The sequence below is a fragment of the Chanodichthys erythropterus genome, chromosome 22 (genome assembly GCF_024489055.1).
Source record: "Chanodichthys erythropterus isolate Z2021 chromosome 22, ASM2448905v1, whole genome shotgun sequence".
Lineage (NCBI taxonomy): Eukaryota > Metazoa > Chordata > Actinopteri > Cypriniformes > Xenocyprididae > Chanodichthys > Chanodichthys erythropterus.
In genome coordinates, this window is record NC_090242.1 from 28,728,847 (window position 1) to 28,854,745 (window position 125,899).

General features: G+C 38.7%; 1 protein-coding gene across 1 annotated transcript; it reads right to left on the reverse strand.

Annotated features, from left to right (window-relative positions):
* Positions 1 to 6,954: 6,954 nt before the first annotated feature.
* Positions 6,955 to 106,958, reverse strand: adamts2a (ADAM metallopeptidase with thrombospondin type 1 motif, 2a). Its single transcript, XM_067375183.1, has 22 exons — positions 106,874 to 106,958; positions 104,006 to 104,421; positions 71,651 to 71,819; positions 47,978 to 48,180; positions 42,031 to 42,114; positions 34,799 to 34,955; positions 34,439 to 34,544; positions 33,694 to 33,837; positions 33,457 to 33,589; positions 31,380 to 31,493; positions 31,137 to 31,282; positions 30,887 to 31,062; positions 25,402 to 25,535; positions 22,293 to 22,416; positions 22,072 to 22,152; positions 21,590 to 21,753; positions 20,457 to 20,616; positions 18,856 to 18,988; positions 18,513 to 18,720; positions 17,223 to 17,352; positions 14,344 to 14,418; positions 6,955 to 9,038 (listed from the first exon to the last, which is right to left on the reverse strand). Exons 1-22 carry the CDS (start codon positions 106,956 to 106,958, stop codon positions 8,194 to 8,196), a joined length of 3,987 nt encoding a protein of 1,328 aa, XP_067231284.1. The 3' UTR covers positions 6,955 to 8,193.
* Positions 106,959 to 125,899: the final 18,941 nt, after the last annotated feature.

Below are 125,899 nucleotides of genomic sequence, written 5' to 3' on the forward strand. Positions count from 1 at the left end.
AAGTTAAAGGACATTTTTAAGATGTCCTTTGTGTTATTGTGACAAAGACACTAAATTACACAGATTAGTCTGCAATAATTACAATGTTGGCTACATTATAATTATAAAATAAGACATATTTCAGTGTTTAACCGCCTAGCACTTAATAATGAAAGCAAGTTTCTAATGTAGATAATAATAGCTAAACCTAAATAGCCAGCACCATTGAAACTTTGTTGATTTTGCAGCAAGTGTTTTCTGTGCAAGCTATTTTTGTTGTCAGGCCTTCATTTAATTTGTCTCATAACACAAGGTTGCTTCAATGAGAAAACAGCAACTTTGAGACCTTGACCGCCCAATAGGAAAACATGAGTAAAAACTGCCACATGCTACAATACAGTGATTGAGTAAAAACTGTTGTTCTCCATCCTCAAATAAACCAATCTGTATGTGATCAGCTTATTATCAGTTTAAGCATTATAGAGAAAACTCTTTGCAGGAATGAATAATTTTGAGAGAAAGACTACTCACATCAGTCCAGGAAAACTCATAAAGAGGGAAGCACTGCCATCTTGTGGCCATCAATTGGTATGTCGCCTGCTTAAAGGGTTAGTTCACCCAAAAATGAAAATTCTGTCATCATTTACTCAGCCTGATGTTGTTCCAAACCCATAAGACTTTCGTTCATCTTTGGAACACAAATGAAGATCTTTTTAATGAAATCTGAGCGCTTTCTCTCCCTCCATTGACAGCTACGCATCTGACACTTTCAAGCTCCAAAAAGGTAGTAAGGACATCATTAAAGTAATCCATGCGATTCAGGTGTTTACTACTTTATTTACAAAATCTTCATCTCCAACGCACGTTCACGAGAGAACCAAAACGCGTGTTTTGTTGATGGGAGAGAAGACGTTGCATGAATGCAGGTTGGAGATTAATATTTTGTAAATAAAGTGGGAAATTATGTTTTTTTTTTTTTTTTTTTTTGCTCAAACAAATCACTCGTACGGAAGAGGATTAGGGCCAAGCAATAATAAAAAAATAAAACCATTTTACCAGATTAAAGTTGCTAAATTTTGAGAAAAAACTCGTTAAATTTTGAGAAAAAAGTCGAAATAAAATGTTGAGAATAAAGTAATTAAATTATGAGAAAAAAGTTGTTAGATTACGAGAAAAAATTTGTTAAATTTTGAGAAAAATATGTCATTAAATTAAAAAAAAAAAGTCGAGATAAAATGTTGAGAATAAATTCATTAAATTTTGAGAAAAAAGTCAAGATAAAATGTTGAGAATAAACTCTAAAATAATGACTTTTTTCTCATAATTTAACGAATTTGTTCTCGTAATCTAATGACTTTTTTCTCGTAATTTAATGAGTTTATTCTCAACATTTTATCTCAACTTTTTTCTCAAAATTTAATGAGTTTTTTCTCGTAATTTAACGAGTTTATTCTCAACATTTTATCTCAACTTTTTTCTCAAAATTTAATGAGTTTTTTCTCGTAATTTAACGAGTTTATTCTCAACATTTTATCTCAACTTTTTTTTCTCAAAATTTAATGAGTTTTTTCTCGTAATTTAACGAGTTTATTCTAAACATTTTATCTCGACTTTTTTTCTCAAAATTTAACAAGTTTTTTCTCAAAATTTAATGAGTTAATTCTCGTAATTTAACGAGTTTATTCTCAACCTTTTATCTCGACTTTTTTCTCAAAATTTAATGATTTTTTTCTCGTAATTTAACGAGTTTATTCTAAACATTTTATTTTGACTTTTTTTTCTCAAAATTTAACAAGTTTTTTCTCGAAATTTAATGAGTTTTTTCTCATAATTTAACAAGTTTATTCTCAACCTTTTATCTCGACTTTTTTCTCAAAATTTAATGATTTTTTTCTCGTAATTTAACGAGTTTATTCTCAACATTTTATTTTGACTTTTTTTTCTCAAAATTTAACAAGTTTTTTCTCGAAATTTAATGAGTTTTTTTCTCATAATTTAACGAGTTTATTCTCAACCTTTTATCTCGACTTTTTTCTCAAAATTTAATGATTTTTTTCTCGTAATTTAACGAGTTTATTCTCAACATTTTATCTCGACTTTTTTCTTGAAATTTAACAATTTTTTTCTCGTAATTTAACGAGTTTATTCTAAACATTTTATTTTGACTTTTTTTCTCAAAATTTAACAAGTTTTTTCTCAAAATTTAATGAGTTTTTTCTCAAAATTTAACGAGTTTATTCTCAACATTTTATCTCGACTTTTTTTCTCAAAATTTAACAAGTGTTTTCTCGTAATTTAACGAGTTTATTCTCAACATTTTATGTCGACTTTTTTCTTGAAATTTAACAAAATGTTTAGAATAAACTCGTTAAATTACGAGAAAAAAACTTGTTAAATTTCAAGAAAAAAGTCGAGATAAAATGTTGAGAATAAACTCGTTAAATTACGAGAAAAAAATTATTACATTTTGAGAAAAAAGTCGAGATAAAATGTTTAGAATAAACTCGTTAAATTACAAGAAAAAAACTTCTCGACTTTTTTCTCAAAATTTAATGAGTTTTTTCTCGTGATTTAACGAGTTTATTCTAAACATTTTGTCTCGACTTTTTTTCTCAAAATTTAACAAGTTTTTTCTCGAAATTTAATAGTTTTTTCCTCATAATTTAACGAGTTTATTCTCAACATTTTATCTCGACTTTTTTTCTCAAAATTTAACAAGTTTTTTTCTCGAAATTTAATGAGTTTTTTCCTCATAATTTAACGAGTTTATTCTCAACATTTTATCTCGACTTTTTTCTCAAAATTTAATGAGTTAATTCTCGTAATTTAACGAGTTTATTCTCAACCTTTTATCTCGACTTTTTTCTCAAAATTTAATGATTTTTTTCTCGTAATTTAACGAGTTTATTCTAAACATTTTATTTTGACTTTTTTTTCTCAAAATTTAACAAGTTTTTTCTCGAAATTTAATGAGTTTTTTCTCATAATTTAACAAGTTTATTCTCAACCTTTTATCTCGACTTTTTTCTCAAAATTTAATGATTTTTTTCTCGTAATTTAACGAGTTTATTCTCAACATTTTATTTTGACTTTTTTTTCTCAAAATTTAACAAGTTTTTTCTCGAAATTTAATGAGTTTTTTTCTCATAATTTAACGAGTTTATTCTCAACCTTTTATCTCGACTTTTTTCTCAAAATTTAATGATTTTTTTCTCGTAATTTAACGAGTTTATTCTCAACATTTTATCTCGACTTTTTTCTTGAAATTTAACAAGTTTTTTCTCGTAATTTAACGAGTTTATTCTAAACATTTTATTTTGACTTTTTTTCTCAAAATTTAACAAGTTTTTTCTCCAAATTTAATGAGTTTTTTCTCAAAATTTAACGAGTTTATTCTCAACATTTTATCTCGACTTTTTTTCTCAAAATTTAACAAGTGTTTTCTCGTAATTTAACGAGTTTATTCTCAACATTTTATGTCGACTTTTTTCTTGAAATTTAACAAAATGTTTAGAATAAACTCGTTAAATTACGAGAAAAAAACTTGTTAAATTTCAAGAAAAAAGTCGAGATAAAATGTTGAGAATAAACTCGTTAAATTACGAGAAAAAAATTATTAAATTTTGAGAAAAAAGTCGAGATAAAATGTTTAGAATAAACTCGTTAAATTACAAGAAAAAAACTTCTCGACTTTTTTCTCAAAATTTAATGAGTTTTTTCTCGTGATTTAACGAGTTTATTCTAAACATTTTGTCTCGACTTTTTTTCTCAAAATTTAACAAGTTTTTTCTCGAAATTTAATAGTTTTTTCCTCATAATTTAACGAGTTTATTCTCAACATTTTATCTCGACTTTTTTTCTCAAAATTTAACAAGTTTTTTTCTCGAAATTTAATGAGTTTTTTCCTCATAATTTAACGAGTTTATTCTCAACATTTTATCTCGACTTTTTTCTCGAAATTTAACAACTTTAATCTCGAGATGGTTTTATTTTTTTATTATTGCTTGGCCCTAATCCTCTTCCATACACTCGTGACGCTTCATAAAATTGAAATATTTTGCTTGATTAAATTGATATATTGTGTTCCGATGATGAATGAATGTCTCACAGGTTTGGAACAACATCAGGGTGACTTATGACTGAGTTTTCATTTTTGGGTGAAATAACCCTTTAAAAAAAAAAAAAAATAATTCGCCCCGCCCACACTGAACGAAATTTGTAGCTGGAATAAGACCAACGCTGTTACTTCTTTTGGTAGCTTTATTAAGTCAAGAATGTGATGAATTAAGAATGTTGATTTCCCCTTGAATCAAGTAGACAGTAATAAATGAAGAATGCAGACCTGACGTCCGCTGCATTCTTAAAATTCTCACACTGATTTCTCAATACATGCTCGGACAATGTGGAGGATATATCATTGGCTCTTGAATACGTGTAGGATTGTCACTCATGCCGCATGCACAAAAAAGCGCAAAGTGGTCTGATAAACACAACGGCTCTGGGAAAAAGCACAGATACTTCAATAAATATAAAAATAAAATTCTAGTTCATATTTACAACATTAACGAAGGGATTCTGATCTGTGCATTTATTTAGAGAGAAGCTAGATGGACAAGTTTTGGTAAGAAACAGTCATGTGGTTACAGAATTAATATTTTCACCCAAAATGCCATAAGATGAGGTAAAAACAAACAAACAAAAAACATCCTTAGCAACCTTTTGAGGGGCCGCTCACACTTGCGTCCATCTGTGTTGTTTTTCTCAAGTAAACATTGCGAAATTTGACTGCTGCAATGCGTCTCGCTGTTTATTTAGCATCTTGCTCAAGAAGTGGTTTACATTCCATTTGGCTTCATCTAGTTTATTTACATTTAGGGCCTATCCATTTAGAAGGATATAAATACTTTTGAACACATGAACGACATCAAAGGGCTATGATTTTTCAACATAAGGTTCATACAATACAGAGTTATGGCGCATTCACATTTACTGTTATTCGGCAAAGCGACTTCTGTGTGAGCTGTGCTTCATACATAATTACACTTTAAACACAATATAGAGTGGACCTTTTTTGCCTGTGAAATTTTGCTGAGATTTTTTTAATGTGACCACACCTTTTTTGTTGTCTATGATTTTTTTGTCAATTAAATCCAGTCATTTCTGTATGAATCCACACAATCAGGAATTTCTTGTGACAGTGAAAGATTTCCGCACACAGATTTTGCATCAGGTTCAAGATGGCCACACAAAATGATAATTGACATTAAGCCTTTTGCCCACAAAATTTCACAAATGAGCATGCAACTTTACACAGGATTAATGTGCTATCTCTATACATACTGCAGTGGGCAAGTTAACTTGCAAAGTTCTGACAAGATGGACCAGATGTTGAAAAATCATTCCACAGATAGGTTAAAAGAAACATTTTGACTGGTCTTTGCTGGTTTAAGCTGGTCTCCTATCCTAGTCAAAATGGCATTCACTGTTCAGCTAGTCTGCCTGCCTCACCAGCTGACCAAAAGTAATCTAAAACCAGCAAACCAGCTCAAGCAGATTTCATTTTGTTTTAGGCAGGGTCAATAAACCTTTAAAGGTGAGACAATCAACAGACTTTTCCCTCACAGTTTAGAGAAATATGGCTAAGTTTGTGAAAAATACTATTTGTGGATCTCTTCATTTTAAAGGTCCCGTTCTTCGTGATCCCATGTTTCAAACTTTAGTTAGTGTGTAATGTTGTTGTTAGAGTATAAATAAAATCTGTAAAATTTTAAAGCTCAAAGTTCAATGCCAAGCGAGATATTTTATTTAACAGAAGTCGCCTACATCGAACGGCCAGTTTGGACTACATCCCTCTACTTCCTTCTTTAATGACGTCACTAAAACAGTTTTTTGACTAACCTCCACCTACAGGAATACACAAAAAAGGGGCCGTGGTCTTGTTGCGCTCCCACGGAGAAGAGCAAGAGTTGCGTTTGTAGAGTGTGTTTGTCGCCATGTCGTCGAAACGCTGTTATTTTCATCCCACAGTCCAATCACCTTTGTTTGGCCTTCCCAGGGACGCTGTACTTAGAGATCAATGGTTACAATTTATGTTTAACTCTGTTCCCGAAAATTATAATTGTGGTATCCTTACTGCAATAGTTAATGTTGGACTGCAGTGCACAGAATGGCCACAAGAGGGGACTATGTTTATGTATATGGCTGTTTTCCGTATGAGGAAAGTATGAGGAGTGCTAACGTTGTACATTTTCTGTCGCTGCTTCTGGAGATTAAAGGGTTCAGTCTCTCGGGAATTATTGTCTTTTGTGTTCATTCGGCACAACACCACAATAATCCACATGTAAAACTATGTGCAGCACACGTTATGGTAAGAGACGTGACCTTTCCGGGCAAGGAGCGCTAAGCTGCTGTCGAATCACAACACAGGAACCGCTGGCACAATCAGAAATCGTTACATATTTCTGAAGGAGGGACTTCATAGAACAAGGAAGTCATCCGCCCGTTTTTATGACAGTGGAAACAGTGGTATACAGATAAGTAAATTATGTGAAAAATACTGTGTTTTTTTACACGCGAAACAAGAACACATGTTATATTGCACACTATAAACTCAATCAAAGCTTCAAAAAAACACGAAAAACGGGACCTTTAAAATAGGGAAATGTACAGAGCCCCGCACATGACATGCAGGAAAAAGGGTAGGTTAAATCGTGCGCGTGATTTACTAATTCGTTCCTTCGATTTACTAAATCGTGCACACTATTTACTATTTCATTCCCTCGGTTTATAAATCATGTGCATCGGGGGAACAAAATAGTAAATTGTGCGCACGATTTAGTAAATCGAGGGAACGAATTAGTAAATTGGAGTGTCTTATTTACATTAAGTGCAAATAGTGTCCCTTGTTGGCAAATGCTATTTACACTAGCTCCGCCCACCGCAGCATTAGCGAGTAAGGCTCGCTGACCTGTCTTTTAATGCGATGGATGCGGGTTTGAATGCGCTGAGCTTGCATTTATTTAAAAAAAAATGAAAATAATGTTTTAAAAGTGGAAAAAAACTGCAAACGAGTGTTTAATAATATTAAAAGTGTTTACTGGGTAGGGTTAAAGGAAGGTGTAGGGAGGGTTATCTCCCAATAAGGCAGCATCTATTTAATAATTTTAATAAATATAATCATTTACACTCTATATATTATTGCATCCTGTTACAAAAATACTGAGGTGCAAATAGTATCTGCCAATATAAAGTATAGATAGCATCTAATTACTATTTACTCTTATTGCAAAGAACTGATACTTTTACATGGTGTAAATAGGGATATTCTATATACACTAGGTGAAAATACTGATAGATTCTAAGAAAATGCTGCTATTGTCACTTAGTGTAAATAGCATCTACATCTATTGCTAAGAAAATATGCTATTTTCACTTGGTGCAAATAGCCGCTGCCTTAAATCGTGCACACTTTTTTTTCTTGCATGTCATGTGCGAGGCTCCGTGGAAATGTGCAAACATCTTTCATTCAAATGCTTTCCAACAGCAAAACATCTGAGAAATTTTGCTTTAAATCAGGTTCAAACTGTACGATTTTGCAGCCCAAGACAAATTTTGGGATCAATCAAGATTTTTCTTTCTGTAGTGCAAAATCGGGGATTTTTGTGTGACGTGTATTCACTTTTGGACAATACAGCCTCCAATGAAATTGTAGGCATGAAATTTTCACAGTCACACAACATGACTGCTCGTACATGCTATCAAGGGCACCATTAGAACCAAAGACATGATGTGTATCATATGGTCTGACTGATGATGTCACACAGTGTTCCTTGACTTTTTCCTAAGATCTCATTGGGATCATGTACAAAAACCATAAAGGAATAGAAAAATCATACAGTATATGCCCGGTTTAAATGAAGCTTAAACCACCAGATCTCCACAACAAAAAGCTTCTTTCAGCCCTGCATTTGTCCCATTTATTTTTAAAGCAGCCAAATGTGGTAAACCTTTTGTACAATGTCATCTTCAGAAAAAAAAACTTGACTAGGGTCATTTTTCTTTCCCATTAGATGCCTTGAACAGATACTACATAAAAGATTGAGATCTGAGGTTATTTCCTGTAAAAATATTGTAAATGCCAAAAGAGAGTGTAGAGGCCATAAAACCACTTAAAAAATATACTTACAAAATACCACAGGGATAAAGAAAAGGAAATCAGTCTCCTGGTTTTCTTTTCAGTCTTTGAAGCAGGAAGTCTTGTCGTCTTTTCTCTGCAAGGAGCTCTTGAATTCTTTTATTATGCGTTTTCTCACGGAATGGCACTCGTTTTTTGGGGACAAAGTGGTTGACAGTGACCTCGTTCGGACTGACAATCCTGTAGGACACGTCGATGGAGTTATTCTCCTTCTTGTCTTCTGATAGATGGAGACTGACTATGGCAGGAGGGCTCATTGTTGCAGTAATGTTTGGCAGTAGCGTTGTCATAACCGTTGTCTGGATGTTTTCATTCTCAGGTGTGCTTCTATACTGTGGAGTGGTTGGCCAAGGCTCTGCAGACGATGAGATGTACTCATGAGATTCGGATTCCGATAAGAGTTCAGTTGAGACATCGCTCCAGGTTTCATCCTCGTAGAAGGGGGGGCTGGTTTCCTCTTCATACTCAAGTGAGCTGGGACCCTTAGTGTCCACAGTAACAGAACCAGTGGTGAAAGGGATTGTGGTTCTTTGTTTTAGGGTCATTGGGTTCAGAGTGGTTGTGTAGCCCCAAGATGTGGGTTTGGTGCTGATGTTTCTCCATCTGTTGACTGATGGTGTGATTGTTGTGCTGGGCTTCTGTGTGGTCCTGTACAGCTGTGTCATGTGAACAGGAGATGTTGCAGTGGGAGTTATTGGAGGGCCAACAGTGGTGTAGATCCAGGGTCTAGTCAGGTTGAATTCAGAGGTGTAGTTGCCCTCGTTGCAGGACTTGCAGCACATCTGCCTGTAGCCAGGGTTGGAGCAGTACTTACTGAGAACCTCCATACGACAGAACACAGACTTGTCTCCTTTACAGCGGGACCCTGAAAGATAAACCAGTAGGAGGCTGACGTCAATACAATAATATATATTTATATATGTACAGTGGTGTGAAAAAGTGTTGGCCCCCTTCCTGATTTTTTTGCATGTTTGTCACACTTTAATGTTTCAGATCATCAAACAAATTTAAATATTATAATCAAAGATAACACAAGTAAACACAACATGCAGTTTTTAAATGAAGGTTTTTATTATGAAAACTTGTTAAAACTTAACTGTGGTTTACCACACCTGAGTTCAGTTTCTCTAGCCACACCCAGGCCTGATTACTGCCACACCTGTTCGCAATCAAGAAATCACTTAAATAGGACCTGCCTGACAAAGTGAAGTAGACCAAAAGATCCTCAAATGCTATACAAACTGTTGAGATCCAAAGAAATTCAGGAACAAATGAGAAAGAAAGTAATTGAGATCTATCAGTCTGGAAAAGGTTATAAAACCATTTCTAAAGCTTTAGGACTCCAGCAAACCACAGTGAGAGCCATTATCTACAAATGGCGAAAACATGGATGCAGCGACCAGGGCGGGCGAGAGCCGTGAGGGAATGGCGCGAGGCCGGTGACGACCGTGAAGGACAAGAGAGGAGCAGGCCTGGATATTATTTTATGTTTTATTATGTTTGTGTGGCCGGTAGATGTCCGCGAGGGTCTGCCGGCATTACTTTCGTTTTGTTCTTTGTTTATTTTGGAATTAAAGTTTTTGTGACGAGCAGGGCGGGCGAGAGCCGTGAGGGAATGGCGTGAGTCTCTCACGGAGGAGCTCCGGAGGCATAAAAGAAGGAGGCGGGAACCGGCGAACATTCAACGGAACTTTAATTCAAAATAAACAAAGAACAAAACGAAAGTAATGCCGGCAGACCCTCGCGGACATCTGCCGGCCCAAACATAATAAAACATAAAATAAAGTCCAGGCCTGGTCCTCTCTCGTCCTCCACGGTCGTCGCTCCTCCTTTTATGCTCCTGGAGCTCCTCCGTGAGAGACTCAAGGCCGGTGCGCCTCCCAGGTGATGCTTGTTATCACTTGCGTCACTGGCCTCGCGCCGTTCCCTCACGGCTCTCGCCCGCCCTGTTCGCCACAGTTTTGTTAAACGTTCGCCGGTTCCCGCCTCCTTCTTCCCGCCTCCTTCTTCCCGTATATACAAACTGTGTTACATTGGTGCCGAAACCCGGGAGGAAGGAGGGACATGCTGTTGGAGAGCCCTTGCTGCTGAGGGGGATCGCGGTGCTGCGGAGTTCGGGCAACACGGGACTGAAGACCGTGAGAGGCTGCCCGAGGCGGTGGTACTGGAGCCTTTGAAAGGTGGGACGGAGACCCGGATGCCATACTCCTGGGATGAGTTGGGGTGGCTGCCGTCCAGGAGGGAGCGGAGGAGTCGCCGCCGTCCGCCGTGGGCCGGAGCCTGCTGCCGTCCGCCATGAAGGGGAGGAGCAGGGGACGGGGGACTCGCTGCCGGCTGCCCTCAACCGGAGGAGCCATCGCCGGCCGCCAGGAGGCAGTCGAGGATCGGGCCGTCCACCGTGCGTCCAGTGCCACCGCATGGCACCGCAAGGAAGAGCCTCTTGGCAGGCTGAGGACCGAGCGGCAGTGTGTCTGGGAAATGGACCCAGATTTTTTTTACTCTTTTTCCTCTCTCTCGTCCTGTCGCTCCCCTTGCTTCCATCTCTCGTCTTGTCTGTCCTTACCCCCAAGTGCGGCGCCCGACGAGACAGGCCCCAGGGAGGAGTAGAGCGCAGTCTCGGTAGTACCCCCCGGCCTGCGAGGGGCGATGGGCGTATGTGGCGACCAGGGCGGGCGAGAGCCGTGAGGGAAAGGCGCGAGGCCGGTGACACAAGTGATAACGAGCATCACCTGGGAGGCGCACCGGCCTTGAGTCTCTCACGGAGGAGCTCCGGGAGCATAAAAGGAGGAGCGACGACCGCGAAGGACGAGAGGCCTGGATATTATTTTATGTTTTATTATGTTTGTGTGGCCGGCAGACATCCGCGAGGGTCTGCCGGCGTTACTTTCGTTTTGTTCTTTGTTTATCTTGGAATTAAAGATTTGTTAAAACGCTCGCCGGTTCCCGCCTCCTTCTTCCTGTATATACAAACTGTTACAATGGAACAGTGGTGAACCTTCCCAGGAGTGGTCAGCCGACCAAAATTACCCCAAGAGCGCAGCGGCGACTCATCCAAGAGGTCACAAAAGACCCCACAACAACATCCAAAGAACTGCAGGCCTCACTTGCCTCAATTAAGGTCAGTGTTCATGACTCTACCATAAGAAAGAGACTGAGCAAAAATGACCTGCATGGCAGAGTTCCAAGATGTAAACTGCTGCTGAGCAAAAAGAACATAAAGGCTCATCTCAGTTTTGCCAGAAAACATCTTGATGATCCCCAAGACTTTTGGGAAAATACTGTGACTGTGACCTCAAGCTGAAGCGAACTTGGGTTCTGCAGCAGGACAATGATCCAAAACATACCAGCAATTTCCCCTCTGAATGGCTGAAGAAAAACAAAATGAAGACTTTGGAGTGGCCTAGACAAAGTCCTGACCTCAATCCTGCTGAGATGCTGTGGCATGACCTGAAAAAGGCAGTTCATGCTCGAAAACCCTCCAATGTGGCTGAATTACAACAATTCTGCAAAGATGAGTGGGCCAGAATTCCCCCACAGCGCTGTAACAGACTCATTGCAAGTTATTGCAAAAACTTGACTAGCAGTTGTTGCTGCTAAGGGTGCTCCAACTAGTTATTAGGTTTAGGGGGCAAGCACTTTTTTCACACAGGGCCATGTAGGTTTGGATTTTGTTTTCCCTTCACACTAAAAACCTTCATTTAAAAACTGCATATTGTGTTTACTTGTGTTATCTTTTATTAATATTTAAATTAGTTTGATCTGAAACATTAAAGTGTGACAAACATGCAAAAAAAAAAAAAAAAAAAAAAAAAATCAGGAAGGGGGCAAACACTTATTCACACCACTGTATATTAATAATATAATAAAATATAATATAATAATATAATATTAATAAAATCAAGGAATGAAATATTAAAATGAACCAACAAGAGGCTTAGTGTGGAGTTAGTGGCATCAATACAATATTGAGAAATAAATAAATAAATAAAATTAGGATATGTAAAGCAAGAAAATTCTAAATATGTAATATATTATAATTACTAAAGTAATATAATATAATATAATAATAATGTAAAGAAAATAACGAAAGAAGCAGAACACCAGGAAATAAGGACAAAAAGTGCAATGCAAATACAGTTAGTCACACTTAGCAAAACAGCAACATAAAATTATAGCGCAAGAGCACATATTCAGAGGGATTAAGTATTCAATATATTACTTGACCCTTTATTCCCATAAACACAGCTGACAAGAAACCACATAGTTACATTGAGACTTCCTGTCAAATATAGAGCATATACAAGACAACACATACAACTTTTCTCAGTACAATGTAAACTGCTTTGAAATGTCACACCATTCACAGTTTAGTAAACACTTTGGTAAAACATTTCAACACCATCAAATCCATTGAAAAACTGACAATTTTGAGGACTATAGTTATAAAAAAAATGGAAAAATGGCACATCCTGGATTACATTTAAACAATCACATAACGTAACCGCACGCACTGTAATGTTATTAAATGCTACACTCTGGAATGAAAGAGCCATGATAAATAAGACCTACAGAGGCCAGCATTCAGCAGAGATCTGACTACAGGCCACATGCTGCCTTCAAAACCCTATTTGATATCACTTTAAACCACTTTTAATTACTTTAATTAATGTGTCCAGATGTGAAGTGGTCTGAATATGTAATTCCAGAAACATGCTGGAAGGACAGTCGAAAACAAATGCTACCGTTGGTGCTTTTTATTGTAAAGCTTGTATCAAAGTCTTGTGTGTTTAAATAAAGGAGGATTATTTCCTGGACCCTGTTATATTTCTTTCAGTTACTCAGATATACAGCCATTCCTATTAAAAACAAAACAAAAACAACAGGGCCTCTCTCTCTCTCTCCCTCACACACACACACACACGAATACACACACACACACTTTATAATCCTTTAAAATATCATTGTAACTTTAAATACTCTTTTCATCATGACATATACCATATATGTATCTCAAATCATTAGGCAAGGAAACATGGCCTGTAAGGTCAAAATACATAGATAAATACAATATATTACTTTTGTTACTGGTGTAAGAGATAACAGTCATCGAATATGTTATTAATGTTACTAAGTATGTTCAACATCATTTAATATATACACATAATTGCTGTATAGTTTAAAAAAGGCCTTTAGACATCATATGCATCGCTAAAGCTTTGTCTTTCCACAGACTCGCAATCATACAGCAGTGAGAGACTGTGATATAATCGAAGATCTGAGGAGCAGCAACTGTCTACACTCCCTTAGCTGTAAACATCCATATTCTTTGTTTTTCTTCTCTTTAGCTGCCTCTTTTCGAAATTCAGTGGGCATGCAAACGTAAACTCGTGTCCCTTTGACCAAAGGCAAAAATGACTGATGTGAGAAATTACGGAGAAGCATGAGGTATTTTTTATCCTTCAATACGACAACAAACGCCGACACGCAACGATTTATAATAAAATATGAGTGTTAAAGCGTGCTCCATCTTACCATTCTCATCATCTAGAAAAAAAAATGGGTAAAAAGAATGAAACATCTCCATAAAAGTTTCTTTTCATGATTCCTTCTCAGTTCTTGAGCCATTGTTCAAGAAAATATATACAAAAATACATGACATTTAACAGTCAAAATAAATTAAGATTATGGCCCACATTGCCATTTTAGTGATATATTCTTTATGCTCATATTTTCTATGTATTGAACTGACAAATTGACTGAAATGCTCCAGTTACTGGTGATACCGGACCAACTCCCTCACACAGGAGTTTGTTTCATAGAGTTTGTTGAATGATTCACCCTGGAAGTCGTCGCAACAGTCATATCCATGTTACCTGACGTAGCACAACCATCATGGCTTCTCAAAACAAGGCCCCTTCTGCACAGGCACCTACTGCCCTCTTTCAATGCAATTTTAGGCTGTGTTTAGCCCTCAGCCAAGACCAAGGGCAGAGGAAAGAAACAGCCCGCAGAATTCCCTCCAACGAAGGAAATGTTAAGAATCTGAGAGGGACAGAAAAGCGCTCAAGGCAGAGTGTAACAGAGCCATAGCGTAAGAGAGAGAGGCAGGGTCCAGGAAAGAGCGGCCATGCAGCAGACAGCAGGTTGAGGACTGGAAATGGGTCGTTTACTTGATGAGATCTTGGGCGCTGGGAACTCGGGGTCTGCTCTGGAGAGCCACTGGATGAGGAAGTTCCCTCTGTCATCTGAGAGTTGGGAGAGAGGTTTTAAGAAAAGGATTATGAGGTTTTGGTTTTGAAGGAGTCTTAAAGGGTTAGTTCACCCAAAAATGAAAATTATGTCATTAATTACTCGTAAGACCTTAAGAAATTAAGATATTTTTGATAAAATCTGATGGCTCAGTGAGGCCTGCATCGCCAGCAAGATAATTTTCTTTTTCAGTGCCCAGAAAGGTACTAATTAAAGGTGCCGTAGAACGTTCTTTTACAAGATGTAATATAAGTCTAAGGTGTCCCACTGAATGTGTCTGAAGTTTCAGCTCAAAATACCCCATAGATTTTTTTTAATTAGGGGCATCATTAACTATGCACCTATTCAGGCTGCGGCCCCTTTAAATCTCGCGCTCCCTGCCCCCCGAGCTCTTAACTATAATACAGTGCATAAACAAAGTTCGACGGCTCTTTTCTCCGTGAATATAGTAAGAAACGATGGTAACTTTAACCACATGTAACAGTACATTAGCAACATGCTAACAAAACATTTAGAAAGATAATTTACAAATATCACTAAAAATACATAGACTGTAAAAAAATATGGACGTAGCGTCCGTGACTTCACCCATAGAGTTCTGAACAGCAGTTTTGAAGCGAAAATGAGGACGCGGCCATCTTAGCTGCGCGTCACCGCACGTCACTCCCGGATAACTGAAAATGGGCAAAGAGGCGGGGAGGTGGTTTGAGCTGATGTGATTGGTTGCTGAAACCACGCCCGCCTAGCTCGACGTGACCACGTTAGCAAGCAAAGGAGCTATCTATCTAGATACTATCTAAATTATTAATGAAGATAAGTTTTAACATCACAAAGCTATAAAGGATTACTGTCAATTTACGGTGTTTTTTTAAGATATAGATGCTCAAACACCAGTAATTTGTGTTGGGTGTGCAAATAACAACATGGAACATCAAATGGGACTTCATACCTTTATAATAGAGATCGCGAGATGAATCCAATCTGTGGCACTTGGGTAAAATATAAAAGTCCATTGCAAAACAAAAGAAAAAAAAATTCACATTTCTTCTGAATGATCTGCTCTCTGTCATCGTTCTTCAAGAAAGGATGCAATCTGAACAGCGATCGTATCTAACAAACAAATGAGCCTGTGTCCAAAGAATATTTTTTTCAAAATAGTGCAGCAGTTTTAGTTATAATATCCAAGCAGTGCTGTCAGAGTTGTATATCCTCCTGGTTTTGTCATTGTAGTAACGTTAAATCTCGCAATCAAAACTTTCAGCCAATGCCACGATCCAACAATGTGTGTTCTGTCTCTTCCGCATGCATGCACATCTACACAGACACACATCAGTCTCGAATATTATGCAGCAAGCCATATTTTATAATTGTATAAAATAATCGAGAAAAAAAGCACAAAAACGGCTGAGATGCCAAATTCAGCGGCAGCTGAGGTAAAGTGACGGCTCACAGACAGCAGCGCAATCTACCTGTCACTCAAGTGACCACGCCCTTAATTATGCAGAACTTTTAAGGCTTAATATAATTTAAACGGATAAGTTATAAAAAAATTCACCCCCCTCAGAGTTGTCATGAAGGGCAAAAATAGCAGTATAGACCAAAACCACAATTTGTACCAACTTGTAAACATGTTTTTTTCTGCTATAAACTTGGCCAATTTAACATGGGACTCTATGAGATTCTGCTCTCTTTTGGAGCCTGTCCCTAGCGGCCAGTCGATGAATCGCAGTTTAAGTTACTTCCGTATTGGCTTCACGAGAGAAAGGGGGAGGTTGCCGCTTGTAAAAATATCATGATATCATGGATCATGTCAGTTGTTATTGCCCCATCTGCCATTTTTCGCTATTGTTCTTGCTTGCTTACCTAGTCTGATGATTCAGCTGTGCACATTCAGACGTCCTGCCCTTGTCTAATGCCTTGATCATGGGCTGGCATATGCAAATATTGGGGGTGTACATATTAATGATCCCGACTGTTACGTAACAGTCGGTATTATGTTGAGATTCGCCTGTTTTTCTGAGGTCTTTTAAACAAATGAGATTTATATAAGAAGGAGGAAACAATGGTGTTTGAAACTCAATGTATGTCTTTTCCATGTACTGAACTTTTGTCATTCAGCTATGCCAAGGTATATTACATTTTTGTTTCTAGGGCACCTTTAAAACAGTTCATGTGACTACAGTGGTTTAACCTTAATGTTATGAAGCGACGAGAATACTTTTTGTGCACCAAAAAAACCCCCAAAATAACAACTTTATTCAACAATATCTAGTGACAGCCGATTTTAAAACACTGATTCATGAAGCTTTATGAATCTTTTGTTTCAAATTAGTGGCTCAGATCACCAAAATTATTCAATAGTTCACGTGACTTTGCCAGTTTGAAACGTGCTCTGAACCACTGATTCGAAACAAAAGCTTCATGAAGCAGTGTTTTGAAATCGCCCGTCACTAGATATTGTTGAATAAAATCGCTATTTTGTATTTTTTGGCACACAAAAAATATTCTCGTCGCTTCATAACATTAAGGTTGAACCACTGTACTCAAATGAACTGTATTAAATATGTCTTTAGTACCTTTCTGGGCATTGAAAAAGGAAATGATCTTGCTGGCAATGCAGGCCTCACATCAGATTTTATCAAAAATATCTTAATTTGTGTTCCGAAGATGAACGAAGGTCTTACAGGTGTGGAACGACATGAGGCTGAGTAATAAATTACATAATTTTCATTCTTGGGTGAACTAACCCTTTAAGTGAATTCTGAGGAGCTGTATACTGTAGGTCAAAGTGGACACTCACTTGGACACGGTGTTAGCAGACATGGTCTGATGTTCTCAGGCTTGGTGTCCATGCAGATGCCGATGGCATTATCAGGAGTGCTGCACATGACCTGCCGCTCCTGAGTCCCATTACCACAAGTCACTGAGCACTGCACATACATACAGAACGCATTTAAACATATAGCAGAATGTGACAATGATATTGATTAGCTTACAAACTGCATTGTTAAAATAAAAATAAAAAAGATTTTGAGAACATTACGAGAATGATTGTTTTAGGAAGGTTTTGAGAATAAGGTTGTTACAGTACATTAGGAGATAAAGTAGTCATATTTTAATGATAAAATCAAAATTACAAGAAAAATAGTCACAGTAACCTCACAATGAATGTGAATAACCCTTAAAGGGTTAGTTCACTAAAAAATGAAAATTCTGTCATAAATTACTAATCCTCATGTAGTCCAAACCTGTATGACTTGTTCATCATCAGAACACAAATGAAGATCTTTTTGATGAAATCCGAGAGCTTTCTGAAACTTTGATGCTTTAAAAAGTTCATAAAGAGATCGTAAAATTAATCAATATGAATTGAGCGGTTTAGTCCAAATTTTCTAAAGAGACTTGATCGCTTTATACAGTATGATGAACAGATTTCCTTTAGTCTTTTACTCACATATAAACATTGATTAGCGATCATAAACAGAAGAGAATGAACCTCATTGGTTCTCACATGTGTCAAGCAAACATTCTTGATCTTCTGTTTACCACAACTGATGTGAAAGTTGATTAATGCTTATATCTCAATATAAGCCTAAATTCAATCTGTTTGTCATAAAAAGTGATCGGGTCTTTTCAGAAAATTTGGACTAAACTGCTCAGTTCCTATGATCAGTATACAATCTCTTTATGTATTTTTTGAAGCGTCAAAGTTTCATTTGCGTAGCTGTCTATGGAGGAACAGAAAGCGGTCAGATTTCATCAAGAAATATCTTCATTTGTGTTCTGAAGAGGAATGAAAGTCTTATGGGTTTGCAATTACATGAGGGTGAATTAATGATCACAAAATCTTCAGTTTTAAATGCTACAAGTGAATTTAGGCATCACAACATTAAAAATGTACAGTATGTAAAATGGTTTATTCATTTTGGGATTTGCTGAACATCGCATTTAACAGTTTTATTATTTGTGTTTATTAACATCAAAAACTTTGAGCATTAGATGGCGACAAAAATATGAGAAATGTACACTTAAATCTCCAGTACTGATCAAATTTTTGTAATATTATAAATGAAAAAAATCTCATACTAACCTGAGACCAAGGTCCAGTTCTCCACTGCGCGGGGCATAGGTGACGATTACAGGGTCGTCGTCCTTCAGGACGGTCGTCGTTGCAATATTTGGCGTTGATGGCTTTATATGTACCATCCAGTTCAGGCCTCACACAGCGCACAGGTCGAGTCTGAGAACCGGTCTTACCACATGATTTACTGCACTCCTCCCATTCTCCTGTCACCCAGCTGATATACACAATACACATTCAAAAAATGTTCACAAACTCCCATTTCCTTACACCATCCATCACTTGTGTGTTTTCAAGTACAATTGTATGATATTGGGGCAAAACTACCACATGGTGAACCTCATTTGCTTACATTGGTTCTGAGCACTCCTTCTGGTTGCAGGCTCGACTGATGGCGCGGGGTTTGGGTATGTTGGCGCAGAGTGTGCGGTGTACCATTTTGCCATCCGACTTCCTCCGGCATCCAAAACGTGTGTACTGTTTCCCTGCAAGCCAGATAAATAGACAAAACGGCACAATACAAGCTGCTGTCTCCTACGGTCGATCCAAGTTTCAATCAAAGCTCATGTCTGTTAGGGTTGTTCACCGTTCAGAGTTGAACTGAGAATTAAATTCTTTTATCAATTTTCCTCAATCTGAATTGAGGTACCAAACAGAATTGTAATTCAAATCTTACTTTAAGGAAGTATAAAGAAAGAACAAACAATACTTTTACTTTTCAGTATGAATTACACACAAACATCATACAGTACCTTTCAAAAGTTTGGGTCACTAAGATTTTTTTTCTTTCTAACAACTTTGTAATGATGCATGCAAGCATGCATTCCTTTGATCAAAAATTGACAGGGAAGACTTAATTGCTACAAAAGATTAATGGTACAAATAAATGCTGTTTAAATACTTTATATTAATCAAAGAATCCTGAAAAATGTAACATGGTTTCCACAATAATATTAAGCAGCACAATTGTTTTCAATATTGCTAATAATATAAATGTTCTTCAGCAGCAAATCAGCATATTAGAATGATTTCTGAAGGATCATGTGACACTGAAGACTGGAGTAATGATGCTGAAAATTCAGCTTCAGAGGAATAAATTACATTTTTAAAAATATTAAAATAGAAAAGTATTTTTAATAATATTTCACAATATTGTTTTAAACAATTTTTTTAAATAAGATCAAAAACATTAATAAATTATACCAACTGGAAGAGGATTAGGGCCAAGCAATAATAAAAAAATAAAACCATCTCGAGATTAAAGTTGTTAAATTTCGAGAAAAAATTCAAAATACAATGTTGAGAATAAACTTGTTAAATTACAAGAAAAAACTCGTTAAATTTCGAGAAAAAAGTCGAGATCAAATGTTGAGAATAAAGTCATTAAATTACGAGAAAAAAGTTGTTAAATTACGAGAACAAATTTGTTAAATTATGAGAAAAATGTTGTTAAATTTCGAGAAAAAAGTCGAGATAAAATGTTGAGAATAAAGTCATTAAATTATGAGAATAAAGTGATTAAATTATGAGAAAAAAAGTCAAGATAAAATGTTGAGAATAAACCCATTAAATTATGAGAATAAAGTCATTAAATTACGAGAAAAAAGTTGTTAAATTATGAGAACAAATTCGTAATGTAATGATTTTGTTGTCGTAATTTAACAACTTTTTCCTCATAATTTAATGACTTTTTCTCACAATCGAATGAGTTTATTCTCAACATTTTATCACAATTTTTTTCTCGAAATTTTAATCTTTAATCAAACTTTAATCTCGAGATGGTTTTATTTTTTTTATTTATTTTATTTTATTTATTTTTAAATAAGCATTTATTTGTCATTCCTAACTAAATTATACCTCAACATAATGTGGGACATTGTCAATTCAATTTAAATTCGAAGTCTATTGAAAGTGAATTGTAAAGGAGAAATATTCTTCTATATTGCTGTGTACCTCCGCCACATGGCTTGGAACAGTGCGACCACTTCCTGAGAGCCCACTCGAAGTAAATTGTGTCATCCTGAGGCAGGGTGTTCTCCATTGATGAAAGCGGGTCTTCTGGCAGGATGTATTTGTATGAAAGTGTGACTTTAGAAATGCTCTGAGAATGAACCTGGAGAAGATATTTGATATTGGAGAAGTATGTTACTTATAAATATATTCTACTGACTAGCCTTATTGCTATCATGTGATTCAACCGTAATTGTATTAATTGTAAGCATAGTTAAATCAATGTTTTCAAAAGCAAAACAAAAGGTGTGGATATGAAAAATACCAAGTTCTGTCCTGAAACTCGAGTCTAGATGGTACAGGCTGATGAGTCTGTTACATTGTTAACTACACTGAACCAGCTGATTGGCTCCTGTTGCAGTTCTAAGTGTGTAGCTTTTCATTTCTTAAACATCAATGTACGTAGGAAGACACATCATGGCCATATTCCAGGATGACAATGTCAAGATTAATCAGGCTCAAATTGTGAAAGAATGGCTGGGAGGGAGAATGAAGAATCATTTTCATACATGAATTGGCACCTTTGAGTCCAGACCTTAATTTCATTGAAAGTCTTTGGGATGTGCTGGAGTAGACTTTACAGAGCGCTTGACTCTTGCATTGTCAACACAAGATCTTGACCAAAAATTGATGCACCTCATGGTGGAAATAAATGTTGTGATGTCATTTCAATCAAGAGGTGCAACAACTTTTAGTCAGGATATTGTATTGACAATGCAAGAGTCAAGCGCTCTGTAAAGTCTACTCCAGCACATCCCAAAGACTTTTGGGACCCTAAAGAACTTTTGCCAGACATAAAACATGCTAGAAACATAATAATCACGGCAATAATGATCCAATCATAGACTCTTAACCATTTGCCTATTTAAATCCAAACAGTGACTTTTTTTAGGCCGGGCAGTGTACATTGGGGATGGCATGAGGGTGGTAAATGATGAGAAAAGTTTCATTTTTGGGTGAACTATCATCCAACTTGTAGTATTTAGAAATGCACTACTATATATAGTGCCCTTATTATCCTTTAGGCTTAGTTCTGGATTTATAGTTACAATAACTGATATAATGCTCATTCTCACCATTATGAGAACTCCATATTTGAGTGGTCCAGTGGTCTGCACTGTCTCCATGTCATCATTGTTAGCATACTCCCACGCCACACCTTTCTCAATTACTGTACGTGACTCAGGAAAATCGCCCTCGTCGTTCAGGAAGAGATGATCTGTGGCCTGGTTCTTCACGGCTAGCAGAGGACAATTTAACATTAGGACAATCATGCAGTCCAATTTATGCACCAAGTGGGAAAAAACAAGCATCAGTCTTCATCAAGCTGATTTAATATGCATTTCTTGTACCTATAAATCACAATTTTGGAAGGCATTAATTCTAAGTAACCAAGGTGCTTCACGGCCACTGAGCTGGAGCTCCTAATGTTCTCAGTGCCAGGAGGAGTCCAAACCTCTCCATTAATAACAAACAGTGGGAGGCCAGACACTTGCATTATGAAGGCCAGTGTTGGAGTAATTAATCACACTGTCATTTGCTGAGAAGGAGCTTCTACCTAGAATATGTGGAGTTCCTTTGAATTCACGGATCTGTATGTGGCGTGCTCCTCTAGGAATCTCCAGGATCTTCAGAAAACCTAGGAATAAAATTCAAAAAAGCTAAAATGAGATTTGAAAATGGAAGAATTTCCTGATTATGATGAAATTTTGAAACAAATCTGGGTGGAAAACATTGAGTGACCTGCTCACTGAGTCTGCAGCGAGGGCAGAAGCTCACCTGGTTTCCTTGTGCTGCGGGTGAAGTTTCCTTTGACAATCTTGCAGGTGGAGTTGTCTCCTCCACACACGCCACACTTATCGTCCTCTAGCTCTGAGGCTATAACATTATCACAGCCCACTTTCTGTGCAGAGAGAAGGGTTTAAGAGAATATATAGAGAGATGTAGGCCCAACTAAGGTGCTGGTCTTATAAGCAGCTGAGCAGATTCACAGAAATGTTATTTTATAAAATGTCTTTGCAGGAACTCTTTTGAATTTATTCAAGGTGCATTTTTTCATTAAAAGGTTTCCCTCATGAAGAAATGATGATTTCAAAAAATATTTAAAATTACATGAGTGACATGCAATAGTGCTGATTTATTATGTATGGAGTGGGTCGCCTCTTGAGGCCTTCTATGTTGAGATGACCAGCCGAATACTACTAAATTCATCAGTAATAATCATAGGCGACCAGGGCTTGACATTAACTTTTTTGCACACCAGCCACAGTGGCTAGTAGTTTTTCCAAAGTACTAGCCACTCAGAATTTTCACTGGCCACAATTTTTACAAAATTACATTTTATATGATTAAAGTTGACTTTGGCATGCTAAAATTACTTGATTTTGAGTCATTTTACTTGATTAGTTATATTTAAAACCCTTTCAAACATTCAAATGCAGATTGAACACCCAAATCAAAACTAGGCCTACATGGTATATCAGCTGGTATGTACGGGTAGGTAATATGACCATAATATGATAAATGTGATAATTTTGTAAGTTATTTTTGTTAAGCTATACAAAAAGAACAAAGAAGCAAATTAGCAAATTACAAATACATTATTAAATTAAATAGCCTAGGTTTATTTAACATTTATTTTGTTGTTTGATTAACATCAATGACAGAATTGGTCTTCTGAATGCATGGACTTAATATACTGACACACATCCAATTTTTACCCACATGTTTATGTCCACTTAAGCCATAACCAACTGTATTCATGCAAGATACTCCACACAATGGACATTTTGGCATCTGAGTGTGCGTGTATTTGACCATTCAGGCGCAAGGAGAACTGATTCAGCCTATCCCGCCTTCACTTTCTGCAAATTAATCGATAACGAATTGCGATCGGATTGTAATTTTGTGCTACGACAAACTTTGCTTTACCTTTGATTAGGCAATAGGCTGAAATTATATTCAAACCACCAAAGTGGCTAGTGGGAGTGGCTGTCTTACCCGCCACAGCTGAAATCTACTCGCATTTGGTGGGTTGGCGGGTGTTAATGTCAAGCCCTGTAGGCGACTAATAGGCAAATAAACACTGCAAAAAATTGAACAGAATGCTAATTGATTTCTCTAACGCCGTGGCATTAGCCAACCAGACATACTTCCTATTCAACGTAATCCTACATTTTGTACCCGTGCCTGTGATCGCCCTGCTGGACGATTATGAAAACTTCTGTTTAGTCCTTCTCCTCCCCAGTGCCACCTGTAGAGCTCTACTACAGGGGTTTAAATATATTCTTGCAGCAGCATTTCCTTTATGTATGTTATTTTAAAGGATTATTTCACTTTAAAATGAAAATTACCCCAAGCTTTACTCAACCTCAAGCCATCCTAGGTGTATATGGCTTTCTTTTTTCTGATGAACACAATCTGAGTTATATTAATAAATATCCTGATGTATCCAAGCTTTATAATGACAATGAATGGGAAACAAGTATGAAGCTCAAGAAAGTGCATCCATCAATCATAAAGGTACTCCATACGGCCCCACGGGGTGAACAAAGGCCAAAAATATGGATATTTTTTCTAACACAAACGCATCGCTTCACTTAAGAAGGACTTTATTAACCCCACGGAGCTGTGTGGAGTACATTTATGTTGGATGGATGCACTTACTTGAGCTTCATACTTATTTCCCGTTCTTTGCCATTAACAAGCTTGGATGCGTGAGGATATTTATTAATATAACTCCGATTGTGTTCATCTGAAGGAAGAAAGTCATACACACCTAGGATGGCTTGAGGGTGAGTGAAGCTTGGGGTAATTTTCATTTTAAAGTGAACTAATCCTTTAACTAATTGAACAAATTCTTGTATGTGCTTAGCAGCAGAACAGATCATGTCCGCCAAAATCAAGCATATGTACATTTCATGCCGCATAACAATAAATGCTGGTAAAATAATTCACTCAGAGAGTTGTCATAATAAATATAAATATGTCATGATAAATTGTACAATGAATGTACATTCTATCCCCCTGAACTACCCCTACTCCTAAACATTTTTAATAAAACATTGTTTAGTATGTTTTTAAAGCTATTTTACATATGAGGACTCATGCAATGTCCTCATATTTCATGTTTACGTCGTAATACCAGATTTGTGTCCTCATAAATCACAAAAACACGTACACACACACATGACATAACTTCATGCTTCAATACTTTTACTTAGAAAACAAGACCAAATACTGATTAAGAAAACTATTTCTGCAAAATATTTCTCCAAAATATTTTAATTTTAATCTATAACTGAAAGCTTTTGTGTGTGGTGCAGCAACCATAGCAATAGACGTCCTTATAAAGGCTAAGACAACATTAGGTATGAATAGTATATTAGCTCTAAAATTAATCCTAATTCAATCCAGTACTCATATTTGCCAATAAAATCAATCAATGACAATAGAGTTAAAGATGTTTAGGCAGGAAACACTCTTGAGCACACAACTGCATGGAAACAATCACAGATCCTCTCTTTCCCTTACTGAGTGTCAGTGCCAGAACGAATTCAAACCCATTCTTTTCCAGACATTCATATCCCTCTCAGATTATAAAGCAATACATCTTGGAATGCACTTTATCTTTTAATTCCAGTAGCAAAACATCATCAATCTGCTCTACCCACAGGACATCACAGTCATGTATTCCACCAATAACAGAACTAGCTGAAAACAAACCATTCAAGACAGTGTTCTGTTCTAGCTCAACACTTTACATGGCAATGAGGAGTGGAAAGGCCTCAGAAGGCTGATTAAACTTGATATTATTCATTCTATGGCATTTTGGAGGATGAACTTCAGTGATGGATGGTTTGTGTGGGTGTGTTTGAATAACCTTTACCTCACACTCCCCACGCACACACACGCTGTAAGGGTCTTTGTAGGAACAACGTGTGCCGTCATGCACCATTCTCTTCATGGACACCACGTCTCCGGTCTCTTTTGACTGGCAGTATAGTTGACATCTCTCTTCAGCTGTCCAAAAAAAAAAAAAAAAAAAAAAAACAGACCACAGACAAATTCATACAATTCATTTTTGTAGCTATTTGTCTGTCAGGTACAGTTTTAGGACACATACATTTTTGCATGGTTAAAGAGACACTGGAATGAATAATAATCATTAATAAGCATTTTAGGTATGAGCAACTTCAGAAATGTACAAATGTTTACAAAACCTTTTTAAGTTCATATCATTCATGGAATTAATAGGTTGTTGTTTTATTGTATTTTTAAGAGATTCATTAAATATGTTCACTGCATCACTTTTACTGAAAGGTGACCTATTATGCAAAATTCACTTTTACATTGTTTTTGAACATTATTGTGTCCGCAGTGTGTGTACACAACCATCCTATTGTGATAAAAATCCATCCACTCCATTTGTTATTTTCTCCATAAATTGGAAACAGTGTCCAGTGTCCATTCCTTTCAGGAATGTGACGTCACATTGGAACAGGCCCCGCCCATGACTGGCACGGAATCTGCCCTCTCAGCTTAGCTCCTCCCCTGATTGAGCTGTACACAGTCCGCCATGTTTATCTCCTTGCCAGAGCATTTAAAGGTGCTAAAGAGGATCATTTCGTCGACTGAGAAACCAAAGACTGTTACTGAGTTTTTGAAATGCGCACATGCGTAAGAACAACCCCCCTCCTTCACAGCTAATTTCGAGGGAACGCCTCCCAAAACTTGTGCACGAGTGTTTGTTTACCACCAGCATTCGCTGCGACTTGGCAGTGGATTCATTATGTCGGACTCACCGCAAGTAACTCATAATCTGTAGTTGTTACTCCTGTCTCCTGACAAAAACATTGCATGCGGCGCCTGTGGAGTGTGGAAAGTTACTGGAGCGCGCAGCCGTGCTCGTCTCTCACAAGGAACCTCATGACAGTGATTGACAAGCCAGAGGGCCAATCGTTTACGCGATGATCGCGTAAACGATTGGCTGATGTTTTTAAGGCCCTACCTCGTGCACAGATGATGTATATTAATATTATTCCTTTCAGTGCACCTAATAAATAGACTTTAATCAGTTAGTAAAGACAGTTTCAAGTAATATTGCAAAAATGTATAAAACAAAACATCCTCTGTAGCACCTTTAAAGGGTTAGTTCGCCCAAAAATTAAATTTCTGTCATTAAGTACTCACCCTCATGTCGTTCCAAACATGTAAGACCTTTGTTCATCTTCAGAGCATAAATTAAGATATTTTGATGAAATAAAAAAAATAAAAATTTTTTATCTCCCATAGAAAGCAACGAAATTACCACATTCAAGGTCCAGAAAAGTAGTAAAGACATCATTAAAATAGTCCATGTGACCACAGTGATTCAACCTTAATGTTATGAAGCACGAGAAAAGTTTTGTGCGCAAAAACAAAACAAAATGTCCGAACGCCGACTCTGTATTGGATGGCTCCTGCATCACCATCACACGCATGCATCGTGGTGCTCACGTGCACAGCGTCGGCCAATACTGAGCCGGCGTTTGGACGTAAACAAACCCTGCACTGCGTCAACTGTGTAGGAGACTGAAAGGTTTTTTTGGGGTTTTTTTGCGCACAAAAAGTATTCTTGTTGCTTCATAACATTAAGGTTGAACCACTGTAGTCACATTGACTATTTTAACTATGTCTTTACTACCTTTCTGGACCTTCGGATTTCATCAAAAATATCTTCATTTGTGTTCTGAAGATGAATGAAGTACTTGTGGGTTTGGAATGACACGAGGGTGAGTAATTAATGACAGAAATTTCATTTTTGGGTGAACTAACCCTTTAACAGCAGCATTCATGTAAGAAATGTATTCTTATTAAAGCTACTAAAGTTATTCATTCAAGAGCAGTGAGTAATTGATGTTTGATTCATATTAACAGCATATACTGCAGGTACTATTACGCTGCTGTCAGTTTAATACACAGATATCTAATATTCACATGTGATTTCTTTCCTCGCTATTTACTTTCACATACATAACCGACCGTGTTTATGTGAACTTTGTGTGTTTTGACATAACCTTTAGTGTATATGACATTTTAAGCACATTAAGACGCGAAAGAGAAATTAGTTTAATACTCACAGGACACACCGTCTGACAGCCAGCTTTCTGTGCGCGTGCTTTGAATGTGTGCGCTCAGAAAATCATATATCAGAAATTTAAACTGATATGGCTTTAAAATGCATGCACATGATAACTTTCATGATGACGAAGAAATGCAAAGTCATGTGAGTGTTACCACGATAGAGATGATTTTGTTTGCTTTTGGCAGAGTATCTGAGGCACAAGCTTTAAAGGCACAGCTTTACTCTGGCAAGGGGGCAGCAGCTCATTTGCATTTAAAGATACATGCACAAAAATAGTAGGGCAGGGACAATACTATCAATGCATCGTGATTCGTGGATCATTTCTGTTATTTTTCCAAACGCAAATCAATTTTGAGCTTAGTTTTTAACAGCAGATGGGACTCTAGGCTATTTTTTAGACACATGCTGCAAATGAAGAAGAGCACTCGTGCATTCGGCTAAGTATGACAATGTATTTTGCACCTCAGAATGCTTTTATGACACTAGATAATTTGTAATCAGCCCACTGCAATTCGCTGAAACCTTTTCAAACTTTATGAATGATTAGCCTATTTTATAGAAGGTTCAAGTGGTGTGCGTAAGGAATTGGAAGGAAGCAGAGTACAGCTGTTTCTAAAGCACACAGTGCCATCTGCTGTTGAAAACTAAGCTCAGAATCGATTCGAGAGAGAATCGCAATACATACGGAAAATATCAGAATCGATCCAGAATCATTTCTCTATTCGCGATGCATCGACGTATTGTCCCAGCCCTAGAAAATAGCATCTTTTGATTCCACTCAAAAAATGGCAAACATAATATAATAAACAATCAGTGGGGTATTTTGAGCTGAAACTTCACAGACACATTCTGGGGGCACCTGGGACTTATAATTGTTTCTATATCCGTCACTTTACTAAAGCTGACACTTTAGAATGTTAAAATAAATGTTAAGATTTTACTTACATTTTTGTCTAAAACACCTGTATATAACTGGGACTGTACAATTAATAACTTTGTTAATAACAATAAACATACTAATATTATTGTATCATTTGAAAATGTAATTATACATTGTTCTTCTAAACTTTCACCTAAGAATTCTGAAAAAAAAAAAAGTGACATGACGTATAGCCAAGTATGGGCTACACACACCTGACCAGAGCTGTGGGCAGCCATTCTTGCTGCTTTGCCCGGGGATTAGGTGCCTTGCTCAAGGGCACCTCAATTGTGGGTAATGAGAGTGTAAGAGAGCACTCTCCCCGCATTTCCTGACCATAATGAGATTCAAACCCATGACCTTCAGGTTACAAGCCTGACTCTCTAACCATTAGGCTACAACTGAGCAGTAAAGACTGACAGTGAAGACTGGAGTAATGATGCTGAAAAATCAGCTTTGGCATCACAGGAATAAATTACATAGTAACAATGCCAATGATATCAGAGTTGTGGCATAGTGATAATGTTTTTTTGAGCAATGTGTCCTAAAAGAAGGTCTCTGCTACATGAATAATCATAAATAATAATAAAAAAAGATTCTGCAACCACTGCAAAATTGTTCATACTGTTTACAGAAAACAAGACTGTTTACTCCTCTCAGCAGCAGAGAGGGACGCTGGAGTGGTTATTAGCTGAATACCTGCATTCCCTCTACTGTAGCAGTAATTCGGCCCCAGTGGATAACTGGAGATGCCATTTCTGCTTAATCACATTTCCATGTGCCTTTCTTCCAACCATTGCTGTCCAACACTTGGCTTTTGCTCTTCTCAATGACTGGGCCAAACCTTTGGTCAATGTATCAAAGCAGCTAAGAGTAACTCTTCAGTTGATTAACAACCCTATAACTCTTTCTAAATTCTTAAAGTTGAAATTACCAAATAAAGACATACATAATGATACCATAACCCTAAAAGAGAGAGAGAGTCAAAAATGGTAGCAGATACAGACACTTTTTCCCCCAGAAAAGAGTTTTAGTTACATCCTTTCCATTAATTTAATTTCCATTCTCTTGGTTACTGTTCTGCATTGAGGTTTTAAAGGTGCAGTATGTAATATTTTCTGTCCGCTAGAGGTCGCTAGAGACCTATTCAAAACAAAGGCGTAGCTTGATGACGCCAAGTTTGAGCGCAGAATCTTGGGACATGTGGTCTTCACAATTGGGATAGGAGCTGAACGAGGCCGCTGGAGCGATTGCACAACACACGCCACGAGTAGCGGAACTTTTATTGTGCCACAGTCGCCGGTGCCGCTTCCACTTTTCCGGTCACGAATATGAGGTAACGCAGCTCTGTTTATCATATTAGATACATCAGACTGTGTTGAAATGATGTAATAACGTTACTCTGTGTGTTCGCTCGGTGGCTGCTGTGAGACATTTGTTGCACACTGCAGTAAGCTCGATCAATTTTAGAATAACATATTAAATGCTGGATGGCTTGTGTTGATAAATGGCATGCAATTAATTTTAAAACGTATTGTATGATGGAGAAAATGCTGTATTACTGTTACTAAAAATAAAGCTGCATCTGATTATGCTGTGTTAGCTACTTCACAAAATACTGATTTAGGCATGGTAAATCAAGAAAATTAGATTTAAACAATAAGACTAAACATGTTGAGCTATATAACAACAATTAGTTTTCTGTCTATAAACATAACCAAACAGTTGTTTTTGGATATTTTACTGCAAAATTTTACATGACAACATTAACTGACAACAATTAATTTTTACAGCATTTAACCTTTGTTAATGTTAGTTAAAATTCATGTTAGTGCACAATTCCTGATCTTAAAAATATATTTTTATTAATGTATTAGTAAATTTTGAGATGAACAATAACTAAAATTAAGAAATGCTGTAGAAGTACTGTTAATTGTTAGTTCATGCTAACCAATGTTAACAAATTAAACCTTATTGTAAAGTGTGACCAATATCTCAAAATGCAGAAGTGTAAAGTTACTAGAATGCAAAAAATGCACTTATAATAACTTCCTTGAACACAAATTACAGGGGCAAGAAAAATTATTCTTAGCTCTAATGCTATGGAAACATTTACAGAAAAAGTAGCTTTGTGAATAATATTTAAAAAGCACATTCCTTTGAACGAAAAACATGCTCCAAGACACATGGCGGACATCAGGAAGCATTAAAATGAAAAGTATAACATGTGAGCGTGCCAATGTCTTTTTCACCTACGTAAAATGAGACTAAACAAAAGTGGAAAATGATTTGGGAAATAATAACACTAGATAAATAGCTTTGACTCACGTTCAGGGTGCTCGTAGGGCAGCCAGTGGTGTTTGGTGCCTTCATGCTCAAAGTGGGGGTTCCACATCTTGCACTGCTCCTCTCTGAAGTCAGCCAGAGCCTTTGCACACTCCTCCATGTTACAGAGCTGGAACTCATAGTTGTTTCCATAACAAGTGCGCCCCCCATTGGCCGGACTACAACATAGAATAGGGTTGTTCAAGTAAACAGAGGAGAAATGTTAGGGGAAGATCAATCTGAAGACACTCACATTGGGTTGTTACACTCTCGAGTGCGGAACTGTACTCCACCATCGCAGGTCCGAGAACAGGAACCAAACTTGGTCCACTGACCCCAGTGGCCATCCTGCCTAAGAATGTCTGGTGTCAGCTTGATACAGTGACCCTTAAAACAGTGCTAGAGAAATAGAGAGAGAAAAGAAAGTAAAAGATAAAAAGTAGTATCTGTTATTTTGGTTTTGTGTAATGTAGAGTAGAAGGTTTACAAGTCCAACCTTTTCTGTTGCACACTTGGTCCCGTCGATAGGAGGGCCCTTCTTGGTCTTGCAGAAGAAAGGGTTCTCGGGGTGGCTGCACCACAGCTGCTTGCAAGGATCGTAGGTGCTGTACTAAAAGAAACAGTCATGCTCGCATTCATACATGCAGTCTGTGACAGATTACATGGTTGTATGGTGGCAGGGAAATAAGAAAGTGACAGATAACTTTTATTTTTCCTTTACTTGTTTACAAAAAAATGTGCAAATCTTTTGCCTTCATGGGTACAACAGCTTGTCACTGAGGCAGTAGTCTTGCGTAGCCTATTTCAAACTGACAGCAAAAGGTCTGGACTCCACAAAGACCGCCCAAAGGCCACCTGACTAACATGTAAAGCAACCAATCACAGTTAGTTTTGTTCCACGCCATGTTTAGGGGCGTGAAAATGTAACATTGATGTCCCTACAATAACAGACCGGTGTTTAATTGATCCTGATAAGTGCTCATTGTCACAGTTGTAAACACGACAATGTTCTTCTTCCATAAGGGGGTTTGGCATCACTGCATCTTTGTTTCCAGGCAGACCGTTAAAGAACGTGACACACAGGTCTCCTGGATATCTTATAGAATTCAACCAATCAGATGACGACTTTGAAAATCCTGAGGTATTTCCAGTTAAGTGTGCCATATGCATCAGACGTTCAGCCAATAGTCTGTGGGTGTGACTTCTGAGACTGAAACTAATGAGGCAGTAACCTTAAAGGGACAACTTTGTACCTTTTTTTCCCATAAAATTTCATAGTACTACCTTAGGGAAGCTTGTTTCTGCCACAGAATAAAACAATTTAAAAGATAATTGCGACTTCAATTATAATTGCGGCTGATATCTGATATAAACTCGCAATTGCGAGAAATAAAGTCAGAATTGCAAGATATAAAGTAATTCTGACTTTATTTTCGCAATTCTGACTTTTTATCTGGAAATTCTAAATTGCGTTTATTTCTCAAAATTCTGACTTTTTTCTCGCAATTGCAAGTTTATATCTCGCAATTCTGATTTTTCTCACAATTACGACTTTTTCTTGCAATTCTGACTTTTCTCACAATTCTGATTTTTTTTCTCACAATTGCAAGTTTATATCTCGCAATTCTGACTTTTTATCTCAAAATTTGGACTTTTTTCTCACAATTGCAAGTTTATATCTCGCAATTCTGACTTTTCTCACAAGTTCGAAATTGCAAGTCAAATTGTGAGTTTATATTCAATTCTGACTTAATAACATGCAATTGTGACTTTATATCACGCAATTCTGACTATATATCTCGCAATTGCAAGTTTATATCTCGTAATTCATATTTCATAACTTGCAATTGCGAGTTTAAATCTCCCAATTCTAACTTTCTAACTTTATTCTGAATTGCACGCAATTCTGAAAAAAAAAAAAAAAAGAGTCATTGTGAGATTAAAAAGTCGCAATTACCTTTTTAATTTTTTATTTAGTGGAGGAAACAAGCTTCCATATACCTTAAGGGTATATATTACAAAAAGGTACAAAATTGTCCCTTTAAAGTTACTGCCCCAGTGACAAACAGTTGTACACCTTAAGGTAAAATTTTTGAAAAGACAAACAAACAAACAAACAAAGACCTGAACTGTAAAATATGATGATCATGTTCTCCAGAATAATTTGAGAATGATCCAAAGAGTATCTTGTGCTTCAGTGGTACAAAGAGTTACATGATCAATGTCCTTTGATTACATTTGATTAGTCATATTAGAAATAATACAGAAACTTAAATATTCCTTCTTAATTTGATCTCATGGCTTTCCACAGTTTGAAAAAACAACAACAACAAAAAAAAAACAAAAAAACAATTATAATTATTTGAAGGTTTAAATAAAAACAAAGATATCTTCCCATTTTCAGCACACATTTTCAAACACATTTTCAGTATAATCTCTTATTATCTTAACTTTTTAGACTTCACTGTATATACTGCATTGCCAGATTTTCTATTATCTAGTTTATGTGGTTGGATGTGGAGGGAGATGGCATGTCAGGTTGGTTGATGTGATAAAGTCTCTCTTTCACTCACCGCAGTGCACATCATGTAGCCCATGCCAAAGTCAAAGCGGCACTGTTCATTCATAGAGTAATGCAGACCAGGCAGCTGGGGCAGAGTTGGCCACTCATGATCAAAAGGGTCATCACGAAGACAGTCATACGTGCTGCATGAGTAACAACACTATTTTAGGATTTACAATCAATGAACAGGATATAGAACATATTCATATGATATAAAGCAGGAAGCTACCAAAACACAGTAACTCACTTGAGGTATCGCCTGAGCTCCTGCTGACTGCATCGGGACCAGTGAAAGCGGTGGAAGGCTGCTTGAACCAGAGGAGCCATGATACTGCCCATGGGAACCTCATCCCCACACTCATTCGCCTGGCCATCATGCTCCATCCCCAGTCTTAATATATAAAAATCGAATATCACTCAGTCTATACAGTCATCTTTTGTACTTAAAGGAAATGTGGATGAGAGAATGTACATATGTAATACTAATGTATTAAAATATCAGGGATGCACCGATACCATTTTTTCCAGAACAAGTACAATACCAATATTTTGGTACTTACCGATACCGATTACTGATACCTGTATTTCAATGCATTTTTTTTTCTTCTCAAATATGGGGTGGAGAAACCAATGCGGTCCAATAATCAAACCAATTGGTCCAATACAAGTATTAATAGTGGTGCATCCCTGTATATATATATATATATATATTCAATATTTAGAAATATAAATTATTGCAATTTCTAGTTTTATTGCTTATTTTTGTCCCAGATAAATACTTCTGTGACTTAAAAGAAAATAGTCTGATATTCAAAGATATTGCCATCCCCCCAATAGCTTCAATGTAACTAACTCTTATTTGTGGCTTGAATTGTATCTAACTAGTGCTTTAAATTATGAGTAACTTGGGGCTTGACACTTTCATATTAGCTTCTCCAACATCGGTTGGTGGTGGCAAATTATGACAGAAGTTCTGATCAAGCTTTTCTCACACATGTCCTGTCTCATGGGCCACAACAAAAGCAGAGGAGAAGCCATCCTCATGGTTCAGAGTGCAACTTCTCACAGGGTGACACATTCCAGTCACAGGAGCATAACCTGCAAAGAAAGGGAAGATAAAACAGTAGAAAAGTATGCAAGTATTTGCATAGTCACATAACACTTCACATTACGTTATTTTTGTTTTCAACAGTCTGTTGTTTTTGCTACCCCAAATCGGCATGTCTTGCTGAAAATAACTTAATGTAACTCTCCCCATTACATGAATTTTAATTGGTCTGCAAATCTGAGATTTGTGATGTACATGATGCATCATGTTATGTTTTCATGTAAGTGTATGTCAAAAGTATTACCCTGCATGCCAGTGGGCCCAAACTCCTGCCTGGTGAGGAAAATGGCATGATCGTGGTATTCTGCGTCATTCTTGTCCTCTTTCTGCTGCAGGAAGGCCCAGCGACAGACGTTCTCCAGACTCTGAGAGGCGTTGCCCAGCTCAATCAAACCCATGGACTGACAAAACCAACACAAATCACAAGTTCATACTGTACAACATTGTCAAACAGGAATGTTGCTAGACCCTTTTTACTGGGGCATGAGTTCCAGGGAAATACCGCTGTGCCCCAGTAAATATTACTTGTACATTCTTATGTGTCAATGGAGATTAGAGTACCGACCTGAGAATCATCAACCCTGATAATATTTTAGCAATCATGTTGTGTGTTTTCTATTACTTGTGTAGAATCAGAGATGTACGGTGGCCGAGAGAGCTCAAAGTGATGCAACTGAAGAAAAAACCATGCAAATAGAAAAACATCAGCAAATTAAGAAAACATCTTCATCAGTTTGACAAATACTTACAACACAACCAAATACAGTAACACGCTGCAAATACTCCGAATGTACATACGATCATGATATTTCGATAAACAAAAAACTCACCTTTCAGGTGAGATAGTGAACAATTGTGCAGTTGTGAACAAAAGTGGTCTCGGCCAGGTTCATCCCTTATTGGGGTCCCCTTGAAATATTTACATGCTATTTACAGTCCATTTCTGAATGTGGTTGCGTTGTGAGTACGTGAGCATGTTTCTGTATTTGGTTGGTTGCATTGTGAGTTTTTGTGGTGCTTTTCTGTTTTCGGTTGCGTTGTGAGTATTTGCAGCGCGTTTCTGTATTTGGTTGCGTTGTGAGTATTTACAGCTTGTTCCCATTCAGTCGGTCACGTTCGACGTACGTCGGACAGACCGACGAATAGGAATCTCGCCAGAGAAGCCAATCTACTTCGAGTGTAACGAAACGAGCCAATGCACATTGGCATGCAATCATCTACATCAGCTGCTCACCTCGCAGCGCGGGTATATAATGAGCAGCAGGTGCGTTGCATCTTCAGCTTTTCGTTTAGGAGCCGAACTACTGCAAACACGGTGGTTTCTACGAGCGAGTGTTTGAAGAACGGACTTCAACGAGCCAGCTCTCTCTCTGACTGCTCTTCTCGTCCGGTGCAGGAGGAACAGCACAGCAGCGGGGCCGATTTTTTCTTCTTTGCTTTGTGTTTTGCCTTTTTTATTTGAGCAAATTAAGCTGTGTATCAGCGTGAAGGCCGTTTTCACGGCTGGTGACGGTGCGCTTTAAGAGCGCTAAAAAGCTGTTCTCACAGCTGGTAAGAGCAGCGTCTGCAAAGAGAGTGCACACGACAGGCTGCACATTCCCTGTCTGTGCTGCAGCGGCTATTCCCCTGCGTGCTTCAGCACCTAAAAGAGTCAGTCCTTGAAAGAGCTTACACGAGTAGTTCGCGTGTTTTTAAAGATGTCGTTCTACTTGTGTGCTGCTGGATGCGGTCGTTACCTGGCGCCCCGGGATGGTCACCAACGCTGTATCGCGTGCTTGGGCTTAAGGCACGCTGAGGCGGCGTTTGTGGACGAGTCATGTACCCATTGTGGGATGATGACCGTCGCGGAGTTGCGGTCTAGACTCCAGTTCCTGCAAAGGGGCGGAGTCCCGGTGCCATTGCCTCGTTCCAATCCTCCTCAGAGGGTTGCTTCGGGCAGCGGCACTGGTGACCTGAGGATCACGGTGAGCGCGCTTCCTTCGGGGAACCAACCCCCTAGGAACCCTCATCCCTCCTGCACTCCGCAGCCAGTAGAGCTGCCGGGGGAGCGAGGTGGACCACCTCAGAGGTGTGTACCATCCGTATCCTTCGGAGCTCCCCAGGATGACCGGATGTTGATCGCTGCATCGGAGGGTGAGCCTGATACTTCCGCGGATGACGATTCGGCGCAGCTGCCTCCCTCGGGAGTGACAACTGTGCCCGACTCAGACCCGGAAATGATGGCTATGCTTTCGCGGGCCGCCAACAGGGTCGGGCTCGTGTGGAATCCTCCACCATGTCCCGAACCCTCGAGGTTGGACGATTGGTATCTCGGGGTGGCAAGGGCTGGTTCTCAGCCCCCCACCCCAGTGCCTTTCTTCCCGGAGGTGCATGAAGAGCTCACTGGCACGTGGACGGCACCTTTTACTGCCCGAAACCGTGTCGGTGGGTCCTCCTCCCTCACCACCCTTGACGGCGGGGCAGCGAAGGGTTATACGCGCATACCCCCTGTGGAACGGGCCGTTGCTATGCAACTGTGCCCTAACTCCACCTGGCGGAGGGAGCCGTCTCTCCCTTCCCGGGCCTGTAAGCACTCGTCGGATCTTACCGGCAAGGCTTACCAGGCCTGTGGGGAAGCTGCCTCTGCCCTACACGCTATGGCGTTGTTGCAGGTCCATCAGGCCAAGGCACTGAGGGATCTGCACGAGGGTGGTCATGACCCACAAGTTCTTCAGGAACTTCGTGCCGCGACGGACCTCGCGCTTCGTGCGATGAAGGTTACGGCGCGGTCAGTGGGTCGTGCGATGTCCACACTTGTGGTCCAGGAGCGCCATCTCTGGCTGTGTCTCGCGGACATGAGGGATACCGACAAGGTCAGGTTTCTTAATTCCCCCGTGTCCCAGACCAGCCTCTTCGGCGACGCGGTCGAGAACTTTGCCCAACAGTTCTCGACTGTACAGAAGCAGTCTGAGGCCATCAGTCATATCCTGCCGGGGCGGTCAGCTGCTGCTCCACCACCGCCCGCAGCACCTCAGACTGCTCGTCGCCGAGGGCGCCCCCCTGCGGCCGCCCCTGCTCCCGCGCCCCAGCAGCAGCAGCCTCCGGCTAAGCGGCTCCGTGGAGGACGAGGAGCAGGTCTTGCTGATTGCGCCTTACTGGCCCAACCAGACCTGGTTCCCAGAACTCTCACTCCTCGCGACAGCCCCTCCCTGGCCCATTCCTCTGAGGAACGACCTTCTTTCTCAGAGACGGGGCACTCTTTGGCACCCGCGTCCAGACCTCTGGAAACTCCATGTCTGGTCCCTGGACGGGACGCGGAGGTTCTAGGTGACTTACCCCCCGAGGTACTTAACACCATCACTTCGGCTCGCGCACTGTCTACGAGACGTGCTTACGCCTCGAAGTGGAACCTGTTCGTCGAGTGGTGCTCTTCTCGCCGGGAAGACCCCCGAAGATGCTCGATTGGTGTCGTGCTTTCCTTCTTGCAGCAGGGGTTGGAGCGTAGGCTGTCCCCCTCCACCCTCAAAGTCCATTCTGCTGCTATCTCCGCTTACCACGACCACATAGATGGCAAATCTGTTGGTCAGCACTACCTGGTCGTCAGGTTCCTTAGGGGGGCGAGACGGTTAAATCCTCCTCGTCCCCCCTCCATACCCTCTTGGGACCTTACTCTGGTGCTCAGAGCACTTCAGATTGCTCCTTTTGAGCCTTTGCTGTCAGCAGACTTAAAGATTCTGTCTATGAAGACTTTGCTGCTGGTGGCATTGGCCTCCGTCAAGAGGGTAGGGGACCTGCAGTCATTTTCGGTCGACGAATCGTGCCTAGAGTTCGGGCCGGGTGATAGCCATGTGGTACTAAGACCCCGGCCTGGCTATGTGCCCAAGGTTCCTACCACTCCCTTCAGGGATCAGGTAGTGAGCCTGCAAGCGCTGCCCTCGGAGGAGGCAGACCCAGCCCTGGCTTTGCTCTGTCCAGTTCGCGCCTTGCGACTGTACATAGACAGAACTCGAAGCTTCAGGACCTCAGACCAGCTCTTTGTCTGTTACGGAGGCCAGCAGAAGGGAAAGGCTGTCTCCAAGCAGAGGATGGCCCACTGGATAGTGGATGCCATCGCCCTGGCTTACCAAGCTCAGGGCGTGCCCTGCCCGCTCAGGTTGCATGCTCACTCCACGAGAGGTGTGGCATCCTCCTGGGCGCTGGCTCGTGGCGCCTCGCTAACAGACATTTGTAGAGCTGCGCGCTGGGCGACACCTAACACGTTCGCTAGATACTATAGCCTTCGTGTCGAGCCGGTCTCCTCCCGTGTTCTCGCCTCAGGTCAGAGGCACGGAGAGGCCCCGGCTTAGTGTCGGCTTGCTGCGCTACATGCTCGTTCTATTCTCCAGAGAGTCCCTACGGGCAGACCCTGTTGAGTCCTCCGGTTACCCTTCGGCAGCCGACGTGGCGGAGCGTCTGGCGCCAGGCCTATACTCCGTTGTATCCTTGAGAACCGGATTTAGGCTGGGTTCCATATGTGTGACCCTACGGGGATCCCATATGGCTTTTTCCACGGCTGCTCTTAAACGAAGCCCGTGTCTTTCCCTCTGGGAGAACCCATCTCTATCGAGTTGGAGTCACCCCAGTTCTTCCATATGTAGCACAGCCCTACAGGGTTAGTCCATATGTACTTCTCCACATAACTCCTTCGGGGAAGGATGTGGCTTCCGCAGCGTTCCTTCAAACGAAGGTTACGCTTTCCCAGCGTTATCCAATAGTCTCACTGAATGGGTTTTGGAACAACAGTGATCGACCCTCTCTGTGTGTTAGCCCTGTCCCACCGTCCGCAGGCAAGGGGTTTCAGGTGGCTTACAACAGAGCGCTGGAGGAGGGCAGCTCCTGTGGCGCTTTGGTAGGGATTCCTATTCGTCGGTCTGTCCGACGTACGTCGAACGTGACCGACTGAATGGGAACGTCTCGGTTACAAAGGTAACCCTCATTCCCTGAAGGAGGGAACGGAGACGTACGTCCCGTCGCCACAGTTGTTGTCCTGCTGTGCTGCCGCCTGCTTGGTTCGGCTCCTCAGCGAAAACCTGAAGATGCAACGCACCTGCTGCTCATTATATACCCGCGCTGCGAGGTGAGCAGCTGATGCAGATGATTGCATGCCAATGTGCATTGGCTCGTTTAGTTACACTCGAAGTAGATTGGCTTCTCTGGCGAGATTCCTATTCGTCGGTCTGTCTGACGTACGTCTCCGTTCCCTCCTTCAGGGAACGAGGCTTACCTTTGTAACCGAGACGTTTCTTGCCATATTTCTGTATTTGGTTGCGTTGTGAGTAATTGCAGTGCAATTCTGTATTTGGTTGCATTGTGAATTTTTGTGATGCTTTTCTGTTTTCGGTTGCGTTGTAAGTATTTGCCGTGCGTTTCTGTATTTCATTGCGTTGTGAGTATTTGCAGCGTATTTGCAGCACCTTTCTGTATTTTGTTGCAGTGCGAGTATTTGCAGCACGTTTCTGTATTTGGATGTGTTGTGAGTATTTGCAGTGTATTTGCAGCACGTTTCTGTATTTGGTTGCGTTGTGAGTATTTGCAGTGTATTTGCAGCACGTTTCTGTATTTGGTTGTGTTGTGAGTATTTGCAGTGTATTTGCAGCACGTTTCTGTATTTGGATGTGTTGTGAGTATTTGCAGTGTATTTGCAGCACGTTTCTGTATTTGGTTGCGTTGTGAGTATTTGCCGTGCGTTTCTGTATTTCATTGCGTTGTGAGTATTTGCAGCGTATTTGCAGCACCTTTCTGTATTTTGTTGCAGTGCAAGTATTTGCAGCATGTTTCTGTATTTGGATGTGTTGTGAGTATTTGCAGTGTATTTGCAGCACGTTTCTGTATTTGGATGTGTTGTGAGTATTTGCAGTGTATTTGCAGCACGTTTCTGTATTTGGTTGCGTTGTGAGTATTTGCAGTGTATTTGCAGCATGTTTCTGTATTTGGTTGCGTTGTGAGTATTTGCAGTGTATTTGCAGCACGTTTCTGTATTTGGTTGCGTTGTGAGTATTTGCCGTGCGTTTCTGTATTTCATTGCGTTGTAATAATTTGCAGCGTATTTGCAGCACCTTTCTGTATTTTGTTGCAGTGCGAGTATTTGCAGCACGTTTCTGTATTTGGATGTGTTGTGAGTATTTGCAGTGTATTTGCAGCATGTTTCTGTATTTGGATGTGTTGTGAGTATTTGCAGTGTATTTGCAGCGCGTTTCTGTATTTGGTTGCGTTGTGAGTATTTGCAGTGTATTTGCAGCATGTTTCTGTATTTGGTTGCGTTGTGAGTATTTGCAGTGTATTTGCAGCACGTTTCTGTATTTGGTTGCGTTGTGAGTATTTGCAGCACCTTTCTGCATTTGGTTGCATTGTGAGTATTTGCAATGTGTTTCTATATTTGATTGCGTTGTGAGTGTTTGCAGCGCGTTTCTGTATTTGGTTGCGTTGTAAGTATTTCAGGTACATTTTTTTATTTGGTTGAGTTGTGAGTATTTGCAGTGTTTCTATATTTGGTTGCATTGTGAGTATTTGCAGCACATGTCTGGCCAAACTGATGTTGATGTCTTCTTAATTTGCTGGTGTTTTTTTCTATTTGCATGTGTTTTCTTCAGTTGTAGCGCTTTGAGCTTTCTCGGCCACCGTAGAATGCCAGATTCGTGAATTAATCACTCTTTTGATTTCATTTGTCAAATGGGTTTGCAAAAAGGTCTGAAATGGTTCAGCGGTTTCTCACTGTGTAACGGTATACTTTATAAAACAAAAAACAAAACAAAAACATTGGATGAGGTGGATATTTACCTACAATCCATTGTAGTAAACAAATCTTGCAAATGTCAACTATTGTTTGTCAAAGATAAAGCAGCTCTTTATTGTGTGCACAGCTCGTGAACGACAGGTAAAGGTTGTGTATTGTAGGAAAAGATGATTTCTATCAATTTATATCCAAAAATAAATCAAAAAGAGTATTAAAATATGGGCACACTTTTGTGATGGAGAGGGTACTGAAGCGCTCCTGCTGTCAACTGAAATAATTTAGTTTTAGAAATCTAGAAACCGTCTTAGAATACAAGATAAAATAAAGACAAATCAAAGTCTTTTGAGTCACTTTTTGAGTTTTGTATGCTGATTTCTTTTTCTTTCTTTTTCTTTTCTTTTTTTCACAGTGTACACAATTTTCTCATTTTAAGCTTTAAATGTTCTTTGGCATCCAGGCCATTGTCCAGACTCCAGACACTACAAAATAATTTCAAAAGCCTAACTTTAAAACAAACTTCTTCAGCTACAGTGGTGAGACTTTGCTTTGGATTGCGATAACAGGATATACTTCAATACAGTCTCTGTAGGACAGCTACTGGAGTCGAGTACGCTGGATTCTTATATTTTTCATAGTTAATATATTTTTTGTACTTTGAAGTGCTGTTGATACAACCAAAGTCATCCAAAAAAGTTTCAGAAGGAAGCTGGCTGATGCCGTCTTACCTTGGAGGAGCAGAGCATCATGATTCTAACCAGGACAACATTAATATGGGCACCCAGGGAGCTGTCCTGATAAATTTCATTTACCTGTGGAACAATTCATAAGAAGAACATAAAGGATAAACAAGAAGAAAGGTAACACAAACACAGCCTTACTAGAGACAGCCTAGACGTGATGAATGGATGTGTAATTCGTCTGGGCAATAACAGGGCTACGGAAATTATGTAGGCAGGAAAAACTGTCACAGAGCCAGAGGCAATTTGAGAAGTTACACAGTTTAACAGGCAAAAGCAGAGTTTACTGCCTGTAAGCTGAAAAATGCACAGCACTTACCCTTACAGTCACCCTGAGAAGGTTTTAAAGGTGAACCCTGAACCCTGAGTCATAATTTAGTAGATGTGTTTAGGTATGTGTATATGTATATCTGTAGAAGCGTTATGCTTATTGTATGTGTTCATTCAGATTTTTTAGCCAGAGATATTTGAATGAAAAAAAAAAAAAAAAAAAAATGTTAAAAAGTCATAAAAAGTAAAAGTAAAATAGACATCCAGGGAACCTCAGGGGACCTCAAAGGGGAAAAAAGTTCAGATGCAATTCTGAATGATTGGTTTATTAAAAGCAAATGTAAGAGAAGCTACCCCTGCATATCTGCATACCTTCATAAAAGAACATGGATTTTATATCACCAGTGAATGCAATTTATACAGTTCGATTTCAGCATTACATGGTCCTGAAGAAGAGAAACCGCTTCACCATGCTCACACCTGACTTCTTTCCACTCATTTACACAATGCCCTGGGGCAACCTGGGAAGAAATCTGTAAGGAGGCGTTGAGCTCTGGCTAAAGGACCAGGGTGTGTGAGAAAGAAAACGAATGAAGCACTAAACCACACACACACTCATACATATGACTGTGACAGATGGATGACAGCTCGACTAGAGGCTGTTTAAAAATCTGAGTCTGATTATGGAGAACAGACATTGAGCTAGCTATAGTTTCCACTAGAACGCTTCAACCCTCCACCAGAATGCATACAGATACAATTAGATGCCTATTCCTTATATAACACCACTTGTTTTTTTTGTTTTTTTTCTCAATGAAATTAAACTTTAGATGAGTATGTTTTCACATAATCACAGATGGCTCCAGAAACGACTGTTACTGTAGGAGGAATATATGATCATACAGTAAATCTGATTTATGGGTATATGTATTCACATATATAGATAAAATAGACAGAAAAATCTTTTGATATTTTAAAGTCACCATGAAATCAAAATTGACATTCTTTTTTTTTTAATGGAATATTGCAACATTTATTATAAATGATTTATCTGTGCACATCATTAAAAAATAAATCACATGGCACATAATCTTTAAACAAAATAACACCTGCAGAGACATTACTTCTATTCTCTGATGACTCTGAAGTCCCTCCCTACATTTTTTATTTTCTGAGAAGCCATTTCACCTAGATATATCTCATAATATGGAAGAAAAGACAACAGCAACTTTCATTGCATGCTGACTTTAATGTAAAAGATATCGAATTAAATGTAAAAGCAATTTATTGATATACTGAAAAACTCTTAGAATGTCAAGAATGAATGATGAAAAATTGAAGGTTTTAGAGTAACCAAACTGTGGGTTTTAACGCCAATTCCCACCGCACAGACAGACGCCAACAAACACAGACAATCAAGTTGGCCGTTGGATTTATAATTTCATGAAACATAACTGTCTTGTTCACACCGCCACTGACAAACTTTGAGTCAGAATGTCTTTATGTGTAATTTTTTGCCTGAAAAGAGGGCACACAAAATGAAAGAGGCTGTGGGTGAAACAGGGGCGTGTTTATGTGATTAGGGGCCCTTAGCAAATCTTTGTGAGGGGGCCCCGTGATCGCGTTCCGCGTGGTACTAATCGTGATCGTGTTCCGTTTCCCCCCGCGGTAGTAATCGCAATCGCGTTCCGGGGAGAAATCGTGGGGGGTTTGGGGTGGTTGTGGTTCTGCTCTAGAGAAATCGTGGGGGCCCCCCAAGCACGCGGGGCTTCATGCAATTGCGTGCTTTACATGGTGGGGAAGCATGATACTGGGGTGAAGCCGTGGTGGCTGCAAAGGGAAACATGGGCGTGTAGTTGAATTTATGCAGAGAACTACAGTTGATCTGGACAAACTGTTTCATTAGAAAAATTAAATAATCCAGCTTTGATATTTGTTCACTGTTTATGATCAAATTTGGTTGCTGTGACAGAAACCTGCAGGGACATCTCTTCTCTAATGACTTAGGCGGGACAACCTGTCACTTACATGTGATTACAGCAATAGCAAACCACAACCATCCAATCAATTCCCAATGGACAAAATCAAGTCCCTCCCTACATTTTTTTCTTTTTTGAGAAGCCATTTCACCTGGATATATCTCATAATATGGAAGAAAAGACAACAGCAACTTTCATTGCATGCTGACTTTAATGTAAAAGATATCAAATTAAATGTAAAAGCAATTTAATGACATACTGAAAAACGCCTAGAATGTCAAGAATGAATGATGAAAAATTAACGGTTTTAGAGTAACCAAACTGTGGGTTTTAACGCCAATTCCCACCGCACAGACAGACGCCAACAAACACAGACAATCAAGTTGGCCGTTGGATTTATAATTTTGTTCACACCGCCACTAACAAACTTTGAGTCAGAATGTCTTTACGTGTCATTTTTCACCTGAAAAGATATAAAAAACGAAAGTGGTTTTGGGTGATACAGGGGCGTTTACATTATTGGGGGCCCTAAGCAAATCTCTGGCAGGGGGCCCCGTGATCACATCCCCCGTGGTACTAATCGTGATCGCGTTCCGTTTCCGCCTGCGGTAGTAATTGCAATCGCGTTCTAGGGAGAAATTGTGGTGGGTTTGGGGGGTTGTGGTCCCCCTCGGAAGACAATTGTGTGCTTTACATGGTGGGTAAACACGATAATGGGGTGAAGCCGTGGTTGCTGCAAAGGGAAACATGGGTGCGTAGTTGAATTTATCCAGAGAACTGCAGTTGATCTGGACAAACTGTTTCATTACAAAGATTAAATACTCCATGTTTGATATTTGTTCACTGTTTATGACACAATTTGGTTGCTGTGACAGAAATTTCTTAATTTATGTCAGGAGTAGAAAATAATCAATTGGTAACTTGTGATTTTTTTCAAAAGCATTTGTATTCAGTCATGTCTGCTGTGGTTTATTTGTTGCATTAACAGTGTCCTGGCTTTTAGTTCGAAAGTGCGCATACTTGGAAAAATATTGATATATTTACATAAGCTAGTTTAATATTTATTAGACAGAATTATCATTTCTATTCATTTATGACCATTGGCGGCTTCTTGCGCTGTCTGTTTGTGTTTTCACTTACCAGAGAAATGTTTAAACGCATGAAACATGAAGCTAATAAACACACCATTAAGATAGTATATGATTTTATGTGATTTTCATGAGGTTTGGGGTATTTTCATATCAATAAAGGATGTTTACATTAGAGTAGCCCCCCCCCCCTCCTTATTATATATTTATATATATATATATATATATATATATATATATATATATATATATATATATATATATATATATATATATATTTATATATATATTTATTTACAATTATTACATATTTATAATGTGGTAAGAGATTTTTCCTTTTTCCTAGTTGTTAAAGTAACAATTCATTATCATTGTTGCTAAGCATGGTTGAAATATCAGTCTCTAAGAAAAGTGCCAGGCAACCCCTATTCCCACCTAAAACCATGTGTATACTCAGGCACTCAGTAATGACAGCTATGTAACCTGGCACATTAATGACTAATATCAGCATACTCTCTCGTTTTTATTCTCTTCTCTCCCCCACACACTCACCATACTAATCACCTTAGCAGCAAGTCTCTCATTAGCGCTGACTGTCTCTGGCCCTTTCCAGGACCCTGTCAGTATTTTATTAGTCCAGATCTCTGCTTGTAGCTGGCAGGTAGCTAATTGACGTGAAAGAGGCCAAAGTGTCAGAAAATCATTAGGACTTAATTAATAATGCAGCAAGGTCTACCATTGGAGCTTGTCTTCTGCTTAGCAACGGAACCACCATGCAAACAAAAATGAACTGTGAATGAGAGAATTACGAGGGCAGAGGAACTCTGGAACATAAGTTGCAAGACCTTAGGAACTGGTAGCAAGTCACTTTTATGCCCAAAACTTACTTTACAAGTACAAGAATGAAACTTTTCTTGCTTTGCAAATTCAATTTTGTGTGTTGTTGCATTTCAAAATGTCAAACCGCAGTTTATAAAGCAAAGCAAATATGCATTGCATTTTGTACACTGCCACAAGAGGCACTATAACAGACACTAGAGCAAATGTTTTTCTTCTATGGTTAGTTTTATTTTTTTTTATTTTTTTTTGTCAGGGATGTAGATGTCATTTTCTTGACTTAGAGCAGTTGTCAGGGAAATGGATGGAAGTTTGGCTGAACCTCTGACATCTAAGCATTGTGTACAGTAATGCTAATTTCAATCTTTGAGTTTGAAGAAATTCATTTGAATGTCTGTCTGATATAATCATCATTGGATATAACAATGATGCTGTCTGAAAAGTGACATTGAGGGAGATATTTGGATAAGTGTTGATTTGTTTACATAAGATGCAGAACCGAAAAGTTCCTGAGGTAAATTACTCATTATTTAGCTAACACATAATTTAGCAATTTAGTTAATGTCTTTTATAAAAAGTAATTTGAAGTAGAAGAACACTTTTCCTGAACTCACTGTCAAGTTGTTCCAAACCTGTATGAATTTCTTTCTTCTGGTGAACATAAAAGAAGATATTTTGAAGAATATGGGTAACTAAATAGTTGATGGGCCCCATTGACTTCCATAGTATGGAAAAAAATATTATGAAAATCAATGGTACGCATAAGCGTAATTTGCGGGTGGGAAACTTTTTGCCAGGGTTGATATTGACCACTTTTTTTAAATGTCTCGCTGCATGGATATACCTAATGCAAATGAAACATATCCAGTTAATGTTCGTTTGTGTTAAATAAGAGGCAATCTGGCACTAGTATGTGTTGTTTTTGAAATCATGCTGAGTGTTCTTTGCCAATGTTAATGGCGGAACGTTCTCTTTTGGCTTGTGTACAGTCTTCATGAGCACTTCAAACCTCTTAATGCCGTTGCAGAGACTCTCTATTCTTTTCAGTGAAATCACAAAACAAAATGCGCACAAATGTGTCCCTGCTCTTGATATACAATCACTGTTGAACATCTTTAATTTTAATGAGAAAAAAAGAAAGAAAAGAAAAAACTATACAAGAGCGGATTTGAACCCAGAACCTATCGCACGCCTAACAAAAGTTCAACCACCAGACCATTAGGGAACACAACTAGTAGCTACGGAGATATATTCATTCACTGACATGAAGAATCTCGGCACTAACAATATAATACTAACAATATAACAATGATAGTGTGCATCATTTTGGGGTAAACTATCCCTTTAATAATAAAGGTTGCAATAGGTTTTTTTTTGTTTTTGTTTTTTTTTCGCAAGAATGAAATGGAAGAACCATTTTGGGTTTCCTAAAGAACCTTACTGTGAACAGTTCTTAAAAGAACAAATTTTAACAAATTTAGTGTGAAGAACTTTTAAATCTTCAGAACCCTTTTGCTCTAAAAAGAACATTTTGTACAATGCAAAGATTCCATTGATGTTAAAGGTTCTTTATAGAAGCTAATAAAGGACCTTTATTTAAGAGTGTGGGGCAAACTTGTGCCTTGCGTATGATGAAAGGGCATGGGGGTCATCTCAGAACCATTAGCTGCCATCTCCAACAACAGGTCAACATGATTAAAATGTACAAATATTTATATGAAGTTTAGAGTAAATTCTTTTAATGGGGTTGGGGGAACTTACAATATTCATGAGGGTCAGGAGGTACTTCTGGATGTGCTCTCTGCCGTGAAACATCACTACAGAGCAGTCCACCCCCAACAGAACCTCGATGTTAAAGATCTCATCCTCATATGTCTCTCTGCGTGCTCGTGTATTGCTCTTCATTTTCTTCTTAACACGGTGGGGTAAATACTCCAGTCCAGCCAGACCACCCAAAGGGGAACCTGTAAAAAATGCACACAAATTGTTCAAGAGTACAATTTAAAGAGGATAAATCTTGGGAAATAAATATTTCCCCTGATCTTTTGATTACAATAAAAACATATGGTAACTTTCAGAACCAGAAGTGGAGCACAGATGGAAAACATATTAAATAAATAAATAAATAAAAAGTATGATGACCCTTGAGAAAAAGAAGTACACTTTGGCATACTTACTTAATTAGTTGAATTTGTTAAAAGAGTTTGTTTTTGATCCACTCAAGTAGGATTTAAGGATTCAAGTAGGATTGTCTTTGAAAAATTGTGAAACTGTTCCACCAAATGTATTGACAAGCATTTATGGTAACTAAAGGAATGTATATTAACATTTAAAATATATATCATTTATAATATACTAACTTTAAATGTAATATAAAAAAAAAAAAGCACTTTATATGTTCTTTATATGTTAGTCAACACATCAACATACGTGTACTTTTTTAAAAGCATGACAAAAAATTAAAACAATCATTTAAAATGTACTGTAAGGTAAGACTTGACATTATTACCAAGTTAATTTATATGTGTTTAGAAACAGTCATTAAAGTGTACTCTCTTTAAGATACTCTTCAGTGGCCTTTTATTTCATTAACATTATATTATCTGCAAGTACAGATTGGTAAAAGTATGCTTATATGATCTGAAGTACACTACAAGTGTACATTCAATATAAGTAAGTGCACTTCTTTTTACACAAGGGATGACATTAAATGTAACATTGAAATATAACATAAATAAGGCCAATTTAAAGATATAGTTCACCCAAAAATAAAAATGATCCCATAATTTACTCACCCTCAAGCCATCCTATGTGTATATGACTTTCTTCTTTCAGCTGAACATAATCTGAGTTATATTAAATAATATCCTGGCTCTTCTCAGCTTTGTAATGGCATTGAAAAGCATTTTGAATAGAATTTTTGAAGCTCCAAAAAGGGCATCCTTTTCATTAAAGTAATTCATACGACTCCAGTGGGTTAATAAATGCCTTCTCAAGTGAAGCGATATTTAAAACTTTATAAACTACAATCACTGGTTTCCGGCAATGTTTGTATGTGCGTTCATGAGAGAATAGAGTTCAGGAGGAAGGGTGACTTCTGACCTGACATATAGAAATATCTTGGAATACTTACGTAGCGATGAAGCAATGGGAAACACCCTCTGGTGGTGCTGATTGTCTGCACCCGTATAGAATCACAGCAATGTATTGGCTGATAGCGCGGGAACCGCCTCAGCAGCGCCACGTCAATCACTCTTGAAATAGTGAATGCGGCATATCCTCAGATTTTCAGAGTGAGAGGAGCTTGGCAGCAAACACAGCGTCTTGTTCCCTATTCAGAGAACATGGGTTACTTAAGTAACTCGAGACGTTCTCTTTCAAAGGTTTACTCAACACTGCATAGCGATGACATAATGAGAACAATATACTACACACAACAAACTAAGCGCTGCCAGATCTGACCCAAAGCCTCATAAGCCAGAAAAAAATCACATCTCTCACTCAATGGGAAATCATGTGCTTAGAGATGGCAAGCACTCTGGCCAAAGCGGTCCACATATGCTTTTAAAGCCCCAACAGGGCAAAGCAAATGAAACCTCTCCTCCTCTGTGGAGGCAAAGGGAGGACGAGGGAAAGAATGAAGCATGACCACTTGAGAGTGAAATGATGTGGACAAAACTTTAGGGAGATAACCAGGCCTGGGCCACAGAAAAACACTTCCCAAGACCCGGGGCAAACTCAATGCAAGGCCAACTCACAGAGAGACCCTGCAGATCCCTCACATGCTTGAGAGAAGCCAACACTATCAAAAACACCACCTTGAGGGTCAGAATTAGATCAGGAGTTAAGGGGAGGCTCTCAGAAGCCATTAGCAATCACCCCTGATGGGCCACATCCATAGCCTCCAAATCTTGGGTTGAGGATTCCAAATCCTGCCCTGGAGCTGAGACAACAGATTTTCCACGGGGACCCTTCAACTAGGAGCTCAGCTCAGAAAACCATGCCTGGGATGGCCAGAATGGGGCTACCAACAGGAGGCAAATCCCAGACTCCCTCACTCTGCAAAAGACTGTGGGGATTAACTTGACCAGAGGAAATGCATATAGCCTCAAATCCAGCCATGGGTGAGCAAAGACATGTATCCCCAGAGGTGCCGGACGAGTTTCTGTATTGACTGGAAATCTGCTGCGAGGTTCAAGGTGCCTGGGACAAAAGGAACCTGTCTTGAGCTCATAGGAGAAAGTGGCACATGCCTGTTCAGGGTGCGTGACCCCCTGCACGCACCCCCCCTGGAGGTTTATGTGGGACACCACTGCCATGTTGTCTGGCCTGACAATAACATGACAGCCTGTCAGGGCTGGAAGGAAGTGATGCAGAGCCAGAAAGATGGCGCTGTCCAAACACTGCAAGCTGGTCTGCCCTCGAAGACCACACCACAACCAGTCAGGGAGGCATCTGTCGAGATGACTTGACAGCAGCAAACCACGCCCATCCTGACCCCTTGTAACAAAAAGAGAGTGTCTTTCCACCTACAAAGAACACAAAGGCAACTGTGCAGTACTCTCAGCAGAAGGAAAGGTGGCCAAGAAAGACAAATGCCCCTGAATTACATCCACCACAGGAGCGGCCTCATGTGAAGCAGACCCAAAGTGAGCACAGGAGAGGCTGCTGCCATGAGACCCAGAAGTCTGCAACATGTGACCACTGTGACATGATGGCTGAGTCTGAAGTGGGCCAAGCATGCACGGAGACTGGAAACTCAAGAGAGAATCGAGCTGGACAATCAAGAAAATGGTTCGCTTAGACAATATTAAAGGGTTAGTTCACCCAAAAATAAAATTTCTGTCATTAATTACTCACCCTGATGTCATTCCACACCCATAATACTGAATTGGCGTTCAGACATAGAACCTGGAAGCGCTAGAAATAAACAGCATAACATTAAGGCAGGGGAGAGAAGATATTGTTTAATAAAGTCATTATTTTAGTTTTGTTCCTGTGACACCACACCAACACTCTGGATTGCACCAGAATGAGCCAATCATCTAGGTAATTTAGTACATGGATGCCCCTGGAGGAGCCTCAATGGGGCCAGAGCTGCATCCATGCACTTGGAAAACAACTGCACAGCCAAAGTCAAACCAAATGGAATAACCAGGTATTGGTACGCCCTCTGCCATGGAATGACCTGGATGTGGAAACAGGCATTCTTTGAAATGAGGAAGCAGTGGCTGAAAAAGCCACAGTTTAAGTCTGAAGGAGGAACCACCTCTATCACTTACTTTAGGAGGAGCGACATCACTTCCTACTAACAGAAGCCTCTAGGGCGCTGTTTGTCACAGTGGGATGAACCCTGTCAAAGCAAGGAGGGTTGTGATGGAACTGGAGAATGTATCCTAATTGGATTGTGTGGATCCCAGCTCGGGAGAAGCCTTCAAGCTGCCAGGTGTTGAGACAGAGGTAGCATAAGAATGGGTCCTAGCAGGAGCTCGGTCACCAGACTTTCTATATAAATAAATAGTGAGCCCGAGGAAGGCCTGAGGAGTCCTCTGGCAATGAAGACTGGCCCAAGAAGGGTTTTTTCCGCCTGTGGGATCTGGCGTAGGGGCTGGAGCACCTGACGCGGGGAGAAAGCTGGATGTGTCTCCCATCATGAGTGAAGCAGTTGAGCGAGAAGAGATATTGAGGGGAGATCTCCATCCTTTCTGTTAATGTTGCTGGTAACCTAACTCTGTATCCCGAAATGCACATGCTGGTGGGTATAACCGATCTAAGCTTGGAGAGCATCTCAAGGGGGAACAGATATGCTTTAGCTCAGGAGCGACCCAGGGGCGCAGAAGCAGCAGATTTATTTGACTGCTTCAGGTCAATGTGCTTACGAGGGCATTGGTGAGGCATGGGACGGCCACAAGCTCCCCAAACCATGCTAGGTGGGGGATGTCTCAGTTCTTCACTCCTCCTAGAGGTCTCTTTCCTGCATGCAATGCGGTGTCTGGGCGTTGAGGCATGAGTGAGAGGTACAAGGGCCCTCCTAGGTATGAACTGCTTAAGGGCGGCAGATTGTGTCTTAGCAGTATGGAATTCATCGACCACTGAGTTGACCGCTTCCCCAAACAAATTTGACTGGAAGATAGGGGCGTCCAGTAGGAAAACTTTCTCCATTTCATGAATCTCTGTGAGATTTAACCAAAGATATTGTTTGACAGCCACCAAACCTGCCATTGTGTGCCCAAATGCGCGTGCAGTGTGTTTAGTTGCATGCAGCGCCAAGTCAGTAGCTCTGCAGAACTCCTTGACTGCCTCCGGTGTCAGGCCCCCGCTCTCGTCCATTTTCTTAAGGACATCCGCTTGGTTGGCCTGAAGAATGGCCATGGTATGAAGCACCATACCTGCCTGACCAGCCACTATGTAGGATTTTCCCACGAGGGTATAAGTGGTCCTACAAGGCTTAGAAGGAAGAAGAGGGCAGGATGGAGTGGAAGAAGGTAAAAGGTGAAAAAAACAGTGGAAGTATGTTTCTCATTTCATTCGGTACATTCTCTCTCTTGTCACCAAGTACATGGCACAAACACTATCTCAACTCAAAGAGCTTTCAAAGAGCTCTAATTTCGGTTGCTGAAGCACAAAAAATAAAATATCCAGTGAAATAGCTTAACTAGCATGGGCCAACCGCTTCTGAAGAAGAAAATCTATACGGGTAATATATAATATATATGGGTTCAGACAATCATCACCGCCCGAGGGCATTTCCCATGCGTCATCGCAACGCAGTGTTGAGTGAACCTATGATAGAGAACTCAAACTCCTCTTCTCTTTATCGAAAACCTCTGACATTTTTCTTTGAAACTTCTCAATTTAGACTTCTAATTCATGACCAGCATTTTGTTGTGCTCTATTCTTTGCACTTCCGCATTTGTCAATTCTCACCTGAGCTTATGCATGCCTACGTCATATGTGAGGTCAGAGGTCACCCTTCCCCCTGGAACACGGCTCTCTTGTGAATATGCGTACGGCCGTTTCCGGGAGCTAGTGAATAAAGTTTATAAAAATATGGATTTTTTTCTTACAAAAAATCCATTGCTTTGCTTCAGAGGGCATTTGTTAACCCACGGGAGTTGTATGGGTTACTTTTATGATGGATGGATGTGCTTTTTGGAGCTTCAAAAACTCAGGCTTTATTCAATGCCATTACAAAGCTGGGGAAAAGTCAAGATATTATAACAGGATATTATGTTCAGCTGAAAGAAGAAAGTCACATACGCCTAGCTTGAGGGTGAATAAATATGTAAAATGTAAATAATTTTTGGGTGAATTATTCCTTTAAATGTGTCTTGGAAACTAAACTGCCTATTGTATATTGTTCAGACTGTAGATTAAGATTATCCAGCCCATTACTGAATATGGAAATAGCTGTACAATGATAAACTAACAAAAATGTGGAAAAACAGTGGAAATATGTTTCTCATTTCATTCGGTACATTCTCTCACTTGTCACCTAATACACAGCAAAAACACTCTCTCGACTCAAAGAGGTTTCATGTTCAGATTGGGTGCCACTGAGGCATGTCTCTCAGGCTCTGACTGTGCCAAAACTGCTCAAGCGAGGGACAGCGTGAGGTGAGAGAGAACTAAAACCAATGACAGGCAGAAAAAGATTACTGTACCAATTCAGTGATATATTGACTTTGACTTCCCTTTGAAAATAATCACTGTGGTGTACCAAAATTATCTTATTTATCTAAATATCATGTCCAAAACATGATGCTTTTTGGTAAGTCATTGCTAGGTGCTAAGTAACTTCTGTCTACGAAGACAGAGAAATTTGATGTTTCTTCCCAAGGTGATAAACCTTATGACTACAAATTTTTATATGCCATTTGATGTTCCAATTTAATTTGTAATGAGATAATCCTGAAGGAGCAATTCACCAATCAGAGAAGTCGCTGTTACTATGGAAACCAGAATCTCAGCAAAATAGCTCAGAAGTGACCGCCCACTCCCATCAAGCACAGTGAATGACATAATCGGTTCTCCCAACGCTGACAAACAACTTGTATATATTTGAATATTTTGCAAAACAACTTCAAATGTATGGTATTTTATACTATATTCAATCACTTAAAGTTTTATGCTATATGCAATTGCCAGAACTTGATTTCTACAATACAACATGTTTCTGGATCAACATCTTTTTTGATCCTGGAACAACATTCCAATCAACCAATCAGACTTAAGGGACAAGTTTACAGTTTATGCCTAGTTTAGGCTTACAGCCAGGGTAGGTGCTTCTACATGAGTGTTACTCACCTATCATTTCCCTCTGATTTTATGGATTTTTGCTATCAGCCCCACATCCAACATTTTTGTGTTATGTTAATCCACAAAAATGTCCAACCTTTTTGGGTGGAAACAAATAGAAACAAGAAACATTTTTTTTTCTTTTTTTCTGTGGATCAGCGATTCAGGATTTCATGATCAATGTCCCAAGAATTGCTAATGTGCAGTCTAATTAGACTCTGTACTCCATTCTTGCATCGTTTAATTCAAACAAATGCTCTTCTTTAGTTCCTTTCGGATTTTATTTCCCTTAGTTTAGCACTTTTAGGGTAATTATGTAAATACAGTCTATTAATATAGATCAGAATGTTTCGGAAGAGGCAAAGCATTGTCTGTACATCATCTGATAAACTTCTTGTTTATGTTTAATAATAAAATAGAATTTGATAAACATATTTTTAAACAAGCAACACCCCGATATATTAGCCAAATGGGAAGTCAAACAAATGCACCACAAAAATCAGTAATATTTATAGCCAAAACATCAACAATCATTTATTTGTGCAAATGTAGCCAAAAAGAAATGAGCAGAAACAATAAGAGTGAGAAAAATTCTAAATAAACTAAAATTTAGATCAAGATCTCCCATCTGACAATGTTTATTATCTTGTTTGACATAACAAATTACCCAAAAAAATGGGTCAGCTTTGTTCGTGCAGTAGACATCTGCTTTACTATTTCCAAATCATCACGCTGTGATCATCACGCCATCATCTAGCACACTACACTAGAAATAAACTAAAGATGTAAACCAAAGCTGGTCCATGTCACTCAAACTGGAGTTTTCTGCATGGAGTCAAATTAGACTTTGGAAAACGGGTGACTTGTAAATGTGCGTCTAGTGCTGGAATGACACCAAGGATAGAGGCAATTACCAGGACATCCACACAAAAGGCCAATGTCATGGAAAAGGTTAAGTATTGACTTAGAATAAAAATTATTTTCAAATGAGAATAGCACTGACCATGGGTTGCTATAACTAAAAGCAGTGTCTATACCGCGGTACAAATAGGCAAATGCTTAAGATTCTATGATTGGATCATTATTGCAGTGTTTCTAGCATGTTATATGTTTGGAAACAGTTCTTCTAACCCTAATTAATGGAGTGTGTAGCTTTTCATTTCTTAAACAACCATCATGGCCATATTCCAGGATGCCAATGACAAGATTCATCAGGCTCAAATTGGGAAAGAATGGTTGGGAGGGTGTTACATGTCATGTCTCTGTCTGCCCTTGTGACCTAGTTTCCCTGTTCTGTTAATTAGTTCATTTGATTCACCTGTGCCTTGTTTATTATCCTGTCACCTAGTTTAGTTCCTTTGTTAGTCCCTTGTATATATACCCTGTGTTTCTAGTCTTGTGTTGTCCGGTATCGTTTATATTATGTTGGTGTATGTTCCATTGGATTCCTGTTTCTCCTCAAGTAAAGACTTATATTCATTCTATCTCCTCGTTGTATGCGTTGTATACCAGCTACCGTAACAGAATACCGGACCTAAACAGTTTTTGCGGCGATTTTCTTTTTGTTTGTTTTTTCCCCTTGTTTTTCCCATCACCATGGACCCTGCTGTTGCCCTTTTGTGCCTGGAGCAGAGGGACCGCTCCCTGGAATCCCACACCTTGGATTTTTTGGAGTTGGCGTGCCTCACACACTATCCTGACCGCTCGCTCTGCGTGTACTACATCTCCAGCCTTAGCGAGCGGTCCCGGGCACGCCTCCCAGGGAGCGGTCCTCGGAAGGACTTCGCCGCATTCGTGAAGTGGGTGCTGGTGTGTAACGACTCGCTAATCACCATCAGCCCCGCGGAGGATGACTTCGCCACCAGCCCCACTTCACTGCCAGAAGCCAGTCAACCACCATCGACGAACATCGCAACGGAGATGTCTCACGTGCCCACCGCAGACCGAGGAGGCAAGCCTGCCGCGATGGATGAGCCTGGACCGAGGAAGGGTTCGGACGGTACCATCGCCCCGGAGCCAACCTCACATCAAGGGTCTGACCAGGTGCGTGAGCCGGTGACATCATCCGACGTCAAGGGAGTGCTTGTGGAGCTCGAGGGCTGGGAGGTAGGCTCCGCCCACAACACCACCACGATGGGTAAATGGACTGACACTGGCAAATATACTGAGGAACTGAGAGACATTTTTTTGGCTGATTTAATTGATTTTTCCGGAGAGGTGACTTCCCATTCCCCTGACTTCCCTGTTTTTAATGAATCTCCTGAGCTCCCTGAGGACCATTCTCCCGTGTTCTCCTGTTCTCCTACGTCTCCCGAGTTCCCCGTCTGCCCACCCAGCCTCCCTCTCCCGCCTCCTCTGTCACCCATTTTACCAGCCAGTTCCTCAGCCCCACCATCCTCTCTGTCCTTCAGCCTCTTGACATCTCCCACATGCCAGGTGTGGATGTCAAGCGTCTTCAGGCCTTCCACTCCATCCAGTCAAGAGGATCCCCTGTCTCCACTTCCAGCCTCCACGCCCCCTGCTCCACCTCGGCCCGTCGACACTTCGGCGTCACCCTGGCTCCTCCCTCCCTCGTCTCCACCGGACACCATCGGCCATACGGCTTCTCCGGGCTCCCTCGTCTTTCCGGCTCCGCCTTGGTCAGTCGTCCACCTGCCTGCACCTACGGCTCCGTCTGGCTCCTCCTTCCCTCCAGCTCCGCCTACATCCTCGGTCCCACCGGTTCAGCCTCTGCCCGCTGGCCGTCCGCCGCCTCCTCGGACGCTCGTCGCCATGGCTCCTCCTCGGTCTCCAGGACCATCGGCTGCGCGTGGGCTCGTCGGCTCGTCAGTTACATCTGGGTCTCCAGCTGAATCTCCGTTGGTCGTCCCCAGGGTGTCGTCTGCCCTCAAGCCGACTCCACCATGGCTCCTCCCACCTGCGACTCTACCCTGGGGCCTCGTCCTGGCTGGCTTCTGGGGTACCATCTGGCTCTTCCTGCTCCTGGCTTTCCCCTGGCTCCTCCCACCCTCCACTCCCCCTTGGACTGTCATTGTTGGTTTTCATGGACTCTTTTCTTTTGGTGGTTTGTGTTTTCTCCGCCCTCCTCCAGAACCCCCTCCCTCCCTCCTCTGTACTCTTACGCCGCGAGGACGCGCCTATCCGGGAGGGGGCGAAATGTTACATGTCATGTCTCTGTCTGCCCTTGTGACCTAGTTTCCCTGTTCTGTTAATTAGTTCATTTGATTCACCTGTGCCTTGTTTATTATCCTGTCACCTAGTTTAGTTCCTTTGTTAGTCCCTTGTATATATACCCTGTGTTTCTAGTCTTGTGTTGTCCGGTATCGTTTATATTATGTTGGTGTATGTTTCATTGGATTCCTGTTTCTCCTCAAGTAAAGACTTATATTCATTCTATCTCCTCGTTGTATGCGTTGTATACCAGCTACCGTAACAGAGGGAGCATGAAGAATCATTTTCAAATGTCCAGACGTTGAATTCATTGAAAGTTTTTGGGATGTGCTGGAGTAGACTTTACAGAGTGCTCACCTCTTGCATTGTCAATACAAGATCATGACCAAAAACTGATGCACCTCTTGATGGAAATAACATCACAACATTTATTTAACATTGTATTTTTTTCTTCTTCTCCATACTATGGAAGTCAATGGGGTCCATCAACTGTGTGGTTATCAACATTCTTCAAAATATCTTCTTTTGTTTCAGCAGAAAAAAGGTTGAGGGTGAGTAAATGATGACAGAATTTTCATTTTTGGGTGAAATGTCCCTTTGGTAAAACTATGAGGTGACTGTAAAGTCAGCATCATTACTCTATACTATCATTGTTACAGTCAAGCGAGTATCACAATGTCAGCTGACACCCAGTTGAATCCCACAGTCATCGTATTTCAAGGGTAACAGCCTTCAATGTGCCACTGCGTTCTTTTGCTATTGGCTAAAAATAGAAAGCTACAAACAAGCATCTTATATTCTGGTTGCCATTCTGAGAGACCGCGTCTGCTCCTAGTTATCCCCTGACCTGAAGTCATTGGCGCTTCAACTGTAGCTGGGGTTTCCAATGCCGGTCTGCAAGGAACGATGCTGATGTACAGAATATTGATGAAGGCCAGGAAGTCAGTAACTGTTGCCAATTATCATAATTCCTCAAATCAATGAGTGCTGGGCTTGTCAGTTCTGACATATCAGGGTTATTTGTATTCAGGAAACGGGAGCATCACGAAAAACTGCAAGGATAAAATGAAAACCGAATCTTTTAGAAGCTTTCAAGTAGAACCTTTGCTTTGAAAATGAAATCAAAGTCATTCGGATCTGTTAACAACTGGAGAAATCCTCTTTGAATATGGCAGTGGAAGCTCTTTCGACATGTTTTTTGAACAAACATACCTCAGAGACACTGTTTCGTTTCTAAATTTCTGATGGTAAAGTTCATTTTGAATCAAATTAGACATGATTATTGCAAACACATTGCAAAGCAAAACAAATTTCCATGAAAAACTAATATACAACTTGGCTTTTAAATCAATCAGATGTCACTGGAAAAATAGGTGGAAAAAATATGTGCTAAGTCAAAGCAAATAAAACTGTAAGATACAGAACTTGAAATGTACAACAAACAGATGATGCAAGGAAAGTTGATTAAACGTCAGTCTGCACTGATTTCAACAAAAACAAGAACAATGAGACATTGATGTTAAACCTGAAATGTGTTTAATGTGGACAAAATAAAGACTTGGTTTTGAATGTTGCTCAAATTTTGTTTGTTTATGAATGTACCATCTTGTTTAGATTGAACAAGATTGAAAAACTATGTTGCTTGCAGGATGAATGAAGGTCCATCTGCTTAGACAAACAAGAGCATCCTCAATGAAGGAGTGACTCAGCACAGAGGAATATGAGAACCACACACACACACACACACACACACACACACACACACACACACACACACTGGGACTTTCCATAGACATAATGATTTATATACTGTACAAACTGTATATTCTATCCCCTACCCTGACCCCTAAAACTTTCTGCATTTTTACATTTTGCATGTCACCTAACTTTTTCTGCAGCAGTTTCTGAAGCGATATTGCCATCTAAGGGTATTGAAGGTACTATATATTGTGTGTTTTGCCCTTACTCGCCCAAACTTGTCAACAAGGCTACATTATATGAATGCGAGTGCATTAGTAGATAGTTGCTGAATCGCAGGTGTTTGGTTTATGAGATGAGGTCATGACTCCAATGAGGCCGAAACCAGCACATCCAGTGCAAATAGACTGACTATTTAATTTTACTTAACATTATTTTATGCTATATTGACAAGACCTTTTTGAAGGATTTTGGTTTACTTGTGGCCTTTTTGTGCAGTTGAGCTTTACTGAGACTTGACAGTTGGTAGATGTTTAAGAGGCTGTTGTGTTGACCTTGATTTATTGCAATATTGAGGTGTTCAGTTTTATTCTGATTTTACAAAATAAACATGATTTCTCATCTTACAAATCAACTGTTTCTTATTTTCACTGGGGACTAGTGCATCTTTGAGCCTACATTCAGTACGAGTGAAATACTTAAAGAATTAGTTCACTTTCAAATAAAATTTGGTGGTTCCACCAAAACTGCACTTCCGTATTCTTCAAAAAGCTTATGCTGTATGTCCTACGCCTTTCCTATTCTACTTTCGGAACGAACGCAGCATCAGTTCCATTTTTTTCCGTAAGTAGAATAGGGAAGGTGTAGGACAAGTGCGGTTTTGGCGGAACCACTTGGAAGGCGATCATTTGTTTATATAAAGCATATACCTTTAAAATTTTTTTGAAAATGACCGATCTTTTCACTAGATAAGACCCTTATTCCTCGTCTGGTATTGTTTAAAGCCCTTTGAAGCTGCACTGAAACTGTAATTTTGACCTTCAACTGTTTGGAGGCCATTGAAGTCCACTATATGGAAAATAATCCTGGAATGTTTTCATGAAAAACATTAATTTCTTTTAGACTGTAGAAAGAAGGACATGGACATCTTGGATGACATGGGGGTGAGTAAATTATCAGGAAAATTTTATTTGAAAGTGAACTAATCCTTTAAGTACTGTTAAAATCAGAAATTCTAAGACTTTTACTCAAGTCGCACTGGAATTGGTGACTTGTAATGGAGTCATTTTAGCTGTAAGGTATCTGTACTTTTACTCAAGTATGGTTTTCATGTACTATTTACACCTCTGTTATTTTTTTATTTGATAAACAACTTTTCTGCAGATCTCTAAACACCCCCATAAGACCCACAATTTCAATACTGATCTTTTTTTTTTTTTTAATCTCTGACCCCATGAATTTTAGCAACGATCCTGAGTCATATGACTTCAGTTGCACTTATTTTATACATAAATTCCTCTTTCTACAATATGTGTTCCAAAGTATATGCATTTAATGTAACTGTATGTATGTCAAAGTGAAACTAAAGTGAAACATTGGAGATTATCTTCACCTAAGATCTGATCACATTAGTGAAATTTTGTGGGCAAAATAGGTCCATTTTCTATTGTCAATAGTGTAGAGATGTATAAAGCACAGCTCACACAGAAGTTAATTAAGAAGTTAAGTCTCTCAGGAGTACTTAGTTATTTTTTTTCCTTGGCAATCAATCTTAAAACTAAACTCAAATTAACCCTGTAATCTGTTAGTTAATGTCTTATTCACATAAGCACCATTAGTTATCAGAGCATTGGTGAGTTAGCTCATCTCACAAGCTGGAATTTCAAGGCACAGAAAGACACAGTCTTCATTAGCTCTCCACTCTCTTTCTTAAGACATTTCTTGCACTGCAGCAAAGGTGGCCCAGCACAAATGGAGATATTTGCAGCACTCGAGGAAGCCGGTGCTCCTCCTTAATGTAAGACCAAGCCAACAGCTATTAGTCAATGGAACAACCGGAATGTTTTTGTTTCAGGGATGGGAAAAAACGTTAAATGAAAAACACATGCTGTCACACATTTCCATGTACACACACATACAGCCACACATACAAACCTATATGATCTCTGATGGCTAGTTAGAGGCATTATGGCACATTTGGCATGCTCCGGGTTGAAATGTGTGGGCTGAAATGTCGGGGTGACTGAGGTGAAGAGGAACTGACGAAAGTGCAGAAATGACACTCTTCTCAAATGCAAGTGACAAGTTGGGAGGGTGGTTAGAGCAAGAGAAGGCTCAGATTTGTCCACCTTTATATGTAAGGTCATCTCCAATTATATATGTTATGAGACCTATTGCTTTCAATAGACAGATTTGCATCCACATACTTAGCAAATTTACATAAAAATCATGGATGGAAAATCAAGATATTTATAAAATAAAAATTCCAAAATGTTTACACTTGCCTAAAATGTTTTCAGTTGCTTGTGGTGGAAAATTTTTGTTTTTATTCCGCACTTAACTATGATGGATGAATAAAAAATCAAGTACTATATTCTGTAATTTGCAGATTAAACATTAATGGTGTGATGCCCAAATTCACTTTTAGCATTTAAAACAACTGATTTACAACCCGAATTCCGGAAATGTTGGGACGTCTTTTATTTTAAAAAATTTGAATAAAATGAAAACTAAAAGACTTTCAAATCACATGAGGCAATATTTTATTCACAATAGAACATAGATAACATAACAAATGTTTAAACTGAGAAATTTTTACAATTTTATGCACAAAATGAACTCATTTCAAATTTGATGCCTGCTACAGGTCTCAAATTAGTTGGGACGGGGGCATGTTTACCATGGTGTAGAATCTCCTCTTCTTTTCAAAACAGTTTGAAGACATCTGGGCATTGAGGTTATGAGTTTCTGGAGTTTTGTGCTGGAATTTGGTCCCATTCTTTCCTGATATACGTTTCCAGCTGCTGAAGAGTTCATGGCCAACTTTGTCATATTTTTCGTTTAAAGATACACCAAATGTTCTCTATAGGTGAAAGATCTGGAATCCAGACAGGCCAATTTAGTACCCAAAGCCATGCTGTTGTAATAGCTGCAGTATGTGGTTTTGCATCGTCCTGCTGAAATACACAAGGCCTTACCTGAAATAGACTTCGTCTGGAGGGGAGCATTTGTTGTTCTAAAACCTTTATATACCTTTCAGCATTCATAGTGCCTTCCAAAGTGCACTCCCATACCATCAGAGATGCTGGCTTTTGAACTGAACACTGATAACACGCTGGAAGGTCTCTCTCCTCTTCAGCCCGAAGGACATGGCGTCAGTGATTTCCAACAAGAATGTCAAATTTGGACTCGTCTGACCATACAACATTTTTCCACTTTGAAACAGTCTATTTTAAATTAGCCTTGGCCCACAGGACACAACAGTGTTTCTGGACCATGTTCACATATGGCTTCCTTTTTGCATAATAGAGCTTTAGTTGGCACCTGTAGATGGCACGGCGGATTGTGTTTACTGACAGTGGTTTCTGGAAGTATTCCTGGGCCCATTTAGTAATGTCATTGACACAATCATGCCGATGAGTGATGCAGTGTCGTCTGAGGTCCCGAAGACCGCGGGCATCCAATAAAGGTCTTTGGCTTCGTCCCTTACGCACAGAGATTTCTCCAGTTTCTCTGAATACTTTGATGATGTTATGCACTGTAGATGATGAGATTTGCAAAAAAGCCTTTGCAATTTGACGTTGAGGAACATTGTTTTTAAAGTACTGCACCATCTTTTTACAGACTCTTTCACAGATTGGAGAGCCTCTGCCCATCTTTACTTCTGAGCGACTCTGCCTCTCTAAGACATCCCTTTTATAGCTAATCATGTTACAGACCTGATATCAATTAACTTAATTAGTTGCCAGATGTTCTTACAGCTGAATCTTTTCAAAATGTCTTGCTTTTTCAGCCATTTGTTGCCCCCGTGCCAACTTTTTTGAGACCTGTAGCAGGCATCAAATTTGAAATGAGCTCATTTAGTGGACAATAGTGTAAAATTTCTCTGTTTAAACATTTATTATGTTATCCATGTTCTATTGTGAATAAAATTTTGGCTCATGTGACTTGAAAGTCTTTTAGTTTGCATTTTATTCAAATTTAAAAAACATCCCAACATCTCCGGAATTCGGGTTGTCGATTTTTTGTGTTTTATTCTTAATTTATTAAATCAGAATAGTATAGAATGGAAATAATTATCGGTATAATTATTGGTATTAGACAGAATTACATCCCCAGCATCCTTAATTAAACTTGCAACTTGGATTGAAACATGCTTAATAATTAGCACGCCCTCCATTTAGTTTGAAAAACAGCTGTCCTCAAATGGGAAACAGTCCACCTAGGAAAGGAACTCTGGCTTCACCAGTATTATTCTGATAGGTCTGTGAACAAAATGCCATGCCAAAAGCGATGTTTGTAGAGAAAGCACAAAGTATTGATGATTCAGTATTGGGAAGGCTAGCCCTCTTTCTCAGGTTACAGTAACAGGAAGTCCTTTTATGGTTGTGTAAGTGAACAGAATAAGAGCTTTCTAGAAAGAGTGCTGTCACAGCTTCTGAAGTCATATAAATGCCAGAGACTGGCAGACACTTCCAAAAAGTACAATAAATTAAGAAAATCAAACATAAACCCTTGTTAGCATGTTAGCATGTTCACCACCCTCCTGAGAACATCATTATAGAGTCAATACAGATCTATAAGGCCAAAAACGAGTCAAAGTCAAGGTCAAATCTGGTCCATGGTAATTCACAAAACAACTTTCTAAAGCAGTTATCTAAACCAAATAAACTATAGAGAAATTATATAAACAGAGCAGAGGAGTTTTCCAGAATATCTGATTATGAAACCTGGGGAAAAAGCCTCTCACCCTTCTCTCCTCCCCCTATTTTTGCAGCAATTCTGAATAGTGAACACTGCACGTCTGCCAAGTAGAACTTAAAGTCTCATCAAGCTTTGCCACGTAGACACTGGCTGCCTGAGTCCAGAATGTCTCTGCTGGAATTCAATGAGAGCCGCAGCTTCTCATACGCACACACACGTTCCAGCTGATGTCGCCAAAGACCTGCTCGCTCAAGACACGGAGATTCACTTACAGATATATTGTCCTGTTATTTTTAGTACCGGCTTGGGCATATCCGCACTTCCACAGTGCAATACAACATCAAGCTTACTGCCACATGTGTAACCTTTCCACTCAAGTTAAAGCTGAATATTGTGTTCTGATAAACAGACACACTCCTAAGGGTTATGACTGATTTATGGCTTTAATTTGATGTGTAAGGGAAAAAAAAGTATCAACTGCTTTGTTGAAACAATCATCTGAAATGCTTATCAGAGTTGCTGACTTCAGTCTTTATACTGACCATACACACTTCACTTTTAAATTATGTTTCAGAATCTTAATTTTAAACACAATTAAAAAGTAACATGCTGTCAAGACAACCAGTGTGCATGCACGAAACAAAACAAACAAAAGAAAAACAAGGCAAACTGGAGGCTTTGGTTTAAAATGGGTTTATTTGTTTGTTCCTCACTATTTTTATTATTGTATAAATACATTTATCCTGTGTTCAAAGAATTTGAGAAACACTAATTGACTTGTCGTTATTGTTAGCAAAGTGCACTACCATTTTTAGGGTCAGTAAGATTATTTATTTGAAGAATTTACTATTTTTATTTAGCAAGGATTCATTAAATTGATCAAAAGTGCCATTAGAGACATTTACATAAAATTTTACAAGTGATTTCTAGTTCAAATAAATGTTCTTTTGAACATTCTATTAATCAAAAAGAAAAGAAAAGAAAAAAAAGGTATCACGGTTTCCACAAAAATATTAAGGAGTAGCAACTGTTTTCAACATTGATATTAAAAGGATAGTTCACCCAAAAATGAAAATTTGATGTTTATCTACTTACCCCCAGGGCATCCAAGATGTAGGTGACTTTGTTTTTTCAGTAGAATACAAATGATGACATTTAACTCCAACCGTTGCGGTCTGTCAGTATAATGTGCGTCAATGGGAACTTTGGATTTGTCTATGCATGACTTTTGACTCTTATAAATTGTGTTACTATTGACACGCCTTATAAGACTCCAACAGTTGGAGTTAAAAATCATCATTTGTGTTCTACTGAAGAAACAAAGTCACCAACATCTTGGATGCCCTGGGGGTAAGCAGATAAACATCAAATTTTCATTTTTGGGTGAACTATCCCTTTAATAAGAAAAACCTATAATAATAATTCAGTAATAGCTGCTGAAAAATCAATTGTGGTATAAAATGTATTCAAATAAATTTGTAATATATTTAACAATAATATTGCCTTTACTGAATTTTTGATAAAAAAAAAAGCATCCTTGGTTCAAAAATATTAAAAATGTTTAACAACCCCACATTTTTAAATAGTAGTTGCTACAAAAAAACAAAAACAAAAAAAAAGTCAGCGAGACAAGTAGCCTATAGTGCTTACATTGTGGAGGAGAGAGTCTCAGTCAACAAATAATAATAAAAAGTAACACAAAAACAAGGTATTACTTCCATTAAAAGTACTTATGTAAATGTAATTAGTTCACAGTATCTATAATGTTGACTATAACCATAAAAGGTTTGAAAATCATTCTAATTCTAATATAAGAGTGAAGTCCACACCACAACCATACCAATAACGACAAAGAGGAATGATATTTCTGGGATCCCTTACAGAGCATTTTGTTTTAGTCAATGAACAATAGCCAATTAAAATCCATTTGACTTTAAAGCTGCAGTCCGTAACTTTTTTTTGGTTAAAAATTGCTCAAAATCAAGTTTTGAGCAAGTACATAACCATCCAGTGTTCAAATCTCCTTACCTTAGCCAGAATCACAACAGTAAGCTTGTAATAATGCTACAGGCGGTGCATCATAGTCTTTTCTCACAGCAGCTACAATAATTAAACTTATTATTTTAATGACGGATTGTAATCCAGAAAGGTCCACAATGACAATCATCAGTGACAACTGGAGTTTCACCCGTAGTCAAAAGCAAAAGACTTTGCACTGTGGAGCGGCTACAGAAATTGAAGTCTACAGGTAACGCTAATACACACTAAATACACATAGTCACGCAATGCTAATGTTGTTAACATTAACAATTTGAGAACAAAGTATAACAATAATAATAAATTTCATGGTTTGGCGTGATCCGAGATAATCGATCGTTAGATTTAATCACCATTGGCAGCACGATTTATTGTATTGCTTTTTTTCTCAGTTGCTCAGAACAAAAGCAGAGGACATGTTACTTACTTGTTCAGATGACATTTTCCGGTGAAAATTCTTATTTCGGTCATACTTCCAAGATGTAGAATCTGTGATTCCGTAGTACAGTATCCACACTGATGTGGTGACTGACAGCAAACGTTAGATTTATCCGCGCTGAGGAGCCGTGCCGATGCACAACCCGTGTAAAGAAGATAATTCCGCAAATAAATGCAATTGCAGGTTTCAAACAGATATGGCGACAAAGAGGCAAAACTTACGTTTTTTAATTTATAAAGAATAAACATTATCGTCCATTGGTGTAAACGTTAATACAGTTTTCATTCTTGCTGTGATTGGGCCTTTACTATTTATGATGCATAAAGCAATGTTGTAACGTCGCTTTTAAAGGTAAAATAAAAGTAAATAGCTTTTTAAAGCTGTTACTTTTAAAAGGAACATTGCCCAACACTGGTAATGATTACAGTGCTAATCCTAAAGTCCTTTAAAAAGGATTAGTGTATTTCTGTCAAACAGTCAACACAGGGTTCTGTTATGCAGTACTGCAGTTAAGCAATTCATGCAGCCCTCTAAAACAACAAGGCCGAGAAGAAAAATGAAAACGCAAAGGGACTGTGACACATGTCGAGCCTCTCCATATCCCCCGGCTGAACTCGACCGCTCAAACTCAAAGTGACATGTGAATCCTTTTTAGAGAAGTTTATGACTTTATCCAGTCACTCTGCTGCTCCTCTCCTCACACGTCTCACACGAGATGCTGAGAGAGACAAAGATGGGGGTGGAGGGGTATAAACAGCCTGGGCAATGACTCAGCCCTGGAGAACTTTTTTTTCACTTCATCCACGTACTGTATCCTGGCTTGGATCCATTTAGCAGGTAATAGTACAACCAAAACAAACAAACAAACAAAAAAATCTGTCATTATTTACTCACTGGAAATGTCCATTTTTGAAGAAACTATTTCTCAAGACATGACTAGTTGTAGCTTTGATAGACAGTGAAGCTCTGTTTTTAAACTAGTTCAAATGGATACAGCCTAAGCAGTATTTGCAAAGGCTTTTTGCTAAGAGGTTAAATTTAACATTATTTTAACAATAATGCCATATACTTTATATTACCCTGTTAATGTCTGGGTCAGTGTGAGAGGGCCAGTGCTTAATCTTATTCTATTTTTTTTTTTTTAATCGTGTACATACATTTTTATGCTTTATAATCTTAAACATTTGGTTTTCTGAGACATTTAATTGCAAATTCTTGTTATAACTTTTTTAACTGCTGTTTTATATAGAGGAGGTATTGTCGAAATTGCAGATTTGCGATTGATTTGAGTCTTGGTAGCATCAGTGAGAATGGATTGGAAATTACAAACCAATCAGTAATGGTCTGCCATTATTTTCCAGCAAGTGTTTATAAATATATGGAGTTTCCTGTGTAGTTATAGTGGTATAAAGTATTTGGATAAATGTAATTAGTTACTGTACTTAAGCATCTTTTTGGCTACTTTTTAGTGTTACTGAGTATCAAAGATATTAGCAACTTTTACTCTCTACTTGACTAGATTTTTGAACAAGTAAATGTATTTTTACTCCAATACATTTGTGATGATTAATGCAATGACACATTACATTTTGCATGGCACCTAACTTTTTCTGCAGCAGTTTATTTCTGCTATAAAGAAACAATGTCGCCATCTATAGGGCATTGAAGGTACTATTTTGTGCATTTTGCCTTCATTCACCCAAACTTGTCAACAAGGCTTTTACTTATTTTTTAAATTATTTTTACTTAACATTATTTTATTTTATATATTAATGAGACCTTTTTGAATGATATTGGTTTACTTGTGCACTTTTTAGAACTTGAGCTTAACTGAGACTTTAGATTTTGTAGACATTTAAGAGGCTGTTGTGTCAACCTTGATTTATTGCCATTTTGAGGTGTTGTTTTATTTTGATTTTACAAACATATTATAAACATGATTTCTCATCTTACAAATGAACCGTTTCTTATTTTCAGTGGCATGTCTTTTAGGTTTTGAGGACTAGTGCATCTTTGAGCCTACATTTAGCACGAGTAAAATACTTAAAAGGTACAATTTGTGATATTTTTTTCCGCTAAAGGTCGCTAGAAGCCTATTCAAAACAAAGGCGTAGTTTGATGACGTAAAGTTTTAGAGTGGAAACTTGGGACATGTGGTCTCCATCTCAACGGACGGTGCAAAAGAATAGGGATTGGAGTCTGGAAGAACTCATGTTCGTGGATGCGATTATTAACGTTACTGTAGTATGAAGCAGAGCGGGACCGAGTGTTGCGGGAGCTGAACGAGGAGCTGGAGCGATTGATCAACACACGCCTCACGAGCAGCGGGACTTTTATTATGACACAGTCGCCGGCGCCGCTTCCGCTTTTCCGGTCATGAGTTTACGGGAGCTTTACTTGTAGACAGAACCAGCGGCAGATGGTAAACAGTAATTATGTTCCATAAATAATTAACACAATCCACCATAAAACGTGCAAGAAGTAAATAAGGAACTGCTTGAAGCAAGCTAGTGGTTTGCTGGACGCTAGACACTACTTCCGCATTTGTCCACGGCACTGTTGTCATGTGGTTTCTACGTCAGTAAAGGCGGTAACAAAGGTAACTGCGTCATTGACAGGCGACTGCACTGCCCCGTGTCACTGTTTAGAATGGGAATTTTCTCATGATTTACAGGTAGTTGAAAACATTAGAGATATTGTTAGTAATCAGCTGGACAAAATATATAACACTAGCCTAGTGGTTTTTGGATATTTTACTGCAAAAATTTTACAAATTGTACCTTTAAGTACTATTGAAATCAGATACTCAAAGACTTTTATTCAAGTTGTATTGGAACTGGTGACTTGTAAGTTGAAATGGAATCATTTTTTGCTGTAATGTTTCTGTACCTTTATTCAAGTATGGTTTTCAGGTACTCTTTACACCTCTGGTTATAACTGTACAGTGCCTATACACAGTATATACTAGAGCTGTCAACGTTAATGCATTAACACATGCGATTACGAACCAAAATCCAAAATTAATTCAAAATCCTTAATGTGTTAAAATAATTTAACATAAATAATGCAAATAAATTATTGAAGCATGCAAAATTGCATCATTAACAGTTAGAAGATCTTAGAAGTTGAGAGCATCTACAGTATAATGGCGCACGTGCCTGTAACCCAGGTAGGCGGAAATTTCCATTCAAACCCTTTAACCTGATTTTGCTTCTCTGTTTTTGATCTGTTTTCCCGCAGGGAAAGTTTTCAGTCCAATGATCCAGTAAGAAAATTCATGCAAACAATGAGTCCAAAACAGTGCTAATGTAAAGAAAACTAGGCTGATTACATCAGAGATTGCAGAGAGAATAAAGACAGACTCACGTTACATTTTTTAGTGAATTATTAATTCCTGAAATGTCTGTTTCGCTTTAAAACACAAACTCTGTTATATTCTCTAATTCTTTCTGAAGAGCGTGAGCCCGCACACATTGCACTGTTTTAAAAACAACCTGAACATAAGATCAAAACATCCCACGCTGTATGGCCAGAAGATACACAAACTATGTTTCTCAGCTGGATTAAGCAAACCAACGTCTCGCTAGTAAAGTTTTGATGGATGAGGATTGCAATCAAGGTAGAAAAGATTGAAATGACATACAGAAGTCGTACAATAAGAACGCGTGAGGCTGTTATATTGATGTGCAAACGTGGTAATGTTCAGTATGGCAACTTGACTTGTCTAAAATGTAAACAAGCTCGTTAAAATGGTGTATGCTTAATTTCACAACAAGTATGCGATTGATCGCAATTAAAAATGTTACTCTATTGACAGCCCAAGCATATACATGCAATAGATTTGGATTGTTTCAGTACCTCTTCTGGCAGGAATTTAGTTTATTTAAACCAAAACCTTTCAGCAATTGGGGAGGAAGGAGAGGGTCAGTGAGCTGTTGAAGTTAAAGGATTAGTTCACTTTCAAATAAAATTTTCCTGATAATTTACTCACCCCATGTCATCCAAGATGTCCATGTCCTTCTTTCTTCAGTCGAAAAGAAATTAAGGTTTTTGATGAAAAATTACAAAATTACAGTTTCAGTGCAGCTTCAATGGGTTTTAAATGATACCAGACGAGGAATAAGGGTCTTAACTAGTGAAACGATTGGTCATTTTCGAAAAAAATGTAAATGTATACGCTTTATATAAACAAATGATTGACTTCCAAGTGGTTCCAAAACCGCACTTCCGTATTCTTCAAAAAGCTTTGCTGTATGTCCTGCGCCTTCCCTATTCAACTTACGGATTTTTCCCCCCCTTGTTCCTCGTCTGGTATCGTTTAAAGCCCTTTGAAGCCGCACTGAAACTGTAATTTTGACCTTCAACAATCTGGAGTCCAATGAAGTCCACTATAAGGAGAATAATCCTGGAATGTTTTCATCAAAAACCTTAATTTCTTTTCGACTGGAGAAAGAAGGACATAGACATCTTGGATGACATGGGGGTGAGTAAATTATCAGGAAATTTTTATTTGAAAGTGAACAAATCCTTTAACTCACATTAATGTGCATTAAAATGAATGTATTTATATTATGGTGGGCCCATAATCCTGGTAAAGCAAATAGAAATCTGAATTATTGGCTCAACCAGGCAAGCAGAAAATTCCTTACTGCTGAGCACTGCCAACTTAACCATCAAGCCTCCCTTAGCCAACTAGTTTCATCAGAAAGGCACCAAACCTACATAAACCAGCATAGACCAGTATAGAAATTCACATTGATTCAACAGCAGGAAACTGAACCTCAGCATCCCTCCATAGTCATCAGCATGCATGTGAAGGACTCGCTGCAGTGCTCCATGACGAGCTGGTGTCATAAAGGGGATCTGACCTCTGGGGTGAAAGTCAGCGGGCTGATTGACGGCCGGCTTCTTGATGTCAGAGGAGCGGTAGACGATGTGATGACGCCCGGGTCCTCCTTCCTCCTCTCCTGTCATGTCGCCTCCTCTCTCCAGTGGCTCGATAAAAAACTCCTCTTGACCTGCACGGATCATCCCCGCCTGACAGGTTTGAAAAAGAGAAAGAGAGGTTATGTTTTTCAAAGGCAGGTACAGCACAAAGCTTGCACATCAAGTCCATTAAGCGAATCAGCTATAAGGGCTATTTCTGTAAGCCTGCTATATCATGTTTTCATCAGCTTTGGAAGAAACCCTCGGGCAACCCGATCTCTGAATCGATCCATCCTCTTTCTGCATCTAACTCATGTGTTCGGGCCCCAACCATTTTTAAAACTCTGTGACATTGCCTGTCATAAGCAAAAACAAACTCTCGCTAATGTTTCCGAACAATTCGCCGCTTTTAGGGAGCAAACATGAGATCGTCTTGTTTGTGCAGTTTAAAGATGAGTGAGAATAGTCTACGAGGGTAAAGAGGGAAATCCAAACCACGAGCGAAGATCAATATGAATCTCCCTGCCAGAGTGAACAAACTCACTGACAGACACACTTGACAGCTCATGTTCCGTTCTCGCTGTGTCTAGTTGAGATTCGTTGGCTTTGAGCGACGAGCCGCGTCTACTGCCAGGGGTGCTGAGAACGTAATGAGAGAGAGAGAGAGAGAGTCTACAAGGCTTTAGGCACATGGGACCAATTGATTGTAGGACACGTCGCAGTCCCTACGACTTATTGGCTTTTCCCTGCCAGAGCGCAGGGTCTTTTCCCTTTGCTTCCATAGCAAATTAGACAGCCCAAACGAGAGCACAAATTGAATGGCAATGTTAGACCTCTTCTCTGATGTGGTGGAATATCAAATGTGAACTTCAAAAAGGGCTGTTAAAGTCACGCCGGAGCCCCCTCAGTCATCACAATACTGAAGCCCGGCAGAGTGCAGGCCGCTGAGCTAGTCGTTTAGCTTGGTCTCCCAGGAAATATTACATAGCGAGTGGTCCCGCCACCTCCCTCGCTCCCTCTTGCTTCCCCTGAGAGTTCATTACGAAGGAAATGCCCGTGCGCTGCATAAATCGACACCACTGCATGAAGGGCTGCCGTTGCACGTGGTCAACGCTGACTGAAAGTGCTGATGTAAAAAGAAAATACACTCACATATACTTTTGTCCTCTCCCAAAATCCACTCAAAACAGTGTGTGTTGTCTCGATTGCAAATTTTAAGAAGTTAAAGAAGCCTTTCCTTTCTTAATGACCTGAATGTGTCTACATTCTGCATCTGGGAAAAGGGGAGCAATTAATAGTATAATGCAAATCTGCATAATGTAACAGGCTACTGAAATGTCATACACTCTGCAAAGTAAGTTTTTTTTTTTTGCCTCATTTACCAATAAAAATATCAAAACATCTGTAAAACAATAGCAATTTACTTGAGAAGCAAAGATGCACAAGATATTAAGACTTAAAGGAACACTCCACTTTATTTTGAAAATAGGCTCATTTTCCAACTCTCCTAGAGTTAAACAGTTGAGTTTTACCGTTTGCCGATCTCCGGGTCTGGCGGTACCACTTTTAGCATAGCTTAGCATAGTTCATTGAATCTGATTAGACTGTTAGCATCGCGCTTAAAAATGACCAAAGAGTTTTGATATTTTTCCTATTTAAAACTTGACTCTTCTGTAGTTACATCGTGTACTAAGACCGACGGAAAATGAAAAATTGCGATTTTCTTGGCCGATATGGCTAGGAACTATAATCTCATTCTGGTGTAATAATCAAGGAACTTTGCTGCCGTACCATGAGTGCAGCAGGCGCAATGATATTACGCAGCGTCTCTCACAAATGTCACCATAGTTGCAAGGCACGCTCCCTGTGCAAGCAGGGGGTCACAGGCGCTGCATGTTATCATTGCGCCTGCTGCACCCATGATACGGCAGCAAAGTTCAAAGATTATTACGCCGGAATAAGAGTATAGTTCCTGGCCATATCGGCCTAGAAAATCGCAACTTTTCATTTTCCGTCGGTCTTAGTACACGATGTAACTACAGAAGAGTCAAGTTTTAAATAGGAAAATGAGCCTATTTTCAAAAAAAGTGGAGTGTTCCTTTAAGTTAAAGGATTAGTTCACTTTCAAATTAAAATTACCCCAAGCTTAGTAACCCTCAAGCCATCCTAGGTCTATATGACACTCTTCTTTCTGATGAACACAACCGGAGAAATATTAATAAATATCCTGACGCATCCAAGTTTTATAATGGCAGTGAACAATACCAACAAGTATGAGCTGAAGAAAGTGCTTCCATCCACATCCATCCATCATAAACGTACTTTACACGGCTCCGGGGGGTTAAAAAAAGACCTTCTAAAGCAAATCAATGTGTTTGTGTCCATATATATATATATATATATATATATATATATATATATATATAAATATCCATATTTTTTTGCCCTCGAGTCCGAGTCATTTGATTTTGAGTATCTACCGATACCGAGTCCCGATCCGATACTTCTATAATACATGAAAAAGAATAAAGAAGAGCGAAAAAAACGGATCCAGGAACAGTGCTTTTCAGGTTTTTCAGGTATCTAACAGTCGTTTTCACGTACAGAAAATAGATAAAGTAATCAAATATAAATTATCACTGCATATTATCTTTACTGTATAAAATAAATAAAGATTAATCATTATTGAAGTTACAAAAACTATTCAGTCAAGAGCAGTAAGTGATTTCTTTGTTATTTGTTGTTTGATTTAACATTAGAAACAGGCAGCAGGAATAGTTTTTTACCTTTAAGACATGCACAATCCAGTACATATACTGTTACACATGCGCTGTCTTTCTCGACTAATATACGTTCACTTAATACATAACCGACTGTTTGCTAGAATACTCGCTAATACGGGCATTTTGAAATAATTTTTGTATGAATTTGTCCGCTGTAGCGCAAGACTTGAAAGGGAACTCAGTATTTGCGCGCTGACTGAAATAAGCGTGTGCGCGCTTCGGATGAGCAATCAGCAAGGCTTAAATGAGTTAGTTTAAACACAGATAGCAACGTGTGCTGTTCCGGTCTCACCTGTATCAACACCCGGGTGATGACGGCGTAAATGACTGGACATGAGAGCAGACGGCACTCGCAGTTAACAGTTTACAAAGAGTGACTGTTTTGTCCACACTTTTTGATTATCGTTGTTGTAACGTTTTGCGCATCCATCGACTGAAACGTACATTATTTGAACTCTGTCTGTCTGTTTTCCACGTTGCTATTTTAAACAAACCATACGGTACGGTTCGATTTTTTACCGAGAATATATCCGAGTCCTGTTTGTGAGGTAACGTCCGATTCCGATCGAGTCTGAAACCACGTGATCGGGCCCGATTTCCGATCACAAGATCGGATCTGGACATCCCTATCCATATTAAAATATCTAGTGTCTGTCAGACCGCCTTCCGTATTCAATTCACGAAGAAAGAGTAAAACTCTCGCTTCAAAAAGTTTACGTTATGTCCTATGCCTTCCCTATTCAACTTATGGAAAAAGGTTAACTGACGGGATGCCAGTTTACACTTTCTTCATAAGTTGAATACGGAAGGTTGTCTTGCGGAAGCTAGAAATTTTACTTCATAACTTCTTAAATATGGACTTTTTTTTTTTTTTTTACACAAACGCATTGCTTCGCTTCAGAAGGACTTTATTAACCCCTCCGGAGCCGTGTGAAGTACGTTTATGATGGATGGATGTGGATGGAAGCACTTTCTTCAGCTCATGTTGGTATCGGTCACTGCTATTATAAAGCTCGGATGCATCAGGATATTTATTAACATATCTCCGATTATGTTCATCAGAAAGAATAAAGTCATATACACCTAGGATGGCTTGAGGGTGAGTAAAGCTTGGGGTAATTTTCATTTGAAAGTGAACTAATCCTTTATGGTTAAAAAAATATACACACACAGACACACACACATGCTATTGTTCGGGGAAATTTATTTCCTAAAATGTCATTTAAATATATATTTCAAGGTTTTATGTTTTGGTAAAAAGTAGTAAAAATATGTTTCTATTGTTAATCAAACAGTAGTTTAGTAAAGTGGTGTTTTTCTCCGTCCACACTAGTGTTTAAAGTGTTTCCAAAATCGTTTCTGTCATCTTTGCAGGAATGTAATATGAAGTTTTGAAGTCAAATGTATCCTCTTGGGAGAGTGTCTTCAAAAGGCTCAATTTTCACAGGACAGAAATGTGGATGGATGGCCAAAACATAAAGAAAAAAAAATGCAATAAAGTGGAACAATATTGTTGGGATCCCTTTCAAAGCATTTTGTTTTAATCGATTAACAAATGTATCCAAAATTAGTGTAGATGTAGCCATAAATGACCCTTATGGCAGTCGTTCAAGTCAGTCAGATGAACACTTCCTGTTTAAGTGGGCAGATGTTAAAGAAAATTCTGAGCACCTCTGAAAAAATCTTGTTCAGAATTTGGGCACAAAGCATTGTTTCCAATGACATTTTACCAAAAACCACATTTTCATACTTTGTGCAAGGAACTGAGGCTGAGCGACTATTACAGGACAATCGAACATGTCTACATTTTAACTGACTGATTCTTTCCATTTGGACTCCTTTGGGACATCTCCAGATCCTGTAATCTGAAATAGAACCCGTCATCAAAACCGAAGCCCCTCTTTCCTTATGGTGAAACTATGGCTAATGCCTATCTTTTGGCCCTCTCGAGCACACATAGTCAGGCTCTAATGGTTTCAAATGATCAATCTATAGTAAAATGTTCTGGTTTGTTACAGTCTAAGCACAGAAACACAGCACAAAACCTCCAACAGAACAAGCTAGGCCAGCTGCACCATCCAACTTCATCCAAGACCTCCGTATCAGCGAGATTGTGGTTGGGCGGACTTCAGCCGGTCTGAAGTGTCTCTATCTGCCAAAATATCCAAGAGAGAGTTCATGAGCAGATTCAGAAGCATTATCTGTGTTTGTATGCGCATGATTGTGTGGAAACAGGCCACCCTCCCTGTCCAATAAGAAATCCACAACCCTCTGTGTGTGTGAGATTGCTCATAAAGCTGATATTTGTTTGACTCTGACAGCTACAAAACAATGAGCACTGTAGCTATTCTACTGCCATTATGGCTTCAAGTTTTCTTGGCTCCACCTGGCCACATTGGCTCTAACATAACTTTTCATATTGTCAAATTTAACAGGAACTGATAGCCAAGATACTTTAGATAGGTATCTCTTAATGTCCCGCCACCTCGCAAATTACTGTCTCCACTTCAAAGAGTGAGAAATATTTTTCATTTACACCCAATCCACACCTAGGAGAAAATACAATCAGTGTCAATTTAGAAGTTCCCATTTGAACTGAGGTATCACAGAGGGGAAAAACACTGTATCATTCAACATTATGACATTTAAGACAAAAGCTGTACTCTAAAATTATCAAGCTGCATTGCTCCATACAACTTGTAAAAAAGAAGTACACTTTAAAATATTTCTAAAAAGAGTACTTTATACATTATTACAATTAAATGTATTATAATATGTATTACAGCCTAGTTAATATTCAAATTAAATGCACATTTTAGTGTTTTGACCCACTTCTGGAAGACTTAAGTACATTTTTATATGCAATTTTATAATTAATCCTATTGTCTTCAAAACATGGTTAAAGTGTGACTAACTCTGACAAGCATTTATGGTAAACAACAATATACTTGAATGAGTTTTATATTGAAACTTGTGTGTAATTTATTTAAATATATTTGTAATTGCACATTGACAATAATAAAGTTGGGTAATGTAGTATATTTAAAAATATATTAACTTTAAATCAAATAACACACTGACATAGTTAATTTCATCTATATTTTTATCTTGTATGTTATGCATTTAAACATAGTTGTAATTACATACTGGTAATGATAAAGGTCCCATGCAGTATATTCAAAATGTATTACCTTTAAATCAATTAACATACTACAGTTAAAGGGTTAGTTCACCCCAAAATGAAAATTCTGTCAGTAATTACTCACCCTCGTGTCGTTCCACACCCGTAAGACCTTCGTTCATTTTCGGAACACAAATTAAGATATTTTTTGATAAAATTCGATGGATCAGTGAGGCCTGCATTGACAGCAAGATAATTTACACACAGAAAGGTTCTAAAATCATATTTAAAACAGTTCATGTGACTCCGACTTTAATGTTATGAAGCGACGAGAATACTTTTTGTGTGCCAAAAAACAAAATAATGACTTTATTCAACAATATTTAGTGATGGGCGATTTTAAAACACTGCTTCATGAAGCTTCAAAGCTTTACTGATCTTTTGTTTTGAATCAGTAGTTCGGAGCGTGAAAGTCACGTGATTTCAGTAAACGAGGCTTCATTATAGCCTGGATGTTTCGAAATTTCAATGGTTCACGTGACTTTGGCTTTTTTAATACATGTTTCAAACCACTGATTCAAAACAAAAGATTCGTAAAGCTTCAAAGCTTCATGAAGCAGTATTTTGAAATCGTCCATCACTTGATTTTGTTGAATAAAGTCGTTATTTTGTTTTGTTTCGTTGTATTCTCATCGCTTCATTACATTAAGGTTGAACCACTGTAGTCACATGAACTGTTTTAAATATATCTTTAGTAGCTTTCTGGCCATTTGAAAGTGTTAATTATCTTGCTGTCAATGCAGAGCCATCAGATTTTATCAAAAATATCTTAATTTGTGTTTCGAAGATGAATGAAGGTCTTACGGGTGTGGAACGTAATGAGGGTGAGTAATTAATGACAGAATTTTCATTATGGGGTGAACTAACCCTTTAAAATTATAATCAAGTATTCTACATGTGCTTTAGCATGTTAGTCAACACATCAAAATAAGTGTACTTCTTTAAAGCAAGATCAGTGATTATTAAAAAAAAAAAAAAAAAAAAAATATTTAAAGATTTACAATGTACTTTGAAAGTAAAACTTTTAATTTTTAATTATTACAGAGTGCACTTATTAAAAGTGTCCTTAAATGTGTTAAGAAACATTGTCATGAAAGTGTACTCTCTATAAGTACCCTTAAGTGTAGTATATTTTCTACCCTTTTTTTGTAATCACTACCACTGCCAAAAAACAATAAGGCAACCTGCCTCAATGACTACCGACCCATTGCGCTGACTCTAATAGTGATGAAGTGCTTCGAAATAATCGTTATGAGTCACATCAAGACCAACACACCGGATACCCTGGACCCTCTCCAGGTTGCATATAGATTAAATAGGTCCACAGAGGATGCCATCAGCACAACAATACATATACTGTCCTTACTCATCTGGAAAACAAAGACAGTTATGTTTGAATGCTGTTCATTGAATATAGTTCGGCATTCTAAACAGTGATTTCATTGAAGCTCATCAAAAAGATGATACACTTGGTGTGCCACACACCCTGTGTAACTGCTTCTGAACTTTGTAACGAGCAGACCCCAGACTGTCAGAATTGGGAATTACAAATCCAGGACAATAACCATAAACACAGGAATTCCACAGGGATTTGTGCTGAGCCCTTTTCTCTACACACTGTATGTGATGTGTAGCCTCCCAGAACAACAGCAGCATCATTAAATTCGCTGATGACACAACAGTGATTGGACTGATAACAGGAGGTGACGAGACAGTGTACAGTATAGAAGTGACAGACCTAGCAAAGTGGTGCCAGGATAACAATCTCTTCCTAAACATTATCAAAACAGATTATCATCGATTTACGGAGGAAGAGGAAGCAGCACTTAACGTTGTCACTGAGGATCTCACCTGGCCTTACAACACCACACAACTGGTCAAGAAATCACACGTTTGCACTTCTTGAGAACGTTGAGGAAATTTGCCATGTTCTCAGATGCTTCTCTAGGTGTGGAAACTTAAGTGTCCTCACCAGCTCCATTACAGTTTGGTTCGGAAACTGCACAATCCAGGATCATAAGGCTCTTCAGCAGGTGTTCAAACCATCTCTGGAACTGCCTTACCAACACTGGAAAGCATTTGCCAGGTTAGAGTCATCAGGAGAGCCCGAAATATCATTAAGGACAATAATTGTCCCAACACAACCTTTTCATACTCCTACCATCAGGCAGACACTACAGGAGTGCTAAAGCTAGAACTTCAAGAATGAAAAATCCACAACCCATTTTTACCCACAAGCCATTAGTCTTGTGAATGACACCTATCCATTGCCCCTCCCCCCATCTCTGCAGACACAGACTGCCCTTGGATCCTGAAAGGGTAGACAAACTTACCCTTTATTTTTTTCTTATAATCCAAAAAACAAGATTACTGAGTTCACTTTTTGATATATATATATATATATATATATATATATATATATATATATATATATATATATATATATATATATATATATATATATATATATATATATATATATCAGTGGCGTGCGGTCCATATAAGCTGCGAATGCTCTGCATACCCAAGCCATTAGTGGACTCGGCAACTAATATTAACATTATAAATTACTATTAAATCCCTTGTTTGAGGTGTATCATAAAGCCTACATGATTGGTAATGCATATGTAACTGTCCGTAATTTATTTATTTGCCAAAAGACGGTAATTTTCCCTAAATCTTCCAGTTACGGAGATTTCCGGGTAAGCTGATCTGCGGCAGCTTCGCGCTTTCGTTATGGAACGTCATCATTGTCGCGCGTTCTCATTGGTTTGCTGGTCTATTGCAAATTACATGGGCAGGAAAAGCTATGAGCGGACCGCTCGCCCAAGAGGAAAAAATAGCTGCTGCAAGATCTTGATGACCGAAAATCACATTGTATTTGATACAAAACTAACTAGACTTAGCCAAATGGGGGGAAAAAATCACAACTAAAACTATTTTCATAGTATTTCATTTTCTCCATAGAGATTTTTTTATGAAAACTTATAAATAGTTTAAGGATGTTAATCGATATAGTTTTTGCGTTTGCATAATTTCAACTTTTTTTTTTTTTAAAGAACTAAGAACTGATTTTTTAAAGCCTACTGATATTTTTATTTATTATAGCCAACTTATATTTAGCCTATTATAATTACATTTTTTTTTTTTATAATATGCTACTAATTGTTTTACTTATTTTTAATAATTAATTTAAAAAGTACTTGTGGCATACATTTAAATTGACGCCATGGTGTTTTTTATTTGTCGTGTCTGATTTAGATCTGTGTCCTAAACTGATACGTTGAAGTATGTCGTTTCTGTGACACTAGCGGCACCTATGGATTACAAAAATACAGCATATTTTGCAAAAACACCTTTCGCATGTTGCGCCTTCGTCGACTCAAACGTCACAAAAGCTCTTACAGTCTCAACAGGCAAATATGGGCTACTCTCAATAAAAGTTCCAACATATTAGAAATACTTTTCACTGTGTTTCTAACAATGTCTAAAGAGAATGTGAGCGTCTCGCATATTAGCTATAATCACATTCAACGTAACTCTATTGGCCACATTTATTTACATGACGCACCCATAGACTGTAAAAAAAGACCAAAAAAAAAAAAAAAGCACCACACAGCATACCCGGTTAAAAAAGTCACCGCTCGCCACTGATATATATATAAGATTATTAGCATTGTAATGGATATGACAATGTAAATGTATTTGGTCTTGGCGGAGTAGATCGACTACGCTGCTGCAGAAATGCTGCTGCTGCTGCTGCTGATTATTGCTGCTGTTTCAGAGCAAGCACAGGAACTTGCTACTGCCAAATAGCATATATAAATAACCCATAGCAGATCTATACAGGTGGAGCTGGGGAATGTGGAGGGTTTTAGAGGAACTCTGAGGCGCACTGCAAAAAATAGTTTATGCTTGTGATCTTTAATTCATAAAATTAGCAAAAATCTAACCTTTCATTGAAGGAAAAGAAACGAAAGTGGGGGGAAAATCTCATTATGAAACACATTGGCCACAGTTATTGACACCCTTTTACTCAATACTTTTTGCAACCTCCTTTTGCCAAGATAACAGTTCTGAGTCTTCTTCTATAATGCCTGATGAGTTTGGAGAACACCTGACAAGAGATCAGAGAACATTCCTTCATACAGAATCTCTCCAGATCTTCAGATTCCCAGCTCCATGTTGGTGCTTCTTCTCTTCAGTTCACTCCACACATTTTCTATAGGGTTCAGTTCAGGGGACTGGAATGGCCATGGCAGAAGCTTCATTTTGTGCTCAGTGACACATTTTTGTGTTTGTTTTGATGTTTGTTTTGGATCATTGTCCTGATGGAAGATCCAACCATGGCCCATTATTGGATTTCTAGCAGAAGCAGTCAGGTTTTGATTTTTTATCTGTTGGTATTTGATAGAATCCATGATACCAAGTATCTGAGCAAGATGTCCAGGACCTCCACAACATTAAAGATCCAGCAGTATATTTAACCATAGGTATGGGGTACTTTTTATCCATGTGTGCACCAAACCCATCTGGTGGGTTTGCTGCCAAAAAGCTCTTTTTTTAGTTTCATCTGACCATAGAAGCTGGTCCCGTTTGAAGTTCCAGTCTTGTCTGACAACTGAATATGCTGGAGATTGTTTCTGAATGAGAGCAGAGGATTTTTCTTGAAACCCTCCCGAACAACTTGTGGGGATGTTGGTGCTGTTTGATCATTTTTTTTTAGGCTCAGCTAATCTCTGCAATTCTCCAGCTGTGATCCTTGGCGTGTCTATGGCCACTCAAACTTTCCTCCTCACCACGCATTAGAGCAATTTAGACACACGTCCTCTTCCAGGCAGAGTTGTAACATCTGTAGTTGATTGGAACTTCTTAATTATTGCCCTGATGGTGGAAATGGGGATTTTCGATGGTTTAGCTATTTTCTTACAGCCACTTTTTAATTTGTGAAGCTCGATAATCTTTTGCTGAACATCAGAGCTATATTCTTTGGTTTTACTGATTGTGATAAATGATTAAGGGATTTTTGCCTTTGTGTTTCCTCATGTTTATACTCCTGTGGAACAGAAAGTCATGGCTGGACAATTTCATGTTAATGATAATGACCCTGGTGTGCTAAAAAAAAAAATTGTAAATATGAGGGAATAATGGGAATATACTTCAGAGATATTTTACTCATAAAAAAATTCTAGGGGTGCCAGTAATTGTGGCCAACATGTTTTGGAGAAAAAAATTTATTTCATAATGTGATTTTCCACCCACTATCAATTCTTTTCCTTCAATGAAATGTTAGATTTTTGCTAATTTTATTAATTAAAGATCAAAGGGATAAACAATGCAGATTTATTTTTACAGTCATCTTTGATCATATTTATCAAGGGTACCAACAATTTTGTAATATATATACAGTATCTCACAGAAGTGAGTACACCCCTCACATTTTTGTATATATTTTCTTATATCTTTTCATGTATCATGTCTTTTCACAACTCTAAAGAAATAACACTTTGCTACAATGTAAAGTAGTGAGTGTACAGCTTGTATAACAGTGTAAATTTGCTGTACCCTCAAAATAACTCAACGCACAGCCATTAATGTCTAAACCACTGGCCACAAAAGTGAGTACACCCCTAAGTGAAAATGTCCAAATTGGGCCAAATTAGCCATTTTCTCTCCACGGTGTCATGTGACTCATTAGTGTTACAAAGTCTCAAGTGTGTATGGGGAGCAGGTGTGTTAAATGTGGTGTTATCGCTATCACTATCTCATACTGGTCACTGGAAGTTCAACATGGCACCTCATGGCAAAGAACTCTCAAAGGATCTAAAAAAAAAAAGAATTGTTGCTCTACATAAAGATGGCGTAGGCTATAAGAAGTTTGCCAAGACCCTGAAACTGAGCTGGAGCACAGTGGCCAAGACCATACAGCAGTTTAACAGGACAGACTCAGAACAGGCCTCGCCATGGTCGACCAAAGAAGAGGAGTGCACATGCTCAACATCATATCCAGAGGTTGTGTTTGGGAAATAGATGTATGAGTGCTGCCAGCATTGCTGCAGAGATTGAAGGGGTGAGGGGTCAACCTGTCAGTGCACAGACCATACGCCGCACACTGCATCAAATTGGTCTGCATGGCTGTCGTCCCAGAAGCAAGCCTCTTTTAAAGATGATGCACAAGAAAGCCCGCAAACAGTTTGCTGAAGACAAGCAGACTAAGGACATGGATTACTGGATCTATGTCCTGTGGTCTGATGAGACCAAGATAAACTTATTTGCTTCAGATGGTGTCAGTGTGGCGGCAACCAGGTGAGGACTACAAAGACAAATGTGTCTTGCCTACAGTCAAGCATGGTGGTGGGAATGTCATGGTCTGGGGCTGCATGAGTGCTGCCGACACTGGGGAGCTACAGTTCATTGAGGGAACCATGAATGCCAACATGTACTGTGACATAGTGAAGCAGAGCATGATCCCCTCCCTTCAGAGACTGGGCCGCAGTATTCCAACATGATAACGACCCCAAACATACCTCCAAGACGACCACTGCCTTGCTAAAGAAGCTGAGGGTAAAGGTGATGGACTGGCCAAGCATGTCTCCAGACCTAAACCCTATTGGAGGAGCGCAAGGTCTCTAACATCCACCAACTCCGTGATGTCATCATGGAGTGGAAGATGACTCCAGTGGCAACCTGTGAAGCTCTGGTGAACTCCATGCCCAAGAGGGTTAAGGCAGTGCTGGAAAATAATGGTGGCCACACAAAATATTGACACTTTGGGCCCAATTTGGACATTTTCACTTAGGGGTGTACTCACTTTTGTGCCCAGCGGTTTAGACATTAACATTAAAATTTAGACATGGCTGTGTGTTGAGTTATTTTGAGGGGACAGCAAATTTACACTGTTATACAAGCTGTACACTCACTACTTTACATTCTAGCAAAGTGTCATTTCTTCAGAGTTGTCACATGAAAAGATGTAATCAAATATTTACAAAAATGTGAAGGGTGTACTCACTTCTCTCACCTCGTCGCCATCTTTATGTTTTCACTTTGTCACAAAAATTTCTTAATTTCTAAAGATTCATATAACGCTGTCTTAGCATTTAGTGAAAAAAAGGTATTTTCGGACACAAAAAATAATGAAACAGTCTTCACATTTAAAAAATGCTGCCTCCGTAGGTTCTGGAACAGAGCAAAAGTCTCAATGCTTTCAATTCAAGATGAGAACTAACAGAGATGGAATTGAGACAAAGTGCTTGCGCGTAAGAGAGAGAACAGATGCACAGGGAAAGACAGAGAGAGGGAGAGAGAGAGAGAGAGAGAGAGAGAGAGAGAGAGAGAGAGAGAGAGAGAGAGAGAGAGAGATGAAGTATTACATTATTACAGAGCTGAGTCCATGAGACAGGGAGGAAGTGCAGTGCAGTTCCTCTCCGGCATGAGGCCCATGAGAACCCAGACTCTGACATAACACAGGAGGCTATTAGAAAGCTGTTTATATAGTTTAATTAAAGAGTTTTACATATGATGAAAGAGAGGCGTGTAGGTGCTTGGCTGTAATGACACTAATGATGATAGAAAGACTACACTTAACATACTGTCCTGGCCTATCTATTAATGGCATAATCTCAGAGTGTGGACCATGACAAATGAACAAGATATTACTGGAATAGCTCATTCTAATGAACAGTCATCATTTACTCTCTCATCTCTGTAACATTGCATTTTAGGTTAAAGTCTATCATTCCTGTTCCTGTATTCTGATTGTCAGATAATTAAAGTCTATGCATTGTGTATATTTATAATTCTCTAACGTCGTGTTTACTGACTAGCAATTTGTGACATCCTCATGTAGTTGAACTATTCCTTTAAAATGTTGCCCTGCATCTTTATAAAAAATATGTAATATTTCCTTGGTTAGCTTCAACAGTTTGTTGGTAGATGATGTAACTTCAATAATATGCACAAAAAAAGAATGTTTCTCCAATTGACAGCCATTCAAAAACATATATTTTTTTTAAAAAAAAAATTGTGAAACAATTGTGTTTTTCCTAGTCTACATTGCAGCATCTAGGTATTTGCTATTGAGATGAATGGAACCACTAAGCGATAGCTCCAGGTATATTAGAACTCTTAAAGAAAGTCATACAGGTTTGGAATGACACAAGGGTTAGTAAATGATGACAGAAATTTATTTTGAGGTAAATTATTCCTTTATTCAAAATTAAATAAATGCTATAACAGCATCCAAATACTTGTAGCTAAGCAAATGCTACTGAGATGAATGGAAATGCTAAGTGACAGCTCTCTCCAGATATATTAAAACTCTTTTAAAACAGCAGCACATGATGAACTAGACTGTCATTCAGGGAATATAGTACATTGAAGACCAGCTGCGTATGCTTTGGATCCCAGATGAGAGCAGTTTTCCTATAGTTCCTGCTGACTGTTATTCAATAGTAGCCTTGGGAGAAAGAAGAGCAGCTAAGGTTTAGGTTTCAATCAAGATTGTATTTGGAGTGTTTCCAAACATGACCTGGTTAAGAGAAAATGGGATATTAACCTTGTTTTTAAACATGATTTGCTTCACTAAGTAACTGTAAGGATATCAGCTGTACAAAAGCAGTGACCCGTGTTTTCATTCACAGGACATTTGCCGTGTTTTTCATTTATTTCATTTTAAGCAAAGCCAAGGCACATATGAAGTCTTTGATCAGTCAGACTTATGATGATGAGCTTCCTCATGTGTGTTTTTCTTGGGACAACACAGCTGATTGATCTCAAATCTGTCTCCTCTATCCACATCATATATATATATTTGAATGTTTTGAGTAACTGACTGTGAGTGTTAGATGACATGATTATCTAAATGTGAAAATAAAGGAAATGAGCATGTACAAATAAATGGTTGATATAAAAATTCTATAGTAGTTTTAATAAATAATAAAAACAGATACTAAAAACGAATCAAAGTGGCATCACAACATGATGATCACGACAGTATGAAATTGCATATTCTTTTTGATATTTGTCAACGATTACATTTAAGTGTTGTTTAAAGGGTTAGTTCACCCAAAAATGAAAATAATGTAATTTATTACTCACTCTCATTCGTTCCACACCCCTAAGACCTTTGTTCGTCTTCGGAACACAAATTAAGATATTTTTGATTAAATCTGATGGCTTAGCGAGGCCTGCATATCAACGGTAATTCCTCTCTCAAGATCCATAAAGGTACTAAAATCATATTTAAATCAGTTCATGTGAGTACCAGTGGTTCTACCTTAATATTATAAAGCGACAAGAATATTTTGTGTGCCAAAAAAACCCCCCCAAAATAACGACTTTTTAACAATATCTAGTGATGGCCGATTTCAAAACACTGCTTCATAAAGCTTCGGAGCTTTATGAATCAAATCAGTGGTTTGGAGCACCAAAGTCACGTGATTTCAGCAATTTGACAGTATGATACATGATCCGAATCACTGATTCGACTCAAAAGATTCATAATGCTCCGAAGCAGTGTTTTGAAATCGGCCATCACTAGATATTGTTAAAAAGTTGTTATTTAGTTTTTTTGGCGCACAAAAAATATTCTTGTCGCTTTATAATATCAAGGTAGAACCACTGAACTCACATGAACTGATTTAAATATGTTTTTAGTACCTTTATAGATCTTGAGAGAGTACCAATGCTGTCTATGCAGGCCTCGCTGAGCCATCGGATTGAATCAAAAATATCTTAATTTGTGTTCTGAAGATGAACGAAGGTCTTATGGGTGTAGGACGACATGAGGGTGAGTAATTAATGACATTATTTTCATTTTTGGGTGAACTAACCCTTTAACTTTGAGTGAGTTAGATGATTGCAAAGACAATGTTAATGTAAAAACAGAGGAAATCCAAATATCCAATATTGGTCAATATATATCTAATAATGACTGACTGATAAAAAAAAAAATCATTAATATCATCTGATAACTGATATGGTACCAGAATATAATTCTAAAAGGCTGCAAACAACATGGCCTCTCTAAAGGGATAGTTCCCCCAAAAATGAAAATACTATCATCATTTACTCTCATTCCTTTAATGTTTCGCTGAAGAAAGTCATACAGGTTTGGAACGAGACAAGGCAGAAGAACGAAAACAAGTCAAAGATTACAGAATTTTGATATTGAGGTGAGCCATTCCTTTATTCAAAATTATATAAATGCTATCACCCCTCATCTTTTGTGAAAGTGAATTTTAGTCTTTGTTACCCATGTGGTATACTGCGCCAGTCCAATGATTCACGTCCGATTACTCAAGGATTATTGAATCATGATTTAAAGCAGAAACCTGAGCGTGCGTGATCAGGCACACAGTGAAGTGGAATAGCAATTCCACAGAGAGAGGCACAGCCTTACATGTTCCTTCTGATCATTTATCTCCTGAGCCGGGCAAAGACAACAACGTTCCCTGAGCCAAACCTACTGCTTTTCCACAGCCTGTCCAATGGCTGGCGTGTATTTCATACAGACGTCTCTTCTCCTCTCTAAACAACTGACAGAGAATATGAGCAGGAAGAAGAGCTCTGGACTTCTTTGGGGATTTTTGGTTTCTGGTTCCATTAAAGAATGACAGATGAAGAAAAAGAAAAGAGTCAGAATTGTCAGAATTCCCCAATTATGGCAAAGAGTTTAGCAGGAATGTTCATGTGATGAAGCGATGACGATGGGTTCTAAGTACTGGAAAGTATTTACACACATGTGCACACACACATGCTGTATATGAATCAGGTCAGACCTCACACACACACACACACACACACAGTTTTTCCTGTCAGGGGTCTGGACAAACCAAAGTGGTCGAGTTTTAGAAATCAGCACTTCCAGTTCCAGCGTTGTTTCCTAAGAGCATTAATCCAGCCAAATAGCTAACAACCTATTTATAACTGGAAATCTGCCTTTTTCTTTTCTTTTTTTTTTTTTTTCTTTTACATAAATCTGTAATTTTCTAAACTTTTCAGTGTCAGCTTTCACTGGAAACCTTTTCTATCAATGGACCTATCAGTAACTGAAACCATGATCTCATGTTACAGGCTCTTCGCCACATCATCAGCTGAAAGGAATTCATTGACTTTTTCCTTTCTCTTTCCTAAACACAAGGAAAACTGACACTCACACCTTGCACTTCCACAGTTAAAACAAGGTTAATCCTTGACGTTTCCTTTGAGAACAGATCAAATCAAACCCAAGCAAAAACCAAAATCAAATACAGCTGAAGCTGATGTCATATTTCAAGGTATTAAAAAGAAAATTGGTCTCCACTGCTTTCATCTAAGTCCCGCTGGCTTTGTAGTCTAACTAAGTTTTGTATCTTTTTTGGCTTTTAGTTCAAAAACACTCCTGACTTGTAAAAAAAAAAAAAAAAAAAAAAAAAAAAAGTATTTTTTTGGTCCAGTAGAAACATTTGAAAACTTTGAATAACACCGCAATGCAATAAGAACATGAAAATGGGGTGAAGGATCACAATGAACCACAAAACACAGCCAATTAGATCAGTTCTCTCTCTTGGCACAATCTCTAGCACATGCGATGTGCTGCGGCAAAAGAGCGCAAAACTGTGAACGGGTCAATGACATGACGGGTTTTTTGTCCAAAGGCCTACATCTCTTTTATCGAATCCAAAAGGTTTTAATTATATTTTGCTACAATAAAGGTATTTTAAAGATTTTGAAGTGTCAAAGGGTCATTCAGTTTAACTGTCCAAAGGCCAATACAGCCATTTCATTTGTGATTAAAATATCTTAAAATGTAATAAATGTATGTATTTTTTTATTCTGGCATGATTTTATAACATCATATATTAACATACTGCAAAATGGTATTAAAATTACGCCTAGAAGTCGTTCCTTTGTTATGAGAAAGAATGTCTGGAAAAATGTATTTAATTGATGTCATTCGGAGTAACCAATATGAAGGGAGATAGGGAAGTAGAATAGGGAAGGCGTAGGAAGTACAGCGTAAGCTTTTTGAAGAATACGAGAATGCGGTTTTGGCGGAAACACTTGGAAAGTGGTCATTTGTTTATATAAAGCATATACAATTACATTTTTTTTCCGAAAATGACCGATCGTTTCGCTAGATGAGACCCTTATTCCTCATCTGGTATCGTTTAAAGCCCTTTGAAGCTGCACTGAAACTATAATTTTGACCTTCAACCGTATAAGGAGAATAATCCTGGAATGTTTTCATCAAAAACCTTAATTTCTTTTCGACTGAAGAAAGAAAGACATGAACAATTTGGATGACATGGGGGTGAGTAAATTATCAGGAAATTTTAATTGGAAAGTGAACTAATCTTCTAAGTTGAATTATTTCTGAATGCTACGAAAATATTAAGAAAAACTATATTTTATGCAAAAATGAAACTTCATTTATAATTTATTCACCCTCATGTCTTTCCAAATGTTTATGATCCACCACGACCACCAGGAAAAATAAGTCTCATAATCTCAAACAATTTGCTTCTCAAGTAAATTTAACTGGAAAACAAAGCAAAAAAATACTGTTTTTTTGCCGACTGGAAACTCTGCCAAGAAATATCACTTTAAAACAGTGCTGTAGCACACATTCAGCACAACTGGGCCAGAGGGAGAGCGAGAAACAGAGCAATAAGGGAAACACCTCTTTGTCTCCATGAACCAACAAACCCGAACCTCAATGTCCTCCAATAATTTGAGGAATTCAGATATGAGCTTCTCACAGTGAGTTCAAGTAAGTACAGCCTTAGGGAGGGACTCCTTATCTGGCTTATGATTCTCTTCCCAGTCCTCCCTGAACACATGTGTGTCAGTCCAGTCTCTCTTATTCCCTCCACAGGAAGGAGAGGCGTGTGTTTAAGGTATCAGGAGACTTCTCTGAAGCAGGCCAGACCACTCTCCTGCTCTCTCTTTCACAGCTGCCACATCACAAGACTCTTAAGTCGAGGTTCACAATAAAAGCACAGAGGCCATTCCAGAAATGAGAGCTGTCATCCATCTGGAAGGCAACTCCCAGTCAATCCCGTGCCCAAAGCTCTTGAGTGATTTCATTTGTACCTCTAAACCGTTCTGTTACTTCAGCACACTGAGCTGTGCACTCTGGAATTTGCAAACTGTTTATTTCTTTCTTTCTTTCTTCGCCACTTTATGTTTTGGAGAGCGTTGCTGCTGGAATGTTAATGACATCCTCAAAGCACTCCGAAAGATTCCCAGGCGACAGGTGCCAGGAGATTTCTGGAGCAACCCCACCTGACTAGTGCTCCTCTTTCATCCTCCGCCACAGTGCAATGACACACACACAAATGCCGCAAAGTGCCACCGAGGCCTGCTGCTTAAGTCTAACAGATGGCCCCCCAAAAAACTACCGCCCGGTTTCTCATTCGGAGCATTTTTCAATTCATTTGAGACAGCTCAGAGGTCACTCGAGACTCTCAGCTCTAAGCTTGTGCACCGCTCTCATGATGCTGCCTAAACCCAGACTGAACAAACCTGACATCAAAAGAGAGTGTTCAGAAGATTAAAGGCTATCGGTTGGATCCTGAATCAGAGTAATGTACACTCGGTTTCATCAAAGGTGGAGAGAAAGGATTGTATTGGCACAGAACATGACTGCTGGAGTCCAAGAAATCAAGAAATGCACACAAGTAACACAAAATACAATGAGTAGGGATGTGCAAAGAAACATGTTTTCGAAGTCAAGTGTTAAGAAAGCCATGAGCAATAGAACGCAACAATAAACTATGCAGTCTGTGAATAACGATGTGAAAAAGGTTACGTTTTTTAAAGGCTTAGTTCACTCAAAAAAAATTCTGTCATTAATTACTCAGCCTCATGTCGTTCTACACCCGTAAGATCTTCATTCATCTTCAGAACACAAATTAAGATATTTTTGATGAAATCCGATGGCTCAAGTGAGGCATCCATTGGCAGCAAGATAATTAACACTTTCAATGCCCAGAAAGCTACTAAAAACACATTTAACAGTTAATGTGACTACAGTGGTTCAACCTTAATGTTATGAAGCGACGAGAATGCTTTTTCTGCACTAAAAAAACTAAATAACGACTTTATTCAACAATATCTAGTGATGGGCAATTTTAAAACACTGCTTCATCAAGCTTCGAAGCTTAACAAATCATTTGTTTCGAATCAGTGGTTCAGAGTGCGTATAAAATGCGTTTACTGAAATCACGTGACTTTGGTGCTCCGAATCACTGATTCTAAAAAAATGATTCGTTAAGCTTCAAAGCTTCATGAAGCAGTGTTTTGAAATCGCCCATCACGATATTGTTGAATAAAGTCGTTATTTTGTTTTTTGGCGCACCGTCGCTTCATAACATTAAAGTTGAACCACTGTAGACACATGAACTGTTTTAAATATGTCTTTCGTACCTTTCTGGGAATTGAAAGTGTTAATTATCTTGCTTGCAATGCAGGCTTCTCTGAACTACGGTGGCCCAGTAGTGCACAACACAACAAAATAAAAAAAAAGCAAACATAAGTTCACAACACAACGAAATAAAGCCACAACACAACGAAATAAAGCCACAACACAACAGAAATGCTCCCGACCACTTGGCGGCTCTCAGAGCTCAGTAATATTAGTATTCCTTGCCACTGTTCTATAAAGTCGACAGTTTTACAAAGATATCAATACCATAATTAGTTTTAAGTATGTAAACATTGTATATCGACATGAAATATTAATTAAAAATCAACTACGTGCATAGCTTCATATTTATACTTGTGAATGATTTGACGCGATACAGCGCATGATGAAGGGAACATCCACCAATTCCACCAAGTGGTTAAAACGTATAATTTGTATTCATTACAATGACTTGTAATTAACATTTAAAAACAGACATGTTCAAATTCCAAAGCTTGTTAGTTCCTGTTGGTAAGACTGACAAGCTTTGGAATTTGAATTTGTCTGTTTTTAAATGTTATAAGTAATTTTAATGAATACAAATTATATATGTTTTAACCACTTGGTGGAATTGGTGGATGTTCCCTTCATCATGCGCTGTATTGCGTCAAATCATTCACAGGTATAAATATGAAGCTATTGTGCACGTAGGTGATTTTTAATTAATATTTCATGTCGATATACAATGTTTACATACTGTTAAAACTAATTTTGGTATTGATATTACTGCCGACTCTATAGAACATTGGCAAGGAAAACTAACTTTACCGAGCTCTGAGAGCCCCCTAGTGGTTGGGAGCATTTCCATTGTATTGTGGCTTTATTTCATTATGTTGTGGCTTTATTCCGTTGTGTTGTGGCTTTATTCCGTTGTGTTGTGGCTTTATTCCGTTGCGTTGTGGCTCGTTTTTGTTGTTTTGTGAACTTATGTTTGCTTTTTTAATGTGCACTACTGGGCCACTGTACTGAGCCAATGAATTTTATCAAAAATATCTTAATTTGTGTTCTAAAGATGAACGAAGGTTTTACGGGTGTTGAAGGACATGAGGGTGAGTACTTAATGACAGAATTTTCATTTTTGGGTGAACTAACCCTTTAATGTAAAAAGTTTTTTACGTTGTAAAAAACAGTATAATATAAAAATATTAACTTACAGACATTCATTATGAGTATAAAAAGCAATAAATGTGAGATTTGATGAAAAATAGTCGAATAATTACAAATTGAGACCATATTATCTCTTTTAGAGTGTTTATTGGGAGTGGGAGTTCACTAATGAGCTCTTTTTGTGGGTGTTTCTGATTGGAGGATTTAAGGCACTGTTCTTTATCAGAAATTAGGTTATTATTTTTTAGTTTTCACATTTCACATTTTTTTTTTTTTTTTTTACATTTTTTAGTATACAATACCATTGCTTAATCTCAGAGCTCATAGTAGGTCTGTTTTAAAACATCTTCATGTTATTTTTTATGGAATAATTTCTCTATGGAGAAAGTTGATGAGAATTTTACTTCCTCAACCCAACTGTAGCGCTGCATTAGGCTGGTTTATTAGGAAGTGTTTCCATTATACAAGTTCTTGCGTTAAACATCAGCTAGACAGAGCCCAAAGAAATGGAAAGTTGTAAAAACAACACAATGGCCAAACACTTCAGTGTGAATGTGTAGTTTATGGCTGTAGCAGCAGTGTTTTAACATAAATTAATTTAAAGATACCACTTTACAAAGAGAGTTTACAATAAAAATGGTCATACACACTGTAAACATTTTCATTCAACCACCAGTTTTTTTACCTTAAAGGATTAGTTCACTTTAAAATGAAAATTACCCCAAGATTTACTCACCCTCAAGCCATAGGTGTATATGACTTTCTTTTTCTGATGAACTAATCCTTTAAATAAAGGCTAAAAATAATCAAACTAATTAAAATATAAGAAATTTAGATTACCTAGTTGACCTCACTAGTCAGTTGTTGAATGACTAGTCGACTATCGAGAACTATTGCCAACAAAGAGTAACACAAACATTCCTGCATGTGTGGGTGACTGGAGTCAAGAAGCCAAACAAGCAGCAATCCAACTAATGAGAAAATGGATGCTTGTTTACATAAAGGAGGCTTTTCATTTCCATTCAGTATTCCAGATGTTTCTGTATTCCCTGATGCGCTGAACTAATGATATCAAAAGTACAAAAGAATGCAACAAACTCTCATATCTCAGCAGTGGAATACATTTGTAAGCTGATACTTCATGAGGCTTCCCCTCACTAAAAGGTGCAGGGTGTAATTTCAGAGCCAAATTACAAAATTACAAAAATAATTGTTACCAACAGGTTTCCCAGAACACTTTCCGTACTTCATTGGTCAACCACACAGATAGTCCCGCCCCCAAACTCACACTACTGGTTGAGTAGATGTTGCTATGTCCGCCTGGGCAGATCAAACAAACAAAGCAATGTTTTTAAAGCAACACAGAGTCACAGTGTTTACACCTAGTAGCGGAAATCAACCCTTGAATGCCTTACATGTAGCACATTACTACAGGATAAGAGAATGAATATTAAAATTACATGCTTCACCTTTAAAGACACACCTTACTTATCCACAAGCCCAAATAATCCACTTGTATATTGTGCTAAGCCTCATTGAGTAGGAGTATCCTGCTAATTTCAGGCTTCCTGCTACAAACTAGCTTTAACTGCAGCAACAGCTTGTGCCCCTGCTGGAGAACTAAGGCACAAGCTCACGGTGCACCTCCCACTCACTTCACACTTAGCAGGGGTTCAGACCTCACAGCGCGCAACTGCCCTACTGAGCTCCACGATAGGCTCTGCACCAATGAGCTCTGAGCTCCATCCTCTGCTCTGGAAAGAACATGAGCGTGTCAGTGAGGACACAATGAGACTTATTCCTTGCTCTCCTTGTTTAGATTTTAGTTACAAACAGGAAGTGGGTATAAAGGGTTAGTTCAACAAAAATGAAAATTATGTCATCATTTACTCAATCTCATGTCCCTCCAAAGCTGAGATATTTTTGTCTCTCCATTGAAAGTCCAGGTATAACCAAAACTTAAAGGTGCCCTAGAATTAAAAATTGAATTTACCTTGGCAAAGTTAAATAACAAGAGTTCAGTACATGGAAATGACATACAGTGAGTCTCAAACTCCATTGTTTCCTCCTTCTTATGTAAATCTCATTTGTTTAAAAGACCTCAGAAGAACAGGCGAATCTCAACATAACACCGACTGTTACGTGACAGTCGGGATCATTAATATGTACGCCCCCAATATTTGCATATGCCAGCCCATGTTCAAGGCATTAGACAAGGGCAGCCAGTATTAACGTCTGAATCTGTGCACAGCTGAATCAACAGACCAGGTAAGCAAGCAAGGACAACAGCGAAAAATGGCAAATGGAGCGATAATAACTGATATGATCCATGATATCATGATATTTTTAGTGATATTTGTAAATTGTTTTTTTAAATGTTTCATTAGCATGTTGCTAATGTACTGTTAAATGTGGTTAAAGTTACCATCATTTCTTACTGTATTCACGGAGACAAGACTGTTGTTATTTTCATTTTTTAAATACTTGCAGTCTGTATAATTCATAAACACAACTTCATTCTTTATAAATCTCTCCAACAGTGTGTAATGTTAGCTTTAGCCACGGAGCATAGCCTCAAACTCATTCAGAATCAAATGTAAATATCCAAATAAATACCATACTTACGTGATTAGACATGCTGCATGACGAACACTTCGTAAAGATCCATTTTGAGGGTTATATTAGCTGTGTAAACTTTGTTTATGCTGTTAAAGGCAGTCGCGAGCTCCAAAGGCGGAGAGCACGAGAATTTAAAGGGGCCGCAGCCTGAATCGGCGCATAGTTAATGATGCCCCAAAATAGGCAGTTAAAAAAAATGAATAAAACAAAAATCTATGGGGTATTTTGAGCTGAAACTTCACAGACACATTCAGGGGACACCTTAGACTTATATTACATCTTTTAAAAAGACGTTCTACGGCACCTTTAAAATAAAGGTGTAGTAAAATGAATTTGTACGAATCAAGTGGTTTAATCCAAGTCTTGTGAAGAAATACAATTACTTCATATGATAAACAGATTTAAAGGTGTAATATGTAAGATTTTTTGCAGTAAAATATCCGAAAACCACTAGGCCAGTGTTATATATTTTGTTCACTTGAGTACTTACAATATCCCAAATGTTTCCAACTATTTGTAAATCATGAGAAAAATTGTTACTGTGATTCCAACGATATTGTGCCATTGTGGTGTGGATCTCTCTATTCTCATAGAATTAGAGTGATTATTAAAACTTAGTTACTATAACTATAGTTATAGTTCTTGGTGTGAATGTTTGGTGCCATAGTAGTTAAACACGTCAGTGTTCAGCTATTCACATAACCTGGTTTAATTGTAACACATGAAAAACGAAGCCAAATGGTCATTATATTTATGGACCATCTGGTTGACAAGGAATTGAAACATAGGCTGTGTCAGAAACCTTAAAAAGGGCATCAAGCCACATCCAGATCAGACATTTTTGAAGAAAGCATATGTATCATGCCATGCCTATAATATCCCATAATGCATTTGGAAACCTGTCATAGCTAAGCTTGGGTAAAATAAGTTTAATACAGAGCACTAATGAAAACAGATGAAATGAGTCACTGACTCAAATGCCAATAACAATGTTTGGTACCAATTATGGACTGTTACATCAGGTTTGTGGAATTATGCAATTGAGCAAATAAAAATACAATCACAAAAGCCTCCTTAAAGGGACAGTTCACCCAAAAATGAAAATTATTCCATGATTTATTTACCCTAAAGCCATCCTAGGTCTTTAGGATAGGTCTATCTTCTTTCAGATAAACACCATCTGAGTTATGTTAAAAAATATCCTTGCTCTTCCAAGCTTTATAATGGTAGTGAATGGTGCGCGAGGATGGTTTGAGGGTGAGTAAATAATGGGATAATTTTCATTTTTGGGTAAACTCACCCTTTAAGGATATTTTGTTCTAGGAAGAATGTTTATAAAGAGCCTATAGAGGAATGTTGTTTTGTCACACCAACTGCATGTAGTTTTGACCCTGCACCCCCAGCAGACAGAGGTTAAGTGTTTTGCTCAGGGGCAGAAGGCGCTAGAGGAAGAGATCCCTCCTGATCCTAGAGATCTGCTTTCCTGCAGAGTTTAGTTCCAACTCTAAACAAACACACCTGACAGTCTTGCTTGAAAATTGCAGGCAGGTGTTGCAGTGGTTAAGACTAAACTCTGCAGGAATGTAAGTTTTCCAGGAAAAGGATGCATCCCTCTTGACAATAGGCATAGTTTAGGCTGCTGGGGCAAATTGCTTTTTAAATTGCAAAGATGTGAAAAATGTATAATGTTTCTCTATTAATGTTATCATTCTTAAAGTGTTAGTTCACCCAAAAATGAAAATTCTGTCATTAATTACTCACCCTCATTCGTCGTTCCAAACCCATATGACCTTCGTTCATTAACACAAATGAATATATTTTTGATGAAATCCGAGAGGTATATGACTCGTCCATAGACAGCAATTTAACAGACACTTTCAAGGTCCAGAAAGGCACTAAAGACATTGTTAAACCAGTTCACGTGACTACAGAGGTTCAACCTTAATGTTATGAAGCGACGAGAATAAACAAAAGAAAAATAACAACTTTATTCAACAATCTCTTCTCTTCCCTGTCATTATCTTTACATAGTTGCCGCAGTAAGCACAGTGAAGGCTTTCATGTTTACGTCCCAATGCTGACTCAGTATTGGCCAAAGATGATCACGTGAGCAGCACAACGCATGCGTCTGATGCTGTCGCAGGAGCTGACCAATAATGAGTCGCCGTTCTGACGTAGGACCTGGAAGCTCTGAACATAAAATTAAGTTTGAACCACTGCAGTTTTAACAAAAAAGTGTCGATTAAATTGCTGTCTATGGACGAGAATAAATCTCTCTGACTTTATCAAAAATATCTTAATTTGTGTTCTGAAGATGAACAAAGGTCTTACAGGTGTGGAACAGAATTAATGACAGAATTTTCATTTTTGGGTGAACTAACCCTTTAATAGAGATGTTGCAAGTGACAAAAATCACACCCACTTTTTTTTTTTTTTTTTTTTTACCACAAACATGGTATTATTCCATTCTCATGAGGACAAAAATATATATCTTTAATAGAAAATTATGCAAAACACAGTTTCATGGCTGGTAAGAAAATATTTAAATTTCAATATAAAATTGTATGGACCTTAAAAAGTTACTTTTGCACACTTCAGAAACAACCCCTATAAGGTCAGCCTTTGCTCTTGACTTAAGTCTACCACAATTATAAAAGAAAGGAGAATTTGGGCATGTATAATATGAATATCCATTTGATTATCTATTAGTTAAGAAAGGTCAGTGTACCTTAATCTCCATAAAATCCATTCTTAGCCCCTGAAATTACATAATTCTGTTCTTCCACAAACTCCTATTATGTAAGAATTAGGCGTGTGTGTTTGTGCGTGCGTATGTGGGGGACATTAAATATGCATGGGACTGAGTATGCAGTCTGCATCAAAAGCAGTTAGGTTGTGAGGTCACATGCTTTGAAAGTGTCATTGAATGTAATATTGTAATACAAAGATTTTGCTGTTCAATCTGAGGACTAGAATTCACTAAGAAAGATTGAAGCTTACTGATAGCGTCATTTAGTTGCACTTATTTGCTGTCTGTATTGATTTAACACTTGATTTGATAAAGGAATTTTACAAAAAATGTCCAATTTACTGTGGAACACAATTTTCATGATGCACGTTCCCCATCCTGCAGCTCTGTTGTGGAGAATACAGCACACTTCCACAATCTGACATAGTTTACTGGGACTGTGCGGCATGCAATACATTCTTCTAACTAATGAAAATGTGTTTGACTATACCACTCGCCTGTTTATATCGGTCTTCTCCATTATTTGACCGTCATTTGATGAATTACTGCTGCCATGATTGATCGAAAATGAATATAAACAACCCTTTTAAACAACCTACATTTCTCTAGCAATAACAGCACAATGTTAACGGCACCTGGCAAATAGTGCTTAGTTATGTGTATAGAAAGTTTTTGTGCTGAAATACTGCATGCCAATGGCGAAACTTTTTAGTCAATTTGCCCCTGAATGTGCAAAAAAAGTGTCTAAGAATAACACAATTACCGGTGAAAAGCGGATCTGCTGAATTAGACTGCATTTAGCTTAAGGGTAGGGAAGTTCTCCCCAAATGCAGCATTAAATTCCTTTTACTCTTTTATGAGGAATCTAAAAAGGTGACTGTTTCCCTTCAGATTCTGTCTCCGGAGTAACAACCCTGTGGGTCAAATGGAATAATCCAGAAATCCACTCTACTTCGACTAAAAGCCAGGCCCCGCTCTCCTGTGGTGCTGTACGTGTCTGCGAGTTCACTGCAGGGCTACTGTTACCCCTCCTTTCAGCCTGCAGTGACGGAGGAGCAGGGGCTTGTACTTGTGAGGTCACTCCAGAGTGTTTTCCGATGCTGCCCAGACATGCTCTAAACTCCACGTGCTCCAGGCTCAGAAATGTAACACCCTCCGCGTGAGGAACGCCACAAAATTACAAGTACAGACAGTGGAGGGCTACTGTATCCATCACTGAAAGCAACAGAAATGAGCTGCTCCCTCTATTCTGAAAGCCAGTTTCCATTCAATCTACTATCTTTTTGGTAATTCCAGGATTTCAGGTTACCATAAAATCCTTAAAGTGTTAGTTCACCCAAAAATAAGGGAGAGTAAATGATAAATTTCATTCTGTGGAACACAAAATAAAATCTTTTGAATAACTGTTTTTGTCTGTACATACTAATACGCCTTTTGCCGAGCTCGCTCTTCACCATTTTCCCGTCACATATCACATCAGAAAGGCATTTATTTTCAATAAAAGGAAAATAATGTTCTAAAAGTGGAAATAAATTGCCTAACTTGTGTTTAATAATATTAAAAGTGTTTATTGGGTAGGGTTAGGGGAAGGTGTATGGAGTGTTTTTATTCACCCATTAAGGCAGCATCCATTTAATAATTTTAATAAATATAATCATTTACACTTTACTATACATGTGCTGGTCATATAATTAGAATACTGTGAAAAAGCTCATTTTTTTTATTGTAAACTATTTTTAAAAATGAAACTTTCATATATTCTAGATTCCCTACATGTAAAGTAAAACATTTCAAAAGTTTTCTTTTAAAATTTGGATGATTAGAGCGTGCAGCTCATGAAAGTCCAAAATCCAGTATCTCAAAAGATAAGATCAATCTTAAGATCAATCAAAAAATGGATTTTCAAAACAGAAAAGTTCATGTTCTTTAAAGTATGTTCATTTGTACAATCAATACTTGGTCAGCAGCACATATTACAGCAAATGACTTGCTCCTAGCACAAATTACAGCATCAGTGAAGTGTGGCATGGAAGTGATCTGGCTGTGGCACTGCTAAGGCACTATTGAGCCTTCAGATCATCTGTATATTGTTGGATCGACTGTTTCTCATCTTTCTCTTGAAAATATCCCACAGATTTAGTGGTCAGGCATGTTGGCCAACAGTAATAGTAATCATGGTCAGCAAACCACTTGGGCAGGTGCTAAAGTCCTGCTGGAAAAGAAAATCAGCATCTCCATAAAGCTTGTCAGCAGATGGAAGCATAAAGTGCTCCAAAATCTCCTGGAAGATGGCTGCATTGACTTTGCACTTGATAAAACACAATGGACCAACACCAGCAGACGTCACAGCCCCCAAAATCATTACTAACTTCAGAAACTTCTCACTAGACTTCAAGCAGCTTGGATTCTGTGCCTCTCCAGTCTTCATTCAGACTCTGGGACCATGATTTCAACATGAAATGCAAAATTTACTTTTATCTGAAAAGAGGACTTTCGACCACTGTTCACTGTCCAGTTCTTTTTCTCCTTAGCCCAGGTAAGATGCTTCTGATGTTGTTTCTGTTTCAGAAGTGGCTTGGTAGTCCTTTTCCTGAAGATGTCTGAGTGTGGTGACTCTTGATGCACTGACTCCGGCTTCATTTGACTCATTGTGAAGCTCTCCCAAGTGTTTGAATCGGCTTTACTTGACAGTATTCTCAAGCTTGTGGTCATCCCTGTTGCTTGTGCACCTTTGCCTACCCAATTTCTTCCTTCTAGTCAACTTTGCATTTAAAATGCTTTGATACATCACTCTGTAAACAGCCACCACATTCAGTAATGGCCATCTGTGACTTACTCTCTTTGTGGAGGCTGTCAATGATTGTCTCCTGGACCATTGCCAAGTCAGCAGTCTTCCCCAATAGTGTGGTTTCAAAGAACAATAGATACCCGGAATTTATACTGTAGGGATGGTCATTTAATGAAACTCAAATGTAAATATTCTAATATTTTGAGATACTGGATTTTGGACTTTCATTAGCTGTATGCTCAAAAAAAAAAAAAAAAAAAACCTTTTGAAATGTTTTACTTTACATGTAGGGAATCTAGTATAAATTAGTTTAATTTTTAAGATAATTTACAATAAAAAAATATTATTACAAAATTCTAATTATATGACCAGCACCTGTATTATTGCATCCTCTTAATATACAAAAATACTGAGGTGCAAATAGTATCTGCCAATATAAAGTATAGACAGCATCTAATTACTATTTACTCTTATTGCAAAGAACTGATACTTTTACATGGTGTAAATAGAACCCATCGCTCTTTTCACGTAGTGTAAATAGAATATATTGCTGTTTTCACTTAGTGTAAATAGCATCTACAGCTATTTGCACTTAATGTAAGCATCTGTTGCTAAGTAAATATGCTATTTTCACATCTAATTGCTGTTTACACTTAGTGTGAATAGCATCTATCACTATTTGCACTTAGTGCAAATAGCCGTTGCCAAATAAAAATTGCAAACAAAAAGAGTTGAACTCTAAAACTCAATGGCCCTATAAAAAAGTTAATGTCAAGCCCTAGTAATAGCCCATTGTGAAGTTAACACTAGACAAATGGGGCACACTAATCACCAATGTGCATGTAAAGCTATTCAGGACAGTAATTTTGTGTTTTTAAAAGCGAATCATGTGACATTACAATATTAGCCTTTAAGAACCCAAGCTGAACTGTGCTTGAATAAAGAATCACTTTTCAGCCCATCTCTACCACATTCAAACCACCAAAGGGTATGGGAATTCCTTCAATTTCATCCAAGATATAAACACATGAATAATATCTATGTTGATCTCTAATTCATGGACAACAGCCAAGGCCAAATAGCTTTTCAAGGGCGATTTGTGAGGAGAACTGTTTGATGGTGGAGAATACTCAATGTTGTCCCTCTGTAAAGTCATGTTATTTAGTATGTAGACACGATGTACAGCACACACACAGCAGCTTTTCTTGTGATGTCAATAAGTTGCGACTGGTAGCCTTCTTTCAGTAGCATTAACCATGCCAGTCAGCGCCCAAGCATGCACAGAAACCCGGCAGGAAGGACCTCTGGCGGACATCCAATAGCAAAGTCGCTAAATAGCCTCTTCAACACAGATAACAACAGTTAAGACAGTATACAACTGATCTGAATCATTACTACCCTTGCAGCCTTCACTGAAAGCACAGTGCTCTATCTGTCCATGAGCAAATGCCAAAAAAGATTTTTTTAGTTTAAAACACACAAGCCATGACCTTAGAAATTGATTTCAATATAATTACTCTAAAAAATTTATGTTGTGTAATCAAGATCGTAATCGTTATTTTCAGGTAAGCTTTTAAATATTTTTCAGTATTTTTTAAACAAATATCATGAATTCCTCATAAAATATATTCATAATGATTCATAATATGTGACCCTGGACCACAAAACCAATCATAAGTCACACAGGTATATTTGTAGCAATAGCCAACAATACATTTTATGGGTCAAAATTATCGATTTTATTTTTATGCCAAAAATGATTAGGATATTAAGTAAAGATCATGTTCCATGAAGATATTTTGTAAATTTACTCTTATGACTGGTTTTGTGGTCCAGGGTCACATGTGTCCCTTAGGCTCGCCAAGTCTATTTATTTGATTAAAAATAATAGTCATTACTCCAGTTTACAGTGTCACATGATCCTTCCAAAATTATTCTAATATGCTGGTTTGGTGATCAAGAAACTTTTTTTGCTTAATATTTTTATGAAAACTGTGATACACTACTAATAAAATGTTTGGGGTAAGTAAGATTGAACAAAATGATAAAAGAAATTAATGCATGTATTCATCAAGAATGGATTGACCTAAATTGACCTAAAGTAACAGGAAAGACATTTAGAATGTTACAAAAAAATTCTATTTTTAAATGAATCAAAGAATCCTGGAAAAAAAAGGTGCAGTTTTCACAAAAATATTAAGCAGCACAACTGTTTTTAACATTAAAAAAATAATTAAAAAAAAAAAATGTTTCTTGAGCAGCAAATCAGCATATTAGAATAATTTCTGAAGGATCATGTGACTGAGGACTGGAGTAATGACGCTGAAAACTCAGCTTTGCCATCACAGGAATAAATTACATTTTAAAATATATTAAAATAGAAAACAGTTATTTTAAATTAAAATATTACAATATTACTGTTTTTACTGTATTTTAATCAAATAAATGCAGCGTTGGTGAACATATGAGACTTCTTTAAAAAAATATATATAATTTTTAAAAATGCATTTAAATTTAAGAATTTTTAAATGTTTTAAAAAATGGGCATCTTGTCATTCACCCACAATCCACTAGATGAACATCATGCAGTAATGTTTTATATAATAGAACAAAGAACTTACCAGGCCATCGCAATTGCTGATAGCCACTGATGTATCCTGCACATTGGTAACATAACCCACATATAAACAGTCACTTGGCAACAAGGGCTCAGAGTGCGTTTGGTTATTGTCCTCAAGCCACTCCACTTTGGCTCCTGGGGCCACGAGCCTGGAATTTAGCCTGAGGCGAAGGTGAAACTCCTGTCCGAAAACAGTGACGTTATAAAAGAGTGTCTCCTTGTGCCTCAGGTGGTCCTGCTCAGAGTTCGTCTCCTCATTGGCCTCTCCATGCTGATTGGCCTGCCTCCTCCTGCGCCGGTGGGACCCCTGCCCACTCAACCGGCTGGCAGAGACGGCGTGGGAGAGGAAGCGTCCGTCTGCATCCACGCTCACCGGCCTCACTAGCCCGTACTCCCTCAGGACATGCTGCAGGGAATCTGCCAGGGGCACGCACACAGTTACAAACATTCACATGTGCACGCAAACATGAAGTCAATAGATTTCAAAACACATGAAAATTGTGTAACCTATTTAAAGGGTTAGTTCACCCAAAAATTTAAATTCTGTTAATTACTCAGCCCTATGTCGTTCCACACCTGTAAGACCATAGTTCATCTTCGGAACACATCGGAAGATATTTTTGATAAAATCCAATGGCTCAGTGAGGCCTGCATTGCCAGCAAGATAATTAACACTTTCAGATGCCCAGAAAGCTACTTAATACATATTTAAATCAGTTCATGTGTCTACAGTGGTTCAACCTTGATGTTATGAAGTGACGATAATACTTTTTGTGCACCAAAAAAAAAAAAAAAGACTTTATTCAACAATATCTAGTGATGGGTGATTTTAAAAACACTGCTTTATGAAGCTTCGAAGCTTTACGAATCTTTTATTTCAAATCAGTGGTTTTGAGCGTGCATCAAGCGGCCAAAGTCACGTGATTTCAGTAAACAAGACTTCGTTACGTTTCGAAATTTCAATGGTTCACCATTGGCGGGCGTGACTTTGGCAGTTTGATACACGCTCCGAACCACTGATTCGAAATAAAAGATTCGTAAAGCTTCGAAGTTTCATGAAGCAGTGTTTTGAAATCGCCCATCACTAGATATTGTTGAATAAAGTCGATATTTAGTTTTTTTGGCACACAAAAGTATTCTCGTTGCTTCATAACATTAAGGTTGAACCACTGTAGACACATGAACTGTTTTAAATACGTCTTTAGTAGCTTTCTTGGCATCTGAAAGTGTAAATTATCTTGCTGGCAATGGAGGCCTCACTGAGCCATCGGATTTTATCTAAAATATCTTAATTTGTAAAGGTCTTACGGGTGTGAAACGACATGAGGGTGAGAAATGAATGACAGAATTTTCCATTTTTGGGTGAACTAACCCTTTAAAATAACATCTTTAAAATAAATATTAAATATTTAAATATAAAGTAAATCTTTTTCTTATTAAAAGTTTTAAAAAAAAATCTATGGAAGGAGAATTGGTAAGTTGCGTCGCTTCTTGCTTAATTTGTCCTATTGGTAAGGAGAAATGAGGCAGATGGAAAACTAATATTTCTAATTATATTTCAGGATGTCTGCTATCACCTATATCATAGGGTCATCAGAAAAATTACGTGACACAAGTTAGGGGTAAGCTGTGTCATATCAACAGGCAGATTGAGTAAATGCCAAAAAGTATGAAGATTACTAATTTGTATAAGCATAATAATAATAACAATAATAATTATTAATTAATTAATTAATTAATTAATTAATAATAATAATTGGATTCCAAAGTAGTGTTTTGCTGCACATTATTCTAAGACAACCATAAATTAGCCATGAGAAGATTTAAAACCCTTGAATTTTTAGTTTTATTTATTTATTTATTATATGGACTCAGATTATTAAAAGTAATTTGGTCCTCACTTTTATTAGTATTCCTAAATTCAGATCACTAGTTCAGTCTGTGACACAGCTTACCCAAAAGCATCTGACACAACCCATAGGGAAAAAAGGGGCAAATTTGCAATTCTCCAAAACGTACATTTTTAGAGCTGAATAGATTTTCTTTGACAGTACGACTGTCATGAAATTAATTCACACATGCAAAAAAAAAAAAAAATCAGCTTTTTAGCACAAAAAAAAAAAAAAAATAGGCTACTCATCACTTTTCTAATGTGCAGCTGAATATGACTAATACCTATCTATAAGGTCACATGACAAAAAATGTGTAGTTTTTTAGAATAAGGGGTATACAAATCTTACCCCATTCTCCCTTACAATGTGTCATGCATTCCTTTCATACTGATGAGAGAGGCAGCAACACATTTGGCTGCTCTGTTTATGCATCCTATGCATAAGTGTCCTTCACTTCACCAGGAAAGAGCTGCTTACAAAGTAAACACTATAATATGATTTGCCTGATCTAATTTGACAGTAAAGTAATGTGCATGGTTCTTCTGTCTAATTTACTCTTCTGTGTACTCATCTTGACAGTAATGTCGGCATTTTGCGACAGTTATTTCAAGCAGAAGACACTAGATCCATCAGCTGTTTTACATTATTGACAGGTAGCATGGATTGTTGCGCTTCATTTGACTTTCACACCCAACGCGTTAAGCGTAAATATAATACTGTATTATGACGTTCTTTTTACTGTAACAAAAGTTAGAGATCTTTCGGTTTAGATGTCATAAAAGTTCCAGACACTCAAATTCAAGGAAAACGTAGCTGACAGCAAAATTCTTCCTAAAACTCATTCATCTTTATAAAAGTATAAGTTGCTGAAACATGAGTTGCTGCTTCATAAAGCTGGACATCTGAACAGATCCGTATCTCCTGCATAAAGTAGCCTAACCGTGACCAGTACTGACAATAAAAACCTCTCCACGTACCTATACTGTTGGCGATGTAAAGAGTATCTGCGTGCTGAAAGTGAAGGAAAATAATGAAGAATGCACATCCAGGAGTAACATCCATGGCAGGTCCGCGGAGAGGGGAGAGCGCACGGGCGAAAGGCGGACTTTGAGATCTCAGATAAGCGATCCAGCAGCGAACGCTGCCCCCTCCTTCCCCCCTCCCCTTTCAGACTGACTGCAAAGTGCACTGGGGAAGATAGGCTCATTCTCACCCTCCCTGTCCAGCCCCCTCTCCTCCTCCACAGTCCAAGGTAAGCGTGAATGCAGATCCTCTCATGACAACAGAAGACCACCAACCTGATCGTTCTTCTCATCAGCGTTGAAGGGGAACTCCAGTTTCATCGTTCTTGTGATGCACTCGGGTGGTAAACATGAAAAAGCTGTTATACTCACACTTCATAGTCAGAATCAAGTTAATTTGAAGTTTAATAAGCTCAATAGACGCCATTCAGTAATCATGTAGAAGAGAGCAGATATAATGTGAAGAATATGGGGGTAGCCTATATATAAAGGAAAGAAAATTAAAGATTGTATTATTTGAGTATTAAAGGTATTTTTGCTAAAGTTTTACACACCAAAAATCATTGTAGGCCTAAACTCATGAGAAGACAATCATAGCGAAAAGCTGTTTTATTTTACATGGAGAGGGTCGCCCCCTAATGGGCACCGCCATGCTGTCATCACATGACCAGCTATGTAATTGACAGAAAATAATACTCTACAAAGTAATAATAATTATAACAGCAATTTATTATGGTGGCTGAGACAGCTCTGCAGCTGAAGAAAACACATGCAAATAGAAAAAAAGAAATTAAGAAAACATCTTCATCAGTCTGACTACACACATAAATACTGTAAATACTCACAACACAACCAAATACAGAAACACACTGCAAATACTCACAACAAAACCACATACAGCAATGCGCTGCAAAAACAACGCAACCAAATACAGAAACATGCTGCAAATACTCACAATGCACGTACCATCACAATGTTAAAATTAACAAAAACTCAACTTTCAGGTCGTCGACAACACCACTGACGTTGACATTGAAAAATAAGCATGTCCGTGCCAGGTTTGTCATTTTTTGGGGTCCCCTTGAAACATTTCCGATGTGGTCTGTGCTATTTGCAGCACATTTCTGTATGTAGTTGCGTTGTGAGTATTTGCAGCGTGTTTCTGTGTTTGTTTGCGTTGTATTTGCAGTACTTTTCTGTATTTGGTTGCGTTGAGTATTTGCAGCGTGTTTCTGTGTTTGTTTGCGTTGTATTTGCAGTACTTTTCTGTATTTTTTTGCGTTGAGTATTTGCAGAGCATTTCTGTATTTGGTTGCATTGTGAGTATTTGCAGCGTGTTTCTGTATTTGGTTGTGTTGTGAGTATTTGCAGTGCGATTCTGTATTTGGTTGTGCTGTGAGTATTTGCAGTGCGATTCTGTATTTGATTGTGCTGTATTTGCAACGCGTTTCTGTATGTGGTTGTGCTGTGAGTATTTACCACATGCTTCTGTATTTGTTTGTGTTGTATTTGCAGCACTTTTCTGTATTTGGTTGCGTTGTGAGTATTTGCAGCGTGTTTCTGTATTTGGTCGCGTTGGGAATATTAGCAGAGCGTTTCTGTATTTGGTCGCGTTGTGAGTATTTGCAGCGCGTTTCTGTATGTGGTTGCGCTGTGAATATTCGCAACACGTCTCTATATTTGATTGTGTTGTGAATATCAGCAGAACATTTCTGTATTTGGTTGCATTGTGAGTATATTTGCAACTTGTTTCTGTATTTGGTTGCGTTGTGAGTATATTTGCAACTTGTTTCTGTATTTGTTTGCGTTGTGAGTATTTGCAGTGCGATTCTGTATTTGGTTGCGCTGTATTTGCCATGTGTTTCTGTATGCAGTTGTGCTGTGAGTATGTGCAACACGTTTCTGTATTTGGTTGTGTTGTATTTAACATGTGCTTCTGTATTTGTTTGCATTGTATTTGCAGAACATTTCTGTATTTGGTTGCATTGTGAGTATATTTGCAACTTGTTTCTGTATTTGGTTGCATTGTGAATATATTTGCAACTTGTTTCTGTATTTGGTTGCGTTGTGAGTATTTGCAGTGCGATTCTGTATTTGGTTGCGCTGTGAGTATTTGCCACGTGTTTCTGTATGCAGTTGTGCTGTGAGTATGTGCAACACGTTTCTGTATTTGTTTGTGTTGTATTTGCAGCACTTTTCTGTATTTGGTTGCGTTGTGAGTATTTGCAGCGTGTTTCTGTATTTGGTTGCATTGTGAGTATATTTGCAACTTGTTTCTGTATTTGGTATTTCCAGTGCGATTCTGTATTTGGCTGTGTTTTGAGTATTTGCAGTGCGTTTCTGTATTTGGTTGCTTGTGAGTATTTGCTGCGCGTTTATGTATTTGGTTGCATTGTGCGTATTAGCTGCACATTTCTGTATTTGGTTGCGTTGTGAGTATTTGCAGCGCATTTCTGTATTTGGTTGCGTTGTGAGTATTTTCAGCGTGTTTATGTATTTGGTTGCATTGTGAGTATTTGCTGCGTGTTTATGTATTTGGTTGCATTGTGAGTATTTGCTGCACATTTCTGTATTTGGTTGCGTTGTGAGTATTTGCAGCGCATTTCTGTATTTGGTTGCATTGTGCGTATTAGCTGCACATTTCTGTATTTGGTTGCGTTGTGAGTATTTGTTGCGCATTTCTGTATTTGATTGTGCTGTGAGTATTTGCAGCGCATTTCTGTATTTGGTTGCGTTGTGAGTATTTGCAGCGCATTTCTGTATTTGGTTGCGTTGTGAGTATTTTCAGCGTGTTTCTGTATTTGGTTGCATTGTGAGTATTTCCAGTGCGTTTCTGTATTTGGTTGCATTGTGAGTATTTGCTGCACATTTCTGTATTTGGTTGCGTTGTGAGTATTTGCAGCGCATTTCTGTATTTGGTTGCATTGTGAGTATTTGCTGCACATTTCTGTATTTGGTTGCGTTGTGAGTATTTGCAGCGCATTTCTGTATTTGGTTGCGTTGTGAGTATTTGCAGCGCATTTCTGTATTTGGTTGCGTTGTGAGTATTTGCAGAGCGTTTCTGTATTTGGTTGCATTGTGAGTATTTCCAGTGCGTTTCTGTATTTGGTTGCATTGTGAGTATTTCCAGTGCGTTTCTGTATTTGGTTGCATTGTGAGTATTTGCTGCACATTTCTGTATTTGGTTGCGTTGTGAGTATTTGCAGAGCGTTTCTGTATTTGGTTGTGTTGTATTTGCTGCACATTTCTGTATTTGGTTGCTCTGTGAGTATTTGCTGCGCATTTCTGTATTTGCTTGCGTTGTGAGTATTTCCAGCACGTTTCTGTATTTGGTTGCACTGTGAGTATTTGCAGAGCGTTTCTGTATTTGGTTGTGTTGTCAAACTGATCAAGATGTTTTCTTAATTTGCTGGTGTTTTTTTATTATTTGCATATGTTTTCTTCATTTGCAGTGCATTGAAATCTCTCTGCCATCATAATTTATTACCAATAATAATAATAATCATTATATTATTAGTACAATTATTGCTACTATTATTTATATACTGTCAACCTACAAACATATGCATAAAGGTAGAATACATGTAAACAAACCAAGCAAACCCAAATCTTTTACACTGATTATTCTGAGCTGTAACACGAAAGTCATCTCAAATTTATTTGTATAGTTCTTTTCACAATGCACACTGTTTCAAAGCAGCTTTACAGAAAATCATATCTTAATAGCTTCAATGCTTATCTTAATACAACCCCAAATCAGAAAAAGTTGGGACAGTATGGAAAACACAAATAAAAAAAGAAAGTAGTGATTTCTAAATTTACTTTGACTTGTATTTCATTGCAGACAATACAACAGCACGTTATTTAATGTGTTCCTCATGATTTTTGTTTTGTTTTTGTTTGTTTGTTTTTAAAAAAAAAACAAAATTCCTATTTTGGTTCTTGCAACACATTTCAAAAGTTGGAACAGTAAAGCATTCACCACTTTGTAGTGTTGCCATTCCTTTTCACAGCACTTAAAAGACGTTTAGAGACTGAAGACACCAAGTGATGAAGTGTTTCAGGTGTCATTTTGTCCCATTCTTGCTGCAAGCAAGTCTTAAGGTGGGCGACAGTACGGGGTCTTCGCTGTCACATTTTGCGCTTCAAAATGCACCACACATTCTCTATCGGAGACAGGTCGGGACTGCAGGCAGGCCAGTCAAGTACCTGTATCCTCTTCCTCTGCAGCCAGGACTTTGTAATGTGTGCAGAATGTGGTTTTGCATTATCTTGTTGAAATATGCATGGACGTCCCTGGAAAAGATGTCTTCTTGAAGGCAGCATATTGTGCTCCAAAATCTCTATGTACTTTTCAGCATTAATGGTGCCATCACAGAAGTGCAAGTTACCTTTGCCAAGGGAACTGACACAGCCCCATACCATGACAGACCCTGGCTTTTGGACTTTTTGCTGGTAACAGTCTGGATGATCCTTTTCTTCATTGGTCTGGAGCACACGGCGTCCATTTCTCCCCAAAAATACTGATTCATCTGACCACAGTACACGTTTCCACTGTGTGATGGTCCATCCCAGATGCCTCCGAGCCCAGAGAAGTCGACCGCGCTTCTGGACACTGTTAACATAGGGCTTCCTTTTGGCACAGTACAGTTTTAACTGGCATTTGTGGATGTAACTACGTATTGTGGTACATGACAAAGGTTTGCCAAAGTAGTCCTGAGCCCATGTGGTGATATCGCTTATAGATGAATGACGATTCTTGATGCAGTGCCGCCTGAGGGATCGGAGATCATGGTTGTTCAGCTTAGGCTTGCGCCCTTGTTCTTTACGCACTGAAATTCCTCCACATTTTTGGAATCTTTTAATTATGTTATGCACTGTTGAAGGTAAAATAAGCAAATGTCTTCCTATCTTTCTTTGAGGAACATTGTTTTTAAACATTTCAATAATTTTCTCACATATTTGTTGGCAAACTGGCAATCCTCTGCCCATCTTTGCTCCTAAAGGACTAGACCTTCTTGGATGCTGCTTTTGTACCAAATCATAATTACAATCATCACCTGTTTCAAATCACTTCATTATTTAACCAATTTACCTGATTACTAGCCCTAAATTGCTCCTGTCCCAACCTTTTTTGGAATGTGTTGCAGGTATGAATGACAGGAAAGGATGTATTTTTACAAATGAAATTAAGTTGACCAGACAAAACATGAAATATTTTGTGTTCACATTGTCTGCAATGATATACAAGTCAAAGTAAATTTAGAAATCACTACTTTCTTTTTTTTATTTGTGTTTTTCATACTGTCCCAACTTTTTTTGATTTGGGGTTGTATCATCATGCCTTATATTTGTCACATTAGAGCTGGGCAATAATATAGTTTACATTTTGTGATGATACAAGAAATCAAGCTGTTGAGATATGCTATACAGTAGACAGTATAAAAGTCCCACACAAGAATACTATGCGAATGAAGTCGGACATACTTATATATCCAATTTTACATAAAGAGCTGGGTGATAATATAGCTACATTTTGCGACAAAAGTCAAGCAGTTGAGATTTTCTGTATCGATATATTATGTCTCAAACCTTAGATATAGATCTGCAATGATACAGTAAAAACAGCATACAGGGAAAAATATAAAGTTTGTTAAATAACTTCAGGAGAATCTTGCCTAATGGTGTACAGCATCTATCAGCAGGACAACTGCTGAAACTATAGCCAAGCCCCTTGACTTTTAGTAGGAAAAATAAATTATTAAGATGTCCATTTCCAATGAAGACATTTCAGAATGATAAGGTGAGTAGTTTCGATTGGCACTTGTCAAGGAAGCAGTAGGATTACATTCATGGAAAAGCTAAATCCTCTTTTTATGGTTGTGTTTTTGTAAGATGTCTTGTAGAACTCATTCCTCATTTTCCCCTTCATATTTCTTATAACTAAAAATGAGTACGTCTGTCCTAGTATTTTTAATATCATACATTATACAGGACCACAGCAGTTTGAGAAGAAGCATCCTGCTCTGTTATGAAGTTAGTGGATTATTGAAATAAATCAGCTGGTGAGATTGGATGCTGGGTTCTTGGAAAAAGAATATCTAATGCATCTCTGTGGCGCAGGAGGAAATGGATCATGTGCCATCTATCTGTCAGCACCTTTACTTCTCCAACCACCTCTGCAGGGCAAAGGCTCTAAACGGACAATCATTTGCCTTCATTGTATTTCAAAGCGTTGATAATGAGCAATAACATGCAAGAACTCACCACCACAGCGTGCTTTTCATTTGCACTACATAGAGTACAAGCAACCCGGCATTAACAGTGGTAACCATTTAAAATGTGATTGTGTATACTGCTTTTTCCAAATTTTGTCCTTTATGACCCAAGTTACCAAAAATATTTCACCTGAATATTAAGACTGTCATTACTTACCCCCTTACTTTTTTCTTTCATGGAACACAAAAGCAGATGCTTAATATCAGAATGTTCTGCTCTTTTCTATACAACAAAAGTGGATGGTGAACTGCAACAGTCAAGGAAAAAAAGCACCATAAAAGCAGTTCATATGACCAGTTCATCTGAAAATGTTGCCCTACACAAAAGCTTTTAAATCTCATTTGTCCACATATGTGGTTGCTTTGTGATCAGTAAATTAGGGCCCGAGCACCGATGGTGTGAGGACCCTATTGTAATTGACCTTTCGCCGGGAGTTTGATTGACAAGCGATCTAACCAATCAGAACGCCACATCCGCCATTTTGTCCGACAAAGCAGCCAGTAGTTAAAAGATTAACCTCAGTGGAGTTAAACTTGAAAAATGGTGTGTATTGACGTCTTTCCGCGTTTGAAACAACATTCATTCTCATGTTCATGGACTAATAGGAAGAGATGATCGGTTTTTACGATTAGTTGAGCGGAGGATCTACAGCAATCTGTCACGACCATGGTCACGACACATTAAAGAGCAACAAAACGGTTTTTATTGTTTGAATTTCTTTAATAACTACACGGTTTGAAAGCTGGGACTTTATTTAATATCATAAGTAACCTGCTCTGTCTTGTCTGTTGATGTGTGGTCAGTATCCTCTTTGTTCCGTGATTTATTTTTCACTGCGTGTGGAGTGACAGCGCCACGTCTTGTCGGACAAAGCAACAGTAACTAAGGGGGGCGGGGCTCGGCGAAAGGCTAATTGCTTGGTCTATTCTTCTTCTTCTCCGAAATGAATCACATTTTTGAGGGCCTAAACATGCTTGAAAACTCATTAAACTTGCACACGCATGAGAAGTGGTGAAAAATTATGACTGATATGGGTTTCAGAATTATGTGTAGCAAAATGGCTCGATAGCGGCACCTACAAAATTTCAATTAAGAGCCCTACACACTACATTTCACGTACAAGTATGAAATTCTGTAGACACATGTAACAGCCCAGTACCTACAAAAAAATTCACTGGGAGCAAAATCTGAAAACCCAACAGGAAGTAAGATATTTAGAATTTTTTCAGCAAAATTTTGGAAGTTTTTGCCATTTCCAGACGTAATTGAGTTTTCGCTGAAGGGCTTGTCTGTACACTTTATACTTTATACCTTACACATACACTTGCCCCATGCTTATACTTTAGGCTATGTCATTTAGACTATAACATAGTAATGAACTGTTATTTGCATAGCATTCAGAAGAGAAATGAATAAAAACAAACTATTTACTTAAAGAAATAATGTTTTGGGAAGCATTTTGAATCAGATAAGACTATAAAAAAAAAAACCACACTATTAAACTATAAACTCAGTTAGCAAAAGTCAGCTGTGGTTAACTTTATGACATAATTGCAGAGACCTCAGATTGTGGGATTTTAAGAGCAGAGCAGAAGAGAGTGTTTCTGAGGCAGACGGCACTATAGGGCAGCTGGAACACCGTCCATTTCTCATGCTTCTCCGACTGAGGTAAAATATTGAGGTTGTCACTGTGGTTAAGGCAGACGATGGTTTAATTGAACCTCTACATTCCAACTCCATTGCTTAGCCAGATGGGTCATGATATCATGCTTTACGCAATTCGATCATCTTTCTTGTAGCTGGCATCCAGAATGAAAACTTGGTTCATTGAGTATACAAGTTACGGATAACAACATTTAAAATTTGAGTAGTACACCATATTAAGGCCAAAGACTATTTTAGAGTTGTAAAAGTATAATTTATATTTATGGGGAAGGTCATATCCTGGGAATAGTTGAGAGTTTTGTCATTTGAACTTGCATGATGGGGTCAGATGAGGAAAGGCTATTTGAGTTTTGGTTCACTGAACTGAAAGAAGTTGCTAAAGAGTGAATGTGAAAGCAGATGGTCATGTATATTAATCCTTTACTAAATAACACCATCAGAGGCAATCTGCGAAAGGAATATTTTCTCTAAGCGTTTTAGGAATTGGAATACCTCTGTGCAAAAAACCAAGCTATTGGATAGCACTAGAAATAAATAAATGATTGTGCACCAAATCAACATATTCGAATGATTTCTGAAGGATTATGAGACACTGAAGACTGGAGTAATGATGCTGAAAATTCAGCTTTGCCAACACAAGAATAAATTATTAAAATATTTTAAAATATATTCAAAGAGAAAGCAGTTATTCTAAAGTAATAAAAAACAGCTAATGCTACACAGAACACATTTTTAAATTCATTTACAAACACAATCTTGTCAGGCAACAATAGACTATTGCTATTCCTATTTACTGCCCACTGTGGACAAAATGACGAGTCAGCAAACTTCATGTAATAGAGCCTGAAGGGAAAAACCAATAGATGCATACTGCAGCTAAACACAACCTTTAGATACATAAACCAACAGACACATACTGCAGCTGGCTTTAGACACAACTTAAAGTCTAAACACAACCAGCCACAAACTATTTAAAGTCCCTGAGATGCATGAGCAATTTAATTTACAATATGACCAATGGTGTTATCACACACCACATGTGCAACAACATGTCCAAATGCATGTATAACACTGTTTGAATTCCTCTCCTGTTCCGGTCCACCCGGCCAAATCCACCATATGTGTCGTATGATGCACTCATGTGGATCCGGGAAAGGGAGGACAGATATGTTACGTAGCCTTTGGTTTTAATCGGAGACTGCATGGATAGGGCCCAGAGTTGGCAGAGGTTAGCAGTAGAGGGACTTGTTACTGTTTAGTGGCTGTAAAAGAGAGTTGGATCTATGCTGCCGTCACTGCTGGCTCTCAAACGAACCACGGCCGAGCCAGTGTGTCCCGCCAGGATGTGTGTTTCACATTTGTTCCTCCGCTCCCTCTCTCCCCTCTCCTCCTGAAACTCCTTCCGTGCAGACTCACGTCACGTGACCTGCTGGGCTAAACGTTTGCTGCTGAACAGACACATTGATTACATGAACATACACTTAAAGGCATACAAGCACTTAAACACAAGTACTGACAAGACAAAAATGAAAATTCTGTCATCATGTATTCACCCTCATGTCATTCGACAGCCTGTCTTCTGTGATGTTATGAAAGATGTTATGACGAATGTTCATGCTATTCTCGAGGCTCTTCAACTCAAACTTTTGGGGGCATAAAGTCGAATATTTCAGAGTGATAAAACTGTCCTGATGTCATAAGAAGAAAAAAAGAAAAGACAAACTTAAAAAGTAGTTTGCTATTATTATTATTATTATTATTATTTCGTAGGAAAAAACATTCAGACAAAACTGTTTAACTGGTTAATAATATGTAAAAAATGTTTGTCCATCAAAATCACTCAGGCAGTAAAAATTTTAAGTTGGTATTATATTTTAAAATTTTTATTTGATATGTTTAATGTATAATGTACATTCTTAATCTTATTTATACTGTAATATTGGTGTTTACTGTTTACTTGAATGAAATTAAATGAATAAATCATGGAATTTGTAAAAAAAAAAAAAAATATATATATATATATCTTAGAAAATACATTTAAAAATGTATTGTGATGTGTACACTCACATGTATTCAATGCGTAAGGAAAAGATGTTTCATTTGTTTCTCTTGGTTACCTGTTTTCCTTTGTTCCTGTTCCATTCTCCTTATTTGTTTCCATGGTTTTTGATTAACTCATAATCACATGTTCGTCATTTTCGAGTTTTGTCACCTTGTGTATTTAGTTTCTCCATTTCATTCAGTTATTGTCTGGTATTGATCGTGTGAACATGTAAACGTATGCTCTCGTGTTTATGCCAACATGTTCTCCAACCAATACGACCATATTTGTCACTTCCCTGAAATACGACCCATAGGAGCGTTTACTAAAGTGGCGCCCCTATCGACAACAGGACACTTTCATTTTAAGTCATGAAATACAACCCATGGGAGCGTTTGCTAAAGTTGCGCCCCTATCGACAACAGGACACTTTCATTTTATTGCATTGTTCCCATTTATCTGCATCATATTTCAGGTTTTGCATAGCTCAATTGGTAGAGCACTGCAATAACAATATGCAATCATGTGATCATGCGATCATGGGTTCAATCCCAGGGAATGTATGTGCTCATAAAGCGTATATGCACTATAAATCACTAAGGGTAGTGTAACACAGTTCGTAAATGTGGGAAGGAGGCGGGAACCAGCGAACATTCAACAAAACTTTAATCTCAAAATAAACAAACAAAACGAAAGTAATGCCGGCAGACCCTCACGGACGTCTGCCGGCCACACAAACATAATAAAACATCAAATAAAGTCCAGGCCTAGTCCTCTCTCGTCCTTCATTGTAGTCGCTCCTCCTTTTATGCTCCCGGAGCTCCTCCGTGAGGGACTCAAGGCCGGTGCGCCTCCCAGGTGAAGCTCATTAACACTCGCGCCACCGGCCTCGCGCCGTTCCCTCACGGCTCTCGCTCGCCCTGGTCGCCACATACCCCCATCGTCCCTCGCAGGCCGGGGGGTACTCCCGAGACTGCACTCTACTCCCCCCCGGGGCCTGTCTCGGCGGCCGCAGCACCTGGGGGTAAGGACAGACGAGATGAGAGAAAGGAGACGGAAGCAAGGGGAGCGACAGGACGAGAGAGGGGAAAAAGAAAGAGGAAAAAAAATTCTGGGTCCGGTTCCCAGACACACTGCCGCTCGGTCCTCAGCCTGCCGAGAGGCTTTTCCTCGCGGGGCCACTTGCGATGGCACTGGACGCTTGGTGAACGGCCCAATCATCGACCGGCCCCTGGTGGCCGGCGATGGCTCCTCCGGCTGAGGGCAGCCGGCAGCGAGTCTCCCGTCCCCTGCTCCTCCCCTTAATGGCGTACGGCAGCAGGCTCCGGCCCTCGGCGAACGGCAGCGACTCCTCCGCTCCCTCATGGACGGTAGCCACCCCACCTCATCCCAGGAGCATGGCATCCGGGTCTCCGTCCCACCTTTCACTAGGCTCCAGTTCCACTGCCTCGGGCAGCCTCTCGCGGTCTTCACACTCCCGCGCTGCCCGAACTCCACAGCACCGTGATCCCCCTCAGCAGCGAGGGCTCTCCGACAGCATGTCTCTCCTTCCTCCCGGGTTTCGGCACCAATGTAACACAGTTCGTAAATGTGGGAAGAAGGAGGCAGGAACCGACGAACATTCAACAAAACTTTAATCTCAAAATAAACAAACAAAACGAAAGTACTGCCGGCAGACCCTCGCGGACGTCTGCCGGCCACACAAACATAATAAAACATCAAATAAAGTCCAGACCTGGTCCTCTCTCGTCCTTCACTGTAGTCGCTCCTCCTTTTATGCTCCCGGAGCTCCTCCGTGAGGGACGCCTCCCAGGTGCGCCTCCCAGGTGAAGCTCATTAACACTCGCGCCACCGGCCTCGCGCCGTTCCCTCACGGCTCTCGACCCGCCCTGGTCGCCACAGGTAGGTTTAGGGATGGGGTAGGTGTAGTCGTTAATAAAAAAATGCGTTTTGCTAAATGGAAATAGGAGAAATGGTGTAAAAAGTCCAAACATTGCATTTAATGAGCAGGCATTTTGATTGGTAACTCGACAAACGTAACATGATACTGTCATTATTTCACATGGAGGAGTACGTGGAGGAGTTTCTGAGTGTCTGCCGTTGTGCCACCTGCAGTGACATCACACTCATGGAGGGGTACTGGGTCAGACTCGAGAACGAAAGCCGGATGGTGATGCCGAGGGAAATTCGTACTGGATGCTGGCCGGGCATATCAACTTCAGCTTGATCTTCTTTTACAGTCGGCGAGGTACAAGGGGATTTCACCACCAGCGTCCAGCCCCACTTACCATCCATCACCAAGCCAGAGCCAGAACCAGCACCTACGCCCACTGTGGAGATTGAGCCAGAGCCCACCACAGACCGAAAGACCCAGCCTATGCCCGCTATGGAGCCTGAGCCAGCAGGCACATCAATTCGGTATAAGAAGCCTGAGGTCCTGGCTAATCAGGTGTGTGAGCCAGCCGTCACATCTGAGACAGTGGGAGTGTGGAACTGGGGGAGAATGATTGGAATCAGGCAATCCCCATGCCACGCCCTCAAGCTACACCTCTTTCACTCGTCGCCGGGACTGCGCCTTGGTCCCTTGGTCCATCAAAGTCGCTGGGTCTCTTGGCCTGGGACTTACCATCTCCCGGCCTCACCTCCATCGGTCGGGCTCAAGTTTCAACCATGGCTCCTCCCTGATTCAGTTCCACCATGGGTCACCTTCCTCCTGGCTGCCTCCTGCTGTGACTCCCACTGGACTCTCGTTGGCCATCTGCTCATCCATGGATTCTTCCACCATCCACTCCTCCATGGGCACTTCCAAAGTCTACTCCACCCTGGTCTGACATCTCTGCCTGTTTCCAGGTCTTCACCAGCTCTTTGTCCACCTCCAGAACCCCCTCCTTCCGGGACAGTTTGACTGTGGGTGGAAAGGGTGTATTTAGTTCCTCCTTTTTAGTTATTATCTGGTATTGATCATGTGAATGTGTACTCTCGTGTTTATGCCATACATGCTGTTTCATGTAATCCATAAGGCCTTAAGCCCATCATCCTCATCAGTACCAGAATGTGACAGCGTTGTTTTTAGAGTCATTCAATTTAATTCAAAATAAATGTAAAACTTATATAAATTAAATCATAAGCATATGAAACAATGAGAACAAAATGACTAAGGACTTGGCACATGTTTTAAACTAGATCTTTAAAAGATTTTTCCTTTTTTATCATGGGCACTCTCATTCGAATGAAAGCTCTGTAAATGATGACAGTAATTTTTAGATTAACTATTTCTTCAAGGAAACAATAATTCTGTTGAGCCCAATAAATATATTATGAACACAACTGAAAAGTATCATACACCGCATGTCCCAATTTTGCCGGGTTATACGCGTTCCTGGTTCAACATATTTTGTTGATCCTGGAACAACATTCATGTCCAAAAAGTTCCCTACCCCTAAACCTTACCCTACCTATAAGTTATCCCTAAAATCAGAGGGAAATTATAGGTGTATAACACAGATTTAGAATAACCTAATCGTGGTTGTAAGCCTAAACTTGACAAAACCTGTAAACTTATCCCTCAAACCTGATTGGTTGATTGGAATGTTGTTCCAGGATCAACAAAGCTGTTGATTCAGGAACATGTTGCCCTGGGTGAAATCCGGTTATGTCATACACCCCAGTAACATATTTTATACCTCAACACCAGTGTGTTTTACTGCCATGCCTTTCAGCTGAAGCACAAATCCCTGTTTTGGTGGATAGACTTTTGCCTATGAAGCAAAAAATTACATCACCACACATTTCTTAAAACTCTCATGAGGGTTTTATACCTCAACAGTGTATTTTCCATGGCAAACCTGTTTTGCTTTAACTTTGTTGAAGGAATTATGATTTTAAACAGTGGCTCACCCCAGAAGAAAAATGACTTTATAGGAAGATTTTGCTTGGAGTCCTTCAAGAGTCAAGAACAGCATCTCTGGGCAGCATGATTTACAAATGACATTTACAGAACCAGAAAGAAAACAAAGTGGACTAGTAAAGGGAGAAATCTGGCACTGTTATGAAAGCTGTTGTTAAACTTTATAAAAACTGTATATAAAACACAGTCTTGTACATGCATGCACGCCTTTAAGCCTGTTTCGACTGTTTTCTTTTTCTTAAAGGTGTTCTCAGTATTTCTTGTTGTGCTGACAGCAGTTTTGGATACATACTATCACCCCTAGTGGTGTGGATGCAGCATCAAACACAAACATTAGTTAGCAAATGAAAAGCCGCTCATTATTCACAGAGGGACATGATGAAGTCTTTCCCCACCATTGACAGAATCTTCCGTCATTTATGAGACAACGCTTCCCCGCCATTTACAGAATTTTTCGTTGTGTAGGCTGCGCTATTACACAACTTCTAAAAGAGAGTAGAGAATCTACGGATCAAAACACAGGCAAAAATGGAGCAGAAACAAGCGATAAAAGCATTGCATATGCGCGTTGTAGTGAAAAAAGCTCTTTTTGTAGTCTTTTTGTTCAAAATGTTGCTTTTTTATGAAACTTACCCACACTTATTTATTTTTTTGATGTTGTTGTTTTTTGTTTTGTTTTGTTTAAAAGCAGAGGCTCTGTTCTTTCTTTTGATATATTTCATGTTCAGATATTTATACAACAATATATTCTGGGGGCCATTAAAGTTTTGTGAAAAATATAAAAAAATGATGGCTGGCAACTTAAAAAAAAAGAAAAAGAAAAACACTGGCACGGAAACAGGTAAATTATCCTCTCCATGTAAAATTAAACAGCTTTTATTCAGCTACTGATATAATTATTGTTTTTTTTTTTTTTTTTTTTATGTGCAAAACATTTTTAATTACAAAAATGCAGAGTATACATTTAACAAGCAGGAATGGATGTGTGGAAAGGCTGTGTTATCTGTGTCATCAGTTTGTGAGATCACACAGCTGAGTTGACTATGAAGAATGGTGAGGGATTTTCGAGGAATGCATTAGCAGGTATATCATTCACTTAAGCAATGGAGACGAAGATCCGACTGCACCTCGATAGTGATATCCCGAGTGGGTTCAGGTGAAGGTAATCCATTTCTGCTGTTTAATGGAGGAAGATTGGGAAAGCTCCCTGCTGTAGCACACAATAAACCCACTGAGCAGCCATATGCCAGATCAGCACTACACACTATGGTCCGGGAGGACCTCAAGGTCTTCTGAATCTTCTCATGCATTGACTTGCACCAAATGAAAAGTCACCAATTCGGAACTGTGGGGCTAAAGTAAGAGTGGGCTGTATGAGACATGTCTGTGACAGCAGCCAGTGGAATCTGCCTCGAAAATCGACCAGGAAGACTGTCACCGTGGTTACACACATAGCGACACTGGCGCTCCTCATTAGAGGGTGTTTCATAGACAAGTTGTCTCCTGTAGGAAACACGTCCTCCTCCAAATCGACTGTTTCAACGTGCACTCACAGCACAGAGGAAATAGGAAAATGATTCAGATTAGAAGACAACAGATTCGCTTTTGTAAAAATAAAGGGTACTTTCCATAGGCCTGTATAAGGTGCAAATTGATGCCATATCATGAAAAAGCTAGTTTTAAACACATCAACAGAACAATGTCTATATGTTAAATATTTGCATGAATATCTGATCAATTGATATTTATTTTATCGTAGTAAATTTTAGTCATTTTAGTTAACAAATTCATAGTATAATATAGTGTCCCACTCAAATGGTCAACTCAAATATCCAAGTTGTCACTGTTCAAGTAGACCAAACTTCAAATTTTAAGGCTGCAGGAACACTTTAAGTTGGAACAACATTTTTTTACAGTGTGTATGAGTTTCTATCTTCTGTTGAACACAAAAGAAGATATTTTCAACGGTGGCCATTGATTTCCATAGTAGGAAAAAAAAAAATACTATGGAAGTCAATGGCTACCATCAACTTTCTGGTTACCAACATTCAACAACATGAAGGTGAGTACATGATGACCAAATTTGCTTTTTGTTTAACTATCCCCTTCTTTTTTTTTTTTTTTTAACTATCCCTTTAAAATCTGCTAACTCTTTATTTTGATGCTCCTCTAACAGGCATTCTACTGACTATAAATAACTTTGCAATTACATGTCAAATTAAGGGGCTTTCACACCGGAGGAAACTTTTCATAGTTTCTAAAACTATTGGCTGAAGTACCCAGATTTTGGTGTGTTTGCACTGCAGGAGCTAGGAATGATTTTAGTAGGAACTCCTTTAGGGGAGACTAAATTAGCTCCTACTTCAGAGTAGGGTCTAACCCAGCACTATAGGAACTATCAGTGAAGCAAGTGTACGTTGATTGGTCAAAAGCATATCAAACATTGGCACCCGGCATTTTTAAAAAGCCGTGTAAACATTTACTTCGCGAACATGGAAAACAGCGATAACGGCATTTACCTGTTATCTGCAGGGTTGTGTTCTTTTCTCCACCTCAATGATATGTAACCATCTCTACATATCATTGTACTCAGCTCTATATTTCCTCGCTCCCTGACGAAACCTACAAATTCACAAAACTAACAGAATGCATAGCTGACATTAAAAACTGGATGACAAGAAATTTCTTATTATTAAATTCAGAAAAAACTGATATCCTAATCTTTGGACCAAAAACTTCCTCACGAAAAAACCTTGAATACTCTCTAACACTTGACGGGTGCTCCATTAATCTTTCGTCCTCAGTTAGGAACCTGGGTGTGCTCTTTGATACCAATCTTTCATTTGAAAGTCATGTTTCTAGTATCTGTAAAACCGCCTTCTTCCATCTAAAAAATATATCTAAATTACGACATATGCTCTCAATGACAAATGCGGAACAGTTGGTTCATGCATTCATGACCTCAAGACTAGATTATTGTAACGCTCTACTGGGTGGTTGTTCTGCTCGGCTTTTAAACAAACTACAGTTGGTCCAAAATGCGGCAGCTAAAGTTCTTACTAGAACCAGAAAGTATGACCATATTAGCCCAGTTCTGTCAACATTACATTGGCTCCCTATTAAACATCGTATAGATTTTAAAATCTTGCTACTTACTTATAAAGCTCTAAATGGTTTAGCTCCCCAGTACCTAAGTGAGCTCTTAATGCATTATAGTCCTTCACGTTTATTGCGATCTCAGAATTTAGGCCAGTTGATAATACCCAGAATATCAAAATCAACTGAAGGCGGCAGATCCTTTTCCTATTTAGCACCTAAACTCTGGAACAATCTTCCTAGCATTGTTCGGGAAGCAGACACACTCTGTCAGTTTAAATCTAGACTAAAAACACATCTCTTTGCTCTTGCATACACATAACACATTATCAATACATTAACATTTTTCAAATCCGTTAAAGGATTGTTACGCTGCAATAATTAGGTCGGCCGGAACCGAGAACATTTCCTATAACACTAGATATACCTGTACATCAGAATAAGAATGGCATCTACGCTAATATCTGTCTCTCTGCTTATCCTGAGGTTTGCGGGGTGCTGGATCCAGGCCGTATCCAGATCAGATGGAGAACCTGCGTCTGGACCTGACTACAACGTAGCCCAGGAGACAATGGGCCTAAAGATCCAATTCTGGCTGCATCTATAATTCAGATTTTTTATCCCCGTATCCGCTTACATATATTTATATATAATCTATTTTTAATCTCTATAATAAAAATGTATAATTCAGATTTTGATCTCCATATACATTTACATATATTATATATATCTTCCAAGGGGTTTTTTCCCTCCTAGGACTTTTTTCCCAGTGCTAGCACGCTGGGTTTTTCTCCTAGGGGGGTTTTTCCACCCCTGGAAGTCAGCCGACATTGGCTTAATGTAGCACCATCTTGTATATGTTACATATTACCACGCTTGTTTGTACAGTTTATTTTTAACCACTTCCCTTTTTTCTGTGCTTCTAATATGTAAAGCTGCTTTGAAACAATTACCAATTGTAAAAGCGCTATATAAATAAATTTGACTTGACTTGACTTGTAATACTGAAAGTTGTCATAGGAGATTTTGTCTCTTAGCCCCAATTTTTGCTGTTTCAGTCATGTAAATTATGCATTTACATTCCATCTCCGTTATCACGAAACCCACGACACACAACAAACACAGCTCTGATCATGGCATCTTCCATCCACCGTTTTTTAGCATTTGCAAATGCCACGCTTAAAGACGCCGATGTCGGCCGCTTCAGAGTTCCTATTCTCGGTGTGAATGCAACCAGGAACATGGCCCAGGGGAGAAATTAGTTCTACCAGAAATCGAATAGATGGAATGATAAAGTTCTTTGGTGTAGGCCCCCGTCCATAGTACAATCCGGAGGGTAGCAGACGATTGCACATCCTGCCTGAAGATGAAGGCAGGGGCGGAGCCTACCCCCGATGTATGGACAGGGACCAACCTGGTGGTGGTGGGGAGGATAGGGGTGAATGAAAAATGATTGGTTAGATCAGTGGTGTCCAAACTCGGTCCTGGAGGGCCACTGTCCTGCAGTGTTTAGTTCCAACTTGCCTCAACACACCTGCCTGAAAGTTTCTCGTATGCTTGATTAGACCTTGATTAGCTGGTTCAGGTGTGTTTAATTGTGGTTGGAGCTAAACTCTGCAGGACAGTGGCCCTCCAGGACCAAGTTTGGACACCCCTGGTTTAGATAATGAGCAATGACGTGCATTAGAGTCTTCCTGGTAGAACTTCCGCTAAAGCTCTCATTTCTCAGGGAACTATCCTAGTGGCTAGTTCCTATAACAATTCGGTGTGAAAGCCCATTATTGTACTAACCCAAACCCTAATCTAACAGTCTACTAATTCTCTAATGAGAGTTAGTTGACATGTAGTTGCAAAATTACTTATAGTTAGTAGAATGTCTAAAGTGGACTATCAAAAAAGTGTAACAAAAAAGATCAATATTGTAATACTGACATGTTCCACATTTTGGTAACAGTGCTTCATAAAGTGCAAAACTCATAAAATGAAAAAGCTC

Excerpts from the sequence above, each read along its gene's own strand:
- adamts2a (XM_067375183.1), bottom strand. The coding sequence starts at position 106,958 with ATGGATGTTACTCCTGGATGTGCATTCTTCATTATTTTCCTTCACTTT. Across the intron at positions 22,417-25,401 it reads GTGTGCGTGGGGAGTGTGAG|AAAGTGGGCTGTGATAATGT; the intron begins GTAAAGGTTATT and ends CTCTCTGCACAG. Across the intron at positions 22,153-22,292 it reads CCGCAGCACAAGGAAACCAG|GTTTTCTGAAGATCCTGGAG; the intron begins GTGAGCTTCTGC and ends TTTTATTCCTAG.